At 45.1% G+C, this 144179-nt stretch overlaps 1 protein-coding gene and 1 pseudogene across 2 annotated transcripts; both read left to right on the top strand.

Moving 5' to 3' along the window:
• Positions 1-58680: 58680 nt before the first annotated feature.
• LOC149124515 (large ribosomal subunit protein eL39 pseudogene) lies at positions 58681-59027 on the top strand (annotated as a pseudogene). The gene has a single exon (XR_016212742.1). The product of XR_016212742.1 is annotated as a large ribosomal subunit protein eL39 pseudogene (transcript).
• A 14445-nt stretch (positions 59028-73472) lies between these two features.
• IPO5 (importin 5) lies at positions 73473-117884 on the top strand. Its single transcript, XM_070048674.2, has 26 exons — positions 73473-73715; positions 80808-80888; positions 83408-83600; positions 85874-85976; positions 88099-88195; positions 88380-88484; positions 91011-91133; positions 91220-91340; positions 94002-94089; positions 97084-97190; positions 99536-99660; positions 99751-99840; positions 99929-100102; positions 101750-101968; positions 102915-102998; positions 104408-104540; positions 104631-104752; positions 106892-106988; positions 108525-108697; positions 111256-111367; positions 111453-111508; positions 112399-112521; positions 113333-113552; positions 114099-114327; positions 116032-116173; positions 116508-117884. Exons 1-26 carry the CDS (start codon positions 73626-73628, stop codon positions 116592-116594), a joined length of 3294 nt encoding a protein of 1097 aa, XP_069904775.2. The 5' UTR covers positions 73473-73625; the 3' UTR covers positions 116595-117884.
• Positions 117885-144179: the final 26295 nt, after the last annotated feature.

Genomic DNA, 144179 nt, shown 5'->3' with positions numbered 1-144179 from the left:
CGCGCTGATCCGAAGGCAGGAGCCAGGTGCTTCTCCTGGACTCCCATGGGGTGCAGGGCCCAAGCACCAAGTACCATCTTAACCACTATGCTAAATGCCTACCCCAGTAAGTTCTTTCTGACAACTAACATGCCTCCTTTAGATTTTTTTGAAACATAGAGCAGTAAAGTCAGACTAAATTATGTAATTTAATCTTAAAATTCTCAAAAAAGGAATAATACATAAACTAATTTTTAAAATGTTTCAGCCTCCACAAGTAGTATCAATTATACTATATTAGATCTTCAATGGTCTGTCTTTTAAAAAAAATCTGCCACAATAGAAATACTCTTAGGAGGTGTGGGGAGCAAACCGGACTGGACTAAGTTACTGGAATTAAGACTTATTCTATGCATCTGCCCTCCCACAATATGGCGCTGGGAGAGAAGTAAACAGCTTCCGCACAGCTGCCTCCAGTTCAACCAATTAACTGTAGGACTTGCTCCTGATTGGAGGGCAGCGTACTCGGCGTGTGGGCAGCCGGGTTGGGATTGGCAGAGGAGGACTATAAAGGAGGAGAGAGACGGCATGCACCAGGAACATCTAAGGGGAACATCTAGCTGAGGGAACACCTGTGCAGCCCCCGAGAAGAGCCAGCCGGCGGTGTGCCGCTCCCCTGCGGAAGTGGGGAATGTGGCCAGGGGGAACCGCCCTTCCACGGAGGTGGAAGGGATAGTAGCCAACCTGGGAAGAACCAGCAGCAAACCCGGGGAGGGCCGAGCAGACGAAAGAACAGCGCAGGGTCCTGTGTCGTTCCTCCACGAAGAGGGGGAGCGACATAATGGTGCCGTGACTCGGATAGGAAACCTAGCTCGGATAGGAAACCTGACTCGGATAGGAAACCTAGGACGGATAGGAAACTTAGGAGGGAAGAAATGGGAAGAACTGGGAAAATACCGGAGAGAGAGACTAGCAAACAGCCTAGGGGAAAGCCGGACGATAAAGGTGCCGGAAGAAGCTATTGAAAGCCTAGGCATAGACTCGGATACGGACTACGGGGGGAAGCTGGGAGAAATCTCTAAGGTCGAAAGCGAAAGTGAAAGCTAGAACAAACAGACTCGGATGCGGACTGTGGGGAGAGGCCAGGAGAAATGAGGGAGGAGTATTGTTGGAGGAAAGCTTGGGGAAACATACCGGGTAGAGAAAAATGTTAGGGAAATTGAAGCCGCGGGGGGCAGGCCGAGGCTGAAACGAAAGCCACTTTGGGATTCTCAAGTTAGCCCGGGAATAGGGGGCGAAAAGTTGAAACCAGAAGCTGAAACGTGAGCCAGATTGGGATCCGTCTGATTAGCCCGGGGAGCAAAGGACGGGAAGCCAAACCGTGGGGCGGAGACGTAAGCTGGGTTGAATTCGCCAGGCTAGCCTGGGGAACTTAGATTGAATGCTAGTGGCGGACACGTAAGCTACGCTGTGTGACTCGCGGAGGCTGCCGTGCGCAGAGAGCGTGCGGGGCACAAGTAGATAGGGAACGGGGCTGGCGCGAGGCCGTGGTGCAGACGCGAAGGGCGTGGAGACCGCGGAGCGCGCGAAGCCAAGCCGCGCAAAGCCGAGCCGCGCAGATGAGAGAGGCTGAAGCGGCTCAGAGCCGGCGAGGCGCCGAGAAGCAGCCTCGGGGCGGGGCGAGGCGCCGGGGAGCTGCGCGGAGCCGTGAAGCTGCCGGCAGGGCGAGGCGCCGGGAAGCCGTGGGGATAAGAGAAACAGAAGTTTAGAAGTAAAGTGAGAGAAATAGGAATGCTGGAAGATAGAAGTAAAATGGGAGAAATAGGAATGCCCGGAGATAGAGAAATAGAGAAAAATAAGGCCTCCCCTCAACATGGCAATGAGAAAGCTTGGATTCGGTCTGCCTGATTAAGTGAGGCAATGAGCACCTGCGGGCAGCTAGCAGCTTATGCACCGCAGGTCACCGAAGACAGGCACGAATTAACATCAGTAAGGCCTCCCCACAATATGGCGCTGAGAAGGCTTGGATTCGGTTTGCCTGATAGGTTTTGTAAGCACCTGCGGGCAGTTCTAGCAGAGTAGAGCATGCGCTGCAGGGCACCGAACACAGGCATGCATCAGTGCCTAAAAACCTCCTCACAACATGGCGAAGAGAGGACCCGGATTCGGTTTGCCTGATTGATAGGACTTGTAAGAGCCTGTGGCAACTCTAGCAAGTAGAGCAGAGTGTGTGCCGCGGGACACCGAAGACAGGCGCGTATCAACGCCAAAAAATAAAAAGAAAGGGGGATCTGTGGGGAGCAAACCGGACTAGACTGAGTTACTGGAATTAAGACTTATTCTATGCATCTGCTCTCCCACAATATGGCGCTGGGAGAGGAGTAAACAGCTTCCGCACAGCTGCCTCCAGTTCAACCAATTAACTGTAGGACTTGCTCCTGATTGGAGGGCAGCGTACTCGGCGTGTGGGCAGCCGGGTTGGGATTGGCAGAGGAGGACTATAAAGGAGGAGAGAGACGGCATGCACCAGGAACATCTAAGGGGAACATCTAAGGGAACACCTGTGCAGCCCCCCAGAGAGCCGGCCGGCGGTGTGCCACTCCCCTGCGGAAGTGGGGAATGTGGCCAGGGGGAACCGCCCTTCCACGGAGGTGGAAGGGATAGTAGCCAACCCGGGAAGAACCAGCAGCAAACCCGGGGAGGGCCGAGCAGACGAAAGAACAGCGCAGGGTTCAGTGTTGCTCCTCCACGAAGAGGGGGAGCGACAGGAGGAAAAAAAATAGAATGATGTGTATACCATGGTTGTTGATGTACCTGAAATATATACCCATGACTTTTAGGAACCAGAGCACCTAATTGTCTGAATTAAAAAGAAAAAATGAATTAATGAAGACAATTGTTTACTGCTTCAAAATAAACTCTCAGGGCTGCTGCTGAGCCATAGCAGATAAAGCAAGGGCCTGCGGTGGCAGCATCCCATACAGGCACTGGTTCGTGTCCCAGCTGCTCCTCTTCCCACCCAGCTCTCTGCTTTGGCCTAGGAAAGCAGCAGAAGATGGCCCAAGTCCTTGGGCCCCTGCACCCATGTGGGAGACCTGGAAGAAGCTCCTGGATCCTGGCTTTAGATCAGCCCAGTTCCAGCCATTGTGGCCATCTGGGGAGTGAACCAGCAGATGGAAGATCTCTCTCTCTCTCTCTCTCTCTCTCTGCCTCTGTAATTCTGCCTTTCAAATATATAAATAACTATTTTAAAAATAAATAAATGAACTCTCATTTTACTCTCATGTTTTGTATGTTTATTTAACATTTCAATAAATTACATAACTACAATAACAAATATGTCTGACATAAACATGTGTAGAAATAGGCAAAACTGATTCTTGGCAAGCAGATAATCTCTGCACAGGCAGACCAGGGAAAGCAGCAGAAGATGGCCCAAGTCCTTGGGCCCCTGCTCTCACTTGGGTGACCCGGAAGAAGCTGCTGGCTCCTGGCTTCGGATCGGCGCAGCTCTGGCCATTGCGGCCATTTGGGGACCAAACCAGAAGATGGAAGATCTTTCTGTCTGTCTCTCCCTCTCTCTGTCTGTAACTCTACCTCTCAAATAATAAAATCTTTTTTAAAAAAGAAAGAAAAAAAAAAGTCCTATTATAGAGCCGGCGCCATGGCTCAATAGGCTAATCCTCCACCTTGCGGCGCCGGCACACCGGGTTCTAGTCCCGGTTGGGGCGCCGGATTCTGTCCCGGTTGCCCCTCTTCCAGGCCAGCTCTCTGCTATGGCCAGGGAGTGCAGTGGAGGATGGCCCAGGTGCTTGGGCCCTGCACCCCATGGGAGACCAGGAAAAGCACCTGGCTCCTGGCTCCTGCCAGGATCAGCACGGTGCGCCGGCTGCAGCGGCGGCCATTGGAGGGTGAACCAACGGCAAAGGAAGACCTTTCTCTCTCTGTCTCTCTCTCTCACTGTCCACTCTGCCTGTCAAAAAAAAAAAAAGTCCTATTATATATACCAAAGAAAGAAGTCAGCTAGACATGACACATCTATTAGAATGGTTAAAGACCAGAACACTGACAATACCAATTTCTGGTGAAGATGTGGGACAAAAAGAACCCTCTTTCACTGCTGATGGAAACACAAATGACATGGCCGCTTTGGAAGACAATTTGGCCGTTCCTTCCAAAGTTAAACGTAGTCTACCAATGGAATCATCATGGCATGCCTAAGTGTCTACCCAACTGATTTGAAAGCTCAAGTCCTGCTGTGGTTAGTATTCATTCAGCTCATCCCTCACCAGAACTCACGTTGAGGTTTGGTTCCCAGTGCGACAGTGTTGGGAGGTAAGGGCCAGCAGGAGGTGTTGGCTCATGGAGCAGAACCCTCGGGAACGAGTCAATGCATTTCCGCCATGAATGCGTTTTCTCTTGGGACAGGAGGGTGGATGTTATAAGGCAAGAGCTCCCCTGGTGCTGGCTCTCTTTTGCGTGGGCCCACTTGGTTCTTCTGCTTTCTGCCATGAGGTGAAGCAGCCCAAGGCCCTCGCCAAAAACAGCCAGATGCAGCACCACGAGCCAAAATAAACTTGTTTGCTTTTTACGTTTTTAACTGACACAAAATATTTGTGCCTATTTATTAGAAGACTACCACGGATATGGATACAGCTACACACACACACATGCACACACACACACACACATGCACAAAGTCAGAGTAATTAGAATTCCCACTTACTCATTTAATATTTCCATGTGTAGAAACTTTCAGACTCTTCTAGATATTTTGAAAGACTTCATAAATTGCTATAGACTACAGTTACTTACTGTGATACAGACCTAATTTCACCTCTGTGGCTACGTGTTGGCATCCATTGTCTACCTTCTCTCAGTTCCCTCTCTTCCCAACTAAGCTTCTTTTCTTGATAAATGACCCTGTCTCAAGTGTTCAGAATAAAATGTGACCATTCAAAACATTTACTGCAGCCTTAATCACTAGACACTGAAAGTAAGCCAAAATGTCCTAACAGATGGATAGATGTAATTGACACAGCCCTACAACAGAATCTTCAATGAGTAAAAACACATGATGGGCTGGCGCCGCGGCTCACTGGGCTAATCCTCCACCTAGCGGCACCGGCATACCGGGTTCTAGTCCTGGTTGGGGCGCCAGATTCTGTCCCGGTTGCCCCTCTTCCAGGCCAGCTCTCTGCTGTGGCCCAGGAGGGCAGTGGAGGATGGCCCAAGTGCTTGGGCCCCGCACCCCATGGGAGTCCAGGAGAAGCACCTGGCTCCTGCCTTTGGATCAGCGCGGTGCGCCGGCCACAGTGCACCAGCTGTGGCGGCCATTGGAGGGTGAACCAATGGCAAAAGGAAGACCTTTCTCTCTGTCTCTCTTTCACTATCCACTCTGCCTGTCAAAAAAAAAAGAAAAAGAAAAAGAAAAAGAAAAAAAAAACACACACACATGATGAACGTTTGGTGCAGCATTAAGCTGCCACTTGGGATGGCCACATTGCATATCAGAGTGCCTAAGTTTAAGTCCCCACTCTGATGTCTATTCCAGCTTCCCACTAATGCACACCCTGGGAGAGAGCAGGTGATGGCTCAAGTAGTTGGGTCCCTGCCACCCACATGGGAACCTGGATTTAGTTCCTGGCTTCTGACTTCAACTTGACTCAGTCTGGTCTGTTGTGGGCTTTGAAGGAGTGATCCAGTTGATGGCAGATCTCCCCTCTCCTTTCTTCTCCTCTCTTCTCCTTTCTTCTCCTCTCTTCTTCTCCCTCCTCCTCTCCTTTCCTCTCCTCTGCTCTCCTCTCTCCATCTCTCTTCTTCCCTCTAAAGTAATTAAATGATTGTTTTAAAAGAGCAAGTTGGAGATCACATATATGGGAACTCTACTGTCTCTAATTTTTCTGTGGAATAAAAAATGTTTAAGTCATTTGAAAAAAAAAAAGAAAGTGATCTAGATTAGACAGGCCACCCATTAGCCAGGAAAGCTGCCTTTCTAAGACAATATCACAGAACTACAGGTATGTACCCAAAAAAATTAAAAGTCTACTCTTAAATCTTAACCCTATTAACAAAGTTCCAATACAACTGAATAGATAAATCAAACATCCCATTAACAATGTACTGTTTAACATTTACCAGCTTGAAAGAAAATGCATACGTCTGAGTGCAAATAAAACATTTACTTAAGGTTCTTGGCAGAAAAAATAAATAAAAGGCATTTAAAATATAGATGTTATAGTATAGAGTGGCTCACTTATATTCATCAGAATTACATAGGGTTTAGGTATCATAGACAGCAATGAAGACTGATTAATGAATCAATGAGAAGAACGTCATTTAACTGTACTGTTAAGGATTTTATTTGTATTGCCTTAATATCAAAGGAGAGAATGCATTTTACAGCAGGAACCCAGACTCAATCATCTTTGTCCTTCCTTAAACCAAATAGCCCACTTCAACCATGACTATATTCTTAAAACCCAGGCTATCCTGATATTCCTGGGCAGACAAGAGATGCCACTCAATCTGTTGTTTTACCAGAGCACTGTGTGAACCTATCACACAGCAGACTGTGGGTCGGGCTGAAGCATTAGAATGATGCTAGCTTGGGAGGTTCCTCCTGCAGGAATGCTCCTAGGTGAAGCCTACATGTAGAGTGAGGAAGTCTCCAAACTCTCTGGGTTGTATGTGAGAGACCTACTTATGCACAGAACAGTTTAGTGTCCATGTCATTGAAATTAAAAAGGTTTATGGTGGGACTACGTTATGATCCTAGACAATTAGGGAAGCTACATGGGGTTCTAAATTAAAGAAAAGTTGTTGAATGGCTCAGTCGTATTGGAACCACACACAGCAATAGGTGAATAGTATTGACCTTGCTGACCAAACAACTACACAGACAAGAAGCAGCCTTACCCAAGCCACAAACTGATGCTATTTAATCTGAAAAACTATGAAGAGGACACGGAGCTACTGTTCTGGAAGAGAGGGAGACAAAGCCAGAATGACCCCGATTGCCTGGGATTCCAAGGTTACTCAAGTGTCCTAAGAGTTCATGAAAGAAAAATGCCCAGAGTTTGCATCTACATAAGCCAGCCAACCATGACTAAATAAACAGCTTTTTAAAAGACCAGCAGAGCAGTCATAGACACAATGAAGCCACTGGCACTATGGGAAGAGGTGGCAACCCTGGAGCAGGAGTGTTTGGCCAACTTGATGCAATACATCCTGGGAGAGTTGTGGAACTTGGCAGGGGGTAGCCATGTGGTGGCCACCTGTGGTGAGAGAATACCCAAGATGCTTAGGGTTTACAAAGACTCTGGCCCATGTGGTTTCTTGGTGAGTTGACTGTTATCAATAAGTAAATAACCTTCTGCTCACCACAAAGCATGTTTTCCTTCAGTTTCCAACTCTATCAAAGACATCATAAGGCTCTCACACCAACCACATGTAACCTGCTTCACACTGCAGATGAATCTATGTTGTTGAATTACAGAAATCCTCACCATCAAGCCCCTCAAACTGTAGAAGAGTTCTAGGTAGCGGTGGTCATCTACCACTCCAGAAGACATGTTCTTTTATAAGAGATCCTTCTGAGCCATTCTATAAGAAGTAGGCAAAGTGGAGAATCTTGGGGAATCAGGCTGAATATTGCACAGATGTCACCAGGGATCCAAATATCTCTCCAGCTGTTCGACTTCCACAGACACCAACCCTCTTGGCTATTTCTGGCTGGAGTTAGTGCCCCTGTCCAGTGTCTTCCCTTCCATTGTCTGGCTGACATTCCTCCTGTCCTTCCTGAGCAAGTATTTGACCTGAGAGTGTGGGACAGAGGCCAGGGAGCTCCTTGCTGTGCTAGTCCTAACAGCTGTGCTTTCTCTTTAGACTTGCGAAGTCATCTGGCCCACACAGCAGCAAGGGACCATGACTGGCCCTAAGGAAGGAAACTGCTGGACTAGGCTAAACCTGTCTCCTTAACTACAGATCCAAAAATCCAATAGGTAACATTAGCATTTCTGGAACTAGAGTAGTGCTAGGACTACACGGGTAAAGAAACACCATGGACAGAGAGCTAAGCTGGGATCGGAAGACTTGGCTTCTGAGAACTATTCTGAACCTGGGGCCTTAGGCAGGTCATCGAAATTCTCCCAGCCTTCCTTCTAGCTCGCTTTCAAAGGAGAGATCAGGGTGTGTGGGACGGTGCCCACCGGTTCTCCTTGCTTCACTCTCCACCCCTCAGCCCATCTTTTTCCTCAAGACGCTGGCCTGCAGGAATGACATGGAAGATCTCACTTGCCCTCTAGCATCTGCAGGGGTCTTCCAACTGGAAGATGTTGGAACAGAAAGGAGAGTGAAGCTAGGGGAGGAATCCCCCTGATCTAGTCACACGGGGTCTACTGAGAGTAGCAAGGTCCCTGCCCTCTCAAAGCAGCCCCGTCTACACAGTCATCTTCTTTTTTTTTATTTATTTATTTATTTATTTATTTTTGACAGGCAGAGTGGACAGTGAGAGAGAGAGACAGAGAGAAAGGTCTTCCTTTGCCATTGGTTCACCCTCCAATGGCCGCCGCGGCCGGCGCGCTGGGCGCACCGCGCTGATCCGATGGCAGGAGCCAGGAGCCAGGTGCTTTTCCTGGTCTCCCATGGGGTGCAGGGCCCAAGCACCTGGGCCATCCTCCACTGCCCTCCCTGGCCATAGCAGAGAGCTGGCCTGGAAGAGGGGCAACCGGGAAAGAATCCGGCGCCCCAACCAGGACTAGAACCCGGTGTGCCGGCGCCGCTAGGCGGAGGATTAGCCTAGTGAGCCGCGGCGCCGGCAACACAGTCATCTTCTGACTATGGGTATGCCCTCGCCTGCCTCTGAGCACTAGTCATGGTAACAACTCCACTGCTATTAGCCCTGGGGTATCACACTACCCTGTGTGATTTCATATCCCCGCGTAGGCTCTTGGAAATGGTTTAGTAAGTTTACATTCTCCCTGATGCACTCTAACCGGAGCGTACAAAGCGTTTCCTGCTGAGACTGTGACTAGCGCAAGGAGGTGGCTTCAGGTACACCAAGGATTGCCAGGATGCTTCTGAGATTCCATTTGCACTTGGATAGAATGGTGTATGGATGTTAGAGCTGCTGGAAGACTGAAGTCGGCTTCCATAGCCCTAATTATGAGGTTTCAGGTTGTTCAAAATAGATGTACTATTCTCACTGACTCGTAGACAATAGAATGCACTTCCACTTAAAAATGTTTTTATGAGCAAAACACCATTTTATTTGTTTTATCCATTAGTATATACAACAAAGTTTAATTGGAGGAAACAGAAGGGGAGGGAGCACTTTGATGCTGCAATGTGTTTGATAACCACAGGTACAAGATTCCAAGAGCCGGGGCTGGCACTGTGGTGTAGGTTAAGCCTCCACCTGCAATGTTGGCATCCTATATGGGCACCAGTTTGAATCTTGGCTGCTCCACTTCCAATCCAGCTCCCTGCTGATACACCTGGGAGCTTATTTAGGGAGTGGGCCAGAGATAGAGGAGGATCTCTCTTTCTCTCTCTCTCTCTCTCTCTCTCTCCTCTACAGCCCACGTCTGCCTCCAGGAGGGCAGGGTGGGAAGCAGCAGAAAAAGGAGAGCCCCTTGGGGACCACAGACCACCAAGATCTCTCGCCTCACTCACTCAAAGCCCCATTTCTTCTTTTTTTTAGGCCACACTTCTTTCCATCTTGTTGCTAATTTTTTTTATTTTGACCCCAACTTAGATTCCTCCTGAACCTTCCTGAAGAACATCCTGAACTTGAAATCTTTGAGACAAGAGATTAGACTCTTAATCTCTTCCCCCTTAGCCTGATCTGCAAATCGCTGAAGGTTCATCCCAATACCCTGCTTTCCAAAGGGTACTGGGTGGGAGGATGGTGAAGTGATTTCCTCCCCATCCAACTCCCAGTGCAAATTCAAGTCTTCTCCAGAGTGACATTTTTGGTCTCTGCCAAAAGCGGCTGGCCAAGGTCTTAGGACCTGCATCCCTAAGCCTTGTTGCACATACACATCTAGTTGACCATCTCCATCATTCCTGCATTACAGTTGCAGAAACTGAGACCCAGAGAAGGTAAGTAACTTACCTAAGATCACTCAGCTAGATTTTAAAACCAGGTCTACTCAAAGTCAGAGTCAGGCAAACAGCTCTGATGTTGAGTTAGCCAACAAAAAACAAACAAACAAACAAAAAACATATTGTTCTACTACTTTCTACTACTATTCAAACCCCCAAAGTCAGAATAATCTGGGTTTTTTTTTAAGGATTTATTTATTTTACTTGAAAGTGACAGTTACACAGAGAGGAGAGGCACAGAGAGAGAGAGAGAAAGAGAGAGAGGTCTTCCATCCACTGGTTCACTCTGGCTGCAACAGCCAGAGCTGCACCAATCCAAAGCCAGGAGTCAGGAGCTTCTTTCGGGTCTTCCATGTGGGTGCAGGGGCCCAAGGACTTGGGCCACCTTCTACTGCTTTTCCAGGCCATAGCAGAGGGCTGGATCAAAAGAGGAGCAGCGGGGCCAGAACTGACACCCTTATGGGATGCTGAAACCACAGATGGAGGATTAACCTACTGTACCACAGTGCCGGCCCCAAATGTCTGTTCTTTACAAAGCCCCCAGTCTGTGATACTGTTATAGCAACACAAAATGGACTGAGACAACCCACCCGCCCTCTCTCCTCCACCTGCTGTGTCCTACTGGAAGCCCAAAGCTAAAGCAGCCCAGGTGTTGCCGTCCACTGAGACCAGCCTCCTGCAGGCTGGGGTGCGGGGGAAATGCCCCGGGGCTGAGAGCAGGTGGTCTCAGCAACAGAGTGGTGAGGATGGTGAGGGGGAGGGCAAACAGGCCTTCCGCTCACAGTGACCCCATAAACATCTTGACTCTGTGCATACCTAACAAATGAAACAAAAAGAAATGCCACTTCTTTTCAAATAGTCTATTATTCAGAATTTCCACAACGTCCCACGGGCCTTTCCCCAGCTGGTCTGAACTGACTTTCACTGCCTGTGGTCACATGGGGAGCTGATGATCGAGGGCTGTGGTGAGAATTCCTGCGGGGCTCTATCAGATGGCAACTGGCCACCACACTCTTTCTTTTAGAAACCATAATTCCCAGATCTGAAAACAATTTGAGAAAGTACCAAAAAAAAAAAAAATCAGAGAAGCAGCTACGTCAGCTCTGCGTCATCCTTGTTCAGGAAAAAGAATGATTTTAGTTCTTTGGGGAGTACAGATGTGCGCTGACCTACCTTCCCTCCCTGTCTGGCCTGAGCTATCTTGGAAATTGGGTCTGTGCTGGGGCCTGTGTGTCCTCAAAAGCCTGAGCAGACCTACTGGTCTTGGAGGACCGAAGGGTTTGTCGTTTGCTTTTCCAGCCCCTTCCTTCACGTCTGCTCACCACCCGAGACCACGCACACGCACACCGACTCTCACACTCTGACACATTGCACAAGGCAGTGTGCAACCCCCTCCAGGGGTGGCAAGCACATGTGTGTCACTGCCCCTAGAGCAGGAGCCCAACTTCCCAGGTGAACCTGGGGCTCCAGCTCCTTCCCCTCCTGACTGCCCACAGTCCAGGAGCACAGACCTGCAGCACCATAGAGCCCAGCGCAGGGAGCAGCTGTACCGTTCGGGATGCCCTCGTCAATGCATAAACACTACTGGCACTGCCCAGTTGTCAGCAGTTCTGACAACCTAGCTTGGCCCATGTCCTCTAGAACCTGGGATTCTCTTAACCCTTCTGAATGGGAAGTGTGGTAGGGGCAGAGGGCTCACGCTCACCTTCCTCTCTCTAAGGGTTTGACCAGTTAACCTATGCATGGAACCATATGGAATTGCTGTTCTTCAGTCAAAACTGGTTGGAGGTTGATGCATACCATTCATAGAAGAACCAACCTTTACAAATAGCCTCAAAGACAAGGCTTACTGGGAAAAATGGGCAAGAGGGAGGCCTCCTCCAGCCAAGGGAGGACCCGCCCTGGTGAGCTGGTGACATTAGGGACACCAACAGAAGGGACAACTTGTGGTCAGAGGTGTACTGAAGTGTGCCTGGTTTCTAGGATTGCGTTGGGGTCCCTGTTGGCAGACACTGTCACTGCTGTGACCAAGCCACATCAGTCTGTTGAGTCCATGAATCACCGGAAGCAGCTTCATCTAAGGTGCAGGTTAGCCAGGCTGGCTCTGCTCTGCTCAGATCTCAGCTTTCCTGGGACCAGCAAGTTGGCCAAGGCCTGCTGGTCTCCAGGTGATGAAAGTCAGAAGAGAAGTCTCAACACACAGCCAAAGGCAAGCTCCCTCCTAACAGCTCATTGACAAAAGCAAGTCATACATTCAAGCAGAAAGGTGGAGGTGGGGGGGATGCCCACTCCTACCTGCTTCTGTATGGAGGTGACTGCAAAGTAACAGGCAAGAGTGAGGTATGGAAGTGTGCTAATGCACACCCTGGAGCCAGCAGATGATGGCTCAAGTCCCTGGTTCCCTGCCTTGAAGAAGACCCATATGGAGTTACAGGCTCCTGGCTTTCGCCTGGCCCAGCCCAGGCTGTTGCAGGCAGTTAATTAACAGATGGGAGATCTCTCTCTCTCTCTCTCTCTCTCTCTCTCTCTCTCTGTGTGTGTGTGTGTTTTATACTCTGTTTCTCAAATAATAAAAATAAATGAAATCAGGGCCAATGTTGTGCATAGGGATTAAGCCTCTGCCTGTGATGCCAACATCCCCTACAGGCTCCCATTCAAGTCCCAGCTGCTCCACTTCCCATCCAGCTCCCTGCTAATGCACCTGGAAAAGCAGCAGAAGATGGCCCAAGCACTTAGGCCCCTACACCCACTTGGGAGACCCAGAAGAAGCTCTTAGCTCCTGGCTTCAGCCTAGCCCAGCACTAGCCATTGTAGCTATGTGGAGAGCAAACCAGCAGATGGACATTGTCTCTCTCTCTCTCTCCTTCTCTCTCTGTAACTCTGCCTTTTAAATAAATAAATAGATCTCTTTTTTTAATTGTAAAAATAGGTAAAATTTAAAAAAGAAAGACTCTTAGAAAATCATCTCTTTGAAACTCATAGGACTCAAATGAGGCTGGCGTAACAATAGAGCTCTTTGAAACACCAACCCAGCTATCCTCGTTCATTTTCTGTTGCTATAACAGAATCCCTGAGACTGCAGGAATTCTAAAGAACAGGGGTGGTTTAGCTGGACTCACGGTTAATGGAGGTAGGTACACAGTACCACTATTGTCTTGGTTTCTGGGGATGGCCTCCTACAGAAAGGGGAAGCAAGTGCTTGCCAAAGAGGTAAAAACAAGGGTCATCCTCACCTTCTAACCGCCTGCTCTCCTGGTAGCCAAAAGAAGAGCTGGAATTCATTCCTATGCAAGTCCACCCATTCCTGCGAGAGTGGCACTAATCTGTTCACGAGGGTTTCTCCACCCCTCGAAACCATGACCTTGGCAATTGAATTTCAGCACAGGCTGTGCAGGGTATGGTGCAGATTCAAGCCAGAGCACCAGCTTACACAGAAAAGAGGCTTCAAGGCGCATCACAGAACCAGAGAGAAGGAACTCAGCCGGTGCCTGCAAGCGCTGGGAACCGGAAATCAGAACCGCCCAGCTCTAGTGTCTGCTACTGCAAGGAGGCGAGGAAGCGGGCTGGAAGGCCGTCCTGGGAGACAGCATCATTGCGCGGGGGTGCGCATCCATGAAGGGTGGAAGAGGTAGCTGACGCCATCAGTGGGCCGAATCATGCAGGATTTTGTAATCCACAACTTTAACACAAACTTAACAATGCATAGATTATAGTTAACCACTGCGGACCTATATCTGTAGGCATAAATGTGAATCAAATATTTTTTGGAAGATTCTACCCAAGCATGCACACATGTGCACACATACGCTACACATGCACATGTGTAAATAAGGAACGACTTTTTTTACCACTACCTCTGTGCCAGGCCATTCCAAGTTCATGACTACTTATTTAATCTTGATAATCACCCTATGAGACAAGTCTGATTCCATCACTGTCCCTAATCCCCATCATCTTCCTTCAAGCTGATACAACAAAATATCTGAGACTGAATACTTTGTATGTAATAGATAGAGGCTGGGACATTCAAGGTCAGAGTACCAGCAGATCCAGTCTCTGGTGAGGGCTCACTCTATGCATAGATGGATAGATGGCACCCTCTGGCTGTGTCTTCCCATGATGGAAGCTCCCTTGGGCATCTTGTACAGGTCACCTCTTAACACTGCCACATTAGGGGATAGGCTTTTGAATCTGAGCAGACACTAACATTCAGACCCCAGCACCCACTGCACTGATTTAAAAAGCAAAGGCTCAGACCAGCAATCACTTGTCCAGCATCACGGAGCTGTCCCCTAGTGGAGCTCAGATTCAACCATGGTGTCCTGATACCAGCGTTTCACGCCTCCCCGCTGCTTCCCCTGAATGAGAAAATAAAAACGCTACCACGCACTAAACAGCCAGGGACATCCTCCCAGGGAATCAGAGCCATGACAGATGGTTGTGAGGTTCGTCATCATATCAGAACTTGCATTTCTATTGCACTTACAAATTGAAAGTGCGCTCACATGCTGTCATGCTTGGCTCCTTCTGCCCCATGAGCTGAGCACACTACAGCGGCCTGCAGGGAGTCCTGAACCCTGGTTTCACGCAGGGCAGTCTGGGATCAGCTGCCTAATCGTGCCTCTGCAGGACCAGCATTCATCACAAAGGGCCGCTCTCCCTCCTAAGCAACAAAACCCAGTGCCTGCCCAGGAAGACTTTCGAAGGTTCACTTGGCCTTAACTCTCACCCGAGGCCTAGGAGGGTCTCGAGCTTCTGAATTAATAGCAATGAGCCAGTTCCCCCAAGTCCTCAAACTCCCCTCAGGAAAGGCCAGGTCACTGGGCTCTGTCTGGCACTGGAATGCAAAGAGCCACCATGCTAAATGTCACCCCTGCGCTGCCTCCCTGCCCTGGGGCCCTGGGTTATCCTAAAGAGAGGACCCATGGACAGTGTGGGAAAGCCGTATTTTGTGCAGAGCATTGGAACAGCAATCAGAAACAGCGATGCTTAGATGGAGGCCTGGGGGCAGGGCGGAAGGAGGGGACTATGGCAAGAAGGGTCTAGGGAACCTTCATTGCCTGTGGACAATGGTACTGGTGAAACCAGTACCTGAACCCTGGGCTGGAAATCCTGCCCTGTCACCTGCTGCGTATGTGGTGGTGAGCACGTCACAAAGCTCAGAATCCAGTTCATCATCTGTAAAATGGACATAGCATTGACCTTCACAGGTTGCACCCAGGGTATCTAGCTGGTGCATCCTGCTCCAGGAACGATAGTTTCCACTCCAGTAGAATGTTGCAAAGGGGGCCAAGAGGGCAAGTGTTGTGTCACAGCAGGTTCAGTCACCATTTTTGGACACTCGCATCCCATGTCAGCTTTCTGCTGATAAACCCTGGGAGTCAGCAGAGGATGGCTCAAGTACTTACAGCTCCGGCTTTTGCAGCCGTTTGGGGAGTGAACCAGCAGATGGAAGGTCTCTCTCTCTCTCTCTCTCTCTCTCTGTGTGTAATTCTACCTTTCAAATAAACAAATAAATATTTAAAAATAATAATTTTATTTGTTCTTGTGGGTATATATTTCCTAGGTCATCAGTAAGGATGGATTGGAAGTGGAGCAGTCAAGACTTGAACCAGTGCCCATACCAGGTGCCAGCTTTGCAGGCAGTGGCTTTAACCACTAGGCCACAACACCAGCTTCAGAACACCTAAAATTAAAGGACAGATAAAACCAAGTGTTGGCAAGAATGAGGAGCAACTGGAACTCTCATACATTGCTATGGAAAGATAAACACTTCCACTTGTCCAAAAACTGTTTGGTCTACCTACCTACTAATCTAAGCAGTGTGCACTATGAGCTGGCATTTCCATTCTAATCTCAACTGAAACAGGTGGTTATCTTTCCTAAATATAAATACAGGACTGCTCATAGCAGTATTATTCAAAACCAGTCCCAAAAGCAGAGACCACAGAGGTGTCCATATACAGAAGAAGGGAAAATAAATGTAGTGTACTCACACAAGGGGGTACTGCACAGCAATGTGGAATTTCACACAAGGATGAGTATCCGAGACGAATATTGAGCAAAAGAAGCCAGACGCAAAATTTTCCATGCATATGAAGTTCAAATCAGGTAACAGTGATCTATGGGGACAGGGAGACGCCAGAACGTGGTTTATTTGCAGGGGAGTCTGACTGCCAGAGAACATAAGCCTTCTGGGTGCTGGAAGGATTCTAAAGGGGATTGGGGCGGTGATTACGCAGGTGCATAAAATGTACTGAGCTAACCACGTCAGACTCTAGCACTAGTTCAGTGTACATAAGCTACAGCGCAAATTAAAAAAACAAAACAGAAAAGTGTGGAATTAGTATGACTAGGGTTTTTAGAAATGAAAATCAGGCAAAGATTTAAGATCCGATATGTTTTCCTTTCTCTCCTCTTTCTCCGTGAAGTTTTTAATTTGAAGAATTATCTGGTGTATTCAGTGGGAATACATTTCTGAAACAAAAGCAATTAGACACTTTAAAATATTATGCAAAGCATATTGGAGTGAAATCTATTCTTCATGGTCTTTTTTTCTCCCATTGTATTGTGTAACAGTCAAGATCTCTAAGTTGTTTGTCCACTTACAAAAAGGTTGAGAATTTTTCATGCCTCCTTTGGGTATGAGAATTTACAAAGGAAATTCTGTTGGATTTAAAACCTTTGGGAATATTAAATGCTAGGTGTGAGGGTCCAGTCTAAGCAAGCCTGTTCATGGATGTATCTGAGGGCTGTTTTATATTTCACCAGGTTCTTCTTCTTGCAAACATTTCCCTTTAATTAGACTCTATTATTTAAGCATACACAGCTTGAGCCACCCTAAACTGAAATGCTCTAAAATTCGGAATTTTTTGAACACTAACATTATGTTGCAAGCAGAAAATTCAAAACCATTAAAATTTATCTCATGTAAAAAATTATTGTAAAACACTGGATAAAGCTACCTTCTTGCTATGTGTATAAAGTGTACATGAAACACATTAATTTCATGATTGGATGTGGGTCACATTCCCAAAACATCTCATTATGTACACACAAATATTCCAAATTCCAAAAAAGTCCAAAATGTGGTCCCAAGCATTTCAGGTAAGAGATACTCAACTTGTGTTCTGGAGCATAAGTTGTCAAAATAAAAGTTTCTGGAAATATAGTTCAAATCATTGAACTTGAGCTTGAGCTTGACCCCTACAGTGAAATGGATGCTGCATGCTGTCTTAGTCTGCTAGGGCTGCTGTAACCAAAGGTTAAAAATAGGTGGCTGCAGCGTGGGCACTTGGCCTAGGCAGCTACAATGTCACTTGGGGGCCCGTATTCTATATCTGAGTGTCTGGGTTTGAGTCTTGGCCCTCCTTCTGAGTCCAGCTTCCTGTTAGCATGCACCCTGAGAGGCAGCAGGGGATGGCTCAGGGGTTGGGTTCCTGCACCCACAGAGGACAACTGGATTGAGTCCTGTCTCCTGCAAGCATTTGGGGAGTTAACCAGTGGATGGAGGATTTCTCTCTCTCTCTCTCTGCCTCTCAAATATGCAAATTAATTAATAAATTATTTGCAAAGTAGGTGGTTTATAAACAGCAGACATTTGTCACAGTTCTGGAGGCTGTGAACTCCAAGATCAAGATAGCAGCAAATTCAGCGTCTAGTGAGGGCCCGCTTCCTGGCTCCCAGGTGACGGCGTCCTGTGTCCTCACATGGAGGAAGGGACAGGGTAGCGCCCTGGATTCTCTGATAAGAGGGCTCTGCCTTCATGACCCAACTTCCTCCCAAGGGCCCCACCTCCAAATACCATCATCTTGGGAACTAGAATCTCAACATATGGATTTGGGAGGGGAGGGGACACATTCAGATCATAACAAATGCAGTTCCAAAGAACGGCATCTCTGTAACCGTGTGGATAGCTCTGCGGCTGTATAAGAGACTTGTCTGCAACAACCCCGTCCCTGTGCACTCAGGACCTGCCCTTTCAGGATCAAGCCCAAGTGTCTCAAGGGTCTGCATTCCCCTTGGGAAGCCACCTCCACTCCCCTAGGGAGGAGGAAGAGCAATACACCTGGCTCCAGCTGAGATCCGTGCAGAAGTTCGGGGGGATGGGCACCTCATGACTGCAGCAACCTCAACCATGCATGGGTTAGGTGAGCTGCTACTCACTGCTGGGAACTAGAGTTGCTCCAATGACGCGGACGCAGTTGACACTGTCATCTACCAGTGGCTACAGGACACAGCTATGGGCCACTCTCCTGGTGAGATGTTTTCCCCACCTGGGAGAAGATGACACAGGAAGCTTTGGCTCCAATCTTGGAAGACTCCCATTCCCTGGCCTCCTTCCTACACTCTACACATGACATCTCTCATGCTTGCAAACACCTCTGTCCCTCCCTGTTAACTCACCACACAGACTAGAGTACACACAAGCACATGTAGACGTCTCGGCTGATTTGTTATAGAAAGAGATCTAAGAGTCTGTATTCTCAGGGTGGTATTGATGATCTTCAGCCCTGTGGAACTCCAGCACAGCCAGCAGAGTTAGCGTAACAGGGAGATTTCTACATTCCCTCTCCGGGTGGGCTTCCCTTAGAGACCACCTGGAGAGCTGACCTATTTCGCTGTCAGAAGCCATGACACGATGCTCAGATGTCATATTTTCCTGACATCTGTATACTTGAAAATGAATAATCCTGCAAACCCGCAGCTCAGCACTTGGCTGAGACTCGTCAGAACGTTCCCAACTCCTGCAAATCAAATCTGTTTTTTGTTCCACGAGGGAGTGCCTCGTTTATTATCTCTCCTAGGAGAAAATATAGTAGAAACTAGAGAATTGGGTTCAAAGGATAAATAACAGATAGGTAAAATGATCCCAGAATAATTTCTTATGAAAATTATAACAGACTTAGGATTTTTTTGGGATATATAAGTGTAACAATAATAATGTAGTATCTCAATCTTTATTCTCTTTGAACTCTTCACCAGTAGATTATTCAAATGTCTTGGAAGAGAGCACAATATACCTAAAACAGACAAAAAAAAACCACATGTGTTTAGTGTAATTATCCACAGAATCCCAGTTGCCCCTCTTCTAGTACAGCTCTCTGCTATGGCCTGGGAAGGCAGTGGAGGATGGCCCAAGTGCTTGGGCCCTGCACCCGCATGGGAGACCAGGAGGAAGCACCTGGCTCCAGGCTTTGGATAGCCATAGCTCCAGCCGTAGTGGCCATTTGGGGGGTGAGCCAATGGAAGGAAGACCTTTCTCTCTCTCTGTCTAACTCTGTCCAATAAATAATAAAAAAAAAGTATCCTGAAGACAAATATCACTGTATTATTACTCTCATACTATTGAGCTTTCTTTAAGATTTATTCATTTATATGAAAGGCATATTTATTTATTTATTTATTTGTATGAAAGGCATAGTTACAGAGAGGCAGAAGCATTCCCCAAATGGCCTGGAGCTGGGCCAATCCGGAGCCAGAATCCAGGAGCTTCTTCCGAGTCTCCTATGTGGATACAGGGGCTTTCTTCTGCTGCTTTCCCCGGTGCATTAGCAGGGAGCTGGGTCAGAAGTGGAGCAGCCAGGACTTGAACTGGCATTCATATGGGTTGCTAGCACTGCAGGCGGCAGCTTTACCCAGTATGCCACAGTGCCAGCCGCTTACTATCATACTTATAATTAAGAGGAGACAGATAGATCTAGTGATACCTTTGTAGCAGATGAAAAATGTATTTTTGCTTGCCAAGAAGAAAAGGGGTAGAAATAGATTCAATACAGTCCTTTGAATTAAAAAAAAAAAAGATAAGTCTTCACTATCAAGAAGAAAAACAGTGTGATAATACTACATGCTTTGTTCTAGAAGCATAGATTAGACTGTCCTCGAAGGGTCTGGATTTGCCTTTGTGAGACGAGTGTGTACAAATGATAAACCCCAGGATGCACACCCCAGGACGCAGGCTGGTAACAGGCCTGATGAGGTTGTTGGTAAATAAGAATGTGTATTATTTTGACCAAAATATTAAATGCTATCAAAATGTGTTAAGGTGTTCAAGTCAAAATCGAATCATCATCCCCAGTACCCACCTTTGTCATCTGCTCTGTCTTCTCTAAGCATTTGAAAGCCTCTCCTGAGATTAACCAGCCCACCCAGGCCTTGGGCAGGCAAACAGCCACTCCACTGCTCAACAACAGCCAGACACAGCAAGAAACAAAGTCATGTCCTTGGAGAAGGTGTTAAGACCATCCCTTGGGCCGGTGTTGTGGCGTAGCGGGTAAAGCCGCCGCCTGCAGTGCCAGCATCCCATATGGGTGCCTGTCCCAATCCCAGCTGCTCCACTTCCAATCCGGCTCTCTGCTATGGCCTGGGAAAGTGGTGGAGGATGGCCCAAGTCTTTGGGCCCTTGTACCCAAAATGGAGACACAGAAGAGTACAATGTTATCTTCTCTGTTCCTAAAAGTAAAAATTATCCCTGGCTGGCACCGCGGCTCACTAGGCTAATCCTCCACCTAGCAGCGCCGGCACACCTGGTTCTAGTCCCGGTCAGGGCACCAGATTCTATCCCGGTTGCCCCTCTTCCAGGCCAGCTCTCTGCTGTGGCCAGGGAGTGCAGTGGAGGATGGCCCAAGTCCTTGGGCCCTGCACCCCATGGGAGGCCAGGATAAATACCTGGCTCCTGCCATCGGATCAGCGCAGTGCGCCAGCCGCAGCGCGCCGGCCGCGGCGGCCATTGGAGGGTGAACCAACGGCAAAGGAAGACCTTTCTCTCTGTCTCTCTCTCTCACTGTCCACTCTGCCTGTCGCTCCCCCTCTTCGTGGAGGAACGACACAGGACCCTGCGCTGTTCTTTCGTCTGCTCGGCCCTCCCCGGGTTTGCTGCTGGTTCTTCCCGGGTTGGCTACCGACCCTTCCACCTCCGTGGAAGGGCGGTTCCCCCTGCCACATTCCCCACTTCCGCGGGGGAGCGGCACACCGCCGGCCGGCTCTCTCGGGGGCTGCACAGGTGTTCCTTCAGATGTTCCTGGTGCATGCCGTCTCTCTCCTCCTTTATAGTCCTCCTCCGCCAACCCCAACTCTGCTACCCACACGCCGAGTACGCTGCTCTCCTCCAATCAGGAGCAGGTCCTGCAGCTTGTCAAGTTGGTGAGAGGCAGCTGGTTAGAAGCTGTTGCCTCCTCTCCCAGCACCATATTGTGGGAGAGCAGATGCATAGAATAAGTCTTAATTCCAGTAACTCAGTCCAGTCTGGGTTGCTCCCCACACTGCCTGTCAAAAAAAAAATATATATATATCCCTTAAAAAAAGCAATCTTGGGGCCGACACTGTGGCATATCGGGTAAAGCCACCACCTGCAGTATAGGCAGCCCATGTGGGTGCCAATTTGAGTCCCAGCTGCTCCACTTCCAATCCAGCTCTCTGCTATGGCCTGGGAAAGTTGTAGAAAGTAGCCCAAATCCTTGGGCCCCTGCACCCACATGGAAACCCAGAAGAAGCTCCTGGCTCCTGGCTTCAGATCGGCACAGCTCTGGCCATTGCAGCCAACTGGGGAGTGAACCAGCAGATGAAAGACCTCTCTCTCTCTCTCTCTCTGCCTCTCCTCTCTCTGTGTAACTCTGACTTTCCAATAAATAAATCGATCTTAAAAAAAAAAAAAAAAGCAATCTCATAAAAATGTCTTCATTCTCCCAGCAGGCATCATACTATGTCCCAGAACACACACGGTTACTCTTGAATATGTATGGCTTGTGTTGTCTTATTGCGTCAATATGGGCAACTTGTCTGCTCCAATCTGTTTACAATTTGCAACTTAGGATCTCAAGTCCTTGAAAGCTTCTGTACTTAATATTTTCGTTGCTTGGGTACCTGTCCTAGCTCTCCTAACAAACTACAAGTTTACTGAAAGGAGGAAGGGTTACTCATCCTTGGATCAAAACTATTTAAGACTAATTTCATTCTGTTGTTGTTTATGTCATCATAGTTCCTAGAACAGTCTGTTCACACAACAGCGCAGAGCAAATGAGCAAAGCCGAAACGGGCCGCCAGGAACTCCACCACGCACCCACATCCACAGCAAATACCAACCTCTCTGCTTCTGGAAATGATGATGCCCAGCTACCAGTGGTGAATCTGTTAGTAACTCCCAATCTTGCCACGGTTAAATAACGTTTCTGCCCCCTCCCAAGCTCAGGCCGTAACTTGAACTCCAATGCAACAGCATTAAGAGGTGGGGCCTCCAGGCAGTGATTGGCTCACGAGGGCTCCTCCCCTGTCACTGGGATTAAGACCCTTATAAAAAAGGCCTCACATGCACCACGGCTCACTAGGCTAATCCTCCACCTGCAGCACCGGCACACCAGGTTCTAGTCCCGGTCGGGGCGCCAAATTCTGTCCTGGTTGCCCCTCTTCCTGTCCAGCTCTCTGCTGTGGCCTGGGAGTGCAGTGGAGGATGGCCCGAGTCCTTGGACCCTACACCCACATAGGAGACCAGGAGAAGCACCTGGCTCCGGGCTTTGGATCAGCGTGGTGCAGCCATTGGAGGGTGAACCAACAGAAAAGGAAGACCTTTCTCCCTGTCTCTCTCTCTCTCTCTCACTGTCCACTCTGCCTGTCAAAAAAATCAAATTTAAAAAAAAAAAAAAAAAAAAAAAAAAGAGGCCTCACACGGAGTTTCGCCTTTATGCCCTTCAGCAACCAGGCACCACCTTGGAAGCAGAGCAAGCAGCCTTGCCAGGCTCCAAATCCTCTGGCACTTTGATCTTGGGCTTCCCAGACTCCCGAACTATGAGAAAATCAATTTCTCTTCTTTCTAAATTACCCAGCCCAGGTATGTTTTTTTATATACAGCATCACAAGTAGACTAAGATAGTTGTGTAGACATGACTACTACAAGAATTGGCATAGCACTATCCTGTGCTATAGTAACAAATAAATATGCAATCTAAATGGTTTCTCAGAGCCAAAGTGTCTTTCCTATTCACAAAATGTTTCATGCAGGTTAAGACCTCTACAAGAATGGTCTCCTTCATATGGTCTCCCAGGGATACAGGCTGCTTTTATCTGGTGGCTGCTCCATGTCAAAATGGCCACCATCAAAAGGGAAGATGATGATGGGAAGTCTATGTTTATTTTTAACTAGCTCATACCAGAACTGGCAAAAAAGAAAGATCCCCCTTTCTCATTGCCCTTTGCATCCAGATTCAACTCTGACGGATGCTGGGAACTAGGAGAGCCCATGGAATATCTGATGAACATCACTATCCCAGTTATACAACTTGTAATTGTACTTGTAGAGGGCTCTGGCTGTACTGATAAAGTGCACGCCAATGATGTAATGTTTCCTTGTATAATTGAATCAAGAGTGCCACACTTTTATATTAAAATAAGATCCTTATTTACGCAATTGATATTCAGCATTTTCAAGGAAAGCAAGTCCTGTAATGAAAATGTGCTTTGTGCTTCATACAAAGCAATGAGGTGTTAGGACTTGGCTTTGGAAGAAAGTTCTTAAAATAATATATCAGGCTCATCTGCTAAGGCCGTCCCTTCTGCTGCAGCTTGCTACTGCCCAGTTTTTATCTCCTATAATAGTAACCAGCTCCGAAGCCAAATTAAACTCTCTAGTTCTCTAGAACACCCCATCTGCCTCATCCTTCAACACCAGGAGTCCTTCCAAAGTGCTTAATGGCTGACGCACAGCATACTATAAATCAGTTGTCACATGGCTACATCCCATCAGGGCGAAAAAGAGGAGGCGATTTCACTGTTTTCTCCACTGTAAACTTTTGAATTTCATACAGCAACTTCTGGATCACTAACTTAAAGACTGTCTTTGATGTAGTAAATTAAAGGAGTCATACCCTAAGTGAAAGATTATCTGACTTTTGTAAAACATTCCATTGAGATCAAAATAATATCAAAAGATAAGAGTCACAAAATAAGGTTCACATCTATTAATGAATACATCTATGCTATTTCTATGCACACAATAATCAGCTCATTAGAGTGCTTTCCTTAGTTCACATCATTGGAAGAAAAAAATTATTGAAAGCTTTTTCTTCATAACATATAATTAATGCTGTTAAAACCTATAATTCTGATAATCTCTTGAAGGCTATGGCCAAAAAAGTGTTATGAAAATCACACTGATGTTATTCCAATATAAGCAACATTTTGAAATACAAAAGTAAAAACAGAATTTAAAAAATGTCAGGAAATCAACTTTTCTCTTCCTTATGTGTTCCCCATAAAGGTACAAATGGAACTCGGTTCTTCTAATGTCACCCTCACCTGTTTCCTGACGCCATCACATTCAAACCAATGAACCAGAGCTGAGAAATGCCAACAGCTGGCAAAAAGCACCAAAATAACTCCTTTTCTTCAACGTGTTGCGATCTCTAACACTGGGAAGTGGTTACCCAGATCCAGAGACAGGTAAAAGCATACACACACACACACTCACTTGACAACATGTGTATCCTAGAAAAAGTGTACGTCTTTACTTTTTTACTGAATTCACTCAGTGTACCAGTTAAGATGGCTTGGGCTGTGAAATGGAGAAAACAGAATCTGTATTGTCTTAAACAATGGGGAAATTAATTAACTCACATAATTATTTTTAAAAGATTTATTTCTTAATTTATTTTAAAGGCACAGTGACTGAGAAAGAGGAAGAGACAGAGAGAGATCTTCCATTTGCTGCCTCTCTCTCCAAATGCTACAACAGTGGGGGCTGGGCCAGACTGAAGCCAGGAGCCAGGAACTCCATATGGTTCTCCCATAAGGGTGGCAGGAACCCAAGGACTTGAGCCATCATCTGCTGCCTCCCAAGTGCATTAGCAGGAAGCTGGATTGGAAGCAGACTAGCCAGACTCACACAAGGCTCTTCAGTATGGGATGCAGTCATCCGAAACAGCTGCTTCACCTACTGTGCCACAGAACTAGCCCCTTACATAAATGTTGAAGTCTGGAGCAGTGCTTCTCAAAAATAGCTGTAGTGAGGGTACTTGTTCTCGTCTTACTGCTTGCTTCTTCCAATCCATGGCAGAATGCGACATGATCCTAACTCACAGCACTTGTGCCGAGTGTGTGTGACTTGCAACTCAATCTTTTGTTGGACAACACCCAAACTGAACTATAACCTATTGGGCCAGATAAATCCACTGGCCACACACTGAGATGTGATAACAAGGTTTAATTCCTATGAAAGTGTCTAAGCACTTATTTTCAACTTCTGTGTTTATGTCATCACTGAATGGTAACCAACTGTTCACAGATGGTTCCCAGCCTACGATGTGAGTGGCTCTGGTCTAGAAATAGGGTAGGCATGGGCAGGATTCTTGTTCCGTCTCCATGACATTCTCCAGGGTACCCTCCTCTGTGTTGCAGCTGCTTTCTTGGGCTGGTGTGGTGATGCTTCAATGGTTCCAATCAAATATATAATGACATTCAGAAAAGACAGGTGGTTGCTTCAAAGCTACGGCAGAAGAGCAAAGAAGTCTCCAGAAGCCTCTAGTAAGATTTCCACACATCTTTTCCTTAATTGTGTCACGACCTGTTCATTCCTGAACCAACAGCAGGCAAGGAGAAAGGATTGCTCTTGGAGCAGTTGCGGCAGTTCTTGGCTCCGCGTAGGGGATTGCTCCTTGGGGCACATAGGTTGTATAGGACAAATAGCCTGTTAGACATGAAACTGGGCTTATAAGGAAAAGGAAAGAAGGAACCATGGATGCTAGTTGACCATCAACAATGTTGAAAGAATTTGAGCTCTGCTATTTTCATAGTTACTAGTCAATCAAAGGGTATTAAGTAGTCATTAATTTAGTAGCTTTGCATTAATCTTGGGCACACAATGAGCCTACCTTGCCCTAAAATCTCAAACATCTGAAGAAACTATTCTGTTGACCCAACTTTCTCCAGTCATGGTGACCAGGAACACATTTCATAGAGCAAACCTAGCTGTGAGAGACAGAAAATGCATAAAGGAGGCCAGCGCTATGGTTCACTGGGCTAATCCTCTGCCTGTGGCACCAGCACCCTGGGTTCTAGTCCCGGTCGGGGTGCCAGGTTCTGTCCTGGTTGCTCCTCTTCCAGGCCAGCTCTCTGCTGTGGCCCAGGAGTGCAGTGGAGGATGGCCCAGGTGCTTGGGCCCTGTACCCCATGGGAGACCAGGAGAAGCACCTGGCTTTTTAAAAAAAGATACAGTGAGAATGATACTCCATCTGTGTGGTCTTCCTCCCAAAAATGCATAGTCCCAGACTGATTATAAGAACAACATCAGACAAATCCAAATGGAGAGATATGCTGTGAGCTACCTAGACAATATTCCTCCAAACTTTCAAAGCAATGATTACTAAGCAAAGCCCAAGAAACTGACAAAACCAAGAGATACTTAAGCATGCCTTACAAATGAATACAATGTGGAAATCCTGGATATGATACTTGAATAGAAAAAAAGATCACAAGGAAAAACTAGATAAAACTAGGGAAACACAAATAAAATATGAACTTTAGTTATGACAGTCTTTCAACTATGATGGAGATAGAAGGAGCTGGAAACTACTATCTCTTCAAATTTTCTCAAAATTTTTATAAAAATAAAATACATTAATGTTTTAAATACTAGGTCCAATTAATGATTAAAATTATTGTTTGATGAATACAGAGTTTCAGTTTGTGATGAACAAAAGGTTCTGAGGATGGACAGTGGTGATAGTTGCACAACAATGTAAATGTGATTAATACCATCAAACTGTATACTTTGAAATAGTTAAAGTAGTAAATGTTATGTACATTTTACCAAAGTAAAAAAGTATCAGGGGGCCAATGCTGTGGTGTAGTGGGCTAAGCCTCCGCCTGCTGTGCCAGAATCCCATGTGGGCACCAGATCATGTCCCAACTGCTCCTCTTCTGATCCAGCTCTCTGCTGTGGCCTGGAAAAGCAGTGGAAGATGGCCCAGTTGTTTGGACCCCTGTACCCACATGGGAGACCTGGAAGAAGCTCCTGGCTCCTGACTTTGCATTAGCTCAGCTCCAGCCATTGAGGCCCTCTGGGAAGTGAACCAGAGAATGGAAGCGCCCCCCCCCCCCCGCCACTTCCCTCTGCCTCTGCCTTTCTCTGTAACTCTACCTCTCAAATAAATAATCTTTAAAAAAAAAAAAGAAAAAATATCACAATAAAGTATGCTACACACTACATTAGTGGTGTCACTCAGTTTAATGATAGGTATCAGGTGTGTTCTTTGTTCCCAAGAAGAGTTTTTATTGCATTGCAACATTCAATTATAAGAGAAGGGTGGGGGTAGTGCTGTGGCATAGAAGGTTAAGCTTCCACCTGCAGTGCTGGCATCCTATATGGGCACCTGTTTGTGTCCTGGCTGCTCCACTTCTGATCCAGTTTCCTGCTAATGTACCTGGGAAAGCAGCAGAAGATGGCCCAAGTACTTGGGTCCCTACATATGGGAGACCCAGGGGAAGCTCCTGGTTCCCAGCTTTGGCCTGGCCTAGCCCCAGCCATTGCAGCCACTTCAGAAGTAAACCAGCAGATTCTCTCTCTCTCTCTCTCTCTCTCTCTCTCTCTCTCTGATTCTGTCTCGCCTTCTCTCTCTGTATCTCTGTGTTTCAAGTAAATAAATTTTTTTTAAAAAGAGAGAGGGTCAGTAATTATTGATGGGTTTAAAACAGAAAAACTTTCCAGGAAAAAAAAATGTAACTTGAGATCCTTCTAGAAGGAAGAGAGGAACAAATGTGAGGCTGGGTGAAATTTGATCTAACAATGTTCTGGGAGGAATGGGGCTTCTAACAGAACTTGGAGTTGAATGTGCTTTGTGGTAGACTAAAGCAGAGAATCTGGTGCTTTTATACCGACTTTATGGTTGCCCACCATCCTGCCCACACGTTTGTATGTAAACTTTCCTCGAATTATCCAAACTTGAGTGAGCCATCTGTGTCTTGTTGGGACTCTGACTGATATACAGAATAAACATATAAGCCCCCGTATTTGGATTCAGCTTTGGGAAATCTTAAAAAGAAGACTCCAGGTCACATGATATTTGGTGAGAAGCCCCCGGGGTGGGGGGTGGGGGTCATGCTGATGTCCAACTTGCAAGCAGACAAAGGTGATGCTTGGTACCCTTGTCAGCACTGTGGGTAGACAGGTGCGGTCCTGTTGGGGTCTCAGAGAAGCAAGGATGAAAAGGGCGGCAAGTGGATCTGGGAAGGACCAGGAAGCCATGTCCAGCACATCCCACGACTCTGGCTCCTCAATCCCTCCCACTGAACCAACCCGGGGCCTTCCCATAGTTGATGCTGGGAAGTGATTGAGAAAAATATTACAAAAATCTTGTAAGGTAATCAGTTACAATACCTTTGACTGTACAAAAGAGTAGAAGCAACTAATAGAAGTCAAGTATGAGATTTATTACTTTACATTAAGTCCAGAGGAAAGACAGGCTCCAGGCTAGGGAACCCATGATTCCACTGTGTCCTCAAGAGCCAGGGGCTCTTTCCATTTCAGTGGGATGAGAGCAAGGTCTCCTCTTGGTGAGAGGTGACTACAGGTGTCCTGAGTGTCACAGACCCAACCCAACAACAGCCAGTCAACGACGGGAGCATCTCACTCATTGTCTTTATTAGTGAAGAAAGCCTTTCCCGAACCTGCTGATGGGGCAGCATCAGATTCCAGAGTCAAAACTTAGGCCCAAACCGTTCTCTGGTGACGTAAATGACGTTGTCACTTGAACTGATCGTGATTCACCCTCCAGGATCGTGAGAGGGCCAGAGTCAGGGCTCTGCCAACAAGAACAAGGGTGGGAACGGCTGCAGGGCAGCGTCCAACACGCTCGTTTCCGGAGGGAATACAGTACGTGGGTGCTCCAAAAAGTTCATGGAAATGGAATTGAAAGATAATTTACATTTTCCATTTCCTTGGAAGAAGCTTCTCTAGCTTCTGCCTTATTCCAACTGCCACCCAAGTGGAGAGAACCCTAAATCAAGATAAAAATGTTTTGGCAAGAGGAAGACTGGAAATTTCTCTTCTTTCCACATCCCTACTTTGAAGGAAGTGCATTCTGAGGACTGACTTACTTTCTCCTTCTCTCACCCATTCATTCAACACATACCTGTTGAGAACTTAGTGTGTGATACCCATAGAAATGCAGCAATGAATAAGGCAAAGCCCCTGAACTCCAGAAACTTACATGTGATGTCAAGGGAGTGACGTGGACAACTCTCCAGGTACAGAGGAAGTGTAGATGACCGCAGTCAGAGCAAGCAAGGATATCAGGAGGTACCTTCCACTCTGGAGAGCTGGGTGCAGCTTTGTGCAAAACAAAGGAGGGCTGAGTGGTTTAAGACTGATTTTAGGGCCAGTATTACAGTGTAGTAAGTGAAGCCATCACCTGCAATGCCAGCATCCCATAGGGTGCCAGTTCAACTCCTGGCTGCTCTACTTCTAATCCAGCTCCCTGCTAATGCACCTGGGAAAGCAGTGGAGGATGGTCCAAGTGCTTGGGCCCCTGCACCCATATGGGAGACTAGGAAGAAGCTCCTGGCTCCTGGCTTCAAAACAGCCATTGCAGCCATTTGGGGAGTGAACCAGCAGATGGAAGACCTCTCTCTGTGTCTCTCCCTCTATCTCACTATAACTCTGACTTTCAAGCAAATAAATAAATATTAAAAAAAAAATAAAGACTGATCTTAGAAGCTGACTTTGGAAGGAAGAATAAAAGACCTTTCTAGGATAGGACAGTGGCCAGGAAGCAAGCCAAGGCCATCTAGGCAAAGACTGTGTGTTAGAGAAAGGCCTCACTGAGCTGTCTCTGGAACCTTGAAACAAGGCATGAAGGAACATGGCAGGATATCCCAGCCAGGACACACCGGCCAGGGCACATCACAGAAGCAAAGGGCCAAGAACAGAAGTAGAAATGTCAATGCTAAACGTATGCATATGAGATGGTTAGAGAATCAAGAGACGTGAGATCTATAACTACACACATCACATGCCATTGCTTCGTATTGAATGATGCTAATGATCATGCCATCATGATAGTGATGATGATGGCAGCAACAACCCTGATTGACAGCTGAGGTCACTTCTAAAACTTGGTAGGTTAGCATAGGTATTCCCTTGACTATTCTTACAGTGCCACCTACAGGTGAACTTGGAAAACACATAGCTCGCCCTTTGAGTCCCTTGACCTATAAAGTCTAAAGATTTGTTTGATGAATTTAGAGCAAGAGTTGTTAAATGTTTAGCTAAGGATTTGCAGTTGGGTTTGCAACCATACCAACAGGAGCACTACCATTTTGGCTGAAATACTCCCAGCTCAGAAAATTGCACTATCCCACAAGTTAATCAGTTTTTCTATACATAGTTTCTTCCAGTGTATAATTACTGGACTGGCTTTATATTATTTTAGGAGAGTATCAGCAGCTAATTGTGGTACAGTCTGAATGCTTTGAAATGAGCTCGGCTGAGTATGAGAATAGCTCAGCAAATTTAGGGCTGTGTGTGCATCATTTTTCAAGTCTATTGTCTAGCAGGACACTCCACATGGCAGATTAATGGTACAGTCCAATTTAAAGGGCAAGCGACAATGGAAATTGACCTGCCTCCCACTTCACTTTGACTTTGCTAAGGCATTCATTACTTAGTACCTACTTGTCACACTCAACTCCAAATGGATATCTGAGCTCACCCAAGCATACTGGGCCCAGGCTCTGGCATGGCAGAGCCCCTAACATGGCCACAGACTCACAGAAGTCAAATCATTTGGACTGTGTAGGAGAGAGCGTCATCCCTTGCCTCAGGTCTCCATTATAGAATGGAAATTTCCTTTCTCATCCCCTAGAGGCAAAAATACTCAAAATACTCTGGTTTCTTTTGCCTTCCTTGGCTGCTGCTCAGTAGGGGAGAGGAGCACAGTATCTGATGGGTTAGTTTGGAAAAAGAATGAACATGAGTGACTCAACCATTTTCGCTTACTCTGTCCATGTTCTATTCTCGGGATATAGTGTTCTCTTCCACATGACAACCAACTTGCTGTGCAGGACTGTTCTTATTCACGTCAAGCAGTACTGTCTTAACAGTTTCTCAGCGATTGAGAAAATTTCACATATTGACTTAGCCAAAAAAAAAAAAAAATAGAGTGTACTTCCTAGTGGAAGAATGGAGGAAAGAAAGAAGTCACTAAAGCTAAACACTTGTCTGCCATAACAGGAAATGAATAGGTATTATCTAAAGTCAATGAGTCAAAAGATACTCATCTATTATCAAAAATATAAAGCAGGGAAAAGGCCAGAAAAAAACAACTAACACTGTCTTAAATGATTGCCAGTGGGGAGGGTCCCTGCGGAGAGTAGAGAGAGCTGGGCATCTTGGTGAACTAGACTGCTGTAATGACCAGCACAGGCTGGTGGCTTGAACACGGGTATTTAGGAGTATTTTTTACAGTTCTGGAGATTGGACATCCAACTGCAAGGTGCCAATGAGTTTAGTTCCCGGTGAAGTTTCTCTTGCTGGCTTGTAAATAGCCATTATTCCCACTAGGTCCTCACTTGGCCTTCATTCTGTACACACAGAGGGAAGAGCAACCTTTCATGTCTCGTCTTCCTGTTATAAGGACACCGGCCCTTTGGGATTAGGGTCTCGCCCTTGTTTTAGACTCCCAACAGATTGCTTTAGACCACGCAAGTCAAGGGGCTTCCAGATCATAGAGATGCTAACAGGAGACAGTTGAGACAAGGGGCTTCCAGATCATAGAGATGCTAACAGGAGACAGTTGAGACTTCTTCCACAGCCCTTGATAAGAGCCTGCTGAGCCCAGCTTTAGCAAAGAATTCTAGTAAGCCAATTGATGAAGAATGTCTCCCCTATGCTGATATCCAGTCAAGCTCCTCCTCTCTCACCCGTGAAACTGATCAGCTCCCCCTCCCTTGTCTCCTGGCTACCCAAGGAATTATCTTAGTAATTTTCCACTCACTCTCTCACCTTGCCCGTTGGATGTAAATCCCCACTCTTCCGGGCTGTATTTGAGTTGAGTTTAGTCTCCCTCCTCCATTGCAATTGTGTTCAGTAAAGTCTTCCTTGTCATTTTTGCCAAGTGTAGGATCATTTCTCTTTAATGTAATATAAAGAACACTTTCAAATTGCCATTCCATGTCATCCAAATGGCAAGAAATAACACTTCAAGCTTGTAAACTAAATTTAAAGTAGAACTAACTCTTCTGTCCTGGAATAACAGCCTCCCATCCCATCCCATATGCCCATCTCTTGCTTTTCTTCTTTGATAATCAGCTTCCAAAATGGCTCCCAATGTCCCCACCTCCTGATGTTCACTCCCTTCCTTGTGCTAGTGATGAGCTTCTAGTGAAAAAATATGGCAAAAGCTACGTGATATCATGTTTGAAGTAGGATTATAAGAGCTGTGACCACTCACTTGTAATCTCTCTTGCCTTCTTGATTCACATGTTTTATGAGGCAAGTTACTATGTTGGAGATGACCATGTGTCAAGGAACTAGGGGTGGCCTCTGGACAATAGCCAGCAAGAAACCCATGTCCCTAGTCAATGACCTATGAGGAACTGAATCCTGCCTACAACCACGTGAGTGAACTTGGAAGTGGATCCTACCCCAGCCGCCTTAAGATAACTATAGCCACGGCCAACACCTTGCTTTCGGCCTCTGGGGGATGCTGAAACAGAGGACCTCACCAAACCTGCACAGATTCTCGACTAAATGAAACTATGAGATAATAAAGGTGTGTTGCTTACACCGTGGGACAATTTCTATACAGCAACTGACAACTAATACACCTTCTATGATCATAGTCGTTTGTGGAACTAAAACAAAAAAGAGAGATCAGTGTGACACACTAGTTTTTGGATAGTTGATGGGGACTTAGAATCTACTCCAAGACACTGGGCAGGTAGTAACCTGGTGTCAACCTAACTCAAGAAGAGAAATATTTGTGTGGATTTAAATTCCAATACTTTGTTATCAACTCCAGTCCTTTATGAATCTTGTCTGCATATTATACACACAGGGGAACAAGAGATGTTTAACATCCCTCTGTAACCCACAAGCCATCTCTCCATCTCTGGTTTTGCAGAATTCTGTTCATTCACTCAGCATTGAGAAAGCACTTGTTAAATGGGCACTATTCTAGCTAAGGGGATTCAGTGGTGAACAAGAAGCCAAGCTCCTACCCTCACAGTGCTCATGTCTTACTGATAGGGAGGACAAACAAAAATAATTTTAAAAGTGTAATATATTTCTGATTATGAGATGTGCTATAAGTACGAATAAAATAAAGTAGGATAGATTGTGATTTGCTGCACAGCATTGAGAAGAGGGATGAGTATATTTAGTGGGGTTGTCAAGAAGATAGCTCTACAATGGAAATATTTTAACAGTGACCTGAAATAATAAAGCAAGCTACGAGAAAAATCTGACAAAGAGTATTCTAGCCTGATGCAAAAGCAAATGTAGAAGAAAAAAAAAAAGCAAATGTAGAAACCCTGACAGAGGAATGAACCTGGAATGTCAAGAAACATCAAGGATAGGACCGGCACTGTGTCCTAGTGAGTTAAGCCGGCATCCTATATGGGCACTGGTTTGTGTTCCGGCTGCTTCTCTTCTGATCCAGCTCTCCACTTGTGGCCTGGAAAAGCAGCGGAAGATGGAGCCAGTACTTGGGCTCCTGCACCCACGTGGGAGACCTGGAAGAAGCTCCTGGCTCCTGGCTTTGGATCGGCTCAGCTCTGGCCATCGTGGCCACTTGGGGAGTGAATCAGCAGATGAAAGACTTGTCTCTGTCTTTCCCTCTCTCTGTCTGTAATTCTACCTCTCAAATAAATAAATAAATATTTACTAAATAAATAAAAAAGAAACATCAAGGAAACCAGCAGCAGATTCCTAAGTGGCCTCTGAGGCTTTGGGCCTCTACAGTGCAGTCTTATCCATGCTCTTCAGCAAAGCACCAGGCCAGGGTCAACATCACTGTCACCATCTAATGTGAAGAGATCTGTTCACAAAGCCCATTAACCTACCTCCAATCAGTTCAATAAAAAGGGGGAAGGGGGCCTTGGTTAACACAACGCTTGGGGGACCAGCGTTGTGGTACAACATGTTAAACTACCACCTGCCATGTCGGCATCCCAAATGAGTGCTTGTTCAAGTCCCGGCTGTTCCACTTCCAATCCAACTCCCTGCTAATGGTCTGGGAAAACAGCAAAAAATGGCCCAAGTGCTTGGGCCCCTGCACCCACATGGGAGACCTGGGTGGAGTTCCATGCTCCTATCTTTGGTCTGGCCCAGCTTCAGTTGTTGCAACCATTTGGGGAATGAACCAGCAGATAGAAAATATTTTCTCTCTCTCTCTCTCTTTCTCTCTCTCTCTCTCTCTCTGTAACTCTGTCTTTCAAATAAATAATATAAAATCTTCAAAACAAAAACAAAAGGACATCACTTGGGAAGCCTACTTCCTGTATCAAAGTGCCTACTCAAGTCCTTGCTCCTCTTCAAATTGCAGCCTCCTCTAGTGCTCATCCTGGGGGGCAACAGGTGATGGCTCAGTGTTTGGGTCCCCACCAGCCATGTGGGAGACATGGGTTGTGTTCCTGAAGCCTAGCTTTGGACCGGCCCCACCCCAGCTGTTTTGAGTATTTGGAAAATAAACCCACGAATGGAAAATCTCCTTCTGTCTGCCCCTATCTCTCTGCCTTTCAAAGAAGGTGGAAATAAGCACGAAAAAAAATTTTTTTGAAAAAACTGCTCCATCCGTAGAATGATATCCAAGGACGGAGAGAGCCTGTGAGCTGAGAAATAAATAAATTTCAACCCAAATCCAGATTTAAGCTTTGGATCCATTGACTTCATTCAGCCGGGGGCCTGGACGGACATGGTGGTTATGAAGACTAGAATTGCACACACGGGTTGGATCGCATTGTCACCACAATGGTCCTCCGCTGTCCTCTGATGCTGCTTGATGAGGGAGGTGTGGGGAGGGACGCTTGCTTCCCTTTCCCCCTCCCAGTGGGTGTTTTTGAACACGCTGAATTCATACCCCTTGAATGTACGCAGTGTTGGAGTGTCACAGCGCTGACCTCAGCCCCGTCCCCACAGATCCTGACTTTCTTTACCCTGAGATCTCAGCCTCCGGCCCTGCCTCCCACTGGCATGCTGGTCTCATCTCCTCATCCTCACTCCTTCCCACCAGGCTCAGGGTGGGGGGCGGGGGTGGAACAGTCCATCTCCTCTTTCCTGTGGCCAAGGAGCCTGTTTTCCTCCTCAACACGAGGATCTTCACACTTCTCTCTTTTTCAAAAATCAAGTCAATCCACTTTTTCTAAGTCGGGACAAATCCGCCCACCCCCTCAGTGTGGGAGAGGACATCTCCCACTTGGTTCAGAATTAGATAAGACTCCTGATGCCTGAAACCCAGGAGCAGGGCTGGTCCTCAGTCCAGAGATTTCACTTTACTGCCGGGGCTCCTCAGTGCGGCTGCCCAGGTCCCCTGGCATGGGTGGGCTTTGGGTGTTAGATAGATGCCAGGCTCTCTCCCAGTGGCCCACTTGGGAGACTGCAGACTTCTTCCCAGAATCCCTTGCTGCTGCCAGCCTTAGCCATCTCTGAGCTTTCTGCAAGTGCCCTCAATGAAAATGCCCAGCAGACAGCGTTCCATTAGAAGACGATCCTGCCACACTACCTGGCAAAGACTGTTGGTAAAATGGCACAGTCTTATCTGTGGCATGATCTACAGCCCCCACCGCCACTGCTACAAGCCAGGTGACCAGACAGCCCAACCACAGGTGCCAGCTCCACCCTCACCTTAATGGGATTTGCTGCTCCTACTTCCCTGTCCCCCAGGCAAAGATATAGCAGAATCTGCTTCCCATACACATGCTCTCTCTCTTTCTTCTTCACCCTCTCTCTTGATCCCTCTCTCTCAACTCTCCTCTCTTTCTTCTTTGCCTCTGCCCTCCGACCTGTCGGATTTCCCCCATCAATAAACACTTTCCCTTACTCCGCTGTTTGGTGTGTTTTGTGCTGGCCTTACATAGACCATCTAGGCTGCTCTAACAAAATTGCTCGGTGAAGTCATTTGTGAACTACAGGAACGTATTGCTCACAGGTCCAGAGGCTGGCACCCAGCAAGTGCTCTCTGCTCCACAGAAGGCACCCCTGTGCGTGCCCATGGGAAAAGGGCAGAAGAGGCAGAACCCTCTCTCTCATACACTCATTTATATGGGCACCAGTCCCAAACACAAGAGCACAGCCCTCCTGCCTTATCACCTCCCAAAGGCCCGTCAAAGGGCAAACAGAACACAATCATGCCAACTCGGCTTGGAGACCTTAACTGCCTTTGTTTTCTATTCTAGAATGGAGCAACACCTTATTCCATAAAGTAGAATAGGCATTGTGATAGGTTGGCAGAACAGGTTGGTTTTACAGGAAGGGGCTGGAAAAAGGCAGAAACAGAACCCAAAAAAAGCAAATGGATCATTTCAAAGTTACTTTCCTTGGAAAGGGGGGGGGGGGGCAGGTTGACAGAACAATAGAAAAATGACTGATTGGTTCACATAGGGTCACTCCCCCCTTTTGTGGAAGGATTAGCACAGGAGAACTTCCTTATCACGTCATTGAAAGCAGCCTGGGTGGGAAATGTAGCTGTTGTCTCTCATTTCTCCTACTTTCTTGGAAGGTCAGATAGCTTAGTTTCATTTGGTAATGCAAAATGTAGCATGGATGACTCATTTTCATGTGCAGTCTTGGGCCCAGTCCAGCAGCCCAGTCCAAAACAATGGCCTCCTGGCATTGTTATTTAACAGGTCCCACCTGGGGTGCCATCATGGCACCATCTTATTCCAACACATGAATGGACAGACACCAACATTCAGGCCATAGCCCCACCCAGCCTTGACCTCCACCTCATCCACTGGCCTCCCTTTGGGGAAGAACTTGTGTTTCTCATTCCTTTTGAGACTAAGGGGAAAATAAAAGAAATAAGAATTACTCTCAAATGCTGAATTTTTGTTTTCATGTCTTGAATCTGTTTTTCCAGATGTCATACCAAGAGTGACACCTTGGTTATAAAATGTTGAAGCGTATGCCAAAGTAGCCTAGGTTTTAAATCGAGATGTCCACCTGTTCATCTATCCTTGCCTGCAACCCCCAGCCATGCCCATCATCTTCCCACATGGGTGTCTCTCCCTGACAAGGAGAAACACCACAGTCAGGGGGCTGGCTTTGACTATGCTGGATTGCATTTAAGAAAACCATAATCAAATGGCAGTGCTTTATGATAAACAGAAATAACTGTGGTCCACAGGATGATTAAGACACATAACTGCATTGAGAACTCAGTTTTACTGCAGTTCTGCTCCAGTACAGTTTCAACCCACCCTCACCCTAAATCCAGCCCCAAACCATTCTCTTTCCACACTCCTTAATATCCCTACCTATCCCATCCTTTCTCCAACTTTCTCTAGAATGCTAACCTGATCAAGTCACTCCCCTCCCATACACACATCCCACAGCCTATTTACTTTAGAACAAAACACATGATGCAGCATCATCTTGGAAAAGCAGCATCCAATGCCTACCCTGAACACACCACGAGCTTCAACCAGCCTGAGATGTGCAGATTCTCCTAACCAAATGCTGTCCACCATCTAACAACTCCCACCTTTCCCTCACTTTGGTTCTTCCCAATGGCACTTCCTCTCCCCTCCTTTTTCCCTGCACCCCACCCTCACCTTTGCCAATTCGCACCATGTTAACACAGGTGGGGGCTCCAAGTCAAACCACTTGAGTTTAAGCTCAGCTGTACCTCTGTGGCATGCTGAGAAAGATTCAGAGCCTCTCCATATCTTAACATGAAGATAATGATGTTATAAGGTAAAACATTTATATAAATAATAATTATAATTGACTTAAAATTAATAATAGTAGCACCTACTCAGTGGGAAGTGATAAGGATTAAATTAGCTAATACTAATAAGTGCTTGGAGCAAGATCTAGCACATGGAAAAACTATACAGAAAATACTGTTATCATCCTACTACGTCACAGCACAGAACAATCTTTATCTCCTCAAGGAGTCTGTCTCCTGCACTCCACACTGCTGCCAGCATCCCTGAGCATCCCCTGGTCTTGCTGGGTTGTGAGGTTTGCTAGGCATCAGCTGGTGGATTCCCTCGGGTCCATGACTTCTTTGTTCCTAGCCCAGTGCACATAACAGCTCCTTTTACCACAAATATATCACATGTATCGAAGCTCAACCAAACCATGGTTTCCAACCCTGGTTGCAGATTAGAATCTTCTGGGGGAACTCTGAATATGCTGCCTGGGATGCAGCCGGGCCAGTCCCATCAGGATCTCAGAGGACTGGGCTCACAAACCAGCACCGTTCACTACTCTCCCTAGGTGGTGCTAGTATTCAGCCAGGATTGAGAACCACAGACCCAACCTCACGTTTAAATCTCAGCCCACTAGTTTCATGACCTTAGGGAAGTTAGTAAACCTCTCGGAGTCTATTTCCACATTTTATAGGTGCAGATTAAAACGTTTAACTGCCATAGTCACATTCAACAAGTGTTGCCATTGACCCTGCCCTCTTCTCAAACATCCAATGGACGCAGCTGCCATGTTTGCTCTCCCACACCCCCATCGCCTTCACAAATCAAGGACAGAGGGAGGGATGTCAACAATAGGGGATTTTCCTGTCTTTCATGCTGCCATGTCATCACTTGAGTCTCTCCACAAAAGAGGCAAAGTCCCACTGGACAGTCCTTGCCTACCGATAAAGCTATTTTCTGTATACTCTACCAGTAACCATGGCTTTTCCTTGCCTCTTCAAGTGCAGGGGAGCTGTGGTTTCCCACCCTTTCCATCCACACAGTCCAGCACTGTACCTTGTTTGTTGGCTTTCACTCTGCCTACCCTTCAATAAATAATCCATTTATTAAAATATCCAATAGACTCAATTGAATGTGCCATCTGTTATCCTGACATGATTATAACTTGGGACCAGTTGCACTGAAAAGAGAGATGAAAGAGAAACAGAAGAGAGAACTCATCGGGCAAAGTTTTAGATAAGTAAAAACAAAACCACAAAACCTCAATCTTATCTTGCAAAATGCAAAAATCTTATCAATCCTCCTCCTTAATCCTATCTTGTAAAATGACTCCAGGGACCCCTGGACAGTTTGAAAAGACCTCTAGATATCTATGATTCTCCATTTGAAAAAAAATCATGGCAAATCAAAATGTATTCCAAAATTCTCTGACTTTATCTCATATCATTTTTTTTCCTGTTGATGATTTCCATTATTCAAAGCATTCTCATTCTTTTCAGGCTAGCAGAAGTCATTCAACCGGACTGCTGTAGAGAGTGAATGAGACGCTGCTTGAGAATACCTATCTCCTGGTATAATGGGATGGACTCAGCTTTGGTGCCCAAGTAGACTTAAATTAGAATCCCAATCCTGGGGCCAGTGCTGTGGCTCACTTGGTTAATCCTCCACCTGCAGCGCCGGCATCCCATATGGGCGCCAGTTCAAGTCCCGGCTGCTCCTCTTCCAATCCAGCTCTCTGCTGTGGCCCGGGAGGGCAGTGGAGGATGGCCCAAGTGCTTGGGCCCCTGCACCCTCATCAGAGACCAGGAAGAAGCACCTGACTCCTGGATTCGGATCAGCACAGCTTAGCAGCCATTTGGAGGGTGAACCAACGGAAGGAAGACCTTTCTCTCTGTCTCTCTCTCTAATTGTCTAACTCTGCCTGTCAAATAAAAAAAAAAAAAAAAAAGAATCCCAATCCTGATTCTGTAACTAGGACAAATTTCTTATTAATTCTGAAACATGGGGTACTAAGTCTTACCTCATTGGATTGTAAGGTGCCACATCATGATAATCACATTCAAGTTTTTGAACACTTTATGTATCAGACAATTTGATGACAATTTGATAACCATGTATATGCATTATTTCATCTAATCCCCACCAAAACCATACCAAGCAGATGCTACTTTGAATCTTCATGCTTTATGAGGAGACCAAGGATCTGGGAGGTTGAATATTTTGTTTAAGATCAAACAGTAAGCGATAGCATAGAATAAATATATTCTATAGGTGTCCTGAGCACCCCTATTAGGTACATATAATGATATCCTCTCATATTTTGATAATTGTGGGAAATAAGCCCACTTGGGACCACCTACCCCCCAAAGGACAGACTCAGAAATCTGAAGGAAGCAGAAAATGGGGCTCTGTGGTAATCCTGTCTAGCCTACTCATGATACAATGAAAAAGCCATGAGAAGGGTGAGATAGTTCTTAGGATAAAACTAGAAATTCAGCATGGTGGGGTTGGCACTTCTGTCCTGTTAAAGACAGCTCTGGACAGAAGCAAGCATCTTGTCCACTCTTAAAGGGACTTCCTCCTTCTCATTCCAACAGGGACTTGACCTAACTGCCTATTAGCTCTTCTAACCCCTCACATTCCCCCCCTCCCAGGAAGAGTGGACTAGGATCCTGCCACCCACATGGGAAGTCAGATTTAAATTCTGGGCTCCTGGCTTCAGCCTGCCCCAGCCATGACTGTTTAGGTAGTGAACAAGCAGATGGAAGATCTTTTTCTGCCTGTTTGTATGTCTCTATTCTTTGTCTTTCAAATAAAATTAAAATAATTTTTAAAAATTAAAAAAAGAGAGGCTGGTGTTGTGACACAGTGGGTTAATCTGTTCCTTGAGGTGCCAACATTCCATATAAGCACTGATTCCAGACCCAGCTGCTCCACTTCCCATCCAACTCCCTGCTAATGTGCCTGGGAAAGCAACAGAAGATAGCCAAAGTACTTGGGTCCTTGCTACCCACATGGAAGACCCAGATGGAGTTCTTGGCTGCTGGCTTCAGCCTGGCCCAGTCCTAGCTGTTGTGGCCATTTGGGGAGTGAACCAGCAAATAGAGGATCTCTCTCTCTCTCTCTCTCTCTCTCTCTCTCTCTCTCTCAGACTGAATTAAAAATAAACAAATAAATAAATCTCTTTTGAAAGATAGTGAACTTTCAAAACAAATAAGAGCAATGATATTGTTTTGCAGTTGCATTCTGGGCAAATAAAATACCTTTGAATTTATACCTCTTGGATGCTTTGCCCTGCAAGTCATAGAAATCCAATAGGACATGCTTGAAGTAAGGAATTTTGTCAGTTCTCAAAACCACAGGTCCCAGACCCATTCCTCTGCTTTGCTCCTGCTTTCCCCCTCTTATTTTCTGATGCTATCCTGAGCTGGCTTCTCAGTTAGCCAGAAATGGCTGCCTCTGGATCCGGAGCAATGCACCTACCTGCTCCCATCCTGCGAGAGAGCCTAGGAAACTCCCTACTACACTTTTGGGAACACACAGGATCTTCCCTAGAAGCCTCCAGCAACATCTCTTTCACCAGAGTTGCCTCATTCACTATTCATGAGCCAAATCGCTGATCAGGAGGTACTGATTATTCTGATATCAACCAGGTGCGATCCTTCCCCTAAGGAGAATCTCCCAAGTTGCACTGTTGCTGTCCAGAGAGAGGAATAGATCTCAGCAAGGCAATCATCATATCCACTAGTGTAGCCACAGAGGAAAAGGTCTGAAGGTAGGGTTGGCCCAGACGGTGGCAAACCTTTGCTAACTTGTTGCTGTGGATTTGTCTGAGAGGATAAGCACGGTGGGGGCAAGAGGCGTGGAGTCACCACACAGACCCCAGGAGTTGGGTGAAAGCAGGCCAGAGGCGAGAAGCCTGCAGACTCATTTATTTCAGTTGGTGCAGCAGCTTATATAGCCGAGGCAGCCAGTCCGGTCAAGGGGCGATTTATGCCATAACCAATCACTGCCTGTTTCCAGGAAGGCTTCTTTGCCAGGTGGGTTCTGAAGCCATTTCCTGAGTAACTGATGCTCACTCACCAGTGCCATCTTGGCACGGCCTTCTCATTCCACCTCAATAACTGACTGAGGAATTGGGGTTTAGCACCGTATGTAACCTAAGGGAAATGAACAGTTGCAGCACTGAGGGAGGCAAATGGATTTGAAGACCCAAATTCTAGGCCTGGTTCTGCTGCTTGCCAGCTTTGAGAGCTCTGACAAGTCCCAGGGCACCATTTCTGTATCAGTAAAACAAGAAGAATAAGGGACACTCTCAAAGGCTTTGGGATACTATGAGAATTGTGAAATGGCAATTTATCATTCATTGAATCTGTGTTCGACAAGAATTTGTTAAATGCTTGTGGAGAAATGTAGTCACATAATACTAAAAATGAGTGATACTGAAAACATGAGTTCATTCAAGAAACTGCTGTAGGCTCCTGGCTACTGAAATTATTCTCTGAAAGTTATTTCTGGCTGTGCAACTACGCTTTGACCAAACTGAAATCCAGCAACCCAAGTTTTCCATATTCTTGAAAGGGCATTTACTCATGCCATCATTCATTCGATGAACATACTGGAGGGATGGGCTATAACAATGATAGCAGGCTGCTGTATCACTGGTTAGCCCTGCTTCCTGCTTTCACCATGTGGCTGAATTTAGTAGTCCAGAGAAAGCGGACTCCCCCCACCCACACACACACTGGTAGCAAAAACCCTACAAAGGAGAGCAAGGGTCAGATGCAGGGTGAAGCAGCACCTCTCCTTAACCCATCTCCTTCTCCTAGATGGCTTAGCACCTGCTGACTTGGCTCTTGAATAAACTTCTCTTTTCGTTCCATGTTCCATGAAATTTGTGCACTGCCCTCATGAGAACAGTTCCATTCTTTCACTCCTCTTCCTGGGTAAAGTGCTTCCAGCAAAGACGATGAGGTCTGTGTATTCCAGATTTTACTCCATTGACATTCAGAGAGATTTGCTCTCACATCTATTGACGTCCAAAACCAGGTTTTGCCAGTACTGAATTCAGCCGCCCTACCCATATGTTGTGAGTCATCATTACAGCTGTCCCCAGCCAAATCAAACATGGAACTTTCTGGAAATTTCTATTTAGTTTTGTTTGGAGACATTTTTAGAGAGAAAAGAATAATTAATTCTCTTACTGTGCCACTTTAAACACATACCTTGTTATTTCAAACATTTTTGTACCAAAATAAATTTGTCTTTTCATTCCATTTTCCATGAATGTTTTGAATGAAAAAGATAAGTTTATTTTGGTACCAAAAATTTTTGAAATACATGCACATGAGGGGTCTTCAAAAAGTTCATGGAAATGCAAATTAAGAGAAAATTATGGGGCCAGCGCTGTGGCATGGTGGGTAAAGCTGCCACCTGTAGTACTGGCATCCTATTTGGGTGCCAGTTCAAGTCCCGGCTGCTCCACTTCCAATCCAGCTCTCTGATATGACCTGGGAAAGCAGTAGAAGACGGCCCATGTCCTTGTGTCCCTGCACCCACGTGGGAGACCTAGAAGAAGCTCCTGGCTCCTGGCTTCAGATTTGCGCAGCTCCTACCATTATGTCCAACTGGGGAGTGAACCAGCGGATGGAAGACCTCTCTCTCTCTCTCTCTCTACCTCTCCTTCTCTCTGTGTGTAACTCTGACTTTCAAATAAATAAATAAATCTTTAAAAAATAGAGAGAAAATTATGCATGGGTAATTTCATACCCAAAATGTCATAGCAAGACAGACTCACCACTGTAGATACTCCTATTCTAAAAGGAAGAATGGGCAACACAGAGGTCTCTCTTCCACGGCAATTCTAAAACATGGGGGTGTTTCTAAAATATCACTGATTGGTGGAAATAAAAGATGATTATTTTGGTGCAAAAAATTTAAATCCATGCATAATTTTTCATAAAATGCATCTTCCATGGAGTTCTTGAAGCCTCCTGTACAGCTGGGTCCATGTTGCCAGATCTTTCCACACTAGCAGCAGGCAGGCTTTCTTGAGCAGAATTCATTACTGTTCCCTGGGAACAGCACCCCCTTGCCATCTCTGTGACAGCTCCTGGTTCTACACACTGGGCTCCTAGCTCAGTCTTCCAGGACAGCTTTTCAATAAGAAATGGCTTTCAGTCTGTCTCCTACCTACAGAGAACTGGGAGCCCAGAGGTCATGTTTTATTCTGTTTTGTTTTGTTTTTTGTTTGTGGGTTTTGCTTTTGTTTTTGTTTTGTTTCTTATCCCTTTAGACCAAGCAGGCAATGGGTTTGCCAGTAAAACTCTTTAAATGTTTAGGAATTTCCTTTGACTCTGCTATGGGTCTACTCAAGGTGGCAAAGGTCACATTTAAAATTCTTTTTTTGAGACAGGTCTCTTTGCACTTTGGTGGAAGAATATTCTTTTTTCTACCAAGACAATCTAGTAGACATCACCTTGAGTCTTTCAGTAATCTTAAATCTCATGACTCAGCTGTGCACTTAATTTGGGGGCTGGCTCCAGAGCTCATTTCGTTTTTAGGATCTTTTTATTGGTTTTTGAGACCAGGAATGAAAAACAGTGTTACCTTCCAAACCAGCAACTTTTGGATCCTCGATTTTTTTTTGACAGGCAGAGTAGACAGTGAGAAAGAGAGAGAGACAGAGAGAAAGGTCTTCCTTTTGCCATTGGTTCACCCTCCAATGGCAGCCGCGGCAGGCGCACCGCGCTGATCCAACGGCGGGAGCCAGGTGCTTCTCCTGGTCTCCTATGGGGTGCAGGGCCCAAGCACTTGGGCCATCTTCCACTGCACTCCTGGGCCATAGCAGAAAGCTGGCCCGGAAGAGGGGCAACCGGGACAGAATCCGGCGCCCCGACCGGGACTAGAACCAGGTGTGCCGGCGCTGCTAGGCGGAGGATTAGCCTAGTGAGCTGCGGCGCCGGCAGATCCTCAATATTTTCTACAAACTCTACTCTACTGCGACCCTGGCATCCCATATGGGTGCTGGTTCATGTTCTGGCTCCTCCACTTCCAATCCAGGTCGCTGCTAATGCACCTGGGAAAACAGCTGAGGATGGCTCAAGTCCTTGGGCCCCTGCACTCACATAGGAGACCCAGATGAAGCTCCTGGTTCTTGGCTTCGGCCTGGCCCAGCCCTGGCTATTGTGGCCATTTGAGGAGTGAACCAGTGGATGGAAGACCTCTGTCTGTCTCTCCTTTCTCTCTCTGTAACTCTGCCTTTCAAAGAAATAAACAAATGGGTTTTTTACAAAGAAAAGTTCTGTTCTTTTTTAAAACTTCATTTGCGGGCAGGCTTTGTGTTACACCAAGTTAAGTCACTGCTTGAGACACCCAGGTCTTGTAACAGGTTGCTGGTTTGAGTCCCAGCTGCTCCATTTCCCAGCCAGCTTTCTGCAAGTGCGCACCCCGGGAGGCAGCTGCTGGTGGCTCACGTTCTGGGTCTGCCACTCACACGGCGGACCCAGCCCTGGCTGTTGCAGGCATCTGGGGAGTGAACCAACAAACGGAAGATCTCTTTCTCTGTTGCACTTTCAAGTTAAATGTAAAATAAACAACATTAGAGCTTTAGTTATGTATGTGCTAATGAGAGAGAGTGTTCGCATTCCTACCCACTGGCTTACTCGCAGTGCTCCGAATGTCATGACTGTGTCAGACAGAGCTGGCAGCTGGGGACAGATCCACGGTGCAGCAAGTCAGGCCGCTGTTTGTGACATCAGCAGCTCACATCAGAGCCGCTGTTCAAGTCCTGGCTGCCCCTGCTTCCAAGCAGGTTCCTGCTAACGTGCCTGGGAAAGCAGCAGAGGATGGCCCAAAGTGTTAGGGCCCCTGCCACCCACGTGGAAGACCCAGAAGGAGTTCCTGGTTCCTGGATTCAGCCTGGCCCAGATCTAACTCGTGTGGCCACTTAGGGGGTGAACCAGTGGATGGAAGATCTTTCTCTCTCCCCCCTCACCTCTGCCTCTCCCTCTCTGTCAATATTCCTTTCAAATAAATTAATAAATAAATCCTAAAAAAAAAAAAAGTTTGGGAGCTGGAAACTAAATGCTGATCCCCCATTTGAGTGGCAGGGCCCAACTACTTGAAACATTACCTGTTGCTGGGATCGGAAGTGGGGCTGGATCTTGGACCCAGGCGCTCCGATATGGGAGGCACCAGCATCTTAACTAACTTCTTAACTGCTAGGCCAACCACCTGCCTCTGGCATTGCTTCCTACGCATTTAGCACCAACACACTGCCACTTTAACATTCTGCCCGATGACTTCCATAACCAGATCCAAAAGTGGATGGGTACCATTTGCTATCTTCCAAGTTATCACAGACAACAGTCTTGCAAATCGTTTGTCACTGAGTGATGTGGTCATCCCTTGCTCATATTGCTGTAGCACATTTTTGCTTGCATTTCCCGTCTCCCCTATTACTTGCTCTGCCACTTATCTAGCCTTCATAGAAAGGGTCCTCGTCGCCGTTTGCTCCCTTTCCTGGGCTATTTCTCAGGATGGTTTATTCACCCAGTAAGCTTGAGAAAGCAGGTGGTAATCCAGAGACCAGAAGCAGGCTGGCTCACTCTTGCTCTAAAAGCAGCAGGGTTCCCAAGCTCAGGACTTCTCATCGCTATGCAGCCAGGGCAGCACTCACATTGTCGCCCAAGGCTTTGGAGGAAAAAGAGAACCAAAGTAACTGTGCTGATGATCACGGGCTTGCTCTGACGTGAGCAGTACCTCCTTCCTCTCCAACACGGGAAGCTTGGTCTGTTGCCAGCAACCAGGAAACAGGAATAGACTCACTTTGTAGCCTGTAGGCAGGAACAAGCCCAGTCCCAGATCCAACCTTGTCCATCTCCAGAAGGTATTCCTGGTTTAATTCTCCATAAACCTTGAGTTCACACTACCAAGATCTGGACACGATTTGGAAAAAAAATCTCACTTCCCTATAATTGGACTAAAATGACTTTCATTTTCTTTTCCCTTTTTTTTTTTTAAGATTTTTAAAATTACTTATTTGAGAGGCAGAGTTACAGACAGAGAGAAGGAGAGACATAGAGAAAGGTCTTCCATTCACTGGTTCTTCACTCCCAACATGACTGCAACAGCCAGGGCTGGGCCAGGCTGAAGCCAGGAGCTTCTTCCAGGTCTCCCAAGTGGGTGCAGGGGCCCAAGGACTCGGGCCATCTTCCAGTGCTTTCCCAGGCCATTAGCAGGAAGCTGGATGGGAAGAGGAGCAGCCGGACAGGAACCAGTGCCCATATGGAATGTTGGCACTACAGGCGGAGACTTTGCCTACTACACCACAGCACTGGCCCTTAAAATAACTTTCATAACACCTTTTAAAATTCAGGACGATATCAAAACTCAGAAACTGAAGTCAATCCTATTAAAATCTCTGTGCTCACATAACCATGTGTGTCTAGAGAAAGCCTCGCCTGGGATCAAACAAAATATTGTAGCACTGTTGAACACTCTTTTCTTCGAGGAAGTCTTATCTTTGGGGTCATTTATCAAGCTAGCAAGAGAAAAATTCCAAGAGCTGGCCAACTCCACAACTTGATGTAATTCCTGAACTAAGCCGTCTTTAACTCTATGATTCCCAAATAGTGTCTTACAAAATAACAAGTGACATGAAGAATGGAAATATAAGAAGGAAGAAAGGATGAGTGGCATGAAAATATCACCTACCATATGACAAAGAACTTTAGAAAGTATTTTACTGAAATGTTAGGGTAATTATTTATTGTTTTACCTTCACAAGCCAGGGTACTGACTGGCACCTGGGAACACAGGTCTAGGGCCAGAGCATGTGAGTTTATAGTTCAGCTCACTGATAATTAGCTCTGCAACACAGGGCAAGTTATTCTGCCTCTTCATGCCTTTGTTTTCTCATCTGTAAAATGGAGTTAATTTGCTTTATTCCATAAGGTTACTGTGCTATTTGAGGTGGTAACACACATAAAATACTTTTAACAGTGCTGTTTTAATTTAAACAAATAATGTTGATATCCAAAACTCCAAATGAGGAGGATGAGGGGAAAAAATGTTAGCATATGCAGGAACAAGAAGGACTGTTTGGAACGCACTCCGACTAACCCAAAAGGCTACACTGAAAGAATACAGCATTTCTCATGCCTGGGTTTGGGGATAATTGCAGACTGACTCCTGACACTGTTTTGTTGTTTGTTTGTTTTGGGTTTTTTGTTGTTGTTGTTGTTGATGTTATTTTTTTTTTTTGTAAGCATTTTTCTAAACTCTCATTTTTCTAAACTCCTTGATTTTGGACTTCTAGCCTCAAAACAATGAGGCAACACATTTCTGCTGCTTAAGCCACCCATTTGGACACTCTGTTATGGCAACCCTTGGAAACAAACACAGCTTACCAGGCTAAATTCCCTTGTCTTGTCTGGCTTTGTCCTGTCTGATCCAAGTTAAGTCGTAGTATGCCAGTGCTTAGCTGACCGGATGCTTTGCCCTCCCTCTCCCCACCTGTCCTCAGTCGCTCCCGAAAGAGCCTTTCAAATGGCTCTTAAGTGCCCACTTTCCAAACCCCTGGGAAGTGCAACGTGGGTTCTTCATTTATTACCCCAGGGTGAAGTTGGGAAAGCCCTAGGCAATGCATGTGCATAATCAGCTTTATTTTTTCCAGCATGTGCCTGGTCCATGGCGGTCTGGCTTTTTGGAAGGGGTCTTCCACGCAGGTGCTGTCATCAGGTGAACGTCAGGCCCACCACTGCCATCTTCCATCTGCTCATTCACTCCCCAAGTCCCAGCAGCTCCACTCCACTTCCAACCCAGCTCCCTGCCAATGCACCTGGGAAAGCAGATGGCCCAAGTGCTTGTTCCCCCGCCACCCGTGTGGGAGACTGGGTGGAGCTCTGGGTTCCTGGCTTTGGCCTGGCCCAGCCCCGGCCATTGTTGTGGCCATTTCAGGAGTGAACCGGTGGTTGAGAAACTGATCTCTCCCTCTCTTGCTCTCGCTCCGAACTCTGCCTTTCAAATAAATGAAAGCATCTTAAAAAAATAAATAAAGTAGCCACCACCAAAGACAGAAGACAGGGTTCCTCTGCCCCGCCCACTCCTCCCCACTCATAGCCTTCTCCTTTCACATTGACATTGTGATGGCCAATTACTGCTTCCTGTTATCTATCTGCCACATACACATGCTTTGCTAAAACTATAGTAATTTTTTTTTGCCTAATTCAAACTTTATACAGATGCAAATAATCCATTACATCTTTGCAGCTACCTTTCTCACTAGCCATCACATTTGGGAGTTTAATCCATGGCGTGTGTTTCTATGGTTCTGTACGCCATAGAACGAGTATGACACAGTTTATTTGTTGACTTTCTTGCAGATGATTTTTGGGTTGACTTTTGCTCCTTTTATGAGCAAAGCTGTCATGAACACTATTGTACGCTCGTGCACCCAGATACGCATTTTCCTGGAGAATGTCCCCAGGAAAGATACTCTGGACTCAGGGTGTTCTTATCTTCAACTTTCCAAAGGGATGGGAAATTATTTCCCAAGGGATTCTACCACTTTTCAGTTCCATCAGCAGTGGAAAAAAGTTCTTGTTGCTTCTTTTTGGTATTGGAAGAAAGCTTTCGGGCATTCTGGTGGGTGGGTAATTGTGTCTGCTTGTGGAGTTCATTTGCATTTCCCTGATTGCTTCTCCACTGGGCATTGTTTTATTCATTGACCTCTGATTTTACTTTCTCAGTGGTGCAATGTCTACTCAAGCTTCTACCCATTTTCTATTGGCTGCTGCTTCTTTTCCTTCCAGATTTGTAGGAATGCTCATGCTCTCTGGGTACCAATTCTTTGTCCGTGGCTAGTCTTTTCTCTCTTCCCCTGTGCTTTTCCCAAAGTATATATGACCCTCCCTGCTTTCACTCAAAAGTATCCATCATCTCAAGAAAAAAGAAAATCAATAAGAGGAATGCAAAAAAAGCCTGTGCTTATATTTCAAGTTCCTGAATAGATTCTTACAAGCTGTGTTAGGTACATTCATGTGCATAGCAACATTATTCACAATAGCCAAAATGTGGAAGCAACTCATGGGCTCACCCACAGATGAACGGATAAATAAAATATAGTACATTCACACAAAGGAATATCATTCAGCCTTAAAAAGGAAAGAAATCCCGGGCCAGAGCTGTGGTGCAGTGGGTTAAAGCCCTGGCCTGAAGTGCCAGCATCCCATATTGGCACTGGTTCAAGTCCCGGCTGCTCCTCTTCCAATCCAGCTCTCTGCTATGGTCTGGGATAGCAGTAGAAGATGGCCCAAGTGCTTGGACCCCTGCACCCACGTGGGAGACCTGGAGGAAGCTCCTGGCTCCTGGCTTCGGATAGGCACAGCTCCGGCCGTTGCAGCCATCTGGGGAGTGAACCAGCAGATGGAAGACCTCTCTCTCTGTCTGTCTCTACCTCTTCTGTAACTCTGCCTTTCAAATAAATAAAATAAATCTTTTTTTTTTTTTAAAAAAAGGAAGGAAATCCTAACCCCAGGTTACAGTAGGGATGAACTTTGAGGACACTCAGCTAAGTGAAATAAGCAAGTCACAAAAGGACAAAGACTGCACAGTTCACTTGTGTAAGGTCCCTGAAGGAGTAAAATCCACAGAAACAGGAAGTGGGGGGCTGGCACTGTGGTGTAGCAGGTAAAGCCACCGCCCACACTGCTGGCATTCATATGGATGCCAGGAAGTTCCGGCTATTCCACTGCCAATCCAGCTCTCTGCTGATGGTCTGGGAAAGCAGTAGAAGATGGCCCAAGCCCTTGGGCCCCTGCACCCTCGTGGGAGACCTAGAAGAAGCTCCTGGCTCCCGGCTTCAGATCAGTCCAGCTTCAGCCATTGTGGCTATTTGGGGAGTGAACCATGGATGGAAGACCTCTCTCTCTCACTCTCCCTCTGCCTCTCTGTAACTCTGTCTTTCAAATAAATAAATAAACCTTTTAAAAAAGAAGGAAACAGAAAGTGGAATGGTGGTTGCCAGGGGCTATGGAGAGGGGACATGGGGAGTTTTTGTGCAGTGAGTATGCAGCTTCAATCTTGCAAGATGAGAAAGTTCTGGAGTTGGACAGTGATGGTTGCATAACATTGTAAATGCACTTCATGCCACTGAACCATCCCTTAAAGATTTAAGGTGGTGGCGGCTTTTATCATAATAAGAACAACCTTATTAGTACAGTCATTATTTAAAATAAACTTTTATTGATACAGAAAGAAGTAAAAAATTTTTTAAAATAGGTGACATGCAGAAACGAAAATGCAAAATTTTTCCATTTCTACAACCTTTGCTGGGACATTGCAGATCCTCTGGATCTGGAAATGACTTCATCCTTACATATGTTTTGAAAGCTGTTTTATTGAGAACCAAATCTCTACATTTCTACATTCAAATTTTTCCAATTAACCCAGACAATTTAAAAACCAAAACCTGGTTTCGTTTTCATTTTGTTTTTATTTTTGTTTTTAAAGAGTCAAGAGCAAAGTGCTGAAGAGGAACCCCATGAAATATATCCTTAAACAAGACCTTGGAAGAGGTTAGATCACTCCAGGGAGGAAGAGAAAACTTGAGAGAGTTGAGAAGGGAAAAAGAGCAGAGAGCGACCTCGGGACTGCCAGCCCCAGTCCAGGAGACCCTCTGTCCCCGCCTCCAGGAAGTGGGCTGGGATCACCACCAAGGCTGGCAACTTCCATTGCTGTTAGTGGGCATGGCTTGCTGCTGTGCTAAGAGACAGCAACGGCTTCCTGGGTCCACAGTGGGCACCCCAGCAACAGTGAGCAATGCGCCAGGTGACCCACAGCAGGAGTGACACCCATCAGTGTCACTTAGGACTTTGCACAGTCCATCTGGACCCACTCATGGCCTAGGACGTGCGTCTGTGTCCCTGGACATACCCCTATTCTTGAGGAAAGCACCACCTATGGCCGAGGGTTGTTTTAGGAGGGAACAGCACACCCGAAGGCATCTGCCACAATGCCAACCTCAGCTCTCTGAATGTCTATTTTCCTCCCTCTTAGGGAGGCCTGTCCCTAACTGCAATTACCCAGGAATTGGTGCCCTTGTCACCTGCGTCAAGCACCCCATTGGATGGTAACTCAATAGCTTACAAGAGAGGGCAAAGGAACACCACCTATACGTTACCCAAGTAATGAGGTTGAGTCTCCCGGAGGAGGGCAATCAGACTCTGGACAAATTTCCCAACACAGGACTTCCCATACTGTTGGGAGCAAAGGTGATATCACTGGAAAAAAACCATATGGTCTTCCTGCTTTGAAGATCATCGCTGATTTAGTTGTGAAAACTCCGTGTCTAGTGTGAGTCTTCTAAGCCTCATGACTATGGTGTCAACCTCATGGATATCGTGAGATATTTGTCATTGACTGAGAGGTTTCCAATGAGTTTTATGGGCCTCAGAAATCATTAGACCCACAAAAAATTCAATCTGGACTGAAAAATTTTCTTGTACTATTTACATTCAGCAGTTTAGCCACTTTCATTACTGGGCAACACACAACATCCATATTTGCTGGGTAAACACCAGGTACACAGCACCGTTACAGGCAAAAGGATCTCACAAAGGAGAGATTAGACATGGCCCCTTGACCTCTGGTTTCTGAGTCTAACCAGAAAGATAAGACAACTTAAGGGTGTGATCAACACAGACTCGGGGGAAGAGTTAAATAGAAAAGTGCTTAACTTTTTTTTTTTTATATTTAACAAGGGCTTTTTAGAAACCCAAATTCTAAAGGAAAATATTTTATAATTTGTTTTAATGCTCTTAGCTCTGCTCATATTAATCATGATTTAGTTGAGCTTGTATTTTTATGTTTGCTTTAAACTTTACTGTGCCATATTCATTACATTTAAGAAGAGGTGAGAGTGAAATGGCTCCTAGAGAGATGCGCTTTTGAATGGAGGTCGGTGGTGATGCAGTTCAGGGAGATCCTGTGTGAGGGCCACGTCCCACAGAGCTGGCTCTCCATACTGAGGCAAAAGTGGGCAAATGGGCTTAAGTTCCTGGAGTTCTTGGAAATCATTGCCTGAAAAACTAACGCTAGCTCTGTCTGAATTACACGACGGGGTGGTCTGCCTTCACCCCCAGCTAGAATGGGTGTCACAGCACCAACCCTATGCCTTAAGAAGAACAATGCAGCAGGTCTTGAAGGAAGCACACTCACGGAGGGGCCAGAGGGGCCGCCTTGGGTGGGGAAAGCCAGAGATTCCCCTTCGTCTCTGGGATGAGTTGCTATGCCACTTCCTTTACATACGAACATTATACACGTTTTAAGGTGGTTTTTTTTTTTTTCAAGTCCACGAACTTAACCTTTCCAAACATAAAGTTGACAATGGTAGGAAGGAACTCAGTGTGTATCCCTTTGTGAGTGGGTCGGGGTAGTGGTAAGGTCTGGGGGTTGGAGTGGAAAGCTATGACTACTTCTGGGGCAGCTGGTGGCACCAGAGTTGAGCACGTGACCACAATATGAGCTTATTGGATGTTTTATGAACTTAGAACAGATATTCTTTTTTCCTCTATGAAGAGATCATTCATACTATCCATCACGGACACACACCCCACCACTGTGAACAAGAGTATCAAGGAAATGTTGGGAGGTCTGCATGAACAGCTTGAAGAAGCCAACCCTAACATTACCTGAAGAAGGACAACTTGTCCAAATGATCATTAGAAGGTGGGTGTCTTGGCCAGTGCCATGGCTCAATAGGCTAATCCTTCACCTGTGGCGCTGGCACACAGGGTTCTAGTCCCAGTCAGGGCGCCAGATTCTGCTCTGGTTGCCCCTCTTCCAGGCCAGCTCTCTGCTGTGGCCCAGGAGTGCAGTGGAGGATGGCCCAAGTCCTTGGGCCCTGCACCCACATGGGAGACCAGGAGAAGGCCCTGGCTCCGGATCAGTGGCCATTGGAGGGTGAACCAACGGTAAAGGAAGACCTTTCTATCTCTCTCACTGTCTACCCGTCAAAAAAGAAAAAAAAAAAAAAGGTAGGTGTCTTTAAAAGGAGAAGAACAAACCATTGGATTTTTTTTTTAATTATCCAAGGATCCCACAGCTCATCTGAGGCTCACACAGAATAAATAGAAGGCAAACAGGAACACAGTGCAAACTGTCCACCACAATTCTTTCCACACTGGATTTCCTAGACTACCTTTATCTACAGTGATGCTTCCTGGTCAGTTCTCCAACTTGCTGTGCCTTTTGATGAAGAACTCAATATCAATATACACAGTTCCCTAAACCCAGTCTTTGATGTCGGTTTGGAAAGTTCAAGGTCAGCCTGGGCAGTCAAGTTCTGCCAACCCCTTCCAAAAAAACCAAGCAACTGGTCAACATCGTAGAGGCTGAAGGAGCTTCAAGGACTCATTCTTCTAAGAGGGCCTTCATATAGACACCAGCATAATGAGACAGTGGACTAAGCCACCACTTCCAACACTACCATCCCACATGGGAGTGCCAGATCAAGCCCTGGCTGCTCTGCTTCTGATCCAGCTCCCTGCTAATGTGCCTGGGAAGGCAGCACCAGATTGCCTGAGTCCTTGGGTACTTGATGGGAGACAAGGATAGAGTTCCTGGTTCCTGGCTTTGGCCTGGCCCAGGTCTGGCTATTTCAGCCATTTAGGGTATAAACCAGCAGGTGGAAGATTCTCCTCTCTCTTTCTCTCTCTTCTCTCTCCCTGTCTCTCTCTCTCTATCACTCATCTTTTTTTTTTTTTTTTTTTTTTTTTTGACAGGCAGAGTGGATAGTGAGAGAGAGAGACAGAGAGAAAGGTTTTCCTTTTTTGCCATTGGTTCACCCTCCAATGGCCGCCGCAGCCGGCGCACCGCGCTGATCCGAAGGCAGGAGCCAGGTGCTTCTCCTGGTCTCCCATGGGGTGCAGGGCCCAAGCACTTGGGCCATCCTCCACTGCCTTCCCGGGCCACAGCAGAGAGATGGCCTGGAAGAGGGGCAACCGGGACAGAATCCGGCGCCCCGACCGGGACTAGAACCCGGTGTGCCAGCGCCACTAGGTGGAGGATTAGCCTATTGAGCTGCGGTGCCGGCCTCTATCACTCATCTTTCAAATAATTTTTTTAAAAAAGCATTGTTCATATACCTCACAGTCACTTTATAACCATTCAGATATTGATTCATAAACTCCAAAATTCTCATTCCAGACTCTTGGTAGGATCCTTGAGTAAACTGTTATAAAGAAAGCTGCCCAAAAGCAAAAATGTGACAACAAGCAGCACAGGATGGAAGAGAAGATAAAGAAGCAAGGAGGTACCAAGGAACTTTGAGGATTTGCACAGAGATCCTTGTAGAGGGAAAGTCCTTAAGCTTTGTTCTACCAAGAAAAAAACATGACCCATACAAAGAAGTCTGCACAACTCTCGTGAAATAATTTAAAAACCAAGAATGCATTAATAAACAGCATAATTAATAATTTAAAAACCAAAGAATGCATTAATAAACAGCATAATTAAACACCCGGTGCAGCAAAACTAGGAGGTCAAGGACCCGGATGATATGGGCCAATATGGATGTGAATGTGTCATCTCACAGTTTAATTATAAACCAAAATGCCATCAACTTAATGAGGAATTTCCCGTGGCATCCATATAAATTCATCTTTGAGAGATGAGTGTCCATTTTCAGCACCGAGCAGGGAATAGGACAGAAGTCCACTGGCAAAGTGCTCGGCATTTCAAAACTGAACTAGACGGCATGTTTGTTCCCAGCCTGAGCAGTCCTCAGAGCAGGACTTTTCAGATCTGGAGAGCTTTCTCTCCCAAGGTTTTGGATACGCTTGGGTTAGCCTGGGAATGCCTGCACAATTTGGGCCTAGGTAGCCAAGGTGCTGGTCAAACTGAAATGGCCAACAGCATGGCCCTGCTGACCTGCTGCGGGTCACAATGGCAGTCAGGGGTCTCCACGGTGACCTCTCTGAGTCATGGGGGCAGAACTGTGGGGTTAATGACATCCCAAGACTGGAGCGACCATAGTGCCAAGAACAGCTTTGACTACTGTAAGTAATCCCCATGCCTCACATTTAGATGAAAATATTTGAGAATTTAATCTGTGCTTGGGAACCAACTGGTGAGGTGCTGCAGGGGAAGGGTTCCGTGTGAGAGCCAGGAGGTCCCCTTAGTGCTCTTGTCCCCTTGGAGTCACCGAAGCAGAACCCAAGAGGGAAGGAAGGTCAGAGAAAAGGGTTCTGGCGAGCTCGAGCAGAAACCAAGAACGAGACCGTGGGGATTCCGTGTTTGCCCGAGTGCTGGGTGATGGCCTCCATGGGCGCCAGAAGTATCACTTAATTGGATATTATTATCCAAGTAGCCAGCAGAGCCACCCAGAATCCCTGAGAAATGTGTTCTTGGTTCATTTAGGTGGTTCCGGGGAGAAACCTTTCCAGGACCCATGTACGGCCACAGCTGTTTTCCCTGATCTGCATCCTTGCAGCACCCACGTAAGTCTACAATTCTTTCATAGACCTTGTTCTGCCTCCCGCCACTGCGGGTTCAGTTCCTTATTCCCTTTACAACCCAAAGCTCCTGCTCTTTTCTCCTAGAATGATGTTTATTTCTAGATCATTCCACCTTTTATTCACCAATTAACTAAAATCCAATCTACCAGGATTTTCTACCTTGCTTTCCTAAAAAAAAAAAAAAAAAAAAAAAAAAAAAAAAACAACACTCTGATTCTTAGTGGCTTCAAGATGTTCTGTTCAGAGTCCTCAGGTGAGGCTCCTGTGCATTACAGGTGTGTCCTCTGGGAGGGTGAATATGAATACATTTTATCTCACTTCTCAGAGACCAGGACTCCAATAAACAGAATTTCATTGTGGAAAAACTAAAATAACCACTCCATTTTACAAGGTTGCTTGCTGAACGAAGCAACTATGTAACCGTTCCTTCTAGAACTTAATCCCCTTACTAGAGGTGAAAATGTCATCTTACAAAGAAAATTATTAGATAGGATGGATTCGCCTTTATCATATAAAGTTTAAGCCAGACCTGCCTGGTTTTCCTTTATTGTTCTGTCACTGAAAACTTCCTACAGATGTATGTTGAAACCGCAATGGCACTCGTATGAGAGATGCTTTGGGTTGGAGCATTCTTTGATAGATATGTGTTTGTGTGTATGCATATGGATATGTTGTCTATTTTTAAATAAGCTTTATGTATTTATTTATTTAATTGAAAAGCAGAGCAACATACAGGAGAGAGAGAGGGAGAGAGAGGGAGGGAGAGGGAGAGAGGGAGAGTTGGAGGGGGAGGGGGAGGGGGGAGAAATCGTCCATCCACTGTTCACTCCCCAGATGCCCACAACAGCCAGGGCTGGACCAGGCCAAAGCCAGCAGCCCGGAATGCCCAACAGGAACCCAACCACTTAAGCCATCATCTGCGGCCTCCTAGAGTGCACGTTAGCAGAAAGTTGGAATCAGAAGTGGAATGGGGACTCAAAGCCAGGCTCTCCCCTAAGGGATGCAGGCACCTAAAGGGGCTTGCTAATCACTGCACCTAACACGCACTCCAGCCGAGCACCTGTTAGCCTTCCAGGAGAGTTAAACCTCTAAGCCATTAAAACCCCAGATGAAAATTACCTAAGTGGCCAAATAATTTTCATAAAACTCATGGCACATTATTCTATAGGAAATAGGAGGGGACTTCTAAAGACTCACAGAAAAAATAGAATAAAAATAAATATTTTTGCATGCAAAAAATGTTTGAAATCCAGCACAGTCATTTCATAACATCCATTTCCCTTGAAGTTTGTGCAGACCCCTCATATTCTCCACTCTCCACTCTGCGCCTTGCTCGTTTACTTCCTCCTGTGCGTGGTTACCCAGTTTCCAAAGCACACAGCAAAACCAGAGGGTGAAAGCATAGACAAGGGGAGACGGCTGTCATTTTAGGTTGGCAGCTACAGTAAGTGACAGCTGGCTGGCAGGGGAAATGGAGGAAGATACTTCTAAAAAGCCAATAAAGGGGGAAGGACATTTGATGCATTGGTTAAACTGAGCTTGGGACACCCACATCCATTGGGGAGTGTCTGGGTTCGAGTCCCAGCTCTGCTTCCAATTTCAATTTCTTGCTAATGCTCACCCTACGAAGCACCAGATGATAACCCAAGTGCTTGGGCTGTTGCCACCCACACAGGCAATATGGATTGAGTTCTGGGCTCCTGCCTTCTGTCTGGCTCTGGCCAGGCTATTGCAGCCATTTGAGGAGTGAATCAGAAGATGGGAGATCTCTCTCGCGCTCTCTCACTCTCACTCTCTCACTCTCTCACTCTCTACCTTTCAAAGAAATTAATTAAGAAATTAAAAAAAAAAAATCCAGAGACCTAGGAGCTCAAACCCAGGAGATCCAGAGTAATTTAGTACCAGAGCAAGCAACCCAGTGTGGCCCTGCAGTCATCACTCTGCTGTGATAACTGACATGGGCTCCTCTAGTGTTGGAGACAGAAAGATACCCGTAGGATCTAGTCCAACTCTCCCAATTTACAGATGAAGAAACAGAGGCCGCAGGATGCACTGGGAGCCCCTGTGCAGGATCGCGGCTGGTTGCAGTGGTGCAACAATGGGAGCCAGACCCTCCTGACCCCAGGGGCCAGCTTTGTCCTCCCCACCCCGCCTCAGAAGGATTTCGTGTCTCAGTTTGAAAAGGCAATGAAGGTTTTCTCCTTTCCTCCGCCATCGCCATGTCTTCTCACAAGACCTTCAGAATCAAGAGGTTCCTGGCCAAAAAACAAAAACAAAACCGCCCCATTCTGCAATGGATTCGGATGAAAACTGGTAATAAAATCAGGTATAACTCCAAGAGGAGACATTGGAGAAGAACCAAGCTGGGTCTATAAGGAATTGCACTTGAATGGCGTGCTCATTTCTTCTGTCTCAATGTCACAACGTCACTATCACCACATCAAGTTGAAGATGTCACCATCATCTGGACAGCTGGACATGTTTGATTAGGGCTGTGACCAGTGGGCTGGTTCAGTAATAAATATGTGATCCCTTTTGAAAAAAAAAAAAAAAGAAAAGAAAAGGCAATGAAGGACTAAGCACTGAGAGGCTTTCATGACATAGTGCTTGAGTTGGCTCAGTAGAGAATTAAATGAGATAAAGCATAGAAAATTCTCTAAAATTCTCATAACTATTATTATGATTTTTTAAAATATGAAATATGAAAGTGAGAATTTTAAATAATATTTTAAATTATTTTTGCTGCATCAGAAATTTTTCATGAAGCAATCAATTGCTAGGTGTCAAAAGGTTATCATCAGAAAGATCTCCCATATGTACCCTGATGAAAAAAGTACTCCAGGGGCCAGTAATGTGGCATACTGGGTAAAGAGGGCATCCCATATGGGCGACATCTCATATGTTGCGGCCATTTGGGGAGTGACCCAGCAGATGCAAGACCTCTCTCTTCTCTGCCTCTGCCTCTCTGTAACTCTGCCTTTCAAATAAGTAAAGTAAATCTTTTAAAAAATAAAAGAATCCATGACCATACAAGATTATACATATAAATAAATATATATAATCTTTCCTTTAAATATTACACAAAGGTTAGCAGCTTGACCACTTTGATTTTCTTCTTTGCTTATGATTTATTTATTCATTTATATAAGAGGCAGAGTTAGAGACAGTGAGAGGCTGAGACAGAGAGGTCTTCCGTCCTCTGGTTCACTCTCCCCATGGCCACAACAGCCAGAGCCGGCCCAATCTGAAGCCAGGAGCCAGGAGCTTCTTCCACATCTCCCATGCCAGTGCAGGGGCCCAAGCACTTGGACCATCTTTCACTGTTTTCCCAGGCCACAGCAGAGAGCTGGATCCGAAGTGGAGCAGCCAGGACTCGAACCTGTGCCCAGATGAGATGCCAGTACCCCAGGCAGACTTAACCTACTACACCACAGCACCAGCCCCTTCTTTCAGTTTTAAATATAGAGTATTTCTCTATTTCCTCAGAAAAGGCTGAGCTCTTATTTGCAATTTCATAAGCACTAAATAGTGAATTTCTATGGGCCAAGTCATTGGCAGAACAAGACTCTGCAAAGTGAATCTAACCAGGCTGAATGATAACATAATGGGATTCCTTTATAGAGAGTCTTTGGGAGTGAGTATCACTGTTCCTACTTTAAGTGTAATCTATCAAGGTCTCCTGCATGGAGTTATGTTTCTAGAAACAATGCTTTTCTTAGGGTATAGCTGAATGCATGCAACCACATGCATTTTAGTGCATGGGTTTACTGCGAATCACCATGGTTTTTACATAGCAGACAAACCTTTAAAACATACTCCTACTTTTCCCATTCTTTCTCTACATTCTTGAAAAACATAGGCTATTACCTCTCTGAATAATCAAACACAAATTAAGCATAAACAAAACAAATTAGATAAATGCTTGGATTGAGAAGGGAAGAGAACAGTACTTGATATTTTAGCCTCGGCTTGAAATAAATTCTTTACATAATCATTGTGATTCCATATTGTTAAAGCAATGATTCCAAGTAAGAAGATCAAGAAGTAGATTAAATGGTAGTTATATCCTTGGCACCAAGTAAATCCTACAAAAGGAAAAATAAAAATAAAACCAACTCTTTTGGTTGAAGATTTTGTGTAATTCACTTTTTATGACCATTCATACTTACTTGTTCATCCAACTATCCTCACATTCACTACTGGGTTCCTAAAGGTTACAGAAAGCCTTGCAATCAGGAATACACAGGAAATTGGAATTCAAGGTGACTGATGTGAAATGCACCACCCCAAGTTTCATCTTGGGATATTTGGATTATATTTAAAGTGGAAACCTTTGGGGCATGACCTTTAATCACCAGGTTGCCTTGGAGATGAGACCTACCTTGACTCTCTTCTCCCATCCCAAGGTGTCATCCATTTCCACAACTTGAAGTGCCATGAAAGTAATGGCTTTATTGATATTTCCAGCTCTGCCCTCTCCCTGGACTCCAGGAGTCTTCTCTGCCCACCTGTTTGCTGGATATCACTACAGGCTGTCTCTGGGTGCCCCCCCCCAAAGGATTCACCAAAAAGCTCATACTAAAGCTTTGGGGCTCCTCGGTTACTCAGGAGCCATCCAAGGCCCTCTGGCTCATTTTGTGGGTGTTTGTTGTTGTTGTTGTTGTTTTCTTATAAAGGATCTGAAACTGTGTAACTTTCAGGTCTCATAAAACTTGTATCTGCTTCCACACCCTATATCCAGCTCCATTTGCAGAAGAAAGCCTTTAAACCCGACCACTTCAGACACTGTTGATGATCTCCTCCACAGTCCAAGCTACCACCTACTGTGGAATAGAGCAATGGCCTCGCTTGATCCCTGCAGCTTCCCCAGTTCCCCTCCTATGGGCTGTGTCCTGTGTGACAGCCATGGGGGATGACCATGCACATCACATCACATCTTCAACCCTCCCATGGCATCCCACTCTCCCTAGAACAAGTCACACAACTCGATTATCATAATGCCCTAGGTGACCCGGCTTCTATTTTCCTTCCAGCTCTTTCCCTCTGGGCTCATTCCCTTCTAGCTATATCTTCCTTCCTGGAATACACCAGGCTTCTTTTTGCCTTAGAGCTTTTTTACTGTGTCCCCTGCTTGGTTGAACCTGCCCTATTTCTTATCTCATCTTTCAGCTCAAACATCACCATCCCTCAAAAGACTGTGTTCCTAGTAGCACCCTAGACCCACCCGTCATTATTGAGCCCATTATCCATTTTTCATTTATCACTATGTACAGTTAGTTATCTTCTCAGCTTACTTGTTTGGTATCTTGCTTCTTTCAAAAGACTTTAAGTTCCATGAAGGTGGGAACCTTATCTGCAAGCTCACCACTGAATCCCACACCCTTGCAGCGCTTGCCATGAGAAGGTTTCCATCAAATAATTGTCACATGAATGAACGAAATGCGCATTGCAGTCAAGCGTGAGACAGAAAGAAGTACTACACATAGGGCTGGTGGAAGTCTTTTTAATTTCCTTCTCATTAACAATTGGTATAGACTGTTAAACATCTACCCTGCCAGTAGCTGCAAATTTGAGATGTGGATTGATGTCACAATTCATGCTTCACTAAGTATGTCATCATAATGCTGAGGTAAAATGTTTATGTCATTGCTGTCCAAACTGTAAGTTACTTGCTATAAATAGCAAAAAGATGACAAGGAAAACAACCCTGCCTGAATCCCCCCTTTCCTTCCTCTCTCCAATGATTGGTTCAGGAATGAGGGTCATGAATATTATCATCCATATATTCTGAACTCAGGTAAAAATGGGTGAAAATAGAAAAAAAAATCAGTAACTATGCTCTGATTCAATTTCCTCCAGATCTCTAAGGAAAAGCATTTTTTAAGTAATCATTTTGTTGATATGTAATCCACATACCTTAACATTCAACCTTTTAAAGTGTACAATGGAGTGCTGTTTTAGTACGTTCACAGTTTAACATCCGTCACACTCAACAATATTTTCTTCACCTGAGAAAGAAAATCCATATGGGACTGGTGTTGTAGCACAACAGGTTGGGGCACCTGCATCCCAAGTCCCATCCTTTGAGTCCTGGCTACTCTGCTTCTGATGCAGTTCCCTGGCAGGCAGCACAAGGTGGCTCAAGGGCTTGGCTCCCTGCGGCCCGCATGGAACACCCCCATGGAGTTCCTGGTGCCTGGATTTGGCCTGGCCCATCCATGATTGTTGAGGGCATTTAGGGAGTGAACTGGCAAGTGGAAGATCTCTTTCTCTTTTGCTCTGTTGCTCTTTCGAGTACACAAAAACAAACATTTAAAAAAGGAAACTTTTTAAAAAATAGAGGAAGAAAAGACACTCCATACCCACTCATTCCCTCCCTGCTCTCTGCTACCCAGCCAGGGTCCCAGAAACATGACAACCACAAACCTACTTCCTGTCTCAATGGATCTGCTGATTCTAGACATTTCTTATAAGTAGAACCCCCCCATACTGTTTTTATGTCTTATTTCTATACTTTAGGATAATGACTTTTTAAAGATTTGTTTATTTGTTTGAAAGGCAGAGTTACAGAAAGAGAGAGACAGGGACAGAGAGAGAGATTTTTCATCCACTGGGTTACTCCCCAAACAGCTACAATGGCCAGAGTTGGGCCAGACAGAAGCCAGGAGCTGGAAGTTGTCTTCTGGGTCTCCAACATGAGTAGCAGGAGCCCAAGCACTTGGGCCACCTTCTGTTGCCTTCCCAAGCCATTTAACAAGGAGCTGGATCTGGAGCAGAGCAGCTAGGACTTGAACCAGCACCCATACAGGATGCTGGTGCCATAGTCAGCAGTTTTACCTGCTTATAGTATAGTGCCAGCCCCAGTATAATGACTTGACATTTCATCCACATTATAGCATGTATCAGTTATTGTTTTATTGGCAAATAATGTTCCATTGAATAGTTCTATTCCATTTTGTTTATCCATTCACCACTTGATGAAAGATTGTGTTGCTTCAACTTTTTTGCCATCCTGAGTATGTTACTATGAGTACTCATGTACAGGTTTTTTGTAAACATATGTTTTCATTTCTCTTGGGTACACACCTAGGACTGGAACTGTTGAGTCATATAGTCACTGTGTTCAACTTTTGAGGAACTGCCAGAGTAGTTCCAAAATTAGCTATCCCTATGAGCAGAGTAGGAAGGTTCTAGTTTGAAGGGTCAAATTTCTCCACTTTCTCACTTAAATTTGTCATTGCCTTTTTATTAAAGTCATTCTAGTGGGTATGAAGTGATCTCAATGTGGTTTGGATTTGCAGTACCCAAATAATTAATGATAGCTATTTGTACATTTTCCTTGGAGAAATGGCCATTCAACTGTTTAGTACATTTTTTAAAAAGATTATTTTTTATTTACTTGAAAGGCAGAGTTACAGAGAAAGGAGGAAAGATGCAGAGAGAGAGAGAGAGAGAGAGAGAGAGAAATAGATCTTCCATCCTCTGGTCCACTGGTTCACTCTCCAAATGCCTGCAACAGTCTGACCCAACCAGGCCAAAGCTAGGAACCTGGAGGTTCCTCTGGGTCTCCCATATTGGTGCAAATGTTTTTAATTTTGTTAAGTTCAGCTTATCTATCTTTCTCTTTTGTCTTTTGTGATTTTGGTTTCATTTCTTAAAAAAAAAAAAAAAGTGATTGCCTAATGCAAGGCCACGAAGATTTAGTCCTATGTTTGCTTCTAAGAATTTTGCAGTTTCATCTCTTCATTCGGGTCCATTTTGAGGTTTTGCTATGGTCTGAGGTAGACGGGTCTAGCTTCAGTCTTTTGCATGTGGATATACACGTTGTGCCAGAAACATCTGTTGGGAAGAGTGATCTTTCCAGACTGAATGGGCTTGGTACCTGGGTTTGTCAGAGTTCTCTACAGAAACAGAACAGATATGTATGCACACACATACACACACAGTGCTTCAAAAGGTCTGCAGAAAATGGAAAGTGGAATTAAAAGATACATTTAGGGGCAGGCATTTGCAGTGCAGTGAGTTAAGCTGCTGCTTGAGATGCCTACACCCCATATCAGAGCATCTGGCTTGAATCCTGGCTACTCTAGCTTTCTGATCCAACTTCCTGTTAGTGTGCCTGGGAGGCAGTGGATGATGGCCCAAGTACTCAGGTTCCTGACACCCACATGAAAGACCCTGGCTTCAGCCCAGCCTAGCCCTGGCTGTTGCAGGTATTTGGAGAGTAAATCAGCAATCCCTCTTTGCCTCACCCTTCCTATCATTCTGCTTTTCCAATGTATAAATCTTTTTTTTTTAAAGGTACACTTATTTTTATTGAAAAATTTTTCAAATCCATGCATCATTTTTTCATAATATGGATTTTCCATGAACTTTTTAAGAAAGATTTTTAAAAAAAAATTATTCGAGAGGAAGTTATGGAGAGAGGGAGAGACAGAGAGAATGGTGTTCTATCCACTGGTTCACTCTCCAAGTGGCCACAACAGCCAGAGTTGGGCCAATCTGAATCAGGAGCCAGGAGCTTCTTCCAGGTCTCCCACATGGATTCAGGGGCCCAAGCATCTCCACTGCTTTCCCAGGCCATAAGCTGAGAGCTGGATGGAAGAGGAGCAGCCAGGACAAGAACCGGCACCCATGTGGAATGCTGACACTGCAGGCAGAAGCTTAGCCCACTATGTCACAGTGCCGGCCTTGATTATTGTTCTTTTATAGCAATTTTTGAATTCTAAAAGTGTAGGTCTTCCAACTTGTGCATTTTGTTACTGTTATTGTTTTGTTTTGTGTTCCTGATTGCTTTGGTTACTCTGAGACTGGCAATTTTATGTGCCTTTTTTAACACCCAACTGCCTGTTTTTTAAAAACTGTGGTTGGATTATTGACATTGCCATGAATGTATTGACCCATTGAAGAGGACATTCCCACCTTAATAACATTAAATCTCCCCAGCCATGAGTATGGAATGCGTTCCCTTTAATTTCAATCTTTTTTAATTTCTTCCAACATTTTATAATTTCCAGAGTACACTGGCAAAAAAACAAACAACAACAAAAAAAAACAACACCTAAATGAAAGATCTCTGTGAGTGAGATCCCAGGGGAAAGAACAGGTCTTCAAAGAAGGAGGTACCTTTCTCTGAAGGGAGGAGAGAACCTCCACTTTGACTATGACCTTGTCTAAACAAGATAAGAGTCAGAGAACTCAAAAGGCTTCCATAGCCTTGGAAACTCATGACTGGAGCATAGGGAGATTACTGATGCCATAAACAGGAGTGTCAATTTGTAAAGTCAACAACAGGAGTCACTGTGCACTTACTCCTCATGTAGGATCTCTGTCCTTAATGTGCTGTACATTGAGACTTAACGCTATAACGAGTACTCAAACAATATATTTCACTTTGTGTTTCTATGGGGGTACAAACTGTTGAAATTTTTACTTAATGTATACTAAACTGATCTTCTGTAAAAAAAAAAAAATTATCAATTCCCAACTTGACTCTCACTGGGATTAAACATGACAATAGGTCTGATCTGATTTCTTCATCATTTAAAAAATCATCTATTATTTTTCACTTTATGTTTCTGTGTGGGAGCAAACTGTTAAAATCTTTACTTAATGTATGCTAAACTGATCTTCTGTATATAAAGAGAATCGAAAATGAATCTTGATGTGAATGGAAGGGGAGAGGGAGTGGGAAAGGGGAGGGATGCGGGTGGGAGGGACATTATGGGGGGGGAAGCCATTGTAATCCATAAGCTGTACTTTGGAAATTTATAGTCATTAAATAAAAGTTAAAAAAAATAATAATTTCCAGAGTACAAGCTTTTTTTTTTTTTTTTTTTGACAGGCAGAGTTAGACAGTGAGAGACAGAGAGAAAGGTCTTCCTTCCATTGGTTCACCCCCCAAATGGCCGCTGCGATCAGTGCGCTGCTGCAGGCACACTGAAGCCAAGAGCCGGGTGCTTCCTCCCGGTCTCCCATGCAGGTGCAGAGCCCAAGTACTTGGGCCATCCTCCACTGCACTCCCGTGCCACAGCAGAGAGATGGACTGGAAGAGGGGCAACCGGGACAGAATCCGGCGCCCCAACAGGGACTAGAACCCGGTGTGCCAGTGCCGCAGGTGGAGGATTAGCCAAGTGAGCCGTGGCACCGGCCCAGAGTATAAGCTTTACATTTCTTCTATGAAATTTGCTTCCGTGTATTTTATACTTTTTAAAGATTTATTTTATTTATTGGAAAGTCAGAGTTACAGAAAGAGAGGGAGCAGCAGAGAGAGAGGTCTTGATCCGCTAGTTCACCCCCCAGGTAGCCACTGCAGTCAGGGCTGGGCCAGATTGTGCATCGTATCCCTTTGTTCTCATTCACCTCAAAGTGTTTTCTAATTTCTCTCAGGATGATTTCTTTGATTCACTGGTTATTCAGGAGTGTGTTGTTTACTCTCCCACATACATGTGGGTTTCTCTAGTGTCCTGTGGCTCTTTCTGATTTCTGATTTCATTCGATTGTGGCTGGAGAATATATTTGATATGATTTACTGAGGCTTGTTTTATGCCCTAAAACAGTCTGTCCTGAAGAATGCTCCATATGTAGTTAAGAAAAAATGTGTGCTCAGCTGTTGGGTGGAGTCTTACACACGTCTGTAGGGTCCCGGTTTATACTGTTCTTCGTGTCTTCCACTTTCCATTGATACACCCAGATATCCTATCAGTTATTGTGGGTAGCAACTGAAGTCTCTATTTTTGTTGACTTGTCTACTCCCTTAATTCCATCAGATTTGTGCTTCCTGTATTTTGGGGTGCTACTGTTAGTGCATGTAATTGAAACGCCTTTGTTGTTTTTATTGGTTGACTCATCATAAAAATCTCCTTGGTTTCCAATGACATTCTGGCCTCAAAATCTCTTTCATCTGATATTACTGTAACCATATCCACTCTCATTTGCATGGTGTGTCTTTTTTTCTGTCCTTTTGCTTTCACTCTATTTGTGTTCTAAGGAAAAACATTTAACTTAAAAATGAAAACTTCTACTGAGCTAAACCTTCTTTTTTAAAGATTTTTATTTAGTTATTTGAAAGGCAGACTTACAGAGAGAGAGGGAGAGAAAGAGAGAGATCTTCCATCTCCTCGTTCACTCTCCAAATGGCCGCATCAGCCAGGGCTGGGCCACGCTGAAGCCAGGAACCAAGAGCTTCATCTGGGTCTCCACATGGGTAGCAGGGGCCCATGCACTTGGGCTATTTTCCATTGCTTTCTTGGGTACATCAGCTGGAACTTGAATCGGTGCCCATATAGGATGTTGGCATTGCAGGCAGCAGCTTTACCCGCTGACCACAATGCCAGCCCCACGTGATGGTTTGTAAGTCCGTTTACCACACTGAAATGAAAAGGCCTTCTCCTCCTTCCCACCTCCCTCAACTCTTCACCAGTCTTGGATTTAATTTATAAGGATTTATTCTACAAGATCAAACCTAGAGTCTTATAAAGGCCAACAATTCTGTTTATCTCACACCAGCAGGGGAAGGAAATTCCTAAGCAAGGAACACTGCTCAAGAAGTACTATACCATGTCTCCAAATCCCTGAGAATCAAGCTGAAAAACTGGAAGCAACACAAACTGAACGGTAAGTGATTTGTCTTAGTGGAAAGTCACTTCCTAAATCTAAATGTGCAAAGTATGTAGGACACCTTGTATAGTTAGTTAGCTGGTGATTTTATTCTCTAGGAAAGCGCCGTCCAACATTAATAAACTGTGATCCACAAACACAAGTCATGTATGTCATTTTTAAAGTTTCTGGTAGCCATATTCTAGCAAGTACAATGAAGCCAATGAAATTAACCTATTTAATAATGTAGCATATTATAAATAAAATTAACATACATTATATAGCCTAAGCTCTATTATCATTCCTATATGTGATTAATACTAAGTTGTTAATTTCATTTTAAGTCTTTGAAATTTAATGTGTATTTTACACTTAAAGTACATCTTCGTTTGAACTAGGCGTATTTCCAGTGATTAATAACCACAGTGGCTAGTGGCAGCCATCTTGGACAGTGTAACTATAGTATTTGAAGATGTAAATGACCTCAAAGTGCCCTATGATAAATCAAACTTAAAATTTTTCTACAATTATTACGCATTCCTATAACACAGCTAATATAATGGAAGTATAAACATGCAATAATCTAATAGGTCACTGTGCAATCAGACTTAAATTCACAAATTTTAGAGGCTTCAATCTGTATTAGTAATAACAGCTAACACTAAGCCTTTACCCTCTACTGGGCACTATGCCAAGAAGTTTAATCAGTGGTGAGAAGTAATTCTATTATCTCCATTTCATAGAAATGGAAACTGGGGCCAAGAGAGGTTAATTAACCTGGGCAAGGTCACACAGCATGTAGCTGTGCAGCCATCATTTGTACACCCAGACCAGGTTGACTCCGGAGTCTCTGCTCTTTGCCTCCAAATTCTCCTGCCTCCCTAAAACGAATTCAACCACCTGCAGATATTCAGTGAATTTCAAATATAAAACCAGGAGAAAGAGAGGGGGCAAAAGAAAACAATGGAGTGCCAATTTCCCCTGGCTGTGTTCAATTCAGCGATTTGCCGAGGGCCTGTTATGTGCGATGTCTTTCAGGAATGTCAGCGTCCCACTTGCCGGGGCTGCTCTGCTCTGACACAGAGTGCTTCAAAGCAGGGGCTTGGGAGGTTTGATAGGAATCAGCTGAAAAATGTGAAGAGTTCAGCATGTTTATTTTCAGTAGAAAACTTTGCAACAGTTCCTGTCTGTTTTGCTGGCTCTTATCTAGGCAAGAGATGACATCAACATGGGAGTTAGCAATCTCATTTATCGGCTGAGCATCTGTACAATATCGTAATCCATTCCACAAAATATTTTCTCTGCAGATTGGAAAACTGGAGAGAAAGACATAGATTGCATACACACACACAAACATCATGCACACAACCATGCACTAGGTGTAGCTTTAGGAGGACTTAAGATTTTTCTCTTATTTAACCCCCAAATCCATCTAATAATAGCTGATGATATTGAGTAACCACTTTGCAGGCTCCATACTATGTGAATGTGCAAGTATTATCTAAACTCTTACAACGTACTGCAAAGAACTATTTCCATTTCACAGATGACAAGACACAGACAACGTGCTTTGTCCTTGTACCACATTAACAACTAACACAAATTTCTGTCAATAATACACTAACAGCTGCAGTTTACAATACTTTCATTTATATTATGTAAATGGATGATTAGGTAATCAGCTGCAAAAGTAACAGCCGAAGGGCTCATAAGGACCAGGACTTGTAATTGTTGTGCAGTCCTGGGGCAACTTTAAAAAATAAAATTAAGATTGGTCACTTAGGAGAATCATATATATATATTTTTGCATTCAGCACTTTATAAACCAGGAGAGAGAGACAAAACCAGATTGTACCCTCACTGAGATAAGCTTTCACAGCCTAATTTCTGCAGCCTCCTACATTTCCAGGACACTGCCCTTACAGTGGAAGCCCATGAAGCCAAGAGCAGTAGCAGAAGAGGATTCGGATGCTCCCTCAAGGGGTCTTGCCTCCTGCAGAATCCCAAATGTGAGGCAGGACTGGTACTTTTGGCTTAGTGATTCAGGGTCCCCAGGTTCAAGTTCTGACTCCGCTTCCAATCCAGCTTACTACAGACAGACACCCTGGGGGTCAGCATGTGGTGGCTCAAGTATTTGGGTCCCTCCCACCCATGTGGGAGACCCTGGATGGTGTTCCTGGCTCCTGGCTTCTGCCCTGCCCAGACCCAGCTGTTGCAGGGATTTGGGGGAAAGAATCAGTGGATGGAAGATCTGTCACTTTGCCTTTTGAATAAATTAATAAATCTTTCTTTAAAAAATCCTAAACTACCTAGATGCCATGAATCAACTAAGAGAAACTTTGTCTTCCTTTCCCCCAGTCTCACCCTCTTTATAACTGGTCTAAGCAAAGATGGCTCCAGCACTTACCCAAGGTGGAGTTAGGCACAACAAGCTCAAAGGAAAAGTTATCTGGAGCTGATCATGCAGTTAATCTCCCCAAAGCAATGGCCACTAATGAGCAGCCAACAAGACTCAAGCTTCGGTCGACGCCATGGCTCAATAGGTTAATCCTCCGCCTGTGGCGCCGGCACCCCAGGATCTAGTCCCGGTTGGGGTGCTGGATTCTGTCCTGGTCGCTCCTCTTCCAGGCCAGCTCTCTGCTGTGGCCCGAGAGTGCAGTGGAGGATGGCCCAAGTCCTTGGGCCCTGCACCCTCATGGGAGACCAGGAGAAGCTCCTGGCTTCAGATTGGTTCGGTGTGCTGGCTGCAGCGGCCATTGGGGGGTGAACCAACGGAAAAAAGGAAGACCTTTCTCTCTCTGTCCACTCTTTCAAAAAAAAAAAAAAAGACTCAAGTTTTTCTAGTCTTGCATTTCATTCCCAGTTATAATACTGAACTTTTGTGATTAATAATATAGCAGTTTTTTACTAATCCCGTTTTATAGATGAGAAACTGAAGTTTGGTGACATTAACTACTCATTCAAGGTCACGCAAAATCCCAAACCAAGAGAGTCAAGTTCATGACTCTTTACCTCCTACCGATTGCATTGGGAAAAAAAAGTAAATCTATACATATATTCCTGTGGGCTGCCTTTATACAATATCTGAGCTATTATAGGAAAATAATACTCTTATAAAACAAATCAGATTCTGTCGATGGCAAATGGGCTCCTCAGTGAGGTAATTCTCCCCAAAGGCCACACATTACAAACTCCTGACTGTCAGGCCTACTGCTGAAAATACATTCCCCACAGAGCAGGTTTTCTGGACACCAGAACAGATCTCCATTGTCAAGACATCTGCTATCTGCCTCAGGTTTACTGGAGTTTCTCCCAGTTGGGATCTCTTTATTCACTAACCTTGAAATATCTCCTCCTTTTTTGAGTGGTTATCCACACTGTCAAAATAAGGCTAGGTTGTGTGATTCCACATCCTAACAGTTGATGTCACTACGTAAGGCAAAATTGTTTTGTTTCTAGCCCAATATAATCCTAAATTTACACTTTACCTCATCAAAAAAAAAAAAAAAACCTCCCTATTTTGACAAATCTGCAAACTTATGTTGGACCTCTATTATTTAATAATCTGAAGTGAACTTTTGTAATCTACAGACTCATTGCCACTAATAAGACATACAAGATCAGTCTCCAGGCAATTCATCTTATTTCACTATTAATCTAGTCATTAAAAGTCACTGTTTTAGTATGCAAGTCCCAAAATGTTTCTTTTTAAATACACTGGTAGCAGTTTTTTTGTTTGTTTGTTTTTTTAATTCAAAGGCAGAGAGACAGAGACAGGGATCTTCCATCTACTGTTCATTCTCCAAATGCTCACAACACCCAGGACTGGGCCAGGACAAAGCCAGGAGCACAGAACTCAATCCAGGTCTCCCATGTGGGTGGCATGGACCCAAGTACTTTGAACCATCACTTGCTGTCTCCCAAGGTGTGCATTAGCCAAGTCCTCCCACGTGGGACATGAGCATCCCAGGAGCTCATCTGAACTACTGTGCCAAAACTCACCCCTCCAAATCCCCGCCTTCGGTGAGGAAGATATCACCTTCCCAGAATCCTGAAATGCTAAGTACCAAAAAATAATAGTAACAAAACCAAACAAAAAACTGTCCCAAATGATTGTACATAATGGTCTGGTTTGGAAGAAGCGTCGTCTAAGAATGAAAAAGTGTCCCATCTAAAAAAAATAAATTCCAGTTAGGTCCGCAGACCTCCCGTATGGAACCCCATCATGAAAATTTGCTCCATGAACCAATTAGATTCCTTTAGAAAAAAAAAAAAATCTTGGCTGGTCACCCCAACTGCGTGCCACGGCCTGGGTGATGCTGATGTAGAGCCAAGGTTTAAAATGATCTCAGAGCCAAAGCGTAGACTTTGAAGGACTCCTTTAGAGAACAGGCAGCCGGGAATTAAACTCCCTCAGTACAAGGAGCTGCCGGGGGTGTCAGGACTACTCTCCACCTCACCAGGACCTGCCTCACTTTGAGGCAGAAATGAATTACTTTGCTCCACTGTCAGCCTGGGTCCAACGCCCAGGACGCGGCAGGGGCTCGGCGGACTTGAACGCTGCTCCCCGGCCTTGGCCGCCGCAGCCCAAGGCGGATCGCTCGCATTATCTACGCACCGGGCAGCCGCCGCCGCCGCAATCAGGGCGCTGGGTCCCGCGGTAGCAGGGGGCAGCGGGCAACGACGAAGAGGTCAGCCCCATGCACCCGGCTTGCTGCAGGGGTCAGGGCGTCTCTCTCGTCCCCTCAGCCACCGGGAGAGGCCGGGACCCCCAAACAAGGGCTCCGGGGGCCGGGCCTGCGCGCTACGTGGACGACCCAGAACGACCGCGGGCTGAGTAACCCCTCTTCCGGGCAAGCCCCGGGCCTGAGTCACACCCAGGGGAGGCCGGAGGGCCTGACAGACTCAGGGGGTCTGTGCAGGCCGGGAGCGGGAATGAGGCGGAAGTGGGTTCCAGAGGATCGCCGCTCCCCGAGCGTGGGGGCCAGGGTCCCCAGAGCCGAGGCGCCGGGACCCGCTCCTCAGGCTGCGGGCCGGCGGGGGAGCGGCAGCCAGCCCGCGGCGCCGAAATCTCCCGCGCTCGGGAGCAGGCCCCTCCCCCCCAGCCGACCTCACGCCCCTATGGCCGCGGCCAGGCCCGCCAGCCGGCCCCTCCCGCTGCCCCAGCGACGCGGCCCCCGGCCCCAGCCGCGCAGCGAGGCCGGCGGCCGCCACCCCCACCCCCAGCCCAGCCCGGCGGCCCGGCGCGCGCGGCCAGTGACGGCGCTGCAGGGTGCGTGGCCAATCGGCGCGGCCCCCGAGGAGGCCGCCGAGGCCCCGCCCCCCGCGGCCAGGGCCAATAGGGCGCCGGCGCCGGCAGCGGCGGCGGGGTGAGAGGTCTCGAGGCCCCGCCCCGTCCTCCCCTTTCCCCTTTGCCCCGCCCTTCCCGCCCGGCCCCCCAGCCCCGCGCCGCCGCTGGTGCCGGTCCCCGCGCTGGGCCCGCCCCCGCCCCTCCCGCCGGCCCGCCAGCGCGCCTCACGGCTCCTGTCTCCCCTCCCTCCTTCTCTCTCTCTCACGCCTAGCGCAATGGCGGCGGCCGCGGCGGAGCAGCAACAGTTCTACCTGCTCCTGGGAAACCTGCTCAGCCCAGACAATGTGGTCCGGAAACAGGCAGAGGTAACGGAGCTCGCCGCCCCCGTCCCCGCGCCCCAGCCGGCGCGCCGCCCCCTCCCCGCCGCCCGCAGCCGCGCCGGGGCCTCGGCCCCTCCGCGGCGCCGCGCAGGCCGGGCCCGGCGGGCGGCGGCCCGCAGCCCACGTGTGAGGCGGCCGGCGGCGGCGGCGGCTCCCGGGCCCTTCCGGCTCTCGGAGCCGCGGCGCCCGGCGCCAGTTACCTCCCCGCCGCCGCTCGCACACGTGCGGCCGCTGCTGACGCGCTGCCCCCACCCAGATGCGAGAGCCGGCGGCCGGGCGGGGTGTGGGTGCCGCCGGGCGCCGGGCCCCCGCCTCCCCGGGCTGCCCGCGGGCGGGAGCGGCGGCCGCCGGGCCTCGCGGACCCCCGGCTGCTGCCCGCTCGCCGCCCACGCCCGCTGTCCCTCCCTGCCGGGTCCCCGCCTCGGAAATGGGTGCCCCGCCGGGTCGCCCCTTCTCCCTCCGAGCCCTCGCCCCCCGGTCTGAATCCACCGCAGTTCGGTGAAGTTGCCTTCGGGGTTTCTTTCCAAGCAGTTTCCATCCGACTCTGCTGCGGGTTCAGACGGGATTTTCTTTGATCCCTGGAGATTTGTGGTCTCCTAGCATAAATGGGCTGTCCTGGAACTTCCGTTGTGTAACTGGGCCAGTGCCATTCAATCTAACCTGAATCCCTCCCGCCCTCTTTCTTTTTTTTTTTTAAACCACCTCTGGATCCTGGCCTCCCAGAGGTGGAGCTGTGGGTATAATAGTTTCGGGAGACATTATTTCAAATAAACCTGTAAGCAGGCTGACCCAGGAGCATCGAGATTGGGCTCCGTGGAGGAGTGGTGTCCCAGTGTCAGTGTATGTGGGTGCTTCCAGGGAAGGGAGCAACTTAGGAACTTGCCAGCGGCTTCCGCGTGCACTGTCAGAGCAAGCAGACCTTCAGACTCGATTATACAGAGTTCTTGCAACCACGTGGAGGTTCTTGTGATTCGGTGAAGTTCAGCTAAGTATTCTTACAGAGGGAGAATTGACTTGGGTATGGCTGATGAACTCAAGGCACGGGACCTCGTCTGCGTTCATGGGCCTGAAGTTTTAAAAACATTGGCTTTGAAACCACAGTGTGGAGGATGTGCTGGCCGCAGCTGGTGGTTCGAGGAAATCAACCAGAAGCTTGGTTCTGTGTGAAGCACTTTGAACTATTCTCTCTATCCTAATGACTTCTTATTGACTTAGGCGCACAGGACATGTCCCGAGTGAAAAAGTCAGCAGACCAGAATTTAGTCCTGTTCCCCAAAGGTAAAGCGCATATCAGTTTACATTCGATGGGAATACACACACTGGTCTGCAACTTGGATTTTCAACTCCGTGTATTTCGCATAACCACATGAGTTTGGTGGGGAGAGATGTATGATTTGTGCGAGTAATCCGTATGAACTCTTAAAACTAGTGTTCACTCTTAAAACTAGTCCTATACATGGAACTATATATACCTACCTTTGCATGCTTTGCCAGGTTTATTTGTAGAATACTTAAAAGTAGCACTTGTCTTCAGAAGTAATATGCATGAATTAGTCAGCACTCAGGATATGATGATGCCAAATTCTTTTTTGACGCTTTCTGCTAACTCTAAGGATAATTTTTCACCAAAACTAAGTTCTTAATCCCAACCCATAATAGAAATCTCCGTGTTTTACAAAGCAGGAAAGCATTGTAAGGAGTAAGCTAGTTTAATTCTCCTACTTCCCTCTAGTTGCTTAAGTCTCCATTGTCAAGCCTGGTGGGGAATCTCTCTTCTGTTCAACTAAATAGCAGTGTCTGGTTCAGCTTGAATTCCAATTGGTGCCTGTTGTAAATCTTCTATCACTTACATCACTTTGGGGATAGTTAGCAGCCTTCAGCACATTTTCTCTTAAAGAACAACTGGAGATGAGTGCTGTTATTCTCTTATTTATTCTCAGGAAAACATTCCTATACCACATTCTTATTTTCTTTGTGTATCCTGAGCATATATTCATTTGTAAAGGAGGTAGTGTGGCAGAGAATTTTCTTAACTTGACCAAAGAAAATACGTACTAGAAGGAAGTCTCCTGCTGCCATACATTACAGCACTAAGTTGGTCTGTAAATAGAATTTCTTGGGAAAGCAGAATATTTGAGAAGAAGTGGCATGTAAAGAGCTTAATACTCTGTTCTTTTTTGCCATACAAAATAAGCCATTTATAAGTAAACTACATAAGATTGAGTACTAAGGCATTGATACAGCAAACAAGTGTTTTCTTGTAACTAAAGCATTGGCAAGGGCTCAGTAAATATTTTTGTAATTCACTAAGTCAAAAATACTTAGTTGACACATAAATACCAAACTGTTGACTAAGGTGGCTTGTTTTATATTCAAATATGAAATCAAATACAATAAAAAACTTTTGTTAAATTTTTTTGAAATTGTTGAAGGACTTCATAACTTAAAATTATATAAAAATTAAAACTTTTCCCATTGTATAAGCCATTTGATAGGCTTTATATTATATTCCATTAAAGCTCCAAGAATTTTTTTAACTTTACAGAAAGTGTTTCTTGTATTTGAAGAAATTATTTGAATGCCTCCTAGTCTCAAAATATAATTAATATGAATAAATGATTGACATGTGCTCCAGCGTTGACTCTCCATGATATTCATGACTGGAATTTAGTATTTATTTTTTTATTCGAGAGACGGAGACAGCGCTTCCGTGGTTGGTTACTCCTGAGTCCTGATGGAAGCCAGGAGATGGGAACGCAAAGCAGGTCTCCCACTTGGGTGGCAGGGATGCCACTACTTGAGCCTTCTGCCGCCTTACAGGGTCTGCATTGGCAGGAAGCTGGAATTAGGAACTGGAGCCAGGACTTGAACCCTGGTAGTCCAGTACAGGATACAGGTGTTCTTAACTGCTGGACCAAACACCTGCCACTGGACATTTTTGTAAGACATATCTCATATATTTTATTAGTCATATGGGTAGACTGTATAATCCTATGATTATTCATTATCCAGACCTTGTTCCTCATTGGCTTTGATATAGAACATCATTGTTGATCTTTGAATTGCAGAGGATGATGTGCGAAAACTATACCCGATTGTTGCGGAGCCAGGGTATTCATAGGAGAAAGTTGCTTATCTCTGACATTTTCTCATGCTAGTTGGGATTACTATAGATATATGTGGAATGAGTGAGATGAGCTTTTCTCCTTTTTGGACAGAGAGAGAGGAAGAGAATCTTCACATCGTATGATTCTGTGAGGTGGGGTCATAGAATTGACATTTTATTTTCCACAACACCGAGGATGCTCACTGAACCTCAGGACTGACTGGTGCTGGGGGAATAGTCTCAGAAATACTGTGTACTATTTGCTGTACTTTAATATGCTAGGTACACAGGGAACAAAGGTGAAGAGACGCCAGCCCTGCCTTTGTGGAACCTAGTCTGTTTGGGCTAATAAAAAGTTACACTTTTAATTTAAAGGCTGTGTTCTTTTTGTGCAGCCGTTATCCTTGACCACTGTGTAACGTGATATTTGGGTTACCACAGTGGAACTTATCAAATGGGAAGAACCCTCTCAGGAGTCAGATGTCACTGTGCTAAACTCTCCCACCATTGGCTTTAGTTCATTATGGAGGCTGCCTGACTTTATGCTTTTATGTCTATGCTGGAGTTGGCACAGTCACACCTGTGGTTCCACCTGGGCAGGGGTAGGAGAGTCTCAAACTTGACACTGGACTTTCTGAGGGTGATAGCCTGGGAAAGAATTTCTTTTTATTTATTTATTTATTTATTTATTATTTTTTATTTTTGACAGGCAGAGTGGACAGTGAGAGAGAGAGAGACAGAGACAGAGAGAAAGGTCTTCCTTTTGCCGTTGGTTCACCCTCCAATGCCCGCCGCGGCCAGCGCACTGCGCTGATCCGAAGCCAGGAGCCAGGTACTTCTCCTGGTCTCCCATGGGGTACAGGGCCCAAGCACTTGGGCCATCCTCCACTGCACTCCCTGGCCACAGTGGAGAGCTGGCCTGGAAGAGGGGCAACTGGGACAGAATCCGGCGCCCTGACCGGGACTAGAACCTGATGTGCCGGCGCCGCTAGGCGGAGGATTAGCCTATTGAGCCAGGGCGCCGGCCAAGAATTTCTTTCAAGTACTTGATTAAGAACCCCTGGAAATTTAAGTGGTGACATGTTTGCCATCAACAGTGCATTGAGGGGCTAAGCTAGGTGCAAAGAAGAAAACTTAAAAATGAAGAAGTTGTATTGTTTTTGAGTTAACTTCAGTAAAAATTAAGTGAAAAGTCTCAAGTACATATCCATTTTTGCAGTCAGCTTGTGAACATCTTTACATAAATTATCATTTCTGGATAAATAAATTCAGACCATCTTCTCAGCTGTGAACATTTTTTGGCACAGTTTTCAGCATTGGTAGGTTCCTAAGTGATTTTTACTAGAACAGAACTGGGGAGTTTCAGATCTTCAATTCTCCTTTCCGCCAGATCAGTCCTTCCTCAGAATGAGACATGTTGAAGATGTTTGGAAGCTGTGTGTCACTGCGTAAATACTTTTTTTTTTTTTTTAAAGATTGATTTATTTTACTTGAAAGTCTCAGTTACACAGAGAGAGTCTTCCATCCGCTGGTTCACTCCCCAGATGGCTGCAACTGCCAAAGCTGTGCCAATCAGGAGCCAGGAGCTTCTTCCAGGTCTCCCATGTGGGTGCAGGGGCCCAAGGACTTGGGCCATCTTCTACTGCTTTCCCAGGCCATAGCAGAGAGCTGGATCGGAAGTGGAGCAGCTGGGACCCAAATCGGCACCCATCTGGGATGCCGGCCCTGCAGGCTTCGGCTTTACCTGCTATGCTACAGCACCGGCCCCGCTGCATAAATACTTGTAGGCCTGATTGTTAAGTGGGGGTAAAAGCCCAGAGCTTTTAGTGCAGGGGCATTTTGAGTGTGGTTGGCTTCAGAAGACCAGAGTTCTGTCTGCTCTTTATTGTCTGATCTTGGCAAGTCATTTAACTTGTAAGTCTTTATTACCTCATCTGTCGATATCTCAGGGATACCAGTGAGCACTTAGAAGGCATAAGGGAGATGTGATTTCAGAGTAGTAGCCTTATTCTTCCTCCTTTGCCACTTCGGTCCAGAGAAGCCAGAGAGATTGTAGAGTTGTGGTAACAGCGAGAGAGCAGGCAACCTCTTTGTGAACTCAGACTGCTAAGAAATTAATGTCATCTGCATTACACCCTTAAAGTGGATAGATGAGAGTGGGTCATCGTTTGCTAAGAGGCTTCTAAGGAAAGACAATTCCAGTGTGCTCTAATTCATTGCTTTTCCATAGTAAAAGACTGCCTTTTTTTTTTTTTTAAACAGGCAGAGTGGACAGTGAGACAGAGAGAAAGGTCTTCCTTTTGCCGTTGGTTCACCCTCCAATGGCCGCTGCGGCCGGCACACCGGGCTGATCCAAAGCCAGGAGCCAGGTGCTTCTCCTGGTCTCCCATGGGGTGCAGTAGCCACTAGCCCTCTGTCTTACTGAGACCTTCAAACACAACGCGTGTGACCAGGGAAGGAACATTTTAACTGCATTTTGGGATGTCTTTAGTGGATGCACAGTGCAGGGTTACAGAATACAGCCTACCTGCACGGTCAGCTGCCCTGCAGAGTCAGAAATTCCACCTCTGAAACCTTGAAGACTTTTTTTTTTTTTTTTTTTTTTTGACAGGCAGAGTGGACAGTGAGAGAGAGAGCGACAGAGAGAAGGGCCTTCCTTTGCCGTTGGTTCACCCTCCAATGGCCGCCGTGGCTGGCGTGCTGCAGCCGGCGCACCGCGCTGATCCGATGGCAGGAGCCAGGTGCTTCTCCTGGTCTCCCATGGGTACAGGGCCCAAGCACTTGGGCCATCCTCCACTGCACTCCCTGGCCACAGCAGAGAGCTGGCCTGGAAGAGGGGCGACCGGGACAGAATCCGGTGCCCCGACCGGGACTAGAACCCCGTGTGCCGGCGCCGCTAGGTGGGAAGATTAGCCTATTAATCTCCGGCGCCAGCCAAGACTGCCATTCCTTTTTTTTTTTTTTTTTTTTTTTTTTTTTTTTAAGATTTAATTTATTTATTTGAAAGTCAGGGCTACAGAGAGAGGTAAAGAGAGTGAGAGAGGTCTTCCATCCGCTGGTTCACTCCCCAGATGGCAGCAACAGCCGGAGCAACACAGATCCAAAGAAGGGACCCAGGAGCTTCTTACAGCTCTCCCACATGGGTGCAGGGGCCCAAGGACTAGGGCCGTCTTCTCCTGCTTTCCCAGGCCATAGCAGAGAGCTGGATCGGAAGAGGAGTAGCCAGGACCAGAACCGGCGCCCACATGGGATGCTGGCACCTCAAGCCAGGGCTTTAACCCGCTGCGCCACAGCGCTGGCCCCAAGACTGCCATTCTTAAGAGTGGCACATGAGTCTGTTTTTCTTAAACTTTGGTAGACAACATGCAGTGTGTCTTGTTTTTTTGTTCATTTTGACAGTCTCTTAATATCAACTTTCTATTGTTGTTTTGTCCTGATTTTTACATTATTAACAGAAAAGGAGAAACATATCCTGAGTCACACAACTTTTAGCTAATAGGTCTAGAAATGATATTAAAGTCTCCTGGCCGGATTTCTCCTCTCCATATTCATTTATCTGTGTACCTAATACGGTGTTTGTATAATTCCTTGCTTGAAAGAAAATGCAGCTTGAAGAATTCGAATGCTTTCCCTTTTTCTGATACTTGATGGGCCCGTATTTGTACCATAGTAGCTTAGACTACATCTGACAGTTTGTTTGGCCCTTCTCAGGCCTGGAGTTTTATTAGCTAGGAACTATGCATGGGGAAAACATGAATACACATACCAAATATTGATGGAGGAGAGGTGGGTAGAATGGAACTTGATAACTAAAGCCTTGCACATCCTCGTTTTCCCACTCTATCTAGAGCAGTCATGGGTTCACAGCAGGCCTAGATTAAAGGACTTCTCACATTCCCGTGCATTGATCCTTGCCACTTTTCATTTCGTTTTCTGACAAACTGTAACCTTCAATTTTCTTTTTCCTATAGGAAACCTATGAAAATATCCCGGGCCAGTCAAAGATCACATTCCTCTTACAAGCCATCAGAAATACAGCCGCTGCGGAGGAGGTACTGCCTGAGTCTGGGGACATTAGAGGAGGGTCAGGATGGAGAATCAGAATTGTTGTTCACTGCAGAGACGTTGCTAGAACTTGGAACTTGCTGTTTGCTAAAAGCTATGTAGGAGTTCCTGTACTAAAAATGAGAATTTTCTTAGAAGATGATAAGTTCAAAGTAGATGAAGTTAATGGTTTTATAAATAAGTTTTAAATGATTTCTGCAGCTATAAAAATTATGTTTATTGACATAGTTCATTCTAAAGGAGGAAATTCTTTCAGCATTTCAATGTTACCAGATGTTTTGAAAAAATACATTTATATCTGTCTTAAATGTATGCTTTGAGCCTTCTCTGGTTGAAGCATATGTGCTGAAGATGTGCTCAAAAACACATTCTAGAATTCTTTAAAAATGGATTTTAGCGGCCAGCATTGTGGTGTAGTGGATAAAGCTGCTACCTGTGACATCAGCATCCCATGTAGTTGCCAGCTCCCTGCTAATGGCCTGGGGAAAGCAGCAGAAGAGGCCTCAAGGGTTTGAGCCCCTGCCACTCATGTGGGAGACTCCTGGCTCTTGGCTTCAGTCTGGCCCAGCCCTGGCAGTTGCAGCCACCGGAGGAGTGAACCAGCGGATGGAAGAGCTGTATGTCACTCTGACTTTGAAATAATTGAATAAATCTTTGTTTTTAACAAGGGATTTTAGCGAATTACCTGCTGTCCCAAATTCATATTTGGATGGATTTTAAGAATTCTCTTTTTTCTGATAAATCAGTATTATTCCCAAGTTTTGTAGTTTACTGCTGTCCTATATAATTAGTAGCTAATTTTATTTTTTTCTTCCTTATAAAGCAGTGTCTTCATAAATATTGAGTGTCAAAGAATATCTTTACTTTGGAGAAAATGTCAAAATACTGAAGTCTAAAGAGCTTCTCTACCTAGGAAACATTTCATTTATAGTTGGTAAAGTTTCTTTGCTAATAATTGCATTGTAAGCAAATGCTTTTGCTAATACTTGATGGAAATTAAATCAGACCTAACTTTTACATAGTGTTTCTCCTGACTTCTTGTCTGCGAATATTGGGAGTTTGTTATCCCCTTATAGCACATATAAAACATTATACAAATGCTACAGAGTTTTAAAATAGATTATAAAAGGCTTTTTATTTGTTTTAATTTTTTAAAAGATGTATTTATTTACATGAGAGGCAGAGTTACAGATACAGGGAGAGGCAAAGAGCCTCTGTCAGCTGGTTCATTCCCTAAATGACCACAATGACAAGTTTGGCCTATCCAAAGTCAGGAGCCAGGAGTTTCCTTCGAGTCTCCCATGTGGATGCAGGGGCCAAGCACCTGGGCAGTTTTCCTCTGCTTTCCCAGGCCAAAAGCAAAGAGCTGGATTGGAAGAAGGGTAGCCAAGACACGAACCAGCACCCACGTGGGATGCCAGTGCCGCAGGTGGAGGTCTAACCTACTACACCATAGCGCCGGCCCCTATGTTTTATTTTTTTAAAGTCTGTATAAAATCCTGTTTTAATTTGAGTGAAGAAATGGATGGTGGTGAATTAGCCTCAGCATCTTGATTTGTGGCTTCAGAGGTTTTAGCATTTGTGTGAGAAGAGCTGCACACTATTTTCAAACATTTTTATAAAAATTTTAACCACTTTGAATTCTTTATATAGAGCATATGTTAGACTTGTTAAAATTTTTTGCAACCTACCATAAACTATTCAATATAAAGATTTCCCAGGGAAAAGTAATAGAGGAAAAAAATGGCAAATTTTATTTGTATAGCCTAACTTTTTCTTGTTGGTCACAGTCCCAAAGTATAGTGATAATGAGTAGTAACAATCTGGAAAAAACTGAGAGCAGGAGAGATAGGGTTTGGTGTTCTCAATGGTTTATTGGTTTGATAAGATAAATTTTTAGAATGATGGTTGTCTCAGCTACTGTTTTATACAGAAAATGTCAAACTTAAATGTATTCCTCAGATTTTTAAATGTGATTTACAAAGTATTGAGATTGATGAGCACTTTAAGGTATGGAGAACTTGCAATGTTTGCATGAAAAGATAGATTTCATAGCCTTTTATATAAAGTGCTCATGAAAGGGCAGTTATATAACAAGATAGGCCCGGCTGGGAGCCTGAGGTTAGGTGGTAGACACTTCTGTTATAGAATGAAAACCAGATGGATTGGCAGGAAGGAAAAGAGCACTAGGCTTTGTGGTGTAAGATTTGCTTTTCCTCCAAAGACTATTCCATATAGGAATTAAGGATAGGCTTATAGTGGAGATACGTGTTCCTGCTTGAATTCTAGTGTTTAGGAGTTTCCCTCTACTGCAAGGAAAAATGCTTAGTAGGTGGCACTTGCTATACAGTAGCCTGATGTTAACTTTGATTTACAAGCAAAGTGCTTTGGAGACGGATTATAAAAATAGAGTGGTGAAATACGTCAACGGCACAGTGAATCTAGTTTGTTGGAAATATTTCCTCGAGTAAGACATGAAGTTATTAACAGTGTTATCTATTTATAGGCGAGACAAATGGCTGCCGTTCTCCTCAGACGTCTTTTGTCCTCTGCATTTGATGAAGTCTATCCAGCTCTTCCGTCTGAGGTCCAGACTGCCATCAAGAGTGAACTACTGATGATTATACAGATGGAAACACAATCTAGCATGAGGAAGAAAATTTGTGATATTGCTGCAGAACTGGCCAGGAATTTAATAGGTACATATGAAAATCCACCTCATAGGTTTTAGAAAAAGTGGTTATGTCCTTCCTTTTTCTTTCAGTGGAAGATTGATTCATGGGTACATGAGTACCATTTCTTTTGTTCAGAGTGAGTGCTTTTGGAGCCATAAGTTACAACTGTTTGTGAAATGTCATTAGTACTTAATTCTATGTGGGAAAGTAGTTTGCTTGCAAATTACCAGTTATGTTTCCTTCTTAGTGTGTAAAGTTTTACGAGCATGGGCTACTTAATGATATAACCTACTTCTTAGCTTCAACCTGCCAGTTGAAGTACAACTCTGTGGGCACCAGGTGCTTTTGATATTACATATGTATTTTGATAAATTATATACGTATGCTATTAATGCTTTACTACCTTGTATGTTATAAAATGCCCAGAAATATTTTTAAAGAATTAGATAAAAAGAAATACATTTACACACCATAAAAATCCTTTTCAGTCAACCAGAAATGTTAATACAATTGAATGTTCTTTGCAGATTGTTTTGATAGGATCCATACATATACATATACATATACATATACTTACAAACTCTGTTCATTCAGATGACATTTTAGTAGTTGAGAAGGATACCTCAAGAAGATAAGGAGTAGATGAGAGAATATTGTTGATTGTGCTTAGTACATGGTGACAGTCATTTTAAGTAGCTTAGCAAGTTCTATACTCAGATTTTAAGCATGCAGATGTGAATTTTTATAGGTGACGTTATTTCTCATTCAGAATCACTGAAGGGGCAGGGGTTGGGCACAGTGGTTAAGATGCTGAGTTGAGGCTCACACATCCCTTATTGGAGTGCCTGGGTTCAAGCCCTGGCTCTCCTCCTTATTCTAGCTTCCTGGGAGGTAGAGGTGTTGATGCAAGCAATTGGGTCCCTCCCCATATGGGAGACCAAGGTTGCGTTCCGCACTCCCATCTTCAGCAGGCCCAACCCCAGCTCTTGTAGGTGTTTGGAGAGTGAACCAGCAGATAAGAACCCTTGTCTGTGTCTTTGCTTCTCAGATAAATAAATACTTGAAGAAATCACTTAATAGAAACATTTCCAAGAATGCTTTTTTGCAGGTTGTATTTTCTAAGTTTTTCATTTATTTGGGGGTAGAGTGACAGAGAAAGATCTTCCATCTGCTGGTTCACTCCCAAAATGGCTGAAGCAGCTGGGGTTGTGCCAGGGCCAAAGCCAGGAGCTACTTCTGGGTCTCCCATGTTGGTGCAGAGGCCCAAGCACTTTGGTCATCTTCCTGCAGTTTCCCAGGCGTGTTAGCAGGGAGCTGGGTTGGAAGTGGAGTAGCCAGGACTTGAACCGGCACCCATATGGGATGCTGGCACTGTAGGCCTTGGCTTAATCTGCTGTGCTACAGTCAGCCCCTTGTAGATTTTTTTAAAGCATTTCTTTGAGTTCCCCTCAAAGCTTACCTTTACGTTGAAGAGACAGATTAAGATGTTTAGTTTTATTTTTTAATGTCACCTAAGCAGCACACTTATCATTTGTTGAGAGTTCTCAAATGCAAGGAAAATTTTAGTAAGAAAAAGTCTATAACTCATCTTTAAAGGCTGTAACTCCTTGTGACAGTATAACCAGTGAGTCTTATAAATAGTACAGTGGGTTTTTATGGTTACTCATTTACAAAGTTTCATTAAAAATTTTTAAACCTTATTTGAGAATAAGCATAGGGATACCATCTGTAAAGTGTAAGCCCCTCTATGGGTCATAGGATTCCTGCTCCATTTAGAAAGTGATCATTACTTGGGGCCAGTGCCATGGCTCATTTGGCTAATCTTCTGCCTGCGGCAGAGTTCCGGTTGCTCCTCTTCCAGTCCAGCTCTCTGCTGTGGCCTGGGAAAGCAGTGAGGATGGCCCAAGTGCTTGGGCCCCTGCACTCCATGGGAGACCAGGATAAGTACCTGGCTCTTTACCTAGTTATTAACAATATAACTAGTGTGTATATCCAACCAGTCATATCTATATAGAATTACAAATGCTGCCTTTTCAAATGCCACTCCATAGAAATAACCACTGTTAAAATCTATGGCCATGTGATCCACATATATAGTTTTGTTGTGTTCTTAACTAGATTATGATGGCATTTTGTGGTTTAGGAACTTAATTTTGCGAGAATTTTTAGAATACAGAGGCAAGTGGCATGTTCCATTGCTGCGTGTTTTGAGTGAAGCTTATGAAATGGAAGATTTCGTCTTTAACCTTCTGAAGTTTGCCTTCTGCACCTTATGCCCAGGTTTCTTTACTTTTTAGATGAGGATGGCAACAACCAGTGGCCTGAAGGGCTGAAGTTCCTTTTCGACTCAGTCAGCTCTCAGAATATGGGTCTGCGGGAGGCTGCTCTGCACATTTTCTGGTAAATTCCGTGATCTGAGTCTGTGCAATATCCCCTGTCCAAGCACATTTCAATTAATGGGTTTAGCATAGTTTAACTGTTTAGATTTAAAATAAAAATAATACCTTTAGGGATGGGCATTTGACCTAGCAGTTCAGACACTGGTCGAGGTGCTTGCATCCCACTGTGATTGCCTGGGTTCAAGTCCCTGCTGCATTCCTGGCTCCAGCTTCCTGCTGATCTGCGTACTGCGAGGCAGCAGGTGAAGTCTCGGGGTTGACTCTGCCACTCAAATGGGAGACTGGGATTCAGTTTCCAGCTCCCAACCAGTTGGGGAGGGAGTGAACCAGCAGATAGAAGTTCACTCTGACACCTTCTCTCAAGTAAAAATAATGTATAAGAGTTTTTAAATTGGTACTAAACATTTTTTTAGAGTAATTCCTTTAGGTAAGGTTTAGGTTCGTGTTGAAAACAAAATTGGGAAAACTTTCACATTATGAGCCTTTCTTTATGTAATAAAAGTTCTTATTTTCTTTTTGTCACTTATGATTCTGAAAGTTTTTTTGAGTGATTTCTTCACCCTTTGTTTGGAGATTAACACACTACCAGTTGTAACTTTTTTTTTTCCCTAAAAATTTATTCATTTGAAAGGCAGAGTTACAGAGAGGCAGAGAGAGATCCCCCATCCACTGGTCCACTCCCCAACTGGCTGCAACAGCCAGACCTGGAATGATCCGAAGCCAGGAGCTTCTTCTGGATTGCCCATGTGGCTTCAGGGACCCAAGGACTTGAGCCATCTTTTACTGCTTTCCCAGGCCATAGCAGAGAGCTGGATTGGAAGTGGACTCAAACTTGTTCCCATATGGGATGCTGGCACTGCAGGCAGCAGTTTTACTCACTGCACCACAGCACCAGCCTACCGGTTGTAACTCTTAAAGGCCTCTTTAAGAGCTTGTGTTGGCGTAGTGGGTTAACTTGCTGTCTGCAACACTGGCGTCCCATATTGGCACTGGTTCATGTTTTGTCTGCTCTACTTCCAATCCAGCTCTGTGTTAATGGCCTGGAGAAAGCAACATAAGATGGCCCAAGTGTTTGGGCCCTTGCCACCTACACAGGAGACCCTGAAGAAGAACACTATAACAATGATTTTTGGGGAAGAGAATGCTATTGAATTCGCATTATGTTTCTGGACCTTGTGTGGCAAAGTTTTTCTTTTTTAAGATTTATTTATGAGTTACAGAGAAAGAAAGAGGGAGACACAGAGAGAGATCTTCCATTCGCTGGTTTATTACCCAGATAGCCACAGTTGCTATGGCCTGGCCAGGCCGAAGCCAGGAGCTTCATCTGGGTCTCCCACATGAGTGGCAAGAGACATCTTGGGGCCTTTTTCTGCTGCTCTCCCAGGCCATTAGCAGGGAGCTGGATTGGAAGTGGAGCAGCTAGGATAGAAACCAGCACCCAAATGGGATGCCAACCTCACAAGCCTGCGGCCTTATCTACTACACCACAGCACTAGCACCCAGCTTTGTAGATACTTCAACAATTTGTCTACATATTTATAAACAAATGGGCCAAGTTTAGAATTAGGTGATTATTTTAACCCCTACTGTGTTAGATAATAGTTTTCTGTTACCTGTAAGATATGACTAATATGTTGAATTTGCAGCTTTTCAAGATCATATGCATTTTAGACATTAAATAAGGTACTGCTTTAGTTGTTAGCTATATCTTGTTTGTATCAGCAAGCCAGGTTGGGAAATTCATCAAATTGCATACGTAATTTAAAGTAGAGCAGAACTTGGATTCCCTGGGACACCAAGTGTAGGAGCAGATGGTCAGAAAACACAGTCATTCTTGTCCCATCCTGTAGTCCAACTCAGTGTCCAGCTGAGATGGTGATAAGAACAAAGCTTGGGTCTGGAAATGGGCTGCTGAGAACCTCTGCTCCTTGTCTGACCTCTCTAGTATGTTCACTTCCATTCACCCAACAGAAAGTGCTTAGAGCCAGAGCGTGGAGTGATGATGATCAACCAAGGAATAATCTTGAATCAGGAAAATGTTCATTAGTTCGCGTTTTACTAAGATATAATAGTAAGATGTTTAATAATATAAAATATAAAGAGTGCTTTGAATCATTTTTTAGGAACTTTCCTGGAATTTTTGGGAACCAACAACAGCACTATTTAGACGTCATCAAGCGGATGCTAGTTCAATGTATGCAAGATCAGGAATATCCATTGGTAAATAATTTCAATTCCACTAATATTAGCATGTAATATAATCTGACTTGTGAAAGAAAGCAGTATGTTAGACTATTTTTACTTATATACCTTAAAATACAAATGCTAGTTTTACTGATTAAAAAAAAAATCTCCTAATGATTAAAAAATGTCTCATGTTTGCCATTTTTACTTTGCATTTTAGATCAGGACATTATCTGCTAGAGCTACAGCTGCATTTATACTTGCAAATGAGCACAATGTTACTCTGTTCAAACATTTTGCAGACTTGTTACCCGGATTCTTACAGGTAAGAAAACCGTATAAAATAAATCATAATTACATTCTGTAGAGTTTGTTTAAATTCTCATCAGTTTTGTAGTGCATTTATTCCATAAATATTTGTCATATGCTGGCACTCAGGATACAGCAATGAACAAAGCTTGCACATCTCTGTCCCCACTGAGCACACATATATTGCTTTGGAAAAACTTCTTTAATCTCTTAATATTCAGAGCTATAAAATTTTCCTGTAATACAAATAGAATAAATAGTCATATGCTTATCACTGAATGAATTACATAGGGTTCTTCTATAAACCATATAGCCTTGAGATTTAGTGCCTGTTTTATGTAAAGAGAAGTTAAGGAAGAGAAGATCAAAAACTTTTCCCAGATCATAGTTGCAGTAAGTGGTAGAATCACAGTTTGAATTCATGTATCAGGCTGCATAGTTCTTGCTGTTAACTATGGGGCTTTTAACGGTTCACATTATGAAGTAAGCAGTTTATGGTTAATTCACTGTGTTAGTAGTTCCCAAGGATAAATCAATGTTACCTTCTGCCAGAATAAAATCGAGCAGGTTGGAGTTGTGATTCTCAACCTTGTGAAACATGTAAACTCCCTTTTTTGCCACATATTGTAACTTCTCACATACTTTATTAAATGCAAAGGTAACATAACTCATGTACCCACAAGATTTTTTAAAAATGCCATTTTATGGTTATAAGTAAATACAAAGAAGACCTAAAAAGAGGTTAATATAAAGTGGCCTGCTTTTTCCAGGCATTACTACAGTAAAAGGCATGCTAGAGTAGGTGATTGCTAAATGACCCAAATGCAGCAGCTACAGCTGAACTGATAAAGGGCTGTCATTGCCACCACAGTTGCTGTTACTTCTAAGACTGTTAACAAGCTTCCCTGAAATTGTGAGGTCCTTGATTTACATAGCAGCAACATTTGCTGCGGAGGAAGTACTTTGTGACTTGGGTTCAGATTATTGAGAGAGATTTTCCATTTTCATTAACATGGGTTATCATATGAAATGCATGCTGAGAAGATCACGAGTCACTTATAAGTGTTTGTCTCAGATACAGGGCATCTAGTGTCGTTGGCATTTGCCCGTTCTCAGTCACATGATAACCGAGAAATATCTTGAGAACCACTGAGTTAGAAAGGATTTAGAAGAGCTAAAATTGGTTTCCACGTGATAAAAAGTTAATAACAGGATTTAGTGGCTCTTCTCTCCCCTTACTGTCACTCTGTGATGATACTGTAGATCTGTGATAAAACGTTAACTGTGATGTGCTATCATTTTAATTGTTCATCATCTAAAATCTCAAATTACTATTTAAATCTAATCCCAGAGATTTTTTCTTCCTCTGGGTTTTTAAAGTAAGTTGAAATGCTCGAGACTGCTAGTAGTTGTTATTCTGGAAGACACTGCTAGATAAAACATGCATCCTGAATCCCATAGTGATCCAGCTTAACACTAATAAAGGAAGAAGGGAGCTGGTGTTGTGCAGTGCAATGCCGACATCCCACATCAGAGGACCAATTCAAGTACCAGCCACTCTGGCTTTCAGTCCAGCTTCCTGCTAATGTGCCTGAAAAAGCAACAGTTCATGGCTCAGGTACTTTGGCTCCTGCCGCTCATGTGTGAGACCAGGATGAAGTTCTGGCTCCTGGCTTCCACCTGGCCCAAACCTGGCAGTTGAAACCATTTGGGGAGTGAACCAGTGGTTGGGATATGAATCAGTCTACCCCTCCCTCCCTCCCTCTCCCTCTCTCTCTCTCTCCCCCTCCCTCCCTCCCTCCCTCTGATTCTGCCGTTCAGATAAATAAATAGACCTTTGAAAGGGAAAAAAATATAGTGGGCAGTATTAGACACTCCAACTGTATCATAAAATCTGCAGGGGCCAGCGCTGTGGTGGAGCAGGTAAAGCCTCTGCCTGCAGTGCCAGCAACCCATATGAGCCCTGGTTGGAGTCCCAGCTGCTCCACTTCCAATCCAGCTACCTGCCTAATGTACCTGGGAGAGCAGTAGAAGATAGTCCATGTTCTTGGGTCCCTGCACCCACGTGGGATACCTGGAGGAGTCTCCTGACTTCAAATCAGCCTAGCTCCAGCCCTTGTGGCCATTTGGGGAGTGGGCCAGAGGATGGAGCATCAATCTCTCTTTCTCTCTCTCTGCTACTTTACCTTTCAAATAAATAAATAAATCTTAAAAAAAAAAAAAAAAAAAAAAGGCCTGCAACACGGATAGAGGGAAAGAATGCCTTTGGTTACAACAGAATTCCTTCACAGCCTTACGTTTTGTTATGGTGGTTGTCATCGTTCCACTGGTTTCAGTTTTGGCTTGGGATTCTGTTTTGTATGTTTTTAGTTAACATCAAAAGAAAAGTGTATACATGGCTGTAGGTAGAATAAATGCATAGTGTAGATTGCTGAATTATTTGGTGAAAAATAGTAATATTTCTCCTCTGTCTCTGAGGAATATATTGGCCATCAAGGCATTATAAAGTGAGTCTTAAACACCTTGGTTTTCTCTTTTCTAGGCTGTAAACGACTCGTGCTACCAGAATGATGATTCAGTGCTAAAATCCCTCGTTGAGATTGCAGATACCGTTCCAAAGTATTTACGTCCTCACTTGGAAGCAACTCTACAGCTAAGTCTAAAGGTAAATACTTTAGTTAAGTGTTCTGTGTATTATTTTTAGAGAAAAATCTACGTTATTAAATGTACACAAATATGTCTTCTTTGCAGCTGTGTGGAGACACTAGCCTCAACAATATGCAGCGCCAGCTTGCACTGGAAGTCATCGTGACCCTGTCTGAGACCGCAGCTGCTATGTTAAGGAAGCATACTAGTATTGTTGCACAAACTAGTAAGTCAGAGGTCTTCAAATAGTTTCTATGCACTGAGATGAGACTTGGGTAAATTCACAAAGGACTATGTAATTTATTGGCTTTGTTAAGAATGGAAGTACCGTCTCAGAATCAGATGTGTCTGAGGAAGTAAACCTCCATACATATGTGCGAAGACCCAACACCAGCTTTGCTTTTAAAAGACTTTGTACATGCCCAGAAGCCTGGTGTTAGAAGTGAGATTTTCAGTGGATTGAGATTGTGTTCTATCACACATTAAATATTGAGCAAAGTTAATAGAATCAAAAATAATTCTGAGGTAATCTGTAGCTACCTGGTGAAAAACTGAAAACCAAGATAATGGAATTGTGGTGCATTCCAGTAAGGGTGGGTTTAGAACACAGATCTAATTCTCCGGCCAGGGTTTTTTTCTCTGTGCTGTCTTGCTTTGTCTTACATACCTTCCGCAGGAGAAACTTAGTGATTAGTGTGCTGCGCCAGGACTGTGAAGTCTCACCATGCTGAAAGTAACATGGTCGTGTTACGTCCTAACCATTTCTTCGTGTACTTAAATCCTTTACCAGTTTTACTTCGTAGTGGTACTTATAACTTAAACTGAGAGGGGTGCCTGGAATTTTAGAAACTTTCCCATTAAACTCAGGAATAAGAAAAGTATTCCTACTAACACTCTACTGGTGGTCCCAGACAATGCATCCAGAGACAAAAATGAGTAGAGGAATTCAAACAAAAATTAGTGCTTACTTGTAAGCTCTGTGGTTGTCTATTTAAAGAAAAAAAAAATCAACAGATAAATTGTTAGACAAGATCAAAGGATTTAGCAAGGCTATTAGATATGAGCACGTAAAAATTAGTGTTCCTGTATACTAGTAATGATCACTTGAAAATTTTACCAGGAAAAAAAAATCTTGTGATAGACACAGTGTGTAATTTGTGGGAATAAGTCCAAAGATGTCTAAGACCTTTATGGAAGAAACTGAATAGTATATTGAAAAACTAATGGAGGAGCTAAGTTTCCCTCAGATCACTCTATAAATTCAGTACATTTCAGTCAAAGTCCCAGTAGGGATTGATCGTGACAGATTTGATACTGAAAATCTGTGATGGAACATAGGGCCTGGAGTAGCTAAAGCAATTTGGATGAACAAGGTGGAGCTATTGCCCTATCAGTTATGAGAATTTAGAATTTGTTGGGTTGTAGGTGGATAGAACAGATCCCACTCTCATGGAAACAAAGCCAACTTGAAAAACTGATTTGTGAAGGGTTATTGGGACAGCTAGTTATTTCTATGTAGAAAAACACATTCCAACCTCAGATATCCTATAAAAATTAATAATTAATAAAAATTAATAATTGTGAGTACACTTCACAAGTAAAGCTTAATGGTAGAAAATTTTTAAGACTGAATCATAAACCATATATACAGATTTTGCTAAATTTGCAAAACTAAACATTTTTTGGACGGCTAAATACACCAGAAATGAAATTAAGAGATTAAGCTACAAACTAGGTAAAAATAATTGCAATGCATACAGTAAACAAAGTTTTGATACCTAGAAAATAGACAAAGGCTGTGAATAGAGGTCTCAAAACAAGAGTAATAGTGGATACAAGTTGTCAGAAACTTCAGCAGTATCAAGTGTTGATGAAAGGTGTGGAGCTGCTGGTCACTTCTTGTTATGACCTAAGGCAGCCCTCCTAAATTTCCCATAGGAATGTAGATTATGAGGAGCAGTAGAGAGCAGTTTGGTGATTCTTGGTAATATTGAAGATCCTTGTAATGATTAATGTCCAGACTCACACCTGTCAGGGAGCCGCGTAGGAATTTCATGAAAGCATAAGCAAGAGGAGAAAAAAGTTGGGCCACGGTATTTCAGGACTGAAGTGTTCATGAACAGAACAGTGGGTAGTGTGTTTATGTTCCAGAAAGCTATGAAGTAATTAGTGAAGTCCATGTGTGTTGAAGAAAAATGCAAATTGCCAAAGGTACAGACTGGATTCATGTGTGAGAATACAGAAATTTATAGTTCAAGTGTAAAAACATTTAGGGAATGATAAACATTCATTTTGTGGTGGTGTCTATCTGGTAGGGAGGGAGAAAGTACAGTGGGATTTGGGAAGCTAACAGAACTGTTTTGCTCTTTACTGTTAGGTGTTTTTTTTCCCCTTTAAATGAGATTAAAGCAATTATAGCAAAAGGTTAAAATTTAACAGACTATATTTTAGGGGCACAGGCAAGCACAGTCCTTCCTTGAAACCCTTGGGGAAACTACCCCCACTGCCACCACCAGAATATTAAAATTCTCCGAGGCTCAAGTCCTTTATATAAAATGACATACATAGTATTTGCATGTAACCTAACTCCTGTATGCTTTAAATCATCTCTAGATTACAATACCTAATACAATGTAAATGCTATCTATATAGGTGTTAAATTATTTAGGGAGTAGGAAAAGGAAAACGAGTCTGTGCATGGTCAGCGTAGTTTTTTCCCGAGTAATTTCCATCATGGATTGATTGAATTCTAGGATGTGAACCCGCAGATATGGAGGGCTCACTCTAGGGTTTTGTCTCACTCTCTCAAAGGCAAAGTGTTGTATATTTAAAATTCTTGTTTATAACTTGATGATATTGACAGGTATGAAATAATTACTTAATTTAGTTCCCCAGATGTTAGCAATGATGGTTGATCTGGAAGAGGATGAGGACTGGGCGAATGCTGATGAACTAGAAGATGATGACTTTGACAGGTAACCCCACACCTGCTACTACTGTGTGGCAGTGCTTCAGGTACTAGTGTGCGCCTAAGGTGGGCAGTAAGAGCTTCAGGACTACAAGGACCAGCTTTTCACCATTGTGATTTGAAAGCTGAGTTTCAGTTTGGAATATGGGAGGCTTTGTGTTGTATACAATTCTGTGACTTTTTAAAGAATTATTTACTTGAAAGAGTGACAGAGGGAGAAAGAAAGCAAGATCTTCCATCCAATTGTTCAATCCCCTCAATAGCCACAATAGCCAGTTCTGGGCCAGTCTGAAGCCCAGAGCCTGGAACTCCATCCAGGTCTCCCACGTGGGTGGCAGGCTTCCAGGTCAACATCTACTGCCTTCCCAGGCACATTAGCAGGAAGCTGGATCAGAAACAGCTGCCAGGACTTGAACATGCACTCTGATATGGGATGCTGGTTGTCACAGCAGCAGCTGAAGCCACTATGCCACAACACCAGTGCCTTTTCTTTGTCATATTTTATAAGTGATATTTTTAATGAATAACTTCTGCTAATAAAATTTATATGCATTTACTGAGCATTCATAAACTAATAGTAAATAGATAATACATGAAACAAGGAAGTTATCTTTATTTTAAAGAACTTAAGACTTGAAATACAGCAAATACAGTAACTTTTATCCTTTAAATTTTTTACATACTTTCTTAAGTTTCAGCTTATCTTTTACATTGGCTATAAAGAAGCTTTTATATGCATCAACTTGAGTTAGAACAGTGTTCTAGCAGAATTCTCTGAACCCTGTCTGTATCTGCCCATTACACGCTAGAGAAGATGCAGTGGTGACAAGATTTGTACACTGGGTGACTAGCAGTGCTAATTACTATGCTACTTAGTTATTTTGCCTTAGGGAGCTCCCATAGATGCAGATTCTGATAGAAAAGCTAATTGACATCGAGTCTATTCATCGTGCCGTAGTGCATTCAGGTAGCCCCTTGAATGTATATGAAATGCAGCACTTCAGAGCTTTTACTTGAATTGACTTTTTTTCAGTAGTCCCAGAGTTATGTTTTAGACTCTAAGTGAGGGTCGATTGCTTTGTGTGAGGCTCCTTGGGCCACTGATGACCTGAGGTGAAAGCCCATTTCTCTTGCTCATCCCAGCCTTCCTTACACACCAGTGAAATTATTTCCCTGAAGGTCTGCTAGTCCGTATACACCAGCAGGCTGACAAGGATCAAAATTAGAGACATTTGACTCTGTGCTACATTTTTGAGACCTGATCCTTTTATTTAAAATGATTGACTTTTGGCTTTGGTGGTATTTTGAAATATTCCTCCACTGGGCTGAAGAGAAGATGGGAGTTAGGCGATGTTTCCTTTCTTTGGCTCATTTACCTGTCCTTTAAATTGTCCTGGAAACAACTCTTAAACGTACTCAACTTAAGAAACTACTTTTTCTGGATTTAGATGAGTAAGATTTTCTTAGGGTGTAAATGTATTTTGAGATCAGATTTTTAGGCCTAAAAACCTATTAGGAAGTCATTTACTTCTTCATCTATATTTGTCCTCAAAAGAGTTAAATATTGTGCCCATGGCAAATCTATTCTTCCATTTCCAAGTCAAAATAAATGTACAAATGCTTTGTGCCCATAGCACTTCAGTTTCCAGTGAAAGCAGTAGTTTTCATCTTTGAGTTTCATCTTTGCTTGCTTTTTGGCAGTGCAGTTGGCACTGCTTTAAGGTGAATGAGCTAGCTCACTGTGAAAGGGGAAAATCATATACCTTCTCTTACCCCTTCCAATTTTCTGTGTTCTGCACACAACGTAGTTTGAAGGATATTTTTTCTAGGAAATGAGATACACAGGCTCCCTCCAACACTCTGCTTTTATTTCTGAGAGAAATCTTCCATCAGCTTGTTCACTTCACAAATGGCCATAATGGCCAGGGATAGGCCAGGCCAAAGCCAAAAGCCAGGAGCTTCATCTGGGTGCCACATGTGGGTGACAGGGGCCCAAGCACTTGGGCCATCATCTGCTGCTTCCCAGACTGTTAGCAGGGACCTGGGGTCAGAAGTGGAGCCACAGCCGGGTCTCCAGATGGTGCCCATATGGGATGCCAGTGCTGCAGGCAGCAGCTTAACCTGCTGTGCCACAATGCTGGCCTCTGTGTGCCCCCTTTGTAAAAAAAAAAAAAAATGTAACTTGAACACCATGTTGAAAAGATAGTGGCTGGTGTTGTCAGTGGTACTTGACACCTGCAGTGCATATTAGAGTGGCTGGGATGGGGTCCCTCCTCTGCTTGCAGTCCAGCTTCCTGCTAGTGCACATCTCAGGAAACAACAGATGATGGCACAAGTACTTGGGCTCCTGCCACTTAGAAGGGAGACCTGAATGGGATCTCTGGATTTTAGCTTCAACCTGCCCCAATTGTGGCTGTTACAGGCGTTCTAGGAGTGAGCCAGTGCAAGAAGGATCTTGGTCTATCTGTGATTCCACCTTTAAAAATGAATGAATTTTAAAGAAAAATGTGTATATATATATATATATTTTTTTTTTTGACAGGCAGAGTGGACAGTGAGAGAGAGAGACAGAGAGAAAGGTCTTCCTTTGCCATTGGTTCACCCTCAAACGGCCGCCGCGGCCAGCGCACTGTGGCCGGCGCACCATGCTGATCCGATGGCAGGAGCCAGGTACTTATCCTGGTCTCCCATGGGATGCAGGGCCCAAGGACTTGGGCCATCCTCCACTGCACTCCTGGGCCACAGCAGAGAGCTGGCCTGGAAGAGGGGCAACCGGGACAGAATCCGGCACCCCGACCGGGACTAGAACCCGGTGTGCCGGTGCCACAAGGCGGAGGATTAGCCTAGTGAGCCACGGCGCCGGCTAGAAAAATGTATATTTTTTAAAGACTTCTTGATTTTTCTCTCAGTGCTAGTTTAATAACATGTTGAGAAATATGTACACTGTAATTCCTTGTGTATTTTAGATATGTTGACTGTGTTACTTTGTTCCTTTGTTTAGCAACGCAGTTGCTGGTGAAAGTGCGTTAGACCGAATGGCTTGCGGACTCGGTGGGAAGCTCGTTCTACCGATGATTAAAGAACACATCATGCAAATGCTTCAAAATCGTAAGCTGTCCTGCAAATGCTAGAATAGCAAAATGCTGCTTTCTAAATCTTAAACTCTGACCATTACTTAGACTATTTTAAAATCGTCTTTGACATTTTATGATTTATATTTAACTTAATTCTTACATTCTCCTGATAAAATTCTATTTAGTCATCTTTGGAACCTTTTAGTCTTAGGCTAAAAAGAATGTTTTTCCTCACTGCCAAAGATACTTGATTTTTCCTTCCAAAGAATTAGCTTCAATGGATAGAAAACCTAATGGAGCTTTACAGATTTACTTCCTAATCAGAAATATTTAGACTTGAGTTTGACTTAAGTTTAAATAAGATATCATTAGTTGAATGTTTATGAATATTAGCATGTTTGATTCATATAATTTTCCTTGAATCAATCTTTTTTTTTTTTTTTTTAAGAATTGTTTATTTATTTGAAAGGCAGAGTTACAGAGAGACAGAGGCAGAGAATGAGAGAAATCTGCTGGTTCACTTCCTAAATGGCCACAACAGCTGGAGCTGGGCCAATTCGAAGCCAGAGCCAGGAGCTTCCTCCAGGTCTCCCACATGGGTGCAGAGGCCCAAGTACCTGCAACCCCTACTGCTTTCCCAGGCCATTGCAGAGAGGCAGCAGGTTTACCCGCAACAGCACAGCATCGGCTCCTGAATAAATCTATTATAAGAAAAAAACAGGCTGGCATTGTGGCGAAGCAGGTTAAACCACCACCTGCAATGCCTTCATCCCATATGGTTCAAGTCCCAGCTGCTGCACTTCCGATCCAGCTCCCTGCTAATGCTTCTGGAAGAGCAGAAGAGGATGGTGGTACCAAAGATTATTACATAATTTTATTTTAGTTACAAATCTGATGTAAAAATGTTAAAATATTAAAGTGTATAAATTATAAGCCCCTTGATTGTATTGAGAGGGGACTGCTGTGAACACTTCTCTGAGACTTTGCTGTGACCTCATACATGCATACTGCTGTACTGTGGTTTTTCAAAATGTGACTACACATATACATATAGACACGTGTAAGCCTTTACTCAGGAATTTATCATATCACTATGAGCAGCCTAACTTTCACATCTGGATCTTGGATAGTTTTCTCTTTCCACCCCTAAACTTTTTTGAGCATCTTTTTCTAAAGGGATAGAACCAGACTGCTTGACTTGTAAGAGTTGCAAAAACCCTGGCTTTTCAATTTTAAGATGAAATGAAGCCCAGAGACATTAGGAGATGGCACAAAAGTCCAACCAGCAATCACTGTTTCTTCTTTGATTGACATTACTCTTCAAATGAGGTTGTTGGGAATGTGGTTGTGATTTGTAATTAAAAATTCAACTAATACAATTCACTAAAAGGCTTTACATATGCATCATAGATTTTTTTTAAGTATATGACTTTTGGCATTTGTTGGTTCACTTCCTGAATGGCCCCAATGGCCTGGGCCTGGACCAGGCTGAAGCCAGGAGACAGGGGCTTCTTCTGGGTCTCTATGAGTGCACTTGGGTCACCCTCCACTGCTTTCCCAGGCCATTAGCAGGGGGCTGGTTCAGAAGTGAAGCAGCTAGGACATGAACCAGTGCTCATATGGGTTGCCGGTATTACAAGTGGCTTTTTCTTTTTTTAATTAATTAATTTTTTGTATTTATTTGACAGAGAGAGAAACAGACAGAAAGGGACAGAGAGAAAGGTCTTCTTCCATTGGTTCACCCCCCAAATGGCCACTAGGGCCAGCGTTCTGTGCTGATCCGAAGCCAGGAACCAGATGCTTCCTCCTGGTCTTCCATGCGGGTGCAGGGGCCCAAGCACTTGGGCCATCCTTCGCTGCCTTCCTGGGCCACAGCAGAGAGCTGGACTGGAAGAGGAGCAACCGAAACTAGAACCCGGTGCCCATATGGGATGCCGGCACTGCAGGCAGAGGATTAACCAAGTGAACCACGGCGCTGGCCCCAACAGGTGGCTTTTTCCACTAAGCTACAACCCTGGCCCCAGACTTTTTTTTTTTTCCTAAAGTGTGACTATAGGACTCAGTCTGTTTTTGATGAACATAGTATGTGACTCAAAACCCAAGCATTTATTGCTTATAATAAATCTTGCAGGTAAAGTTTTAAGTAGGAAGAATAAATGCTGGTAAGTTCTTTGCTTCCCTGTTTTCATTTAGGCTTGGGAATGAAACTACTCTTACAGTGAAATAAGCCAACTAGGCACACTCTTTCTGTTGGTAATAAGTACATAAAAGTTTTGAGTTTTTTCCAAGTAAGAACAGCTTTTTTGCGCTTCTTACTACCAAAATAGCTTGTTTATACTGTCTAGTTGCTATTTCTTCACGTATAATTCTCTTTTGTAGCTGACTGGAAATATCGGCATGCGGGACTGATGGCTTTGTCTGCCATTGGTGAAGGTTGTCACCAGCAGATGGAAGGAATTCTAAACGAGATTGTGAATTTTGTTTTACTTTTCCTTCAGGATCCTGTAAGTACCAGTAGATATTTTATTTACAACTACTGCCCTGGTTTCACGTGGGTACCTATGGCCTGTACTAATAAAAAGAACCTGTTCCAGCACCCTAGAGTAAGGTATGCAGCCTGCAATGCTGTGGGACAGATGGCCACCGATTTTGCACCTGGTTTCCAAAAGAAATTTCATGAGAAGGTGAGTGACAAGTCCTCAGACCCTGAAATCCAGCGCCAGTGGAAGGATGTGAATTGCAGATGCATGCTTACTTGATGTTGTTTGCCAGGTGATTGCCGCTCTGCTGCAGACGATGGAAGACCAAGGCAACCAGCGGGTACAGGCCCACGCAGCTGCAGCGCTCATTAATTTCACTGAAGATTGTCCCAAGGCGCTGCTTATTCCCTACCTAGATAACTTGGTGAAACATCTGCATTCCATTATGGTCCTTAAACTTCAAGAGGTTAGTTTTAAGATCTTCATGCTCCTCTTTAGAGATTAATTTGGGCTAATTTGATAGGTGAGACCTAGAGGAAAAGAGATTTTGAGCAAGGTCATAAAGAATATAAAGTTTAAGGAGGTCAGTCCAAGCTTTTCTGAGTAGAATAATTCAGGCTTGACCAAGCATGGGCCAGTACAGGAACTGCAAAAGATAAAAACTTCAAATAATTATAGGTAACCAGTGTGGTAGCATTGTAAGGCATAAACAAAAAAGGAAGCTTTAAGGTAAGTCCATTATGTTGGATCATTGTCCAGGGAGCTTGGATGATGATAATGGAAATTGGGGGAAAGAGGTAATTCTAAGGCATTTCATAGTAAGTGTTAGCAGTTTCTTTCTGCCAATTTGAATTGTAAAAGATGAAAGAAGTAAGATGTGATCATCTCATCAAAGTGATGGAAATAGAATATAAGAAACAGTATTCATTTTGCTTTGAATATGTTGAATTTTAAAATAAGGGCTAACTATCCAAATAGAAGATGGCTTATAATTACAGCTTAAGAAAGAGATGCAACCTGCAAATAGTTGAAGGATTTTATTACAACAATGTGTGAGGAGAGATGTGGATAGGAAAGCAAGGGTTAAGGCCCAGTTTGTTGTCAAACAATGAGAACAGATTGCTGCTATAAAAATGAATATTAAGGACATGTACAGAATAAAAGCCTCCTTTTTTTCACTATTGGTTTCAACAGACATAAACTTACTGTCAAATTGTTACAGGAGTTTGTAAACAGTCTCAGTTCCTGTGTTTAACTCATTATGGACTAGTAACAAACAGTTCACAAACCATAGTGACTGGTCAGAGAGCAAAGAAGAAAACAAGAAATGTAATGTCTCAGAAACCAAGGAAAAAGGACTTTCAAACAGGCCCAAGGGTTCAATATCAGATGGCAACACAAAAAGATTGTGATAAAGGAAACACACATGTGTCTGAAGACAGGTGGACCCAGGTTGAAGGTGAATGGGTCAGTTGTTAAATCAGGAATGGATGGATCCAACATGACCTCACACATAGGTTTGGGTACAGGGCTTCAGTGTGAAAGTAGTCTCTTGGGCGGTGTGTGGGTATTTCAAAGATTTCAGGAAGGAGGTGCTGAGCTGGGTTGGAGGAAGATAATATTTGTGGGCAGGATTTGCACCAAGAGAGGGTGGCCCAGTACAGGAGGAAAAACACTGCTTGGGGGTCAGCCATGGAATAGATGTTAAGAAGCAGAGAATGGAGTAGGATGATGAGGTGTGATAGTTTGTGATACGAGATGAAGAGCTCTGCTGAGGATGGGTTTGGGGAATGAAGACATTTGGAGTCATAACTTCGTCAGGTCTGTAATTCAGTCGGTAATAAGAAGAATTAAGATCTATAGTTCAGGACTAGTTGTGCTTTTGAGATAAAGCAGAAATGAGTAAGGGGTGTTGTATTAAGGGAAGCAAGTGGGTTTCCCAATAGTTCAACATGAATGCTTACAGAAGTATTTCTGGGGTCTGCCTTTCTTGGTGCCCCCCTCGCTACTGCAACAGGAGGTTTCTGAATTAAATAAAACTTCGCCTTACTCAAAAAAATTGTTTTCTGGTTTATCATTTTAAATAATTTTTTTGTATGTTTCTTCCTTCTAGTTGATTCAGAAAGGCACAAAGTTAGTTTTGGAACAAGTTGTGACGTCCATTGCATCAGTTGCAGATACTGCAGAAGAAAAATTTGTCCCGTACTATGACTTATTTATGCCATCGCTGAAGCACATTGTTGAAAATGCAGTTCAAAAGGAGCTCAGACTTCTGAGAGGGAAAACGATTGAATGCATCAGCCTGATTGGTCTGGCTGTTGGAAAGGAAAAGGTAAGCGATTTGTGTCGTCGTTATTACTGTGCATGTTCCGGCCATGGGGGTGTTAGGGCACCAGAGGGGTTTCCCCCGTCTCCCTTCCTCCTGCTGTCCTTTCACATTACTCCCACTTTATGTGGAAGCAAATTGTTGTCTCCGGTTTTTTTGTGTGAGTGCTTTGGGTTTTGTTTTGTTTTGTTTTGTTTTTAGATTTTTTATTTGTATTTATTTGAAAGACAGAATTACAGAGAGAGGTCTTCCATCCACTGGTTCACTCCCCAGTGGCCGCAACGGCCGGAGCTTCACCGATCCAGAGCCAGGAGCCAGGAGCTTCCAGGTCACCCACGTGGGTGCAGGGGTCCAAGGATTTGGGCCATCCTCTACTGCTTTCCCAGGCCATAGCAGAGAGCTGGATTGGAAGAGGAGCAGCTGGGACTAGAACCGGCACCCATATGGGATGCCGACACTTCAGGCCAGGGCTTTAACCCGCCGTGCCACAGCACCAGCCCCGAGTCTCCGTTTTTTCATTGTTAATATTGAGATTTCTCAACTCATTTATGGTCTCACTACATCCTCCTTTCTTTACCACAGATACAGTCTGTCTTATGCAAGATGTGTAGAGTTCAGTATCCATAAGTTTAGTTCTTCTTAAACACGTTTGGGAAAATGCCATTTGCTTTCCTGTTGATGCAAAGAGCATTAAGTGTCCTAAGAGGGAAATCTGTGTGCACAATAGCAAGGCCTCTCAGAGTTCCCAAACTGACCCAAGGAGAGTTCCTGTCATTGACTCCTCACTTTCTGACCCTCAAAACTGTCAGCAGGGAATCTCGTCTCATGCCACCTCCAAAACCAACATCAATATTAACTTATCTTTGTAAGTTTTTCACTGCACAGAAACAAAATTTAGGTGCTCTGTACCCTGATAATACTGTTGTTGCTTTTTGTACCTATTTTCCTCTAGTTTATGCAAGATGCATCAGATGTTATGCAGCTGTTGTTAAAGACCCAGACAGACTTCAACGATATGGAAGATGATGATCCTCAGGTAAGTAGTCTTAAAGATGCATTGGCCTCGATCCATTAATAAATTGTGGGCAGCACAAGGTTAAGTGTACTTAAAAATATGTAGTGGTAGATTTCTTGAGCTTTTATCAACCACTGATTTCAGAGACATCCTCGCCGGTTTTCCTTCTGGAATCATTTTCTCTCAGCTTCCTGTGAGCTGCTCCCACTGCCTTGGGCTCTTGCTCAAGTTTTGATGCTCTTGAGGGCTCTCCTCATCGTTCTCACCTTCTTACTCTCTGGGAGCAGTGTTGTCCACACTGATAGCTTCAGGTTTCTTCTGGGTGCTTGTGGCTTCCAGACCTCTCCTAAATCCAGGTTTCATCAATCCAACCACTTAACTGTCCTCATTCGGGTCTCCCTTGGCCCTTTGAGTGCTGCATCCCTCTCCTGTCACATACCCGGATGATTCCTACTTATTTTCCTAATTGGCTCAGTCTCAGTAGTGGTTAGATGTCTGTCATCCTAATGCTGTTCACAGTGTATAACACATAGCAATGCACTCAATAATGGTTGAATTAAATTTTGACTTTACACTGTCACACTGTCATTGTTTCCCATAACTTAGATAAGAAAATTACCGTTTTACAAAGAAACTTTTTTTTTGCTTTCTTTGAAAAATGTCATATGTATATCTTTATGTATACAGAGAGATAAAAGGTTGGGTGAATATCTTTCAAGCTGCTGACACCCGAGAGACTTAGGGAACTATAAGCTGTAAGGACTCTGCCTGCTGTTTACCTTTGTATCAGCAAATTGTAGAATGCCTTGCAAGTAGAAAACATGGAACATGTTTTTGGAATGAATGGACCTTATTTTTAAAAAGAGTTGGGGAGTGTGTATGTGAACACACAATAAAACATGGATAGGTAGATATCTGGGGTGGCGGAGGGTAAAAAGCATTTTCTGGGTAATAGGGATCCTGAATTAGAAGCAGATTCTCTCTGGGCAAATTGCGGTGATTAAGTCTGTAAACACAGTGGGACCAGGCCACTTCCCACAGAAAACTACGACAGCCAATAGGAAGGGATGGGATATTCTGTTTGCTTGATTCTAATAATTCATGAGTGGAGTACCAGACAGTAGGGGTACAGCGTCAGATACAAAAGTTAGAACAAATTAGTGTCGAACTTGATGTGATGGTAGGAGGAAAACTACTTAAAACAGGCACAGTCCTGGTTGTTTTTTGTTTGTTTTTTTGCCTCACCTGCTATCCGTATCCTAGTATATACAGTGTTCACAGAGGTTTCATTGTTGGTTCTGAACATTATTACTTCAGTGCTGTGGATATACCAATAAAATACTCTTTGTGAAGTTGGAAAATAGCTTTCTTCATCATGTCTTATTCTCCCATTGTTTTAAAATCTATTTGAACTTTGAATTTTTCCCCAGATCTCTTACATGATCTCAGCGTGGGCCAGAATGTGCAAAATCCTGGGAAAAGAATTCCAGCAGTACCTTCCCGTGGTGATGGGGCCCTTAATGAAGACAGCTTCGATTAAGCCTGAAGTAGCCCTTCTAGATAGTAGGTGTCTTCCCAAAGATGTGTCAGTTGTAATATTCCTCTCTTTGCTATTGTATTCTCTATATATGTAATTTTCTTTCCTGCTTATAGCACAAGACATGGAGAATATGAGTGATGATGATGGTTGGGAATTTGTGAATCTTGGAGATCAACAGAGTTTTGGTATAAAAACTGCAGGACTAGAAGAAAAATCTACTGCTTGCCAGATGTTGGTGAGAGATCATAATTTGCACTGAACTTTTATATTCTCTCATAATTCATTTATATACATTTCTTGGGAGTGATTTTAATAATGGCTAAAGAAATCATTTTGAAGAGCCAGAAATATACTTACCCTTTTTTTAAAAAAAAAAATTATTTATTTGGAAGGCAGTTACAGAGAGAGATCGGCTAGTTCACTCCCCAAATGGCCATAATGGCTGGTGCTGGGTAAGACTGAAACCAGGAGCCAGGAGCTTCTTCTGGGTCTCCCACATTGGTATAGGGGCCCAGTCATTTGGGTTATCCTCAGCTGCTTTCCCAGGCAGTTGGCAGGTAGCTGGACTGGAATTGGAGAAGCTAGGATTGGAACCAGGTCCCGTATGGGATGCCGGCACTGTAGGCCATGACTTTAATCTGCTGTGCCATGGCGCTGGCACTGGAATTTATACTTTGAAAAGTAGGACCCAACATTGCCACTTCTGGATTTACATCTTAATTTTATGGATGCAGCCTTTTGTTGTCCATGCTGTTTTTTAGTGACCAAGAACAGTGGAGAACCTGAAACTTGTTCATAGGAAAATGATTGGTAAATCACAGCACCTTGCAAAGGGTTTAACTAGAAGCTGTGTGAGGGAAGGATCTGTGTGTGTTTTCTGCTTGCTCTATAGTAGATGGCTAAGGAGTATTTCTTGAATGAATGAACAGAAATCTGAGCATGGAATTAAAAATAAAGCAAAATGGGTATGATTTTAGTTGTGTAAAAAAATATACATGGTAGGAAAAAGTAAATTTTTTTAAAATTTTATTTATTTGAGAGGTAGAGTTACAGAAAGAGAAGGAGGTCTTCCATCTGCTTGTTCATTCCCTAAATGGCTACAACGTCCAGAGCTGGGCCATTGCGAAACCAGGAGCTTTTTCCAAGTCTCCCACGTGGGTACAGGGGTCACAAGCACTTGGCCATCTTCTACTGCTTTCCCAGGCTGTTACCAGCACTCTTGTGGGATGCTGGCATCACAGGCATAGGCTTAACCTAATGGGCCACAGTACTGGCCCTGAAAATGTAAATGTTTTAACAGTCATTATCTGTTATGGTATAATGGAGGGATGTGTATGTGTTTCACACTGCCTTCCAACTTTCTTTTTCTCTGTGAACATGTGTTGCAGAGTGAAAGAATTCAATTTTTTAAGAGTTAGGCTTAAGAAATGATGGTTTATTATAAATTTTTTTTTTTTTTTTTTTTTTTTTTTTTTTTTTTGACAGGCAGAGTGGACAGTGAGAGAGAGAGACAGAGAGAAAGGTCTTCCTTTGCCGTTGGTTCACCCTCCAATGGCCGGCGCGGCCGGCGCGCTGCGGCCGGCGCACCGCGCTGATCCGATGGCAGGAGCCAGGAGCCAGGTGCTTTTCCTGGTCTCCCATGGGGTGCAGGGCCCAAGCACCTGGGCCATCCTCCACTGCACTCCCTGGCCACAGCAGAGGGCTGGCCTGGAAGAGGGGCAACCGGGACAGAATCCGGCGCCCCGACCGGGACTAGAACCCGGTGTGCCGGCGCCGCAAGGCGGAGGATTAGCCTAGTGAGCCGCGGCGCCGGCCGGTTTATTATAAATTTAATAGTTAACTAAAGCTAAATGAAAATGCTTTAAACTTTATTTTGCCTAATAATATGTTACTGTATTCTCTAATTCATTGAAAAGTGTATTTCTTGTAGTTATTCTTCCCTTTCATTTTTAATGCCTATAATTTGTAAGCATTTTTAATTTTTATGATATCCTTTTTTTCCTCTCAACTGGAGAGCAAATACAAATGTAGCATGTTTCTATGCCTGTTCGTTGCAGATATATAAAAGTGATATACTTTATTAATTGAAGTTTTTAGGGCTTTTTTTAATCTTAAAACTGTTTTTCCTTTAGTAAATGATATATTTTGCTAAATTCTACATTCAAGAAATAAAGTAAAACCAATTCCAGTCTTTGACAATATATTGTACAGACATTTCATGTCCCTTTTCATTTAAAAAAATCTCTAATTGGAGGACTAATTTGACAGTCCTGCATGTACTTTAAATGTAGTTAAGATAAAGAGTCTTATGGCTTTGCTGTTAATAAAAACTAACATGAATCTTTATTTTTCCTCTCTTCCTCAATACTTTCAGGTTTGCTATGCTAAGGAGTTAAAGGAAGGTTTTGTGGAATACACCGAACAGGTTGTCAAGCTGATGGTCCCTTTACTGAAATTTTATTTCCATGATGATATCCTGCAACTTTTAAAATATTTTTGTTGGTTTATTATGTTAGAGACAGAAAAGCTCCCATTTGCTGGTTCATTCGCCATTGCCCACAGTGGCCAGGGAACTAATTCTGGGTCTCCCACTTGAGTGACGAGAACTCATACAGGAGCCACTGGTGCTGCTGCTGAAGATGTGCGTTAGCCAGGGGGCTGCAGTCAGGAGCAAAACCAAGCATTGAGCCCAGACACTCCCGTGTGGGATGTGGACGTCTTACCCGCTGAGCCAAACACCTGCCCCTCCCATAATTGTTGACCGTAAAACATGTCTAGATTTCGCAAAATTGTAGCTTCTTTAGGTATTAGACTTTGTGTTGAGTGGAGTATTTGTTCTGGCATTGCGGTTCCAGACCCTGAATTCTGTGTGTGCCTTTGCTTCACCTTGTCCACAAACACTAAAAGGAAAATGTTACCTGTCCTCTAGTGGACAGATTTCTATGGTGCACTTGAGGATTTTAGGTGTTGACATTTTACCAGCAGATGTTTGCAGTTGTATGTATAGTTTACTTCAACCTTTCTTTGATTACTGTTTCATAGTGGGTCTAGTACTTGACTGCCTATAACAGAGATAATCCTGTATTTCAAATGGGATAGCACCTTGCAGAGAAGTACCTCCTGGAAGATCTGTATGTTCCAATATCTATAGGTATATTTTTATGCCCTTACACCCAGACACAACCTCATGGGTGGATAAAACTGCCATAGCCCCAAGGAGTGGTAGAGCTGGCCCAAGCCCAAGTGTACCTGACTCAAAAGCTCTGGAGTTCCTCTTACAGCATCCTGTCTTCATGGCCTTCGTGAAGCCAGCTTCGACCAACAGGGACACACCATGAAGCAGAGCAAGAGTGCTTCCTTGAGGGCCTAATTTATAAATGGTGATAGGGAGAAGCACCTTAATCTTTATTGAAAACCAACAAAAGTTTGGGAACTAAGATTTCTTTATTTGAAAGGAAGAATGACAGTGAGAAAGATCTTCCCTTTTCCATCTGTTGGTTCACTCCCCCAAATGCTGCAGCAGTCAGCTGGAAGCCAGGAGCCAGGCATGCCATCCTCATCCTGGTCTCCCTCATGAGTGACAGTGGCCAAGGTACTTGAGCCACCATCCACTGCGTCCCAGGTACATTATTAGAAGCTCAGTTGGAGACGAAGCAGCCAGGACTTGGACCAGCACTCCATTATGGGGTGCTGGCATGCAAGCAGTGGTTTAACCTGCTGTACCACAGCACCAGCCCCTTGAAGACATTCTGTGTTGGTTACGGAAGAGCAACAGGAGGCCCTTCTCTCTGCCACTGGACTCATTCCTGCTTGTGTAGGTGACAGGTGGAAAGTATATTGTCGGGCAAGAAGACATTTATATATACTTTATATTTAACACAAACTCTTGGGTAGGTGTCTTAGCTCAACAGAAGTTGCCTAGCACTTCTATTAACTCAGTGAGCAAGCCAAGTGATAAAATCATCTTTTGAGGCTCCCTAGTGATTGCGTTTCCTTAACAGTCAAACGTGTTCGTGTGGCAGCAGCAGAATCCATGCCCCTTCTCCTGGAGTGTGCTAGAGTCCGGGGTCCTGAGTATCTCACACAGATGTGGCATTTTATGTGTGACGCCCTCATCAAGGCCATTGGCACAGAACCAGATTCAGATGTTCTTTCAGAAATAATGCATTCATTTGCAAAGGTAAATGTTTTTCTTAGAAAATATGTAGAAGATTGTATTTCATAAGTATTAATCTTGCTTAATGAGTTGTAGGGCAAGGTAGATTTCTTTATGTGCTATAACACAAATTTTTTCTTTTGTACTGAAGATAGTTGTTTAAATTTTTTGGTGTTGTCATATTTTTGTTTAAGAGAAGACATAAACTAAAGAGTAAATTCACCCTGGAAGAGGGGATTAGGTGGAGGAAGTAATTGGGACAAAGGCATGGAAGCAGACTCTCTATGCCAGTCATTTTTTAAATTTGTTTTTGAAAGGTAGACTAACAGAAGTGGAGATAGAGAGGTCTTCCATCTGCTGGTTCACTCCCCAAATGGCCTCTGACCGGGGCTAGGCCAGACCAAAGCCATCCTTCACTGGCTGCTTTCCCAGGCACATTAGCTGGGAATTGGATCATGAAGTGGAGCAGCTGGGACTTGAACCAGCAGCCATAATGGGATGTTGGCACTGCAGGCTGATGCTGTAACCCAATGCACCACAGCACCAGCCTCTGTGCCAATCTGGATTAGTTTCTACCATCATTTACCTGATAATCCACAGTGTCAGTTACATGTCAAGTCTCGCTCCTGGGTGATTATCCCTTCTCCTAAATCCAGTTTACTTTTTTCCTCATTGCCCATCTCATCTCTTATTTGTGCTGTTGAAATATCCTCACTTGTGTATTCTAGTCTTTATTCTTTTCCTCCTTGTTCATTCTCCTTTCCCGGCATTAACAGTGTTATTATTTATTTGAAAGTCAGAGTTACACAGAAGGAGAGGCAGAGAGAGAGAGAGGTCTTCCATCCACTGGTTCACTCCCCAATTGGCTGCAATGGCCAGAGCTGTGCTGATCTGAGCCAGGAGCTTCCTCTGGGTCTCCCATGCGTGTGCAAGGACTCAAGGAGTTGGGTCTTCCTCCACTGCTTTCCCAGGCAATAGCAGAGAGCTGCATCGGAAGTGGAGCAGCCGGGACTAGAACCAGCACCCATATGGGATGCCAGCACTGCAGGCAGCAGCTTTACCCACTATACCACAGCACCGGCCCTAACAACTGGTTTTTAAGTCACTCTTCTCTCCATACCCACCTGTCACCCTCATGGCATACAGCTCTGTTTGCTCCTTGCTGAGTTTTAGGGTTTTTCCCCTGTGTTAGGGTTCTTACCTATGTTCATTTGTCCTCATATTCCTGCACTCACAATTTCTTTTTCCAAAGAATATATGCTTCCATTCTTTTGACCATTATCATTGCCTCTACAGATTCACCATTCAGTGCTTTTTTTTTTATTTAAGATTATTTTCATTTATTTGAAAGGCAGTTGGAGAGAGACAAAGAGAGCTTCCATCCATTGATTCACTCCCCAAAGGGCTGCAGTCGCCAAAGTTGAGCTGATTCAAAGCCAGGAGCCTCTTCTGTGTCTCCCACGTGGGTGCAGGGGCCCAACTACATGGGCCATCCTCTGCTACTTTTCCAGGCGCATCAGCAGGGAGCTGGATTGAAAGTAGACCACCTGGGACTTTAAAAATGCATATTTTGGCCGGCGCCGCGGCTCACTAGGCTAATCCTCCGCCTGCGGTGCCGGTATACCGGGTTCTAGTCCGGGTCTGGGTGCCAGATTCTGTCCCGGTCGCTCCTTTTCCTGTCCAGCTCTCTGCTGTGGCCTGGAGTGCAGTGGAGGATGGTACAAGTCCTTGGGCTCTGCACCCACACGGGAGACCAGGGGAAGCACCTGGCTCCTGGCTTCGGATCAGTGCGGTGCGCCAGCCGCAGCGGACATTGGAGGGTGAACCAACGGAAAAGGAAGACCTTCCTCTCTGTCTCTCTCTCACTGTCCACTCTGCCTGTCAAAAAAAAAAAAATGCATATTTTGAGGCCGGTGCTGTGGCATATTGGGTAAAGCTGCCACCTGCAGTTCCAGTATCTCATATGAGCATCATTTGAGTCCCAGCTGCTGCACTTCCAATTCAGCTCCTGGCTGCAGCCTGGAAAAGCAGTGGAAAATGGCCCCAGTCCTCAGGTCCCTGCCCTCGTGTGGGAGACATGGAAGAAGCTCCGGCCGTTGCAGCTATTTGGGGAGTGAACCAGCAGATGGAAGACCTCTGTTCTCTTGTTTCTCCTCTCTGTATATCTCTGACTTTAAAATAAATAAATAAATCTTTAAAATATTCCCATTTTGTTTGAAAGAGTGACAGGGAAGAAAAACATATCTTCCATCTGCGGATTCACTCCCCAAACGGCTGCAGTGGGCAGCTCTGCACCAGGCCAAAGCCAGGAGCCACAAACTCCAATTCAGTAGTCTCCTGTGTAAATGTCAGGAACCCAGGTACTTGGGCCATCTGCTGCACTTTCTAAGGCTCATTAGCATGGAGCTTGATTGGAAGTGGAGCAGTTGGGAGCGAAAGGGTCTTTTCTTTATGGGATGCAGGTGTTGTAAAAGGCGGCTTAATCCACTGTGCCACAAGTCTGGCCCCCTGTTGACTCCTAATGAAGTTTAACACTGTTCTCGGAACCCCTTTGAGTTGCTTTTTTTCCTTTGCCTCATTAGTGCATTGAAGTAATGGGAGATGGATGCCTTAATAATGAACACTTTGAAGAACTGGGAGGGATATTGAAAGCAAAACTTGAAGAACATTTTAAAAATCAAGAACTGCGGCAAGGTAAGTTTTCCATGCTTTTATTTCTGAATGTGATCCTTCACCAATGTTGGCAATCCTTTAAAACATTTATTTGGGTGTGTTTTAGTTAAAAGACAAGATGAAGATTATGATGAGCAGGTTGAAGAGTCACTGCAAGATGAGGTAAACTATCCCCTTCAGAACTTAGTGTGCATGAGCATCTGCATCTTAGAGAGTTTTAAATGCTTCATTTCCTAATTATCTGACCTGTCCTCTGATGTAATTATTAGTGATCTTTAGAAGGAAGATCCATTTCATTTACTAATTTGTAAAATAAGTAATTTGTCTTTTTGTTCTCTGCATTTTGTTATACTCCTTTGCACCTCAGACTTGGAATTTGCCCAAGTTACCTTTTACACGTTGTTAACAACCACCTTTGTATCTTTTGGTGCATTCAAAAGCATTTTAAGAGTGAATGACCTCAAACTCCAGTGTTAAATGATTGCACAAAGTCACATTGTTGATACTCTGGGCCTTCCTTATTTCAACTTGGTTCTGTCTTCATCAAAACACTTGGCACCATCCAACATGTTTGGAGCATGGGTCACATCCAGCATCAGTGGCCTGTGGTCCCCGGCAGGCCAGTGCTGACATGGTCGGGTCCTCCCAGATCCCTGCAGATGCTCCCCTACTACTATACTACTAGGCCCAAATTGCCACTAGCCACGAGGCCTCAGTCTCCTGTCCAGGGGAAAATGCTGCTGAAAACAAAAATAGTAATGGTAAAGTAAAAACCCTTCTGCTCCAGAAGGTAGAAGTTTTTCAATTATCTTGAGTGTTTTCCAAGGGAATTCTTTTCGGTCAGTACAGTACGTGCCACACACTTGCCTTTCCAGAGGCAGGTGAGAGGCATGACACCCAATCTTAAGATTACTACTTCAGTCTTTAGGTTTTTGATAAGCCCTTAAGACAGGAATGAGAAGTTCGATTTGTCTGCCTCTCTTAACACTTTTATAAATGCTTCTGTTGATAATAGAATTTTTTAATCCATATGGATGTGTTTTTTTTTTTAGGATGATAATGATGTTTATATCCTGACTAAAGTGTCAGATATTTTACATTCAATATTCAGCAGCTACAAGGAAAAGGTGTTACCATGGTTTGAACAGCTGCTCCCATTAATTGTCAACCTAATTGTAAGTGATAACTCCCTAGTGGTTATTTTGAGTAGTTGACATACAAGTCTTTCATTTTATTCAAGCATGAAATTTCACACTTTGCATTAAAATGGGTCTCAGAAGTTATAGCTTCCATTGGGTATCTTAAATATTTCAGGGTTGCTGTATTGCCCTGCCTATTTGCTTTCAATATATGCTTGAATATTGCTAGTGAAGATTTTCCATGGGCCAATTATAATTATATTCTGCAGGTTTACAAGTGATTTTCCATTATATCAGATTATCTATGCCCTGCTAAATTAATAAATGGAAACAGTGATTGTATTTTTTTCAGTGGGCCGTGGAAAATTCAGTTATGGCCAGCAGTCATGGATCGTAGATATAGGATTTTTTTTTTTTTTTTTTTTTTTTTTTTTTAGTGCTTTATAGACTTTATAAGATTAAGCACACATGACTTGGCATATTGAATCAATGCTATAAAGTTAAAATATTCACAGACTTTATTATACTTTTTAAATACAGTATTACCATTTTCTGTTTCACATAGTAAATTTATATACATTGCTACCACTCTCAGTTCTTGGTATCTGGTAGTATCAATTTCTTGAGTTGTATAATAAACTGCACAAGTCTTTAAAACCTAAATTTCATTAGATCTGTATGTTAATTTGAATAATGTTAGTCTCAAGAAGTGGTTGTTCCTGTTACTGTGTTTTCCTTGCCTGTATCAGGAGTAACAGTGAAGCATCTAGTCTACAATGAGCATTGATTTCTTTGGGCTCCCCGCTTATACTAGTATTGCAGTATTAGAAGAGATTTTCTTTTGCAGTGTCCACATCGGCCATGGCCAGACAGACAGTGGGGATTGTGCATCTTTGATGATGTTATCGAGCACTGTAGTCCAGCCTCATTTAAGTATGCAGAATATTTCTTAAGGCCAATGCTCCAATACGTATGTGACAATAGCCCGGAAGTCCGGCAAGCAGCCGCATATGGCCTGGGAGTCATGGCACAGTACGGTGGTGATAACTACCGCCCTTTTTGTACAGGTACTTTGTTTTGTTTGATAACATTCCTTCCAGACAACCTTTTCTCCATACCTCATTCTCTGTAACACCCCCCCAACATTGTCCGCCTGTTTCTGCTTTGTTCCCTTCCCCCTTTTCCAAACACCTTATCTGTTGCACTTAGGAACTTATTATTCCCATAGAAGTGGAAATAAAATGAGGAGAATCAAAGTTTTCCGCACCTCCACCTTCTAAGGTATTTCCTTTGGGCTGAGGGCATACCCCACAGCCTTGGAACAGGATGTTTGTTTAAAACTTACTGGGGAATATGGTTAGGCTGCTTTGAAAGCTCAGTCCCCTCCAGGGGTCAGCAGTGTATGTGGAGGTCGCTCACCTCTTGGGTTCTTAAGGCAGCGGGAGTAATGGTGCTGCTGCCCATGCATGTTTTTCAAAATACCTAAATGAGGTTTATTGACCGACACTTTAATACTGATCACCATGATTAGTAACTATACAAAAAAGCCAGTTCATTTACATGAAAATATAAAGTTTTAACTGACCTTTTTTTTTTTCAAATGCTTACTTCAGAAGCCCTTCCACTGCTTGTAAGAGTTATTCAGTCTGCAGATTCTAAGACCAAAGAAAATGTCAATGCCACTGAGAACTGCATCTCAGCAGTGGGGAAAATCATGAAGTTTAAGCCTGACTGTGTAAACGTTGAAGAGGTCCTACCACACTGGTTGTCTTGGCTTCCACTACATGAAGATAAAGAAGAAGCTGTTCAGACTTTCAATTACTTGTGTGACCTGATTGAAAGGTATAACAGAGCACAGACTGACCCTATTCCCTTCCCCTTGACACAAAGCAAGGCTTCCTTACTCCCCCACAAACCCTCATGTGGATCTCCTGAGGTTCAGTTAACCCCACAGTCTGTGCACACCTTCATTTGTATGGTTTTATAGTAATGCTGTCTTTATAAATCATGTTAAGAAACCATAATTGAGATTACATTTGTATAAGACTTAATTTTGAGTTGTTCTTTTTGGGATAAAATGCAGATTCTAGGGACTTTTTTTTTTTTTGCCAGACAGTGAGAGAGAGAGAGAGAGTTATAGACAGTGAGAGAGAGACAGAGAGAAAGGTTTTCCTTCCGTCGGTTCACTTCCCTAATGGCCGCTACAGCCGGCGCTGCTCCGATCTGAAACCAGGAGCTGGGTACTTCCTCCCAGTCTCCCATGCGGGTCCAGGGACCCAAACACTAGCACTTGGGCCATCCTCCGCTGCTCTCCCAGGCCACAGTAGAGAGCTGGACTGGAAGAGGAGCAACCAGGACTAGTACCCGGCGCCCCAACCAGGACTAGAACCCGGGGTACCGGCACCACAGGTGGAGGATTAACCAAGTGAGCCATGGCACCAGCCTAGGGACATTATTTTTAGCAGATAATGTTTTAAGGTTATTGTCTGATGTTCTGCCACCCACTACATTTGTTATAGGATGAGATCAAAATACATTGCTAGTAACATCATTTGACACTAAAGTTCTGCTTCTCTCTGGGTTCAAGAGTCAGTGGGATAAGGGAAGTACTGTGTACCAGGCAGGCCATGAAGATGAAGGATCTGGCATTATTATAAGTGCTGTTGTGTGCCCTTAAGCGTATCTAAGAGTTGTAACAACATGGAGGCCATAGAAACCACAAAAGCATACTCCCTGGTATTTTTCTAAATCCCTGTTTTTCTAAATATTAGTCATACCTGGCTCTGTCACTATTAACTGCTGTTTTTACTGTTCATAAATAAATCCAAGGGCTAGACCCAATGGAATTTATAGCAGTAGGCCCACAGGCTGTCCTTTCTTACCTTTTAAGTTCAGGTTCACGTAAATCCTTATGTTGGGTGTGTGTTCTCTTCTGCTGAATGTGTCATTAAGGAATAACAGCCGTCCTGCAGTTCACACTGTTCGCCTGCTCCTCCTATACCTGATGCAGCCAGTTTTTAATCATGCTGACTGATTGTCTGCTTTGGAAATGACTGCTCAAAAATTCTTTTAAGAAAGACAAGAATTCTACTTAATTCGCTGTTAATATTTTATTCCATTAAACCTGCCTGGAATTTATTTCCCAGTTTATTCATGAAATGCCCATATATCTGAACATCGGACTAATTGTACAAATAATTTTGCAATAGCAAATAAAATTTGTGCTAATTGTTGTCCTTGGTAACATCATGTTTTATAAAGTACTTCATGCATTCAATCCTTGGCACTTAATCCAGACAGATGAGCCAGGAATTCTTTCTGATTTACAAAGGAAGAAACTAAGGAGATATTAAGTAAAAGTAGCTGGTTTGATAACCTCCGAAATTTAAAATTTAAAAGGCAGTTGATTTTTAGTGAACACAAAATCATTTTACAAAGACCTTAAAGCAAAATGCAGTGATAAGAGAAGGACATCGTAAAGTATAAAAACTTCAATGGTTTCTCCCTACATGTTTCATTTATAAAGGTTTTCTTTTCTTTTGTCAGTAATCACCCAATCGTTCTTGGCCCAAACAATACCAATCTGCCCAAAATATTCAGTATTATTGCAGAGGGAGAAATGCATGAGGCAATTAAACATGAAGATCCTTGTGCCAAACGTTTGGCTAATGTAGTTCGCCAAGTACAGGTAAGCTGATTGGGAAAGGGGGAATAAAACTTTTTTCCTGATAAATTGTCAACTACTAAAATGTTATTTAAATTGTTTTTACTCTCTCAATTCATATGTAAAGGTGACTTTAAGTTGGCATCTTCTAGTGTAGTTCTATCAGTGCAAAAATGAAGAAAGCTTAACTACCAATGAACTGAGCTTTAAAGAAACAGGCAGATTTCTTGATTTTACCATGACATTCATTAAACTCTGGTATTTTGGCATTGTTACAGTATGTCTGTAATGATTATTAAAAACCTTCCAAGGGACCGTTTCACTCTCTGAACCTGTGAACATGTTTGTTTTTCCCTAGACTTCTGGAGGACTGTGGACTGAGTGCATAGCACAGCTCAGTCCCGAGCAGCAGGCAGCCATCCAGGAGCTCCTGAACTCTGCCTGACGGGCCTCCATATCACCCACCGGAAAACTAACTCCAAATAAACGTTTACCCTTTTGTTTAGGTTTCTTTGTTTTGTTTTTGAGCAAACGAGAGCGGTAGTGTTGTGTGTAGGCCATTCTCCTGGAGAGCCGCAGCAGCAAGAGCAGCCCCTGTGTCGCCCAGTGGAGTTTCCGTGGATTTCTCTCAGGCCACTGAAGAGTCCCTGTAAGCCCTACGGTAGCACTGCAGAGTATTTTTCTATTGGTGTAACCCACCCATGTGAAAGGAAAAGGAAAGAATTAATTTTTCTCATTAGACATAAGGACATGTAAGAAAAAACAGCTTTAAGATCAGTTACTCAGTGTAGATGTGTTAAAACCAATTGCTCTACACTTGGTGTTCGTCCTATTAATTGAAGAGTGAATCTTTTGGTAGGGTAGAAAGAAACCTACCTAGCAAACCAGTAGACCCAAAAGTTGAAAGAAAAAAAAAAAAAACCTAAGTGACAAACAGCAAGCATGAGATTGTCTTTTGATGCCACTTTTGGTTCTTTTTCCCAAAAGACTTAATGCAGTGACTCAGTGTGGAGGCTGTTCAGCTTCCAGCCCTTGAATGTGAAGTGTCGTTGGCATGTCTGGCAGTAGTCTCTCATTCACTCCTCAATAAACAAAGTTGAAACACAAAAGCAACTGTGTAAAAATTCAGTACTGTCTGGCTTTGATTCATTTAATGTTTTTAAATATAAGAATGATCTAGTATTTTTTTAAATTAGTACTATGGCCCTGAGTGGTTCCCTCCCCCACTCATGTTTCCTTGTACAATTCAAACTTAAAAGTTAAAAGCATCTGGTTTTCCTCATCTTCTGCTTTGACTTAAGCTAAGTTATGATAACACCCTGTTCGTTCCAATTGGTATCCTTTTCAAGGTCTGCAAATTTTTCCACCGATAGTTGTTTTAACTAGAATTGTTCTGGTTAAATAAAAAAGATTGGCTTAGATTTTTCATTGCAAATTGTAATTGCTTTAGAGCCACACACAACCTTTAAACTTTGAATTTTATGATGTGTTATGGCTGATGTTACTTACTGAAAATTTCAGTAAAATGTGTGTGTGTTTTTCTTTATGTATTAACCTCATAGCAGTAAATGACTTGCTGTTGTTTCCTTAAACATTTTTTCTAAGGGATCTTACTAGATTTCTGTTGAACATTTCAGTGTTAACATTTTTATAGTTTGTACTAAATTTAACCGTGATATAAAAATGAATTTTATGCATAGGTCAGAATTTAAAATTAAAGATTTTTTTCTTTAAATGATTCGTATTACTTTTTTAACTAAATCTGGAATGGAATAGAAAATAGAGTGGATTGCATTTGATGGTTCACTTGTGAGCAAATACCCTTCACATGAGGCCTCCATGTCTGGCAGAACGAGCCATGAGTGACATCAGTACACAGTCGTGTCCGTGGGGACCTGTGGGACCCACGTGAGGTGTGGGAATGTTTGCAGCTACTTAATACCCTGTATTCCTGTGGGAGCAAAAGGGGACCTGGAGTAAAAGTGTGTCAAAGCAACCCCTTGCTACTGAGGCCTAGAGAAAAGAGGCTGGAAAGCCTGTCTTTGTGTACTGGTGGCAATCAACTGCTGGAACACAGGCTTTGTTTTCCACTGAAATTGTTACTACCCGTGGAGAAGAGAAATGAAAAAAGTGGTAGGCCTGCCCGAGCTGAGCTGGCAGTCTGCTCATACGACAGCTTTTCTGGAGAACTTAGTATGCTAATCAGTGTGGGAGCAAGAACCTCCTGCCTTCAGGTTTAAACACGGATGGGGTATTGAGAGGTACCTGTAGCCAGGGTCTCAGATCTGTGCAAGAAGCACTCCGGTGTGTGCACATCAGTCACATGTGGACTGATAAGTCCTGGGCAGAAGCAGGAAAGCAGAGGAGTGACTGGAGTTGAATCGAGTTAATAGAGAAGGTAAATGTGACATGATCCCAAAATCCAGGGTTCAACACTAAGATGTCGTTCCATGAACTAATAATTCACTGAGATTACCTGGAGAAGCATTTCACAATACCTCATTCTGTCTATGCAAGATGGAAATTCATGGTTTTATTCCTTAACTTTTGGACTAGATTTAGTGACCTTGCATGCCATCAGGTGATGATATTGTTTGTGAACCCAAACTGTTTGCGGAGGGAGAAATAAATGTGTGTGGCTCTTACATAGTCTGGGAAACTCTTAAAGCTGATCTGACACTTCTGTAATGAGGCCATTTTATCTAACTCTGGAGTTGCAGCTTGACTAACATCAGTAAGTCCCTGAGCAAATAAACCTTGATGCACTCAGTGTCCTAAGAGATGGAGGGAAGTCGTTCCCAGCCTGCCATTCTGATGTGGTTGCCTCTCTGGAGCTGGCCGTGAGTTTGGCTTGATTTGCACTGCTTCATTCTGCCGAGGAGTCTCGTTGCGTCAGTCATGTTTCGTAGAAATCGCGTTGCCCCTCGCACTGCGCTTTGGCACAAAGGAGGAAGTAGCCCACAGCCACAGATTGTCAGCGCTGCAGCGCGGTAGCACCGTTGCAGAAGGTGCATAGTTCCAGCAGCTGGAACTTCTGTGATGGAGTGGGGGCAGGGGGGACTAGACTGCCCCCCACTGTGACTCGAAGGTGTTATCCTGCAGTGCATCGTGGACAGTATGAGAGCTTCACGCATCATAACTGAATGACTACAAACGTTTTGAAGCTAAATTATTCACTTCAAAATCCATTCAAAAGTGGTACAGTATGATTTTTATGTGATAACAAAAACTAGTTTTTCAAAATTCCAGTTGAGGCAGCAGAATAGAATTCTGAAATGTGTTCCTCCGTGGTTGTGGTTGACCTGCACACCTGTCCTCTAACTGGCATCCAGATTGTGATGGAAACCAAGAATCACGCCATGTGCTGTGGATCAGAACTGAGTTACTCTGCTTGCCCACGGGTTTGGAACAAATGGATAGACGATGTGAGTTTTGAAATGCAGCTTGACAACTTGATCCTGCGGTCCCGATGTAGGCCTGGAACAACCTGTTCCATAAAGGACTGGACAGTTAGAACCGTGGGCTGTGTCAGCCCTGGCGTCTGTCACTCAGCTTTGTGCGCTATGGCTGATACTTAACCCAAGGCGTAGCTGTGTTCCTCTGACAATTTACAGACCAGGCTGGCTGTTTGCTGACCGCCATTCAAACCATTGCCCCGCAGGATCAAATGGATTCCCTCCTTATGCCTTAGTTCTTCACACACTTCACAGATTTAAAGGGTACATTGAGGCTGGTGCCGTGGCTCAATAGGCTAATCCTCCGCCTTGCGGCACCGGCACACCTGGTTCTAGTCCCGGTTGGGGCGCCGGATTCTGTCCCGGTTGCCCCTCTTCCAGGCCAGCGCTCTGCTATGGCCTGGGAGTGCAGTGGAGGATGGCCCAAGTCCTTGGGCCCTGCACCTGCATGGGAGACCAGGAGAAGCACCTGGCTCCTGGCTTCAGATCAGCGCAATGCAGCGGCCGCGGCAGCCATTAGAGGGTGAACCAACGGCAAAAGGAAGACCTTTCTCTCTCTCACTGTCCACTCTGCCTGTCAAAAATTAAAAAAAAAAAAAAAAATGTACATTGAGTGTTAGCTGTCATTGCTCCCTAATTTCTGTTACTAAACCAAAACATAGATTGTTTCATTTTTGTTTTTCTCAGATTTATTTGAAAGGTAGAATTACAGAGAGGAAGAGACAGAGATCTTCCCATCTGCTGGTTCACTCCCCAAATGGCTGCAACAGCCAGGGCTGGGCCAGGCTTAAGCCAGGAGCTTCTTCCAGGTCTCCCATGTGGGTGTGGGGGCCTAAGTACCTGAGCCATCTTCTGCTGCTTTTCCCAGGCACATTAGCAGGGAGCTGGATCAAAAATGGAGCAGACAAGACTCAAACTGGCTCCCATATGGGATGCTGGCATGACAGCTGATGGCTTTACAGACTGTGCCACAGTACCAGCCTTCCAAAACCATTTTGTTGTTGCAGGTTGTCCCAAAAGCAAACTGGCTTATGCAAACTCTGATTCTGGTGTTTGAAGATGCTTTATCTACAAATGATATGGCCCCCAAGTAAACTAGGTAACTTCATCTGGATCTCAGCCAATAATGACAGGGCACTTTGTCCCTGTCAGGGGAGGACTTGGACTTCACTGCGAATGCTGGTTCTGTACACTGAACTCAGTCACCAGGGACTTTTGCCCCCTTGCTGACCTAAGCTTGGCATCCATGTAGGATGAGATGGCTCTCAAGGTCAACTGTGAGAGTGGAAGCCTTGTTAACCTGGGTTCACTCCCTGCCCACCCCACCCCTAACTCGCTCTGGGCCATTGGCAAGCTCCTTATCTGGAACAAAGTGAACCGCTTACCCCTGGGCTGGTAGACAGGCTTGAGGTGTATAGTCAGCACCGGAAGCATGTGCTGCGGGAGTACGCAGACCTGAGAAGATGGAAGGACACTTGCACAGCATCTGGTTTTAGAACTGGTTAGTTATAAAACACATATACCGTGGAAAATGGGGCTAGTTAGCAGCATGAATTTGAAGAGTAAGCCATGTGACTGCAACTTAACCTGACATGAGCAAGTGCTGAGTGAAACAGTGGTCCCTGCTAGTAGGGGACAAATGAAAAGCAGAGGGTTCAGGGGGTGTTTCACAGGGGGAAGTCCAGGAAACAGTGGGCTTTGAAAAGATCCAGAAAATGAATTAAAACTGAAGTTGATCTTGGTGCAAGGAAATTGGGAGTCAAGGGCAGGCATTTGGCATTGCAGTTAAGATACCACTTGGGACACCCGTTATCTCACATGGGAGTGCTGTTTCAGTCCCAGCTCTGCTCCCAATCCAGCTTCCTGTTGATGCACACCCTGGGAGGCACACTTCCTCTCTTCACAAAATTTTTACCTATGCAGTTTTTCCAGAATATGCATTTTCCTGGAACTTTGGGAAGAGTCTAAATTTCAAAAGTTTTGATACCAAGACAAGCTTCTTTTAACTCAACTTTTCAAAGTACTCCCGTTCGTGTAGTAACATCCACTTAATTCTGCAAACAGGGTGCATGTCCTGTGGCCTCCAGTTAGGATCATAGCAGAGTGTACCAGAGACAAAAGTAAACAGCTTCCTGCTCACTAGCAAGCGCGCTGAGTGGAAGCATCCAATCTAGCCTTGCCACCCTGCACTGCAGACGCTCAGGGTGTGGCATCTAGGACCAGTGCAGTCTGCCCCCTTGGCGAGTGAAGGAGCCAGACAGGCAGAAGGTCAGGAAGGTGTGTCTCCTGGCCCTCCTGGGCCTTTTCTCAGAGGAGTCTGCTTCTGAGAGAATTGCCTTCATCTAAGTTACCATGAGGTTGACAATGAAGGAAGAACATGCCACATTTATGTGTAGCCCGTTGAGAGAGTTGGTCCCAGTTCCCAAATGCAGTTAACTCCTGTTTCATCCACACCTGCAGAGCATCAGGACTTGAAAGGGTGGGATATGGGATGCCAGTGTTGCAGGAAAACAGCATGACATGCTGTGCCACTTATGCCTGCCCCAAGAATAAATAGTTTAAAGTTCTAGGGCCGGTACTGTGACATACCATAGGCTAAGCCTCCGCCTGTGGCCCCAGCATCCTATATAGGCACCGGTTCAATTCCCAACTGCTCCTCTTCCAATCCAGGTCTCTTAATGGTGTGAAAAAGCAGTAGAAAATGGTGCAAGTACTTGGGACCCTCCACCCATGTGGGAGACCTGGAAGAAGCTCCTGGCTCCTGGCTTCGGATAAGCACAGCTCCAGCCTTAGGGCCATTTAGGGAGTGAACCAGTGGATGGAAGACCTTTCTGTCTTTCCCTCTCTCTGTAACTCTACCTCTCTAATAAATAAAAATCTTAAAAGACCTGTGAAAAACATAAAAAAATAAAGTTCTGGGGCTGGTGTTGTGGCATAGTGGGTTGAGTCACCGCCTGCAATGCCCACAACCAATATGGGCACCAGTTCAAGTTCAAACAGCTCCATTTGCAATTCAGCTCCCTGGTAATGCTCCTGGGAAAAGCAGTGGAGGATGGTCTAAGTGCTTGGCCCTTGGATCCTCATGGGAGACCTGCATGAAGCTCCTAGCTCCTGGCTTTAGCCTAGCCCAGCCCAGGCCATCACAGCCATCTGAGGAGTGAGCCAGTGGATGGAAGATCTTTCTCTTTTTGTTTCTCTCTCTCTGTAACTCTGCCTTTCAAATAAATAAATCTTTAAAAATAAAAAAGCTGTGAAATTATTTTTTAAAAAAGAATAAAGTTCTCTTTGATCAGGAATTAGGGAAAGTGAAAACAATTATGGCCCTATTGCATTTTTTAATATAAAACTCTACGGTTATTCGAGGAACAGAAGAGAGTTCTGTTTCATGAGAAACACAACCCACTAATATTTTTAGTCCTCGAATTGCTTCTGGCAAAAGGCAGGCAAAATCCCTAAGACGGAAGCTCAGCTGCAGCCCGAGTGTCACAAAGAGAAAATCTGAAGTAGCCAGGCCCACGTGGAGCCATAATGGTGGACCTGATGACTGCAATGGCTTTTTAAGGAGCACTGGCCTGGGCAGCCAGAGAAGGATCCTGCCCACCTGAGCTTGCATTCCTGACCCCCTTTAACCTCTGCAGGGATGATAACCTCAACAGACTCAGCTGGGCTTGTGGAAGTTCCCTCCAGGGCTGTGCAGTTACCCTGGGGGAGGTGTTAGGTGGAGGGGCCCACGCTGGCTCTCAGGGACGCCACTCACCCTGAAGCCATTGTCTTCCCCCAGCAGTGTGCCCAGCTCTGAGGCAGTAGTAAACTCCCACCAAGTCATTTCCCAAGAGAGTGCGAGGCTGGAGGAATGACAAGCAGGGGCTGGATCCCCTGTCATTCAGCTCCACTCCCGTCTCTGCCTCCCAAAGTCCCCAGCACCCGGACTTGCTGCCCAGCTGGTAAAGGAGCCCTGCTCCCAGCCGGTTTCCTCTGTCTGGAAGGCTGCTCCCTGGACTTCCTGTAAGGGGCTCTCTTCCCTTACCTCTCTCCCATTCTGCCCTGCAGTGTTGGGAGGGCGTTTGCTTCTTCCCTGTTTGTAATGCAAGCTGCCACCTCTGCAGTAGTGCGAGCTGTCTAGCAGGGGTTATGTTGGAAAGAGTCTCATGTGGACACTGCAAAGCTCCCCTCTCATCTGTGGGGGGTGGACAGCACGGGTGAGAATTCAGTAGAGTAACTCCAGTGCCCAGGGCACTGCCTGCTCTGGCTCTGCCAGTGGCTATTGTGGGAGCTACACCCAGGCCCTGACAACCAGCCCCCTACTCTTCCAAAATTCCCCAGATCTACCAACATGGAGAAGCTACTAGAAACCTGAGCTTCTGCTTCTGAACCCCTCTCTCTAGAAAAGCTGCTGGGAATAGTCAGACACAAAGAGACCCTTGGAGTATGCACTCAACTCAGATGGCAGGGGTCAGCTGGGAAGGCAGCCAGGCCTTCTTCCCTTAGTTCTCATGCAGTACAAAATGTATTTTGAAGCTGCGCCGCGGCTCACTAGGCTAATCCTCCACCTGCGGTGCCGACACCCAGGGTTCTAGTCCCATTTGGGGCGCCGGATTCTGTCCCGGTTGCTCCTCTTCCAGTCCAGCTCTCTGCTGTGGCCCGGGAAGGCAGTGGAGGATGGCCCAAGTGCTTGGGCCCTGCACCCGCATGGGAGACCAGGAGGAAGCACCTGGCTCCTGGCTTTGGATCAGCGTGGTGCGCCGGCCACAACACACTGGCCATAGCAGCCATTATGGGGGTGAACCAACAGAAAAGGAAGACCTTTCTCTCTGTCTCTCTCATTGTCTAACTCTGCCTGTCAAAAAAATAAAATAAATTAAAAATTTAAAAAAAACAAAGTGGTATTTTGAGATGCACAAATTGTAAAGAAAATTGATTTTTTAAAATTCTTTCTTTTAGATTTTTTTATTATGTGAAAGAGTGATAGAGAGATCTTTCATCCACTGGTTATTCCCTGGATGGCTGCAATGACCAGTGCTGGCCCAGGCCAAAGCCAGGAGCCAGGAGCTTCTTCAGGGTCTCCCACGTGTGTGGCAGGGGCCCATACCCTTTGGCCATCCTCCACTGCTTTCCCAGGCCATTAGCAGGGAGCTGACTCGGAAGTGGAGCAGCCAGGATGTGAACCAGCACCCATATGGGATGCCAGCATCACAGGTGGCAGCTTCACTCACTACACTGCAGTGTCAGCTCCCTTAAACTCTCTTACACAATTGGCCACCTGGTTCAAAATTCAGTGTTTGTAAAGCATTATTACTCAGCGGAAAATCTGTTCCCACTCTTGGTCCTCAGGCACCCCATGCTGCCCGTCCTCTCCTAAAGCAGAAATTCGCAGACTTGATCCTGACAGAGCCTTCTGGAAGTTACCATTCCCGATGAAATGCATATGTGTCTTTCTGATGAATGAGTCTGGGTAAGAAGTATTCTGAGACTGCTCACCTACTTAAACCAGCCAGGATTTGGTGACCACAGAGTGGACTATTCTGCTTTATATATATATAAATCAATGGTGATTATCTAACCAAATTCTTTTTACCTCTAAAATGTCTCAGCTATGAAAGAAATCTTTGAAGTTAGCCTGTCCAAGATGCTTTGTGGTAAATTTCTAACAAACGTTAACAACACTTAAAAGGAGCTTTTCCCAGCACCCTCCCCAGAGAGAGAGATTGTTGGTTCTTAAGAACCAAGAGGGTTCTTAGAACCCTCTTTCTAGGGTTCTAAGTTTTCCAACACCTTTTTGGAAATAAAATCACATCATTTTAGCTAAGAATTAACTTCTCAATAATCAACCCCCTTAAAGAGGGAAGCTAAATGTCTTTTGCCCATTTCAAAAGCAACAATACATTAGTTGGTATGCGGATGCTGCTTACCGTCCAAATAGTAAAAAACCATCACATTGATTTAGGAGCTCATTTCCCCTCTAATTAAAGAGGCGTCAGACTCAATGTTCTTTTACTAATAAGCATAAAATGTTCCATTCTCACTAGGGAGCGTATGTTCAAGTACGCGTTTTTATAGGTTATCATAACTACATTTCATTTTCTGATTTCAAATTCAGTAATCCGGTTTTCGCATTTACTTTCATGGCTACCTTCTATTTACAGCAAATGATACTGATTTTTATTTCTTTATAACAATGACTTGAAATTTACTTTTGAAACAGTGAACCAATGTTGGTAAAAACTGTAATGCAAGCAGGCACAGTTGTTTGGAGGACGTGGCTAAAAGCACGCAGATGGTACTGATGATTCTATGTTTAGGAAACACTTTCTGGTGGCAGAGGTGTGCAACACACTCGTGTGTTTTTTCAGAGGTTTTGCTAGATTTCATTTCAAAAAAAAACACAACCCAATGATTCTCCCGAGTGCGAGGAACAAAACCCAGTCCACGGGGCACAGCTCCGCCAGCCAAGCACCGTCACCCAGCTCTGAGCCCTTGCTGCTCTGGAACCCAGAGGGTTCGCCTCCGTGTCCTCCAGGTGTATCCCCGGTGCCCCAGGTTGCTCTTCAAAGACTCAAGAATTCTCGGGTGCACATGAAGACCACATTTCATTGCTCCATTCATCCGCGGGTGGCATTGGGGGTTCTCTCCACCCCCTGTGAGTGGTGCTGCTGGGACCTGGGGGGATCTTCCTTTTGAACCATCACTGTGCAGCCTCCCTCACTTCCCGGGCTGCCTTTGCTTCTCACAGCCTGCCTGACCCTTGGTGACAGCCTTGGGACACTTGGGTTGGATCAGCCTGCCTCACTGGAATGCGTATTTTCTAAGCTAAATTCAGGTCCCCTCGAGTGGATGCTCACTAAATTGTTTGGATGGGCGGAGGAGTGGAAAATAAAAGGCTATGTGGAAGAAGGAATGCACGCATGAATTTCCTTCTGAAGGTATCAGTGGTATCGGAGAAAGCACAGGCTGTGAAGTCAGCCCAACCAAGCCTGTCTGATGGCAGACAATGTACAATAAACAAAATGGAATTTTTGCACTTATTTATATCCCCTTTATTTATTTTTTTCTTATTTGACAGGTAGAGTTAGTGAGAGAGAGAGAGAGACAGAGAGAAATGTCTTCCTTTCATTGGGTCACCCCCCAAATGGCTGCTACGGATGGCGCTGTGCCAATCCAAAGCCAGGAGCCAGGTGCTTCCTCCTGGTCTCCCATGTGGGTGCAGGGCCCAAGCACTTGGGCCATCATCCACTGCACTCCCTGGCCACAGCAGAGAGCTGGACTGGAAAAGGAGCAGCCAGGACCAGAACTCGGTGCCCATATGGGATGCTGGTGCCACAGGCGGAGGATTAGCCAAGTGAGCCACGGCACCAGCCCACCACATTTATCTTAAAACCTAAGAACATTGTATCTGAATCAAAGGTTTTGCTGTTCCTGAAAATGCATGCAAAATGTATATATATATATATGTATATTAATTTTGCATTCTAAGGATTCACCATCCCTGCATTATACCAATGGGAAGTGAACACTTGTCCCACAAAATAAGGATGTCGAAGGTAAGATTACTGTTTTCTAATAATTCAGAGATCAATAGTTTTGCATTATGAGCAGTTCATGTGTGATTTTAACATTCACTGTGCATAGTATCTGGCTATTTGAAATGTTGCATCTGGGATGGGCATTTCACGCAGCAGTGAAGACACCCAGCCCCTATCACAGTGCCTGGTTGGAGTCCCTGCTCCTCTGCCTCCAATCCAGCTTCCTGCAGGTTCACACCTTGGGAGGCAACAGGTGATGGATCAGGCACTTTGGTCTCTGCCACCCAAGTGGGAGACCTGGATTCAGTTCCCAGCTCCTGGTTTCAGTTTCGGCATTTGGGGAATGATCCAGTCCCTCTCTCCCTCTCTCCCTCTCCCCCCTCCCCCCATCTTTCCAATAAAAAAGATTTTTTTTTTGAATGTGGAAAAGAATGCAAAAACCTTGAGGGGGCAGTAGAGGAGCATCACTGCTGAAAAAGTTAGAGAACAATGACTTTTGGAGTTTTACCATTTGGGGGGAAAAACCACTCCGCTGTGTTTGAAGCCATTCCTGAGGACTATACCAGCGATAACAGAAATTCCTGGAAGCTGAGGGCCCTGCGCGACGCGGCTGCTACCACCTCTGCTGGGCGGGAAGCCATCTTCTCCCCTCTGGGGCCAGGGAACACGGTTATCAGGAAGAGCTGCAGCACTTGGGGCCAGAAAGATAGCAAACGCTTTCTCTGTCCCTCTCTGTCACTCTGCTTTCAAATAAATACATCTTTTTTAAAAAAATGGGGCAGGTTTCATGGCACAGCAGGCTGAGCTGGCCTTGGGAATGCCTGTGTCCCCTTTAGGAGTGCCTGCAACGGAATCTTGCCTCCTGTGAGCCAGCCTCCTGTCGATGCACGTGGGAGGCGGCAGGTGACGGCCCCAGTACTTGGCTCCCTGCCTCCCCTGTGGGACACCGGGATGGAGTTCCCGGCTCCTGGCTTCAGCCTGGCCTGGCCCTTTGCAGCAGTAAACCAGTGAATGGAAGGGGTGTGTGTGTGTGTGTCCTGCTCTCTGTGGCCCTGCCTTTCAAATAAATATCTTTTTTTAAAAAAGAGAGGAAAAAAAAAGCAAGTGACTGTCAAATGCAGCTCCTGTAGTGGGTTCTATATTACCTTTTCTGATTCTCTTCCATTGTCGGGACAAATACTTAACAACATAAAATTGGCAAGGCTTGAGGCCTGGGCCATGGTTTATATCAAAGTAGTTTGTAAATTTTTCTAAGTAGAGAATTTAAACAAACAAAAAAAGACTATTTATTAAGTGCCTAGTAAACGCCCTTCATTAATACACGGCAGAGAACGAATCGCGCCGGAGTACCTGGTGTTATTTTTAAGGCGGTGCTCAGATCTCAAGCGCTGCACACTCCCATCCGCATGAACGGTCTGGCACCAGATGGCTCAGCAGACCGGCAAGGCTTCGGGGAACCATCGAGCGTTTCCCTGAAAGAGTAGCACAGGACGCTCAGGGGAATCCCTGAGGAGAAACACGAGAAATCCGAAACACAGCCTGCGGTCTCCACGTGCAGATTTGGCGGACTCTGCCCCACAGTTCTGAGAGGGAGCGTTTTACGTCGTTCCAATGCCCGTGCAGAAATTCATAGCCTTAGACTAGGACAAAAACAGGGTTTAGACCGAGCGCTGGCTTGTTAAACTTGAATCCTTAGCGGCCACTCCGAATGCCGCAAGAGCGCTCAGGGCACGGCTTCCTGAACGGCGTCCCACAGGCGCGCGTCCTGGAGGAGGCGGGAATGTCTCTCTGTTCCCATGATGCCCTGCGTGGGCGCGGCCGCTCCCATGATGCCCTGCGTGAGCAGGGCTGCTCCCCGGACGTGGCGTGAAGTCTCCGCCATCCTAGGGGGAGGCATCGGAGGCCTGGTCTCCGGGACGAGTGCGTCCCGGGACACTTTCTGGAGGGAAGTTCACCCCTCTGACAGGGGACCCGCGGCCTGGCGAGCGCTGGGACGTGCTTCCCCTCCGGCCTTGCCAAACTGGGCTGCTCCCGGCCCAGCCACTTCCGGAACGATCCCACCCGAGGAGCTCTGCAGTGGCGGAAAACGGGAGAAACAGGAAACCACGGCCCGACTGTGGACCCCAGAGCTGCTCTGCGCCCAGGTTCCCCCTGCCGGGAGGCGCATAACCAACCGGCCACTGCCTCCAGCCCCGCCAGCTCGCTCCCCTCTCCATCTGGGCCTAATGCAACGCTTCACGGAACCCAGGTCGCATCTGAAGCCCTGGCGGCGAGGAGTCTGGGAAATAGGGCTGCAGCTTTCCCGGCTTTGCCATACCTGAAGGGACTAGAAGACGCTGACTGCGGCAATGCACGGTTCCTGCATTGCACAGACCAGAACCATCTGCGTTCCGTAGATGCAGCCCCGGAGGCCGGGCCACCTGCCGTGGGCCGGTGCCTCTGGAACTGCCACTTCAGCCCCTGTGGAAATCACCCATGGACCTTGTTCGAATGCAAACTACAGCTCACAGGAGACTCTCAGGGGACTCTGCTCCCAGCCCATGGCCCACACTTGGAGTATCAGAAGGCACACAGTTGGCACCTGGCAAAGTTGAATCCAGTACCCCAAGGTGTATCACCTGCGAACTCCGCTCGCAGCTACTTTTCCGAGTGGGAGTATTGGAAGAATTCACGCATGCGGGGGCATCTACAGCCCCGAGCGCGGAGCTGGCATTCAGAAAACAAGAGTAGAGCAAGCAGGAGCCATGGTCATAGGCCCATGTGTCTTACTCCTTCCTGCGAGAAGCCTGGCTGGAGAGAGATGGAAACAGAGATCAGTAAAGAAAAGCGCAGGGCGGGAACGCAAAACGGGAGACAGTGTGGTGGTTCCTAAGAAAATTAAACATGGAATCCCCATGTGATCCAGGAAATCCATTTCTGAGTCTTAACACGGCACAGCCTTCAAGAGACAGCCGCCTACCTGCTCACGTTCATGGCAGTGTGGTCACAATAGCCAAGAAGTGGAACCAATGGGAGTGGCCACCAACACGTGAACAGACTCTCCACTGTGTTACTGCACTGCACCTCCATGCAGAAGAATATCACTCAGCTTTCCCCTTGCAACAACGCAAGGGAAGCTTGGAGACATTCTGCTGAGTGAGTTGTAGTGGGGGCGGCAGGTTCAGGCATCTGTGGCCTCGAACCCTGGTGAGGTTTGGAGTTTGTGGGTGAGTGGGAGTGTTATTGTGTAGGTTTGTGCAGAGCAGAGCTGGCTGACTTGTTAGGGTCACAGTGATGGCTGGAGATGGGGGTGCTGTGAAGAGGCGTCTTCTAAGAACAGAGAAACAGGCAAGTGATGATGGGCTTGGGCCACTTGTGGTAGACCAGATGGCAGAGATGGCATCCCAGGTCAAGTTCCATGTGTATTTTTTTTAGAGATTTATTTGTTTATTTAAAAGACAGAGTTACAGAGGAAAAGGGAGAAACAGAGAGAGAATAAGAGAGAGACCTTCTATCCACTGGTTCACTCCCCAGATGGCCACAACAGCCAGGGCTGGGCCAGGCTGAGGCCAGGAGCTTCTTCTGGGTCTCCAACATGGGTGCAGGGGCCCAAGGACTTGGGTCATCTGCAGCTTTCCCAGGCATATTAGCAAGGAGCTGGACTAGAACCAGCACTCATTTGGGATGCCAGAGTTGCAGATGGCAGATTAACCCACTAAGCCACAAAGTTGGGCCCCTCTATGTGTATTTTAAAGGTAGAGCTGACCAGAACTGCTGACAGATTGGGGAGAATGTAAAACAAACATGCATGTGCACTCCATATGTCTTCACACGTATGTATGTGTGTTCATGTCACATAAAGGTATAGAGAGACATGTGCTTGGTTATACAGGAAATTCCTGTGTATGGCTCCTCTGGGGAGCTGGAGTGCTTTATACAGGCCTGTATACGTTGCAGACCTTAAAGGGATGTGCTTTGCTTGTATGATAAAAACAAAGGCAAACAAATAAGTGCATAAGTGGACATGTTCCTCTCTGGGGAGTTCCTTTAGGGGTCAAAGAATTTTCTATGGAGCGTGGGCTGGAGCTGAGAGGACAGGAAAGTCCCATGGGATGGAAGGTGTCCCCGAGGAAGGAACAGCTATTCAGCCGGTGTGTGTGGCATGCAGACTAGGCTGTGGTATTTACTAGCAAGCACTGGGACCAGAGCTGTTAGCACCACCCTCAAAGCCAGCGGGGGGTGTCAGGGGGTGCCTGGATTCAGTTCCCTGTTCTGGCTCCTGATTCCTGCTTTCTCTAATGCAGACCCCGGGAGGCAGAGGGGCTAGCTCTTTGGAACTGGATTCCTGGCACTCAAGTGGGAGACCGGGGTTGAGTTCCCGGCTCCCGGTGTTGGCTGGATCCAGAGCTGGCCGTTGCGGGCATTTGGACAGATGGGAGCTCTGCCCAAATGTGCATTACTGGAAGAAATGCATGATTTCAAAAAATGTTTGCACTAAAGTAAACTTACTTTTTAACTCCATTTTCCAAGAACTCCGTGAAGTACCCGGATATTCTTTTCCTTTGTTTTATCAGTACAGCCCTTCTTTATTGGGGGGGGGGGGTGCTTGGCTTCTCCCTGCCCCCCTCCAAAACCCCTGGACCATCCCACCAGCCATCTTCCCTGAAGCACTCATTAACACTGTTTTTTCCTGTGCTTTTTTTTTTTTTTAAAGATGTATTTATTTTATTTGAAAGGCAGAGATACAGAGGCAGAGAGAGAGAGAGAGAGAGAGAGAGAGATGTTCCACATGCTGCTTCACTCCCCAGTTGGCCGCAATGGCTGGAGCTGGGCCCATCCGAAGCCAGGAGCCAGGAGCTTCTTCAGGGTCTCTCTTCTTCGCAGGTGCAGGGGCCCAAGCACTTGGGCCATCTTCCACTGCTTTCCCAGGCCATAGCAGAGAACTGGATTGGAAGTGGAGCAGCAGGGACTTGAACCTGTGCCAATTTGGGAATGCTGGCACTGTAGGCAGTGACTTAACCCACTACGCCACAGCGCCAGCCCCTCCTGTGCCCTTACAATCAACATACAGATTTTCTATACAAGGATTTACCTGAATGTAAATGTTCCATAGGATGTGACATACTGTATATGCCATCCTCATTGTTTCTTCACTTAGAAATTCCTGCTGAGATAGAAACAAGCCCTGATATAGCTTTGTTTATCTATCAACTATCTATCTATCTATCTATCTATCTATCTATCTATTTATTTGAAAGTAGAGAGAACAAGAGCAGAGACTTCATGTTGCAGATTCACTCCCTCTATGCCCACAATGGGCCCAAAATGCCATCCAGGTCTCCTTTTTGGAAGGGATCCCTGTACCCAAGCCATCACCTGCTGCCTCCCAGGGTGCATTATTAGCAGGAAGCTGTGATTGGAAGTGGAGCTGGTGCCCAAACTCAGACACTCTGATATTCATGGGATGTGGGCATCTTCACCTCCAGGCCTGCATGCCTGCCCCAACTTACTCTTTAATGGCTGTAGATTGCTTTTCTTGCAAAAACTGATTGGAGACCCTCGTGCAATTGACAGTGTGTCCTACAGTGCCTTATTTCTTGCCCCCTCTCAATTCCTTTAAAGTCCTCTAAATCTGTCTAAAAAAAAAAAAAAAAAAAAAAAAAGCCCCTGGCAACCCCAGATCACTGCCTCAGGTGCTTTTACCTGGATTTTCCAATGGTGCACACGGACATTCTTTTTTTTTTTTTTTTTTTTTTGACAGGCAGAGTGGACAGTGAGAGAGAGAGACAGAGAGAAAGGTCTTCCTTTGCCGTTGGTTCACCCTCCAGTGGCCGCCGCGGCCGGCGCGCTGCGGCCGGTGCACCGCGCTGATCCGATGGCAGGAGCCAGGAGCCAGGTGCTTTTCCTGGTCTCCCATGGGGTGCAGGGCCCAAGCACTTGGGCCATCCTCCACTGCACTCCCTGGCCACAGCAGAGGGCTGGCCTGGAAGAGGGGCAACCGGGACAGAATCCGGCGCCCCGACTGGGACTAGAACCCGGTGTGCCGGCGCCGCTAGGTGGAGGATTAGCCTAGTGAGCCGCGGCGCCGGCCACACACGGACATTCTCACAAGGCCTCTCTGTGGCGCTGACATGGGAGCAGTGAATTGCATTTTTAGGAGTGCCCAAGTCAACCACATTAGGAGCAAAGGCAACTTGTCCACGTGGGGCTGAACCCCTGGCCTCAGCCTTGCCACACGGGAGCCCAGGGGGCGTCCAGCGCTGACTGTAACAGGCTACGAAGCCACACCCTCCCCTCCACGGCCCTGAATAACCAGAACCATCTTCTGAAACAAGCAAAAGAAACACAGGTTCTTCTTCCGCTCTGGAGCAGAGTCCTGCCTCAGGATTGAGCTCCCGAAGTGCAGGTCTTCACAGGACTTGCAGTTTGGGAGGGTATTCACACAGGTGATAGAATAAAAGGAAGGCGCTCACTGGGCGAGTTGGAATCCTCCCTCCCCCCACCAGGGGAACATGGCAGTGTGATGTGAGCCAGCACGCCTTTTCAAGGTCATGGCGGCCTCAGGTGTTTCACAGGCTCCTCCCGGGAGCTGGGCGTGTTGATGGGGGGAGAAGGCAGCCATGACTTTTTTGCAGGGGGGTGTCCCAGACTTTCTCAGGTTTGAAAGCGTTGCACTGTTGTCCAGGGAGGATTCTTTTTAAAAGAAATACAAAAATAGATTTCTGTTACAAATTCCACAAAAATCTGTGATCATGAGAACACATAGCTAGGAGCCTTGGAAAACTCTCATGTTTTTTGTTTTTTGTTTTTGTTTTTTTTTTTAAATGACTTATTTATTTATTTGAAAGGCAGAGTTAGAGAGAGAGAGGGAGAGACACACACAGAGATCTTCCATCTGCTAATTCACTCAACAAATGGCTGCAACAGCCAGGGCTGGGCCAGGCTGAAGCCAGGAGCTAGGAGCCTTTTCTGGGTGTCCCACAGAGGTGGCAAGGGCCCAAACATTTGGGCCATCTGTTTTCCCAGGCACATTAGCAGGGAGCTGGATTGGAAGTGGAGCAGATTTGAACCGTGTCACCAACAGTGGCTTAACCTGTTGCATTACAATGCCAGCCCCAAGGTCATACCTTTCAGGATCCTGAAGCTTCAGCTCCACTGGCTTTCATGAACAAAATGAGGACCTACCACATGCTACGAATGCTCCTGGGTTCTCTCCCTAAACCCTGCCTGGAATCTCGTGATACTGTGATCCTACCTCCACGTGTCCCCTGTGTTAAGAAGAGTACTGCCACCCCCACCAGCACTTTCTTCTCTATACCTTTTTGTATTTTTTGAATTTTATATATAATGTGTGTTTTCTTTATCATCATCAACAGTGAAGTCATTTTTATTTTTGGGATAATGAGAAAGAACAGGGGCCCAGAGGTCACTCCCTAGACTGTGACAGAAAGCTGACACTAGCAGGTTGTCAGGAAGATTTGTCCTCTATTCAAATCCAGATTGATTCTGCATAAAAGGCCACGTTCATCACATACCCCAGTTGTCCTTAAAGGGCTCAATTCCAAGGGCTGGTGTTGCGGCAGCCTGCAATACCAGCATCCCATATGGGCACTGGCTCGAGTCCCAGCTGTTCTACTTCCAATCCAGCTCCCTGCTATGGCTTGGGAAAGCAGCAGAGGACGGCCCAAATGTTTAAGCTGCTGCACCCACTTGGGAGATCTAGAAGAAGCTCTTGGCTCCTGGCTTTAGCCTGGCCCAGCCCTGGTTTTTGTGGCCATCTGGGGACTGAACCAGAGGATGAAAGATCCCTCTCTATATATATCTTTTTATCTATCTTTCCCTCTCTCAGTGGAACTCTGACTTTCAGATAGATAAATCTTTGTTTGTTTGTTTATTTTAATGGCTCAATGTACAGGGTCTGTAACCAACAAAGGTCATGGTCACAGCAACATCAGGAAAACCCTTTGCTCCCAAATTCTCGACTTCCTCTCTCTTATCACCACCTTGCCCACTGCAAAAAGCCTTGTTCTTATGCCTGTGGAGGCCTGATATTGTCTTAATAAGAGGTGACACTGGGGGCAGGTGTTTGGTAAATATGCCATTTGTGACATCCCATATCAGAGTGCCTGGGTTCCAGATTTGGCTGTACTTCAGACCCTAGCTTTCTGTAAATGCGCAACATGGGAGGCAGCAGATGGTGGCTCAAGTGGCTGAGTCCCTGCCACTCATGTGGGAGATGTGAATGGAGTCTGGCCTCCTGGCTTCAACCTGGCCCGACCCCAGCTCTTACAGGCATTTGGGGGAGTGAACAAGAAGATGGAAACCTCTCTCTCTGTCTCTTTCTCTACCTCTCAAATAAATAAAAACATGTAAATATTTTTTAAAAAATTTAAGAACCAACATTATTTTGTCTCATAATTAAAATTAAGACTTTATAATTCCCCCAGGATTTTGAGATGCACTGCCCTCCCCCTCACTGCAGCTGATTCTTAAGAATAATTTTAGGTCAAGTGGTGCTCCAAGGACATGGTGTGGCTCTCAGATCACTGATTTCTGAAGAAAGGAGACCCCTCATCTCCACCAGGGTCAGCATGATCCGGCTGTGCCCTGTGGAAGAAAGCTATGAGGAGGTCTCAAGGTTTTGAGAGAATTCCCATTGTATACAGTGGGCCCTGGCCTCGCTCTGCTTGGCTCTTGAGAGATGAGTAACACAATAAGAACCTAGATTTGGGGTGTGGGGGACAGGCAATTGACCTGTGGTTAAGTTGCCTCTTCAGATGCCTGTATCCTTATGTCAGTGTGCCTGCTTCGAGCCCCAGCTCCTCTGCTTTCAATCAGGTTTCCTAGCAATGCACTTCCTGGGAGGCATTAGGTAATGACTCAAGTGCCTGGGTTCCTGCCACCCAAGAGGAGACCCAGGTTGAGCTCTGGGCTCCTGGCTTCAGCCTGGCTGTTGATAGCATTTGGTGAATGAACCAGCAGGTAGAATAGCTCTTTCTCTCTCTGTATCTCCACCTTTCAAATAAAATGAAAAAAAAATTTTTTAAAAAGAACCTGGATAGTGTCTGTAGAAGTAAAAAATATCCAGAAATTAGATTGGATTTGCAGAGGAATAGATCCCTTGGGAAGAACTGGATTTTTCATCACTATTAACATCCACACAGAGCTAATAAAGTAATATTGTAGAAAACATTTTCTAGTCTTTGGAGAGCTGGACTAGGCCATTCACATTCTAGGGCTTTTAGTTCCTAAGAATACAGTTCTGTTGGATGCTGAAGACCTGATTGGCTGCCATATAGCAAATAAAGTTAAACACCAAGGACAGAAAAACCCTGTAGTCACACAGTGAGCAGTATGGAGGATCACTCATGATGTCATGCATGGGAAAGACTTAGGACTGTGTTGTTTATGTGGATTTATATATTTTTAAACAATTTATTTGAGAGCAGAGTTAGAAGGAGGAGAGAGAGAGAGAGAGATGGATATCAATCTCTCATCCACAGGTTCACTCCCCAAGTGCCTGCAATGGCCAGGGCTGGGCAAGGTCAAAGCCGGGACCCAGGAACTCCATCTGTATCTTCCACGTGGGTGGCAGGGACCCACTATTTGGGTTACCGTCTGCTGCTTTCCCAGGTGCAGTAGCAAGGGGCTGGATAGAAGTAGAGCAGTCGGGATACAAGCTGGTGCTCATACATGATGCCAGTGTTACATACGGCAGCCCCATGGATTTCTCCTTTGTTACGATTTTAGTTATTTGAGAGAGTTATAGACTGAGAGGGAGAGATAGAGAAAGATCTGCCATCTTGGTTCATTCCCCAAATGGCCACAACTGCTGGAGCTGGGGCAATCTGAAGCCAGGAGCCAGGAGCTTCTTCTGGGTCTCCCACGTGGGTGCAGGGGCCCAAGCACTTGGGCCATCTTCCACTGCTTTCCCAGGCCATAGCAGAGAGCTGGATCAGAAGAGCAGCAGCCGGGACTAGAACCGGTGCCCATATGGGATGCTGATACTGCAGGCGAAGGATTAACCTGCACCACAGCGCCAGCCCCATGGACTTCTCTTAATAGCTTTCTGTGGTGCCATAACCACTTCTCCTCACATCCTGCTCCTTATACCAAGAGAGGGGCTGGCTTGAGTGCCTTGCTGGACACTGAAGCCCAGGATCCATTCTGAGTTCTTTTTCACTTAAGGCATGAGGTTGAGGTTGAGGTTCATTTTCCATCATTATTCTCAGCAGCAAAAAATTGGAAGCACAAATGTCTAGAAAACACTGGGGAAAATCTTTGTGTTCTATTATGGAAAGCTATCCAAGATGCATTGCTAAACAGCATTTCAAAATTAAAAAGAATGCCAAGATAGTGGATGTGATATGACATTATTTATTAAAAAAGAAAATGTAACCACATAAAGGTATCTTAATATCTAAAATGGCATAAAACATCTCTGGGAAGAAACTGTTGATACTGTTTGCCTGTGGTAAGCAGAACTAGGACAGCAGTGGAGGGAGGGAGACCTTTTTCTTTAAACACTTAAAAGTTGAAGTGTAACTGGGCACAGCTCAATACATTGCCCAAAAGCATACACCCATGAGACCACCTCCCAGTTAGTGAGGAAGCTTTGCCAATGTCCTGGAAGCCCCCTAGCTCCCAGCCCCTTTTCCTCCAAGACAGGCAGTCTCTTGACTTCTGACACCACCATTTCAGATTCTTTAAAAAGCTCATACAGCAGGTGCATTATGAAAAGAACATGTGTGGATTTAAAAGAAATTCCGCATCTAAATGCACTTGGATTATTTGACCATGACTTTGTCAAGTACCCTTGGAGCTGAATGGGCTCATACCTTAGGGGTTCTTAGCCTCTGACTCTCCTGCCTTCCCCTCACATTAGCTTTGTGAAACCCATCCATGCTGTTGTGTGTAGTAATAGTAATTGATGATTTTTATTCTCAGATTGTATTTTGTTGAGTAAAAGTGCCACAATTTGTTTATTTCTTCAATTGCTCATGAGCATTTGGCCTTTTTCCAGAGGGTTATGAGAGCAACGCTGCATTGTTCACCAGAGACAACAGGCATCCAAGGAGGAAAGAGTGGCTACACAAAAGATGGTCTGTCCATACAGTGGGGTATCAATCAACCTCAAAAGCAAGGAAAATCTGACTCAGGCTACAACCTGGATAAATCTTGAAGACATCATGGTAAGGAAGCCAGTCACAAAAGGACAAATGCAGTGTGATTCCATGTACAGGACACACCTAGAGACACACACATACAGACAGAAAACACCATCACGGTGTCCTGGAGCTGGAAGGGAGAGGCAGGATGGGAATTCTTGGTCAGTACAGAGTTTCAGTTTGGAAAGAAAAAATGTTCAGAGTGCCAGCACTGTGGCACAGTAGGTTAAGCCTCTTCCTGTGGCACCAGCATCTCACATGGGTGCCAGTTTGAGTCCTGGTTGCTCCACTTCTGATCCATCTCCCTGCTAATGCCTGGGAAAGCAGTGGAGATGGCCCAATTGCTTGGGCTGCTATACCCACAGAGGAAAACTGGAAGAAGCTCCTGGCTCCTGGCTTCAGATCCGCCCAGCTCTCGCTATTGTGACCATTTGGGGAGTGAGCCAGAAGATAGAAGACCTTTCTGTCTCTCTCTCCCCCTCTGTCTATAATTCTGCCTCTTTAATAAATAAATAAATCTTTTAAAAAAACTTTGGAGTTGGGTGGTAGTGATGGTTGCACAACACTGTGAAATGTACATAAAGTGCCCTGAACTGTTCAATTAAAATGGTATATTTTGGGTTGTGTGTAACTTACTATAATAATAATAAAGAGCAATTCTGCATTGCACATTCTGGTATGTGAAATTTGGTGGACACACTCATTTCTCTTGGGATTGCTGGTTCTTAGGATTACTGTATGTTCAACTCTGGCATCTGCTTAGGTATGGTCTTGAAGTTTTGAATGACCATTTGCATTCTTGTGAGGAGCTTGTTCTCATTTCTATTCCGTGTTGTCTGGGCCTGGCTTAGCCCTAAGACTAACCACTTCCCCAAGGCACCCTGGGTCTGTTTATTGGAGGATGATGTTTATTTTTTTTAAAGATTTATTTATTTGAAAGTCAGAGTTACACAGAGAGAGGAAAGGCAGAGAGAGAGAGAGAGAGAGAGAGAGAGAGAGAGAGGGAGGGAGGGAGAGAGGTCATCCATTCGCTGCTTCACTCCCAAGATGGCCGCAACAGCTGGAGCTGTGCCGATCTGAAGCCAGGAGCCAGGAGCTTCTTTCAGGTCTCCCATACAGGTGCAGGGGCCCAAGGACTTTGGCCATCTTCCACTGCTATACCAGGCCTCAGCAGAGAGCTGGATCAGAAGAGAAGCAGCCAGGACTATAATTTGCACCCATATGGGATGCTGGCGCTTCAGACCAGGGCGTTAACTGGCTGTGCCACAGTGCCGGCCCCTAAGGATGATGTTTAGAAACCAAGATCTGGGCCTTATGTGTGCTCATCATTATGGAGGCATCACTGCTTCTCTGTGCTTTCACTAGATTGTTCCAGAAAATCATGTGTGTAGACTGATTCTCTGTCTCTGTTTCTCTCTCACTCTCTCACTCTCACACACACACAAATTCTGTATTTCTATGCCTGTCTGTACAAACTGGTTTTTTAAAAAGATTTATTTTGGGGGGCCAACACTGTGGCTTAGTGGATAAAGCACCCCCTGCAGGGCTGGCATCCCATTTGGATGCTGGTTCAAGTCCCAGCTGCTCCACTTCGAATCCAGCTCTTGCTAATGCACCTGGGAAAGCAGTGGAAGATGGCCCAAGTCATTGGGCCCCTGCCACCCACCTGGGAGACCCAAAGAAGTCCCTAGTTCCTGGCTTCGGACCTGTCCAGCTCCAGTCATTTCAGCCATTAGGGGAATGAACCAGTGGATGGAAGATTCTCTCTCTCTCTCTCTCTCTCCTTTGCCTTTCTGATACAGAAATACATTTATTTATTTATTTATTTATAAGACAAAGTGACAGAAAAAGAGAGGGATGGGGGAAGGGATCCTCCATCGGCTGATTTATTCCTCAAATGCCCACCACAGCCAGGGCTGGGTCAGGCCAAAGCCAGGAGCCAAGAACTCCATCTGGTTCCCCTGCATGGGTGGCAGGATCCTAATTATTTGGGGCATCGTCCACTGTCTCTCAGGCACATGAGCAGGATGGGAGATCAGAAGTAGCAAAAAATATCCTACACGAAGGATCTTGGTGGATGAGACCCCCGTGGAAAGAAGTGGTCATCAAAGAAGGAGGTACTTTTCTCTGCAGGGAGGAGAGAACTTCCACTTTGCTTATGGACTTGTCTAAATACTGATGGAGTTTGTGGACTCAGAAGGCTTCCACAGCCTAGGCAGCTCATGTCAAGAGTCTCGGGTGATCACTGATGTCATACATAAGAGTGTTAATTTTTTTTTTTTTTTTTTTGACAGGCAGAGTGGACAGTGAGAGAGAGAAACAGAGAGAAAGGTCTTCCTTTTGCCGTTGGTTCACCCTCCAATGGCCGCCGCGGCCGGTGCACTGCGCTGATCCGATGGCAGGAGCCAGGTGCTTCTCCTGGTCTCCCATGGGGTGCAGGGCCCAAGCACCTGGGCCATCCTCCACTGCACTCCCGGGCCACAGCAGAGGGCTGGCCTGGAAGAGGGGCAACCGGGACAGAATCCGGCGCCCCGACCGGGACTAGAACCCGGAGTGCCGGCGCCACAAGGCGGAGGATTAGCCTGTTGAGCCACAGTGCAGGCTAGAGTGTTAATTGTTAACAAGAGTCACTTTGCACTAACTTCCCATGCAGGACCTCTGTCCTCAAAGAGTTGTATTATAATTATGTCTAAGTGCTCCCAAAAGATGTATCGTTCTTGGGGTGCTTTGTTAAAGTTAATTAAGTTTCTAAAAAAGTAGACTTAACTTCAAGATGCACTGACTTTGAACAGCCCTTGTCTTGACTGTTGAGGAGTGGGTGCCGGCTTTGGGTTGGCGCAGCTTCTGCTGTTATAGCCAATTGGGGAGTGAAACAGTGAATGGAAGACCTCTCTCTCTCTGTGTAACTCTGACGTTTTGTTCTGTTTTGTTTGTTTTGTTTTGTTTTGTTTTTACCATGCAAATTGTTGAACTCTTTACTTAGTATAGAGCTGGTCTTCTGTGTATAAAGTTAAATTGAAAATGGATCTTACTGGAGAATGGGACTGGGAATGGGAGAGGAAAGAAGAAGAGGGCTGGGAGTGTGCATGGGAGGGTGGGTATGATGGGAAGAATCACTATATTCCTGCAGTTGTACTTATGAAATGTATGAAGTCTGTATTCCTTAAATAAAAGGTTTCTTTAGGGGGGGGAAATAAATAAAAAAAAAAAACCTATGCATGGATTTAAAATTTCTTGTACCAAATGAACTTTAAAAAAAACTATTTGAGAAGCAGAGACACAGAAAGAGAGAACGAGCTCCCATCTGCTGATTCACTCTCCAGATGCATTCAGTGGCCACAGCTGGCTCAGGGCCAGAGACAAGAGCTGGGGATGCAATCCAGGTCTCCCATGTGGGTAACAGAACCCAATTATTGGAGCCATCATCACCTTGGCAGGAAGCACCCAGAGCCAAGACCAAGCATCAAGGCCCAGGCACTCCAATGTGAGACGCCCGCTAGCTCAACTGCCTGCTCTTAAACTTATCTTGTAATTCCATTTCACAGCGAGCTTTCTGAAGCAACTTGGTACCTGACTCAGCTGCTCTGCTGTGGTTGGGCACTCTGGTGGATTCTGATGCTTGGCTGTTACAAACAGTGCTGCAATGAGAAAGTCTTGTGCAGATGTATTTTTCTACTGTTGGATGTGTCTACCGGGTGGATTCCCAGCAGTGGAGCTGCTGATTGCTCGGCCAAGAAACTGAAACGTATGCACAGTGTGGGTGGATTCTGCCGAGCTTCTCTTTGGGAAGGTCTGCCACTGTGTGCTGGCCCCAGCTCAGGCGGCAGTGAGGGGCCTCTCTGTAAGCTGGGTGACTGAATCGGGCTGAGTTCCTCATTGTTGCCAAGCTGAGAAGTGGTTTCTGGTGCTATTTTGAGTAACTTTGGACTTTTTCTTTAGGGTATTTGAGGGCAATTTTTAAATAATTTTTTAGCGTAGATTATCTGTACATAACTTTTCTGTTGTTCTATCATGTTCAGTCTTCATTCTTCATTTTTTAAGAGTTTTTTTTTTAATATGTTGGGATATTAGCCTTTTGCTACATTGATGTGTTGCAATTATTTTCTCTCGATTTGTCACTTGTCCTGTGACTTTAAGTTTTGTTGCTGTTACTCATTTTCATTGCGGTACTATTAAGTTTTACTTATTGCCTCTGGACTTGGGGTCATCATCAGAAAGTCTGTCCTTATGCCGGGGCCTGATGACTTGGGCCATCTTCCACTGCTTTCCCAGGCCATAGCAGAGAGCTGGATTGGAAATGGAGCAGCTGGGATTTGAAATGGTGCCCATATGGGATGCCGGTGTTATAGGCAGAGGCTTAACCTGTTATACCACAACACCAGCCCCACCAACCAACATTTTTAAGGTTAATGCAGGGGGCCAGCGCTATGGCATAGCAAGTAAAGCCACCACCTGCAGTGCCGGCATCCCATATGGGTGCCGGTTTGAGTCTCGGCTGCTCCCCTTCCAATCCAGCTTTCTGCTATGGCCTGGGAAAGCAGTGGAAGATGGCCCAAGTCCTTGGGCCGCTGCACCTACCTGCATGGGAGACCCAAAAGAAGCTCCTGGTTCCTGGCTTTGGATCAGCGAAGCTCCGGCAATTGCTGCGAATTGGGGAGTGAACCAGTGGATGGAAGACCTCTTTCTCTCTCTCTCTCTGCCTCTCTTCTCTCTGTGTAACTCTGACTTTCAAATTAATAAATAAATCTTGAAAAAAAAAAAAAAGAAGAGGTATGCAAGGGAAATGGAGGACTTAAATTAAAAAAACAAAACAGGTTAATGCCAGCAGCAGAGTGAAGCAGCTACCAGAGATGTGAAGACAAGAAAGCCTCAGCTGCATGACTGGAAAATCAAGGAGATACTTGCAGAGCTATTTAGGCCCAAGCAGTGCCCTCCCAGGTCAGCTGCTGCGAAACGAGAAGAAGCACACTCACCAATCCTCATGAACAGAAAGGGCCACCGTTAAAAACCATGCATTTCAGGGATCATTAAAAATGGACAACTGAATTTGCATTTCAAAGTTAGAGGAAAGATAACTGCTTCAGGATGACTAACGGGGAAAGTTTGATGGCGCAAATTATTATCTTTTATCAAAGGGAACTAAAAAGATGTAAATAACAGCCACACTGGTACTGGCACTGTGGCATAGCAGGTAAAGCTGCCACCTGTAGTGTGGATATCCCTTATGGATGCCGGTTTGAGTCCCTGCTGCACCACTTCCGATCCAGCTTTCTGCTATGGCCTGGAAAAGCAGTGGAAGATGGCCCAAGTCCTTGGGACCCTGCACCTGCATGGGAAAATCAGGAGGAAACTCCTGGCTCCTGGCTTTGGATTGGCGCAGCTTTGGCCATTATAACCAACTGGGGAGTGAAACAGTGGATGGAAGACCTCTCTCTCTGTGTAACTCTGATTTTCAAATAAATCGTTAAAAAAAAAAGCAGTCACATTAATGATTTCACAAAGATAAAAGACAAGAAAACCAATAGTCCCTCAAAAGGAATTGCAAACTATGTTTTAAAAATGCATCAATGGCAAGATTAATGTCTCATTCATTTATATATTCAACAACCATTTATCAGGTACCCACTATGAGCCAGGATCCATTCCAGGGGCTGGCAATCAGAAGTCAAGTTTATAACCTCAGAGACCAGGGTTTTGGCACAGTAGGTTAAACCATAGCCTGCAGTGCCAGCATCCCACATCAGGATGCCAGTTCAAGTCCTAGCTCTTCTACTTCTGATCCAACTCCCTGCTGATGCAACTGCAAGGTAGCAGATGATGGTGCAAGTACTTCTGTCCCTGTCACCTGCATAGGAGCCCCAGATGGGGTTCCTGGCTCCTGGCTTTGACTGGGGCTGTTGCAGCCATT

Source organism: Oryctolagus cuniculus, chromosome 9 (genome assembly GCF_051225735.1).
Source record: "Oryctolagus cuniculus isolate XC-2025 breed Fujian yellow rabbit chromosome 9, ASM5122573v1, whole genome shotgun sequence".
NCBI classification, from domain to species: domain Eukaryota; kingdom Metazoa; phylum Chordata; class Mammalia; order Lagomorpha; family Leporidae; genus Oryctolagus; species Oryctolagus cuniculus.
This window is presented reverse-complemented; position numbering and strand designations above follow the sequence as displayed.

Excerpts from the sequence above, each read along its gene's own strand:
- IPO5 (XM_070048674.2), top strand. The coding sequence starts at position 73,626 with ATGGCGGCGGCCGCGGCGGAGCAGCAACAGTTCTACCTGCTCCTGGGA. Across the intron at positions 94,090-97,083 it reads GAAGATGATGACTTTGACAG|CAACGCAGTTGCTGGTGAAA; the intron begins GTAACCCCACAC and ends TCCTTTGTTTAG. Across the intron at positions 104,753-106,891 it reads CTACTGCTTGCCAGATGTTG|GTTTGCTATGCTAAGGAGTT; the intron begins GTGAGAGATCAT and ends CAATACTTTCAG.